The 144179-nt window shown below is 43.2% G+C and overlaps 1 protein-coding gene across 1 annotated transcript; it reads left to right on the top strand.

Annotated features, from left to right (window-relative positions):
• Nucleotides 1-31589: 31589 nt before the first annotated feature.
• Nucleotides 31590-138802, top strand: tnfrsf19 (tumor necrosis factor receptor superfamily, member 19). The gene is made up of 10 exons (XM_041198547.1): nt 31590-31855; nt 33523-33648; nt 38313-38423; nt 72426-72604; nt 77412-77497; nt 124073-124237; nt 125867-125992; nt 131028-131130; nt 134376-134796; nt 137657-138802. The coding sequence occupies exons 2-10, from the start codon at nt 33583-33585 to the stop codon at nt 137666-137668; spliced, it is 1269 nt and encodes a 422-aa protein (XP_041054481.1). The 5' UTR covers nt 31590-31855; nt 33523-33582; the 3' UTR covers nt 137669-138802.
• The last annotated feature ends 5377 nt before the right edge of the window (nt 138803-144179 follow it).

Genomic DNA, 144179 nt, shown 5'->3' with positions numbered 1-144179 from the left:
CCTGGAGGAAACCTTGCTGACCTTTCATCAGAGACCTCTATCATCTCTCTCTGTACCTTGCAGGGCTATACACCAAGGCCTCTGTCAACACATGCGCTCATTAGGCCTCCACTTTTACATATTTTCCATCTATTTGATTTCACATCTGGTTAACCATTGTAGAAAAATAATAACACTAGTCATTATGAATAGCATGTCAAGATCTTTAGCTCTCATTAAATATTAAAGGCTTCTGCAGTTATCAAATTATTATCACCCAGTGAAACCCTAAGTGCTAATCTATGGATTTACACGCTCACTTGCGGGTCACTTCTATGGGGTGCTCTCTCTGCACCTGGAGTTTATGCAGTTGAAAGGTAGAATGCTTCCTTTCTGGCTCCAGTGCATGAAATGACTGTAGTCTGCAGCCTCTGGGTACCTGAAACCTACTGGGGCCTGGTACATTCAGGGCTGCTTATATCTGTGCAGGGGTCATCTCAGACCAACATGCAGCAATGGTGTCACTGTCAAAGGGGACATGGATCTACTTTCAGCTATGAAAACGCCTTGAGAGAACCCTCTATCACCCATCCTCTATCCTTTCATGCACTTCTCTGGTTGCCTGGAGTGGTTCAGCTCCATCACACTCACCCATCACTCCATAGACCTCATAGATGAGGGAATGCTTTGCAGGTCTGTGTGCACTCCCTGCACTCACTCAGTGCAATGCTTCATGGTTCCCTCCATGAAGGTCGCCACTCTCTCAATGGAGAATGCCATGCATTCACATGCCACTGATATAGAGCTGCTAAAAGCATGGATGGACACCTCCATCATTTGTGCACAGAACTGCATTGCCTCTGGAAATTTCAACACATTTCTTCACACATTTGATACTGCATGCTGAAATATCTGCTGCTTTGCTGATATTACCTGTAGCTTGCCTCTGCAAGAAGCTGAGCATCAATGGGTCTCTCTTCACTCTTCCAAAGGGAAGTGGCAGCAGCTGTCATTGCCTTTGTTATGTCCTGCTGCCCATCCATGCAGTGCTTAGCAGACTGTGCCAGCTGTTCTACATGCTCACCAAAGCCCACCGATGTCAGTGTATCAATGCTGGTGGAGGATGTGATGGAATTAAGTGTCCACCATGTCTTAAGGTGTCATCCTGTGAGCTTTCCAGTGTAGCAGGAGCCCTTGTCTCTTCCTCTTCTGCTGCTGGTACTGCTAGGAAACACGGTTAAAGTGAAATAGTTACTCCTGCAACCAAGCCCTGGTGCCTCCTTGGTCAAGAGGTTCCAGTGGTGTTAAAGGCCCACACAGGTGTCACAGGGCACACATAGTCTAAGGAATGATGAAAATGCCCTCATCACTCTTCATAACTTACTTTTCCCTCACCGACAGGCTGCTCTGTTGTGACTATTCAATCTCCATGGCGCCTCTTCCATTGGTCTCACCACAGTGATTAAAGACACTCAAACTCTGGTTTGGTGACCAGTAAGACCAAGATCATTAAATCTGTCAAATCTGTACAAAAGCTGAAGACTGCTTCATTTCATGACAATCCCGCTCCTCTTTGTGATGCCGGAGGATGCCCTGTTCCAGTCATAAACCAATGAGGGTTGATTCACTTCTTGATTGTGCTGATTGATGAAAGATTTTATATTCAGGCTTACGGAAATGAGTGTGCCTGCAAACCTCAGTGTAACTTCACTTCAGTAAAGGTCTCCAAAACATTCTCGGTACATTTTGTCAATAGCATCCTTCTATACCATTGTGTCTAACTCATTCTGTAATTTATGAGCTGCCTTCTCTATTTCCAATGCCCTTCCCAAATTTGGTTTCACCTTAAGCTCATTTAATCACTTTGCTTTGAGCTTCTGAATTCAAATTATTCATGTGAATTATAAGTTTTAGTAGTCCGAGTGCTAAATGCTGGGGTGTCCCACTCAATACTTCTCCTTATGCCAAAATTGCTCCAGTAAGAAATATAAATTATTGCATACGTTTCAGCCAATTTTTTATCCATTCCCAAATTTTACTCTGAGCTTCTTTAGCAGCTTTTCAAGAGGAGTTTTATCAATATCATTTCAGAGGCCTAAAAACACAATATTCACCACAAGAAACTGAGGTTGTTAATTCCTCAAAGAAATACAGGTAGACTTTTCAGAGATGATCTTCACTGTCCAAATGCATGTTGACTGATTTTACTAGATTGTTACTACCTAGATAGTCCTCGGATTTACTCCTGCTAGTTATTCACGACTGGGATTCAGAGCTAAACGAATAAGTCTGCAGTTGCCTGTGTCTGTTTTGAGCCCATTCTGTTTCCAATGCACTGGTACCTCCCCAGTGAACTATGCTACTTTATCTTTGACACACAATGAAACCACCCAAAATCTAATTACCTGTGCAGGTAGAGACTAGTAGTCTTCTCTACCAATAGGTAGATATAATGTGTGTGGCCAGGTTATTAGGGCCACATATGTTAGATATTCTGATTTTCTACAGAGCTTGGAGCAGTACTACTTATGTGTGCAGGTATGTAAACAATTTATATGGCATGTTCATACCTGCACAGTAGTGATCCATGCTTTACTGAGTTTATGACATTTTCTAACATATTTCATTCATTACATTAATGAATGCCCAGAAATATAAGCACCTTGAGGCATTCATATACATTGAGTAAACTTAAACAATGTATTGTTTTGATTAATCACTTCTACAAAGCTACCAGAACTAAGCTCATACCAAATTTAATTCAGTAGTAATATAAATTCAGCATAAAATTTGGCAACACAGAGATAGTACCAGCCCAATTCCTGAAGGGAAACTCAAACCAAACAGAAACTGTTTAATAAACAACAAAAGAGCAGGCAAATCATGATAAAACAAACTAATAAAAATATTTTTTAGCACTGTGTATGCAAATGTATGCAAATTACTGCCAAGTCTCAATTTTATTCTTTACAATCAATAGTGGTATCATAGAACTAGTTTATGAAAGTCTAATTATCCATAACTCATCTGACAATCACTGTGATATAAATTAGAATTATTGTGTTATAATATCAGTGGAGTGAGTCAAAGTGCAAAACATAATTTTGAATGTTTTTTTTACTGTATAAGCGTCATTAAAAACTCATTCTCATTCAACAGGTAAGAAATTGACAATAGATAATAACTGTATGGAAGATTAGTAATCATCTCATCCTGGACTATAATTATTACCAACCACTTTCTATTGTCTGCTTTTCTCAAACATTGTAATTGATGCAGGCATTGGTGTAAAACCCATGTAGGATGTTAGAAGCTGAACCACTGGCATATTTCTACTGCCTCCTTTTTAACGCAGAGTTTCTCTCTACTTTTCAACAGCATTCTCAGACCAAGCAGGTAAGAAAGGAATAGTGCTTCACTTCATCATTTCTCTCCACATAATTATATTTGGACAAGTGCCATCTATGCCAAGAGCAGGGCAGAGCACCATCCAGGGGAAGTCGACACTACTTCACTGGTACAGACTTCCAAATCCTCTTTTTTAAATTCTTTCATGGGATGTGAGTGCCACTGGCAAGGCCAGCATTTGTTGCCCATCCCCAATTACCCTTGAGAAGGTGGTGGTGAGCCGCTTTCTCAAACATCTGCGGTCCATTTAGTGTAAGTACACCCGTAGTGCCATTAGGGAGGGGGTTCCAAGATTTTTATCCTGCAACCGTAAAGTAACGGCAATATAGTTCCAAGTTAGGATGGCATATGACTTGGAGGGGGACTTGCAGGTAGTATTGTTCCTATGCGTCTTTGTCCTTCTTGGTGGTAGAGGATGCAAGTTTGAAAGGTGCTGTTGAAGGAGGCTTGACGAGTTGCTGCAGTGCATTTGTATATGGTATACACTGCTGCCACTGTGTGTCAGTGCTGGAGGAAGTGAATGTTTAAGGTGGTGGATGGGATGCTGATGAAGTGGGCTGCTTTGCCCTGGATGGTGTCAACTGAATTGAGTGTTGTTGGAGCCACATTCATCCAGGCAAGTGGAGAGAATTCCATCATACTCCTGAGATGTGCCTTGTAGATGGTGGACAGGTTTCAGAAAATCACGGGGTGAGTTACTCACCTCAGCATTCCCAGCCTCTGACCTGCTCTTGTAGCCATGGTATTTATATGATTGGTCCAGTTCAGTTTCTAGCCAATGGTAACCCCCAGGATGTTGATAGTGGGGGATTCAGCGATAGTAATGCCATTGAATATCAAGAGAAAATGGTTAGATCCTCTCTTGTTGAAGATAGTCATTGCTTAGCACTTGTATGGCATAAATGTTACTTGCCATTTACGTTGTCCAGGTCTTCTGCACATGGACATGGACTGCCTCAGTATCTGAGGAGTTGTGAATGGTACTGAACACTGCAATCATCAGCGAACATCTCCAACTCTGACCTTATTTTATAGGAAAAGCCATTGATGAAGCAGCTGAAAACACTAACCTGAGGTTAGGCTAGGCACTAACCTGAGGAACTACAGCGATGTCCTGGCACTGACATGATTGGCCTCCAACAACCACAACCACCTTCCTTTGTGCTAGGTATGATTCCAAGCAGTGAGAAGTTAGAAAGCAGGAGTCACAGACTGTTTGGTGTGTGTGTTCACCAAACCTGTCAGGAGTGTCACTCATGCCAGCGTTGGAAGGTGGAACTGACAATGCCTTACTGACAAACCTATCATCCTCAAAAAGGCAGAACAATCCTGCAAGGAGTCTAATAACCTGAAGGTGGCTGGCAAGGTAACAGTCCAGCCAGGGTCTCCTATTCCATTTTACTCTAGGAAATAAAATAGTCTTCAATCTCTTCAAGTGACAAAAATAACTTACAAAAATAATCCATTGTACAGTATCTGCTTCAGTGGCCCTGTAATTTCCTATCCTGCATTATAGTTATACATCTATCCCACCACACAAGAAGCTCTTTACAAATTCCAACACCATCTCCTTCACTTTAGAAACCTTATATCCCCATATCCATTCTTCAACTCTCTCTTGCTACTTGACACAAACTCCTCAACTTCAAGTCTTAACCTCAATCACTCTTTTGATTTGGAAGAGAAGTTGGTCCTAAATTCAACAACAACAACTTGCATTTAGTTAACATAATAAAATGCCCCAAGGCGCTTCACAGGAGCATTATCAAACAGAATTTGGCTCTGAGTCACTTAAAGAGACATAAGGGCAAGTGGCTAAAAGTTTGGTCAAAAAGGTGGGTTTTAAGGAGTGTCTTAAAGGAAGGAGATGTAGAGAGGCAGCGAGGTGTAAGGAGGGAATTTCAGATCGTAGGACCTTGACAACTGAAGTTATAATTGCTAATGATGGAACAATTAAAATCAGGGTTATGCAAGTGATAAGAATTGGAGGAATAATGAGGGGTGAGGCCATAGAAGGAATTGGAGCAAGAGGATGAGAATTTTAAAATCAAGGTGTTTCCAGACTTGGAGCCAATATAGGTCATTGAGCATAGGGGTCTTGGTGCAAGTTAGGATATGGGCTACAGATTTTTGGATGAATTCAATTTAATAAAGAGTGGAAGATTTGAGGCCATCCAGGAGTGCATTGGAATAGTCAAACCTATTGTTAACAAAGGCATGCATGAGCATCTCAGCAACAGATGAGCTGGGACCAGGGCATAGATAGGCAATGTTATAGAAGTGGAAGTAGGTAGTTTTGGTGATGGAATGGGTTTGTGCTTTGATGCTCATCTCAGGATCACATAGGATACCGACGGTTCAAATAGTCTGGTTCAGTCCCAGGCAATGGCCAGAGTTAGGGATGGAGTTAATGGTTGAGGAACAGAGTTTTTGACAGGGACTAGACACAATGTCTTCGATTTTCTCAGTTTTTATTTGGAGGAAACTTCTGCTTCATCCAGGACTGGATGTCGGACCAGCATTGTGACAAATCAGAGACAGTGGAGGACTCGAGAGAGGTGATGGTAAGGTAGAGTTGGGTGTTGTCAGTGTACATGGGGAACCCAATGTTCTGTTTTTGGATGACGTGACAGAGAGGCAGCATGTAAATGGAAAATATTAGGGGCCAAGGATGGATCATTGGGGTACTACTGAGGTAACAATGCAAAATTTGAAAGTGTAGCCATTGCAGATGATTCCTATAGCTATGATTTGTTAGATAGTAATGGAATGAAACAAGGGGTGTGCCATCCAGTAGGATAATAAAGGAATGGCATTGAAAGACAATGGTGTGCGCCACCATATCAAAAGCTAAAGACAGATTGCTAAGGATGAGGAGGATTTTAATCCCCATCGTTAAGTCCCTTACATGCCGTGAGGATAAAGCCACGCAGCTTGTGGTTATGACTTGGCCACTTGATGTGGGAAATGGTGATTTCAAGGTCATTTTGTCAGTTAGTTACTGAAAACCTATGTTGTCAGCCTGGCGCCCAGGTAAAGCACCACACAGACACAACCTTCCACCCACCTTCTCTGTTTACTTAATTCTGAGAGGATAATGCTCATTCCTTCTTCCTTTTATCAAGCCAGAGTCATGGAATGCCACAGTGCAGAAGGAGGCTATTCAGCCCATCCTGCCTGTGCTAATTGAAGGTCTGCCACAGATACTAGATGTTCCGCTGGAGGGAGATAACAATGGTGAAGATAACAAAGAAAACTACAAAAGGAGGTGGAGGAGGAGGAGATTGGGAGTTTTTCTCCTCAATGCAAATGAAGATGATGTGGAAGAGCAGGAAGAGATCAAGTCACATGCCATTTCCAGCTTCTTCATCTTGCCCCGACTGGCTCTGTCCCAAATAACCACCTTTGGATCTTGCCTCATCTCTCACAGTCACCGACTCAGAGACTTTCACACGGAGGAGACTGCATAGTGAAAGTAAGGATTTCCACTGAGCAGGAAGATTCCAGAGGACTGAAACATGGATTAGGATCTGTCCCTTAGTGGAGGCTGATAGAGATGCATCATATGGCAGTTGCAGGATCCGGAAAAGAAGTATGTTTAAGAAACATTGGATTCTAAATCTAACATGGCTTCACCCATTTTATGGGTCTAAAATGAGTGCAACAATAACCAGTTTAGCAGTTCAAAGGTCAGCACCTGATCTACGCAAGCATTCAGACCACTGTTAAATTGGTTGAGTCTTTTTTTAGGCAGCCCTGGCAGATGCAAAAGATCAGATTGGCATTTAACTCCAAATGAACAGCCTAACCAATGGTCATTACAGGGACCTTTGGCTGCTCAAAAAAGGGCCATAAGTTTAGAAAGCCTTTAGAGTCAATAATTCTCTTCTAAGGCAACATCACAGAAGCTTTGTCCTACTTGCAAATGTTAAAACAGGAGTTAATACGTGCGTCCTTACTTATAAATTACTCCTTAATCAAAGGTGTTTGCAACATTGAACATCAGACATTACAAATTTATTAAGTATATGGTAATTAAACATACACTTAATGAACAACCAAGCAATGCAAAATTAATCAGAGAGCTCACTATAGGGGTTGTGGGCCTTAATCAGCCTCTAAGTATCTGTTCTAACTCCAACTTTGTGTACAATAGCAAAATACTACCACTGCCGAAAATTTGAAATAAATACAGAAAATGCTGGAAAACACTCAGCTGTTAAGGCAGCATCTATGGAGAGACAAACAGAATTAATATTGGTCAAGTTGTTAATTCTCTCAAAGCCCATGAGTTGAAATTGAGCCAAAGGCCCAGATTCTTGTGGAGTCAGAACCAACTCTGGTGGGTGGGACCCGAATGTGGAATTCCTGACCCCATTCCAGGTGTCCCCAGTTTTTGCTGACAAAGGATAATGGTGTGGGTAGCAAGTCCCCACACCCTGCACTCCCAGCCTCGTCGGCTCCATTGTGGAGGTCGGCATTTCCTAGCCCTCTGCAATTTTCGTGCAGTCGGGCCAGCTTCTCCATGAATTGTGGTTCAAGACACCACAGAGGAGTTGTGAACCATAGTCTGGATTCAGGAACCTTTTGAAAGGTAAGTTCAAAAGGTCTTACCCTTGCCCCTTCCATGCCCCCTCCATTCCAAACCAGTGCCAACTCATGCCCCCTACACACCCTCCTGGCCCCTTATACTCTTCATATCATGTTCTTTCCATTTCCATTCACCTAGTATGCACAATGTAAATAAACAATAAGCCATATAATAATAGCAAGTATTCAATTGCTGAGGGAAGAAAAACACCTATTTACAAATCTTTTCTTGAAAAGCAAAATTGCTGTCCCTACAACCCTATCAAATGTTAATCAGATGTTAAAGTATCAATAACAGAGGCTTGAAACACTTTACACCTGTTAATCCTGTTCAAACATTGAGACATTGACAAAAGCAATCACAGAAAGAAAACCTTATTATAACCACTTAAGGATGTCAATTAAGCATAGTCACCAATTCACTTCAATTGTCAAAACAGAGTTCCCTGTTAAGCTACTGTTTTTTATTGGTCTGGGTCACAGGGGCATGAGTTGGCATTGAGTTGGCGTGGAGACTATAAGGAGCCCTGGAGAGTGGGTAATGGGAGTGTGGAGGTCTGAGGGCTCGAGGGCCTAAAATCTTCTACACAACTGGGACAAAGTCCCAGAGAACCAAGATGGACTTTTTACCCAGCTTCCTTTGGCATTCATCCACTCCCATGGCCACCAATGCTTTGCTTCCTGGGTCAGCAGGCTTGATTCTATCCTACATTCATGCCCACAGGGCAAAAATTGAGTGCATTGGGGCACTTTTTAATTGAGGTGGATGCGGTAAGTTAAGACGTTTCCAGACTCGAGCTACCCGCCTTGATCGCTAAAATCTAGCCCCTTTAGTCTAACTTACCCTAAGTCTAATAGCAGAATCAAATCAGGAAAGGCATATCTGAGGCACCACTGGCTGGCAGGAGGTGTATGTGAATGAGGCCTTTGGGGACATGGCAGGTGAAACATAGAAAGCCTGAGAATGCGAAGAAACACAAGGGAAGGCACACGAGTGGCAGAAAATGACTTTCACCTGAATTTCCCATGCTAGAAATGATACTGTGCTATTCCAGCATTGCTTATGTATCAAAAATGTTGGAGAAGTTCACCGTCCTTTAATTTAAACACAATTCAACACAGGGGATTAACTGGGTTCCTCATAATGTAGCAGTAATAGGCATATTTACATTACATATGACTTTAATTTCTGAATAGATGCCAAGTATAAAACAGGACAGTGCTTCTTTTAGCTGTGGTAGTGTTTTTGAAGTTTCTAATCATCCATTAAATCAATCATTTGCTCCATCATTTTCTCACTTCTGCCTATGCCTCTCACCTTACTATTGCACTTTGATGTCTGATCTTGTCCAGCCACTTTCTTCAATTAGTAATTTTCTAGCTTTTGAAACCTATGTCCTGTGAAATATAAAAACATTATAGCTGTATAATGACTCATTAATTTCTGAAATATTACACCCATATCATGCTTTGCACAACTGGAGTAAGTTTGAATCAATAGAATCCAAATTAACTTCATTACACCCAGGAATTTTGATGCAGAGCCATAGAAATGACATTCACATTGTCCATGTTACACCAGTTCTAACGTGAACTTCAGTCAAGCCACTGCAAACTTGATCAAAATCAAAACTGGAACTAAATCCAATTCATTTCCACATAGCAATGTAGCTCCTACATAAATATAAACCAAATGGCTCAATTAACAAAAGCACAGAATAGTACTATTTAGTCAATCTAAACCACAGCAACACAACTGTTAACCCTTGTTCATGGACAAGGCAGTGAAGATTTGTCTAGCCTTGCTGTTTCCGAATGATATCCCACACCATCAATTTTAGTTGTAATGGTCCACATGGCAAATAGCTTAGTTATTCACTGTCCAGACTCACACATGCCCATGATTTGCCACACACACAAGATATCAATAGCCATCTGAGGAAGACATTAATTGGAGACGAAGTGCATGTCTGTAGGGTGAGAGGGAAAACTGACTGGATGGGCTGAATTTTAAAGCTCATATCTGCTCATAGTGGAGAAGGCCAGCAGTAGATCAAGCACCCACAAGTCAGAGGAACTGGTTTTTCAGTGATTCTTTAACTGAGCCATGCCCTTAGAATCATGCTCCCTTGTTTCCTGACCAATCAGAGTGGACATGCTCAGTTGGAGAGCCAGTGCAGACACGATGAGCCGAACGGCCTCCTTCTGCACCATAATAATTCTGTGATTCTGTGGAAAAGCCTGATGATGGCCTGAACTTGACTGTTGAAGCTTCACTAATTAATGAAACCCCCCAAAAGCCAATCAGTCCATTGTGCAACTGCCAAATGAGAGCCAACCACTGGAATGAAGAAGTCTCACTGAGGGAAGGCTGATCCTTTGATGGTCCTTTGATGCATCCCCGGACATCATGCTGAAGGCTGTAAGGGCTCGCAGAAAGATTCTGCTCCCTGCAGATGGGAGGAAGAAGCCTGCCTCGGAGACCAAGCATGAGTGCCTGGAAGCAGCAGAGTAGCTGAGCAGCATACCTCACTTATGTGTACAGCACTGTGAGAGATTCAACGATCTGATCAGGGCAGGAAAGGTAGTGGCATGGCAGACTCAAGTCCCAACCCCTCACTCTGACTTCCCCAACCATCCCCTGTTCATTACTCCTCAGACAAACACACTTTACTGATGCACCCATTCCTCTACGTCAAAGCACCTTCTCACAATACATTTGACCAGCCTCCACTGAAACTCGCCCTCATCTTTTTGCCATCTCACACCCATCTCTTACCATTACCATCTTACCTCCACAAATGAGTCCTTCTGCTCCCACAGCACATTCTATTTCTCACACTCATAACTCTCTTTTTTCTCTCCTTACAGGAAAAGAAAGCACAGAACATCAGGGAGAAGCAGGGATGATCCTCCAAGCATCATGATCCTGGTCTCTGGGAAGGAGGATGCACTGGAGATAGCAGAATCTCACATAAGTGACCATTAGTGATAGAAAGATAGGGGTCTACCAGCTTCTTAATGACAGATTTAGCTATCACAAGGCCACATGGCACACAGCACTCATTTATGTTGACATGAAGTCAGCAGGCAATGAAAAATGATGACCTGCTCAATGATGACTGAAAACACACTCACCTTGCTAGTCCGAATTCATCTCTTTGGTCTCCTACAGGTCTTGCAAGTGTTATTCAGGAGTTGGCTCCGGAGGGAGACAAAGATTTCTCAAAGGAGGTTGTGCACTCTGAGGAAGCATCGTCGCATGATTTATGTACACCTTCACTTGCTCAGATACACACATCTCTGTGGGACCTCCAAGCCAGGTAGTTAGGTTGTCACATGGTGAGGCATGTATTAATATCACAACCAGGCCGGATGCCTTCGATAGAAGAGCTGCAAACTAATGAACATTTATTAACGAGTTACAGAGACAGTCTTTAGCAGGATTCCATTAGAACCTTCTTCCCTCAAGTTCCAGTTACATGTGATCTGACATCATCCGATATCACTGATGGATGCGCTCTAGCTATTAGCATCATAGCAATTAGCCCTTTATGCGACAAGGCACACATAAGTGAGCAGGAGCAAATATTGGAGACAGGCACAGCAACATAGAGATCCATCAGAGGGTGCAGAACTCTCCAAACTGTTTAGCTGGAATCAGATTCTGAGTCTCAGGGCCATCAATGAAGAGGACTATTCCAATGCAGCAGCAGGAAATGTGTGAATTTCTGTCAACATTTTCAGAGATACAGCACATGACTGGAGAGAGACTGGAGGAATCCGTCTCTCACCATGAGTACCATGACTCAACCCTTTGTGCTGATATCTACCACCATGGAAAGGGTGGCCTCCTGCATGCAGCATCTGACATGAGAGGCAACCTCACTAGTGGCCTGAACACTCAGTCTGCCATCTTAATCAGCATTGAGGAAAGCCTCACCTTGGGCCATTCAGGACCTCACTGAAGTACAAGAAAGTGCTCTTCAGCTTTTGCTAGCAAGGACATGCAAGGTGGGCCATGAGAGTCAAGATGGAGAAAGAGACATGGAAGTGGGGACTCTGCTCAGAGCGCTTTCACTCCTCCCTACCCCTCCTCCACCCCATACCCTCCCTCTGACAGAGTTCTACATGTCTTACCCGATCTTGACAGCTGAATCTGTCCCTGCATAGGTAGGGCAGCCTGTAGCAGGACCCTCATGGGCTCCAAAACCAGAGGATCTGAGCAGTCAGGGCAAAGGATTGAGCAGTCTGCCTCTGGTTCTGCTGAAACACACAGAGATAGCACCATGTAGAAGTATTAGAAGGAAGAGAAATAATTTGTGCCTGCACAAGGGCAATCACTTGGCTATTTAACACTGTGTTAAATTGTCAATTTTATGTTCAAGGTTTATGCCATAAACTTTAATTCAAAGCTCCATTGCCCAGCCATCACTGTTGCCTACTGTCTGCCAAGTGGCCCTAAGCCTTGAGAAAAATGGTGTGACAAGAGTAGAAGCTGAATGATGGGCATCAGTGAGAGGGTTGGATTGTTTACTATGTGGCTAGTTTGTTAGTGACTGGGACTTGGGGAGCACAGTGGGTTTAGTATTGGTGTGCCAGATTGTTGCACTATCTCAGATTAGCTGAAGTGTGCCTGAATGAGTCTATCCCAGACAGCACTGGCAGCTAAGTGAATGGCTGCAGGTAACTCATTACACCAGGCTCCTCCTCCTCTTATTCTTCCTCTTCCTCCTCCAAACTTGCAGAGCAGTCATCACCTACCATCAGTCTTCTCTGCTACACTAAGTTGTGCAATGTACTACAGACCACTATCATTCTGAAAACCTTTGTTGTTGCATGCTGAAGGCTGGCCCCAGAGATACCCAGGCACCTGTATCACATCTTCAGAATCCTGATGGCACTGTGTTGGGGGCAATGGCTCCAGTGAGCTGGAGTTCTGTATCCGCCCCTCCAAACTGTAGAGCAGCAGGTGGTTGAGAAGAAGGCTGCTGCTACTCCTCCTGCTGTTGGTGTTGCTGATGCTGCTTCTCTTGTTCCTCATCAGAGGTCCAAGGTGCAAGGTCCAAGAGCTCTATATGCTGTCCCTTGCTGCTGAGACGGTTGTCAGCTGGGAAGTACAGCTCAAAGTTAAAAAGCTCTGAGATGGAAAAAATGACCTCCAAGGTTTTGGAAATCACCTCCAAAGCAGTGAAAGGAAAGTCTCAGATCAAGTCCTGAGAGCAAAAGCCTTTCACTTGGACAAGGAAGCAGCTGTCATAGTTCACTATTTGAAGGTTTTCCAGCCTTCTTATGGCTCAGTCTTATCATTCTCACTGATCTCTCACCTTCTGTAACCTAACAAGTTCCAGGAAGCCTGGGAAACACTAGCAGCTGAAGCTAGAATCTATGCTTACAGATACAGTCAATTGGCTTTTAGCATATGTTAGTAGCAGACCAATCTGTCCCATGGCAGTTTCTTGCACTCGCACGAAGACACTCCAATTAGGTGTAGAAGTCGATGGTTCCTGCTGGCTTTCTAACATGTAGGCATTTTTTGATGTGTTGACCTCTTGCACATATCAGCACCCACTTACCCTGATAGGTTAAAATTCCCCCAATGAGCTAATCAGGGCTACCCTGCCACGTTAAAATGGCCTGTTACAAAGCAGTGTTGATAATAACCTGGCAGTAAGTTGCTCGCACATTTACTAACCTGAAGAATGATGCTTGTCAAAGCAACACATTGGTTATCCACCTTAAGGAATATTGCTTGGCATAAGCTGATTCTGCTGGATAGTAATCAGGAGCAGAAAGGCTGGGAGATTTGACTGACTCTTGTCCAGACACAAAGATCAATTATTTAAAATCTTGGGTATGAAAAATACAACATATAAAATAAGCTACTAAAAGTACAAATGATCCACGGAAAATAAACTTTCACTATGAACTTACTGAATCTGTTCAATTTGGACAATGTCCCTAAATCCACATATTTTAATTTAGAATGGGGCACCACTCTAGTGAAGCTACAAAATAGGCTACCTGCAAACTAAATAAAGTCAGAGCTGAACAATCCTGCAAGCAATGCATTTAAAGCAAACTCATGACCCTATCACATCTAGTTGGGAATGGTGGTAGACAATCAGGCAACCAACAGGAAGGAGAGATTCTACAAACATCTCCACCCTCAAATGAATGCAAGATACAAGGCTGGAGTGTTGTTTGCAAGCACCCTCAACGTCACATTAAGAAACAACTGAGTACATTAGACACCACAAAGGCTATGAGCCCTCTTGGGCTGCAATACCAAAGACCCTGTGCACAAGAACTAGCCATTCTTTTAGCCAAACCATTCCAGTGCAACTATGAAACTGGCATCTACTGACTTTGTCTAAAATTGCTCAGGTACATCTCATCCACAAAAAGCAAGATGAATCTAACCTGGTCACTTATCAACCTATCAGCCTTCTCCCAATCATTAATAAAGTGACTGAAACAGTCACCCTCAAAGCCATTCAGCAACCCCTGCTCACCAATGCTCAATTTGAGTCCTGTCAGAACAATTTGGTTCATGACCTTCTCACAGCCTTAAATCAAATATGGACACAAAATCTGAATGCCAAAGGAGAGGTGAGAGTACTCTAAGCCTCAAAGCTGTATTCAACCAAGTGTAGTGGCAAGAAGCTCTATGAAAACAGAGATCAATGGGAAAACATTGCAGTAATCAAAGTGATAACTGTCACAGGGGATAATGGTCATGGTTGCCAGGAGCAAATCATTGCAACCCCAGGGCATTGATAATGGATCTACTCAGAGCAACATCTTTCATCCAATCATTTTCAGCCACTTCATCAATTATTGACCACATAATGGCCGTTTCCCTCAGGCCTCAATTTTCAGGCTGACAGGAGGAGATCGGGGCTGGGGGGAAGCCTGAAAAGTTACCCTGCTCAGGCCTCGGTTGGGAAGCAGGGGGTGAGGGGGGTGCGGGGATGCTTCCATCAACAGCCGATCCTGTTAACATTGGGCAGCCCACCCTCTCCCCCAATTCAAAAGGACTGGCTCCTGCAGGGGTTCCCTCCCCCCTGGCATCTCCACCAACACCCCCACCCCCTGGGGCTCAGCTCCCCACTCCGCCCTGAGGTCCCCAAAACTTACCTGGCCCTGGACTCCCAGGACTTGGACTCTAGCCCCTGCAGCTTTTGGTGCTGCTGAGACAAGAGAGCTGCAGGCCAATTTCATTGGCTGGCAGCTCTCTGAGGCAGGACTACCTCCCGATTTAGGGTTAGAAGTTTCGCCTCCAGCCAATTAACACTTGGTGGAGCATTAAATGTCTGTGGGGCAGACAGTATCGGCGGGGGTGTGACCCCTGCTGACTCCTCAGATGGCGGGATAGAAACCTCATCATTCAATATATCATGGCCATGGGTATCAGAGCAGAATAGAGGCTGGATATTCTGCAATGGCTGACTTACTTCCAGTCCTTTAATATCTCTTCACTATTTTCCAGGCTCAAGTCAGGAGTATGATGGAGCACTCACAGCTCGTTTTAGTATGCACAGCAGCAACAATACTCAAGAAACTCAGGACAAAACAGTCTGTTTGATCAGTAACCCACCACTGACCTCCGTATCCAACTCTATAGGCTTCCAGTGCACTGTGACTACAGGATCGTTGCTAATCTTACTTCATCAGCACTTTCTTGCCTATCACTTCAACATCTGAGAAGGGCATAATCGGCAAAATCATGGGAATGGCATCATCTCCAAGTTTCTCTCCAAGCCATACACTGTCATCACTTGGATATAGATCACAGTTCCTTCATTATCACTGGATTAATACCTGGTAAATCCCTACTTAATAACATCATAGGAGCACCATCTTTCTTCAGTTAAAGAAGAAAGCCTTCTAATCTTTCAGAGCAGCTAGGGACAAGCAATAAATGCAGTCTTGCCAGCATCACCACATCCTGAAAACAAATTTTGAAAATCACTTTTGATCTCAATCAACAGACTCAGCTGCTCCTTTTTTTCTTCCTGTTCTTTTCTTCATGTTCCTGATTCCCATCATATCTGATAATGTTGCTTCCTGGTGATGGTCACTTTCCCCATAGCTGCAAAGAAGAATGTTTTTCAAGGGTGATGCAATCAGCGTGTCTTAACTCTATGCTGCCTGCACTAATATTTCTCCACTAGAATTCAAATTTAACAACTTGGTATTGCTTTAACTTATTCCAAGGGCATTATACTGGTGACATGTTGCAGTTATAACACTCCCGTCACCAATGGGTACAGCTAAGGTTCCGTGATATAGTGATTTATCAGTTTTTGGCACGCTGTCCACGCAGGTACCCTGTGCAGAACTTGTATTTCCTCACAAAAGAAATGAAAGAAACAAATTACAGTGCTCTTCATCTACTGTAGATCCCAGCTTTGGGACTAGGACCTGCCTAAAGTGGTGAGAGTTGGGAGAATTTAATAAAATTCCAATTCCACGCCATTGTGCCTTCAAACCATATGTAGAGCTACACTCAATACTGTTAGAATGTTAGTTAAGTTTTCAAATTTGGCAAAAGAATTAACTGCCCTATAAGCCGTACATTGACATTTAGTACAAATTTTTTGCTGCCTGGGGGTGTGATGGCAGGTGGTTGGGGGCCATAAAATTAGATATAATGCCGTGAGTGCTGTTCCCAGCCTCTACCCGCCTGCCCACAACTCCACTGTAACTTTACATCGGGAGAGGGAGCGCACTTAAGGTCCTCTTCCCCGCCCACCACAACTTTTCTCATGTCAGGCGAAGGCCAAAGCCAAGTTTGAAGCCTGCCAGGTCTCATTGCTCAGGCTATTGGCAGGAAAAGAGGGGAGGGGGTGCACGTGGACCCAACAGAGGTCCCCAATATCTGGCCCCCTCCAGCTCCTCCCTCCCCACCTGTCTGTCCATCCTCAGCCCTTCACCCCAATATTCTAGCCTGGCACTGCCAGAACCCCCAGGCTAACGTCCCCATCTGGCTCCAGTGAAGATATCTGTTGGAGACTTGATGCAGTCCCAGCAGTAGCCACCACTCCTGGTTAACTGCCTGAGCAGAAGTGGGCTTTTTTTGCCGGAAGGTTTGGAAACTCTGGTACAATGTAAAATCCTGCCAAATTGTATCAGACTAGCAACTGCCATGCCCAGTAATATTGTGTTTTCTTTATTATAATAGTGTTATATCACTGGAAATTACTTGGTCGAGCAGCTGAGTGGGTTGTGCACAAATTCAGTAGGCTAATACAAATGTAAAATACTGCGGATGCTCCAAATCTGAAATTAAAACAGAAAATGGTAGATATTCTCAGTAGATCTGGTAGCGTCTGTGGAGAAAGAACTAGAGATAATAGGCTAGATTTTGCTAAGTAAGAGGAATTTCTGACACTGGGATCAAATGTGGGTCACGCAGCTTCACAAGCAGCTGGTGGGACTTCCACAATGATCTTCCCATCTGTATCCAATTAATGTCTGGCAGGCAGAGGAGCTGGCCAATGCCTGGTGGTGGGCGGGAGAAGGATCAAAGGAAGGCACTATATTTAAAGGCCAATCTTCTGCCTTCAGACAGGCTGCACAAAAGGAGGGCATTGGAAATGATGCAGAACAAGGGGGTTGTGGAGGGATGGCTGGAGTCAAAAGAAGGGTGGCTCTATGGTTCAGTGACCCCTCCTTTGAGGTGCTCCTGCAGGTGGTGAGGGAATGGAGAGATCTGCTGTGAATACTAATTTCCAGTGAATGGGAGGAAAAAGCCAGCAAGCCTCATAAAGAAGGCATGGCTGGAGGTGGGTGAGGAATACCTCACAATGGAGACCCATGGTCAGTCAGAGGTGATGGTTGCATTGACAAGGCTGAATGACAGCTTACAGCAAGTGTCCCAGTGGTATGATGCTGGACAGATGAAATGACACAGATGGGCAAATATAACCAGGCAGAGTGATAAATTCTACGTAAGTGATTGCAGGAGTAGTGAGCTCCAACGCTAGGGAGTGGAGAATAACATGAGGTGATATGCCATTGTTACAATCCCGATGGAGAACATTGAACCAAAATAACAAAATTTACTAAATGACCCTCAAATGAAGATTCAACAAGATTCTATTTGTTGTGGCTATTACTTTAACATGAATCAGAACTAATTCAAATTAAACATGAATTAACAGGCAAATGATATTTTAAATGTAACGGTAAACGTTGCTTTAAATAGTTGACACAGCAAACAAACTGAAAGTTAGTGTGCACCAGGCTTGTGTTCTCCGCACTCTCCTTGACAGTAGCGAAGCATGGACAATTTATGCAAGCCAAGAAATGTGGCTGAACAGCTTGCACCTTCACTGCTGCAGATGAATTTTGGGCATCTCCTGGGAAGACAGAGTGCCGAACATAGAAATACACCAGCATGCAGGGAGCCCCAGCATGTTTTCCCTCTTGACCCAGCAGCGACTCCAAGGGCTGGGTCATGTGAGCCAAATGGATGATAGCTACATCCCCAAAGACATGCTCTATGATGAGCTTGTTATTGGCACAAGACCCACAGGTCACCCACATCTGCGATACAAGGATGTCTGCAAGTGATACTTCGAGTTGACTGGGATCAGAGTCGATGCATGGGCAGTCCTCACTGCTGGCCCGAGTGCCTAGAGACGAGGGGTGGAATTTTCCACTCCGGAAGTGTGGTGGCAGCAGGAAAGGTGGCATGGTTCTCGCCGGCCAGTGTGGTGGTTTGCCACACCAGTTCATCCATTTCTTAGCTATTTATGCATGCAGGAATGTGCAGTACACATATCTCATGGTGGGTGGGCTGGGATTCATCCATCCTGCCGCTACTTCATTGACTTATATTTTCGGGTATCATGCTTAAACGGCACCTGCACATACATCTATGGCCCAGGATGTGTCAAGCCAAGCGCCATAATGGCCCCAAAAAGAGACAAGTGTTGTGCCCCAAAGTTCAATGACAAGGCACTGGTGACACTCCTCCAGGCAGTCGAGGACCGTTGGGAGATACTTCTCCCCCCATGACGGGAGCTGGAGATCCACCAACCTCACCACCAAGGCTTGGGAGGAGATTGCCAGTGCGGTCAGCGCCAATGGTCTCCAAGACAGGACCACTATCCAGTGCAGGAAGAGAATGAATGATCTCATTCCCTCCGCCAGGGTAAATCAAACTTCTCCTCAGTCTCTATTCACACTCTCATATGGCCATCAGGCATTCGCAAAGTTACAGTCCATAGGGATTTCACACACTGTCAGCACAAGGGACATTACCACTGATACTTTCACACACATAATTACATCTTCATTTCTTGTCACATCCAGCACAAGTCGCGTCCTCAGCCCTTACATAGGTCCACCCAACACATACAGAAGGTAGGCATCCTTATCACCTACTTTGCCATCCATCCTGCTCACAGTCTATCTATCTGTCTTTATGCAGGAAAAGATCACCCACAGCAGTAGGGTGAGATCCCAGACTGGAGGGAGGATTCCGCAACTCAGGCCACTCACCCCCTTTGAGGAGCAGGCAGCAGAGCTGGCTGGCAAAGACAGGGGCTGCTCTTGTGCCAAAGGTGAGATTGGCATCTCCCAACAAGCCAGTGAGGCCCCATCCACTAATATTTGCCCACTCGCTGAAAATGTTGACTGCCCTTTAATGTAGGTGACTATCCAGCCAATCACTAATCATCTCTTCTCTCTTTTACAGACACCTGCAAGAAAAGGAGGGGGCACATCGCCAGCCAGCCCATCAGCCTTAGCCCTCAGACCAGTTTGGATGAAGATTCTGAGGGCCCATTAGATGTAGAGCCGTCACAGTGTTCACCCGCACCCTCCACCAGCACAGAGACACTCACCTCTGGGTGGGACCCAGTTCTAGAACATGCTAGGGGTTATCATCTGGCAAGCACAGCACAGATTCTGGTCCACAGCAGGCGGAGGCAGTGGCAGCCGAGGTCACTGACACTCAGAGGACTGCTGGAGGCCAGGCTGATGATGAGCCTCTGGGATTGGGCCAGTGCTCAGAGAGAAGCTGGAGCTCTAAAGACAGGCAGGGGTACAGCAGGCAGCATTGTCAAAGGCTGTCACCAGGTTACAACGGAGGCTGGAGGAGCCTGTCCATGTTCAGTCTGATATCATTGCCCATTGAGGGCGGCGAAAGCCATAGAGACCAAAGAGAGCAGGTTGTGTCTGATATGTATGAGGGCCTGCACACAATCACTTCAACCATGAGAATGTTCCAGCAGTGGCTAGGCAAGAGGGGGTGAGGCACCTTGAACTCCTTCCAGGTGCCCTTTCTCCTCAAGGAGTCCGGAACGGCCTCTCGGGCATCCACAGAGAGGAGGAGCATTAGCTGGACACCCAGGACTCTCCTGGGCTGTCCAGCTGCTTTGAGTCCCCTCTGCCGTGACCCCAGAACTTCAGCTCCTCAGGCCGAGAAGAGTGCACCTGCCCCGTGCAGGAGACCTAAAGCAAGCCAAGGCCCTCCAGGCCTCTGCCCTCCAGAGGACGCCTGCCAAGGTCATTATGGACAATAGGGCATAGCAGTCAGCAGGCTGCCTCCACCTCTGCTGCTGATGTCGGGGAAGTACCAAGATGTAGCAATAGGGTAAGTAAAATTAAGAAATTTTGCGAGCACAAAGGTGTTCACTAACTGTGTATACTTTGCACATCTGTAAGTACTTTGTGTTTCTCTGAAATTCTCATCTAGTGAATGGCTCTTCCATCTGATGCACTGAGGTCATACAAGTGTAACCGGTGCCCGCCCCAAACCCCTCACATATCTCCAATCATGCGCTTCAGTCTATGTTGTCTCGTACCATCTCGGTACAGTGTGTCGCTTTCCTGTCCATAGCAGCGAAATGAGCAAAGCCTCTTGCTCTAACAGCATGGTGGTTTGGCAATGCATATCTTAGGCTTGCATCTGAAGAATATATCATTTGGCCTCATGAGCAATAATTTTGCAGTTTGGTTTATTCGTCTGATGCTGCTGCACTGAAGATTTGTCACTGTGGATCTTCTAAGTTATAATGGCGACCTGCATTGGAGTCAATCTAACTCGGTGCATTTTGCCATGGGCTTCCATGTAATGTCTGTCAGGCTTGGATGTGGGTTACATTTCAAGTGATATTCGGGGATCTTAGGCCTGTAGTGGCCTGTAGCGTGACATCATGACCATGTGAACAACTTGGCATCAGCCCTATAGTAATTTCCATTCTCCACCTTCATGATGCAGAGCTATGGTCCTAGCTAGCACTTGGTGACCCCTAAAATGTCTGCGAGACGGCCGCAAATATGTGCGATCAGGATCATGTGTCAAGGACCCAGTTGCCGGACTATTAAATAGAAGGATACCACTCTGGACCTGAAGGACTGGCTAGCATGGCTTGACATAATCCCTGAGCCAGATCTCCTATGAGTCATCAACATATGATCATGACAGTGCCATCAGTGTACCAGGTTTCCATGTGTATATCTGAAACTGCTGGAATGAAAATTTGGAGGCCTCAAATGGGATCAGAGTGAAGCTCCTGTACATCTGATGGATGCTCTTTATTATGAACTAAGTAACTAATTAATGCCTAAATACATTAAACGTCGGCATTTTCGGAGCCACAGATGCCGAGTTAATGCTGGATGGGAGCCTGGGAAGCTCCGAGCAAAAGCTGGGTCATGAGTAAGTGTCAATGATCAGAGGATGATGATGCTGAAGCTCTCTCTGTGCATACAAAGGTGACCTACTCACAGGCTCACATCCATGACTGAGAGTGACAGATCACAGAGTCCTAAAGAACGATCTCATGCTGGGGACTCAGTCTGATGATGAGGCCAGAAAATTATTCTTACATGAGGGATGGCCTGTGGAGAGATGCACCCTGCAGCCGTGGGAAGCTGAAGATCGCTGCAAATCCCACTTCTCTGACAGTCTGGCTAGCTTCATCCAGGGAGAGCCAGACAAAATTGTATGTCTTGCTACATGGTGACCTCTTGGATGCATATATGAGTGGAGGATTGTGATATTCTGCAGAGGTCCCCAGTAGAGCCCTGGAACGAGCTACTCGCAAAAACATTGAGTGCGGCGGTCACCTTTAAAGCCACTGGCAATGTATGGCCTCCCAATCCCTGCAGCAATCGCTCATCCTGAAGAATGTGGCTGATGTGAGCCACCGCATGCCTTGACAAGTGAAGCTGTCTATTGAACTGTCTCTCACTCATGCATGTATGACAAGCGTCTTTGGTACGCCCTTGGTCAAGTCAAACGCTTCCATGGAATTAATCTGTCAGACTCAGCTCTGGGTCTTGATTGGGCCCTGTTGGTCTATGTTCCTCAGGGCAAGGCTTTTCCATTTGCCCTCCTGACAGCGATGGGCCCTCCTCTCCTCCTCAGTTGCCTGATTGTCATGCAAAGGCAGCGTTGCTTGCTCCATCCATTCTGTGGCTACAGCTCTTTCTCTATATCATTTTATCGATTTCTGTTAATTTCTCTATCTCTAGTTTGTTCTTGCTCCCTATACATATATATATATATATATATCAATTTCTCTACTTCTTTCAATTCCTCCAGTTCTCCTTCTCTGTATATATCAAATTCTCTATTTCTAGCAATTGATCATATTCCATCTTCCATATTCATATTCCATTCTGCACTCCTCCATGTCTCTGTGGGACATTGAACAGAAACATTGATTAAATAGAACCCTGCAATGATCACTTTACAGCGCCAAGCTAGGGATCTATTCTGAAGCCCTCATTCCAGGCATTAGATCATCCCTTGCAGCTGTCACACAGCCTTGAGAATCACTGGAAGCACACCCCCTCCCTCTCCGCCCCAGCAAATGCCCCAGGCATAAGAATGCTTTCACAAAGGATGTAAGATCTGGATGAATACAGCCAGACGCTATGGGCCTTAGTCAGGTGTAATGAAACTATAATCATTTTCATAATACTATTGTGGGTTATTATAAAGTAGGTTTATAGGGGTGAGTATGGATGATTCTGTCTGTGTGTGAATTAACTGAATTGGAGTCAGCTGGACTGAAAGCTTGAAATTATCAAAAGGAGTTAAGTATAGAAGAGTACTTGAAATGCTAATGAGTAAATATGGATGACCGCTTTGCAGAGCACCTACAGTCTGTCCGTAAGCATTACCCAGACCTCCCTGACACTTGCCATTTCAACATTCCACCCTGCTCTCATGCCCACATGTCCATCCTTGGCCTGCTGCATTGTTCTAGTAAAGCTCAATGCAAACTGGAGGAACAGCACCTCATCTTCCAACTAGGCACCTTACAGCCTTCCAGACTGAATACTGAATTCAATAATTTTAGATCATGAACTCCGTCCTCCATCCCCACCCCCTTTCCGATTCACCCCCCCCCACCCCTTTTTTTCCAATAACTTATATAGATTTTTCTTTTCCCACCTACTTCCATTATTTTTAAATGTATTTCCATCCATTATTTTATCTCTACCTTTTAGCCTCTTTTGATTCCTTCCCCCCACCTCACCTCCACTAGGGCTATCTGTACCTTGCTTGTCCTGTTTTCTACCCTTAATTAGCACATTCCTTAAATAAGATCACCACCTTCAACACCTCTTTGTCCTTTTGTCTGTGACATCTTTTGGTTATCTCCACCTATCACTGGCTGTCTATCCAGCTCTACTTGTCCCACCCCCCCTTAAACCAGCTTATATTTCACCTCTCTTCTATTTTTACTTAGTTCTGTTGAAGGGTCATTCGGACTCAAAACGTTAACTGTGCTCCTCTCCGCAGATGCTGCCAGACCTGCTGAGTTTTTCCAGGTATTTTTGTTTTTGTTTTGGATTTCCAGCATCTGCAGTTTTTTGCTTTTATATAAACATGGATGAAGTCTTAGCATATAAGGTGTGAAGGAAATTTGCATTTTTAGACAAGTGAAGGAGTTGTTTGGATTTCAAAGGGATGGTAGGATGCTTATAACTGGCAAGATAAGCAAGGCCAAGCATTGTGTTTATTTTTTCCAAAAGGAAAAAGGTCATATTGGCAACATGAAAGATTTTTAAATTATGGGAAAATTAAATTTTCCAAAGACATATGGAACAATGGAATTTACAGATTAAAGAGAGAGAAACATATACAAAGAGGAATGAAGAGCTATGTTGGGTGGGCCATGTAAGATCTAACAGGACTATGTGAAATAGCTTTGAAGGAGCCTCGAGCCATGTTTGAAAAAGTCTGCTGTGTCACAGAATCACAGTGCAGAAGAGGCCCTTCAGCCCATCGAGTCTGCACCGACACGTGAGAAACACCTGACCTACCTACCTAATCCCATTTACCAGCACTTGGCCCATAGCCTTGAATGTTATGACGTGTCAAGTGCTCATCCAGGTACTTTTTAAAGGATGTGAGGCAACCCACCTCCACCACCCTCCCAGGCAGCACACTCCAGACCGTCACCACCCTCTGGGTAAAAATGTTTTTCCTCACATCCCCCCTAAACCTCCTGCCCCTCACCTTGAACTTATGTCCCCTTGTGACTGACCCTTCAACTAAGGGGAACAGCTGCTCCCTATCCACCCTGTCCATGCCTCTCATAATCTTGTACACCTCGATCAGGTTGCCCCTCAATCTTCTCTGCTCCAACGAAAACAACCTAAGTCTATCCAACCTCTCTTCATAACTTCAATGTTTCATCCCAGGCAACATCCTGGTGAATCTCCTCCGCACTCCCTCCAGCGCAATCACATCCTTCCTATAATGTGGTGACCAGAACTGCACACAGTACTCCAGCTGTGGCCTCACCAAGGTTCGATACAACTCCAACATGACCTCCTTACTTTTGTAATCTATACCTCGATTGATGAAGGTAAGTGTTCCATATGCCTTTTTCACCACTCCGCTAACATGCCCCTCCGCCTTCAGAGATCTATGGACACACATGCCAAGGTCCCTTTGTTCCTCAGAACTTCCTGGTGCCATGCCGTTCATTGAATACTTCTTTGTCAAATTACTCCTTTCAAAGTGTATCACCTCACACTTTTCAGGGTTAAATTCCATCTGCCATTTATCTGCCCATTTGACAATCCCGTCTATATCTTCCTGCAGTCCAAGACACTCAACCTCACTGTTAACCACCCAGCCAATCTTTGTGTCATCCACAAACTTACTAATCCTACCACCCACATAGTCATCTATGTCGTTTATATAAATGACAAATAATAGGGGAACGAGCACAGATCCCTGTGGTACGCCACTGGACACTGGCTTCCAGTAACTAAATTTGGAAAAAAGCCTTTGGAATTCCACTGTCAAGTGGGTGCTATGGTAACTGGCTGGCTTGCTTTTTAAATTTAAAGTCTATTTTGGACTGTTGCCTTAAAGGGGTGTGTAGTTGGGAAATAGGCTAATTGAGAATTTTAGGATTTGTTGTAGTATTAAGTAACTGTAATCTTATGTATTTGCTTGAAACCTTTTCTCTTGTTAATAAATATTTTAATTTAAATGTTAAAATCTCTTAATATTTTAATGGACTCATTACTTCTGAATTCAAAGCACACATCTTCTCATAATAAATACAAATTGCTAAATTGTTGTGTTGGAATGGCCAACTTTCCCTTGTGGATTTGGTCCGCTTGGCACACATCACCTATCATGTCAAAACACAGGAAACTGTCAAGCTATCTCCTTTGGAGTAGGCCAGAGCCCAGATTTGCACTAATGCAATGACTGTAATCGTTGTGGCACGTAAAGCCTGAACCTCTCAGCTGCAATGTGTAGAGGTCTTTGAAGCTTTTTGCATATGTACTTTAGTTGTTGCCCCTTTACAGTGGGATCCTTGTGACCTTCATGCATTCATTTGAGAGGGATAAATGGTCATTCAAAGCCAATCAAAATTTGGCCCCAAACTGCACTGGTTTCTTGCAGGAATGCGCACTACGAGTTAAGGGGCCCAAATCCTTCAGTTTTTTTATTATTTGTTCATGGGATGTGGGCATTGCTGGCTAGGCCAGCATTTATTTCCCATCCCTAATTGCCCTTGAAAAGGTAGTGATGAGCTGCCTCTGGAACTGCTGCAGTCCACGTGGTGTATGTACACCCACAGTGCTGTTAGGGATGGGGTTATATGATTTTGAACCAGCGACAGTGAAGGAATGACAATATATTTCCAAGTCAGGATGGTGAGTGGCTTGGAGGGGAACTTCCAGGCAGTGGTGTTCCCATCCATTTGCTGCCCTTGTCTTTCTAGATGGTAGTGTGCCCTTGTCCTTCCAGATGGTCGTAGTCATGGGTTTGAAAGGTGCTGTCTAAGGGGCCTTGGTGAATTTCTGCAGTACATCTTGTAGATGGTACACACTGTTGCTACTGTGTGCCGGTGGTGGAGGGAGTGAATGTTTGTGGATGGGGTGGCAATCAAGCAGTCCACTTTGTCCTAAACAGAGTCAAGCTTCTTGAATGTTATTGGAGCTGCACTTATCCAGGCAATGGGAGAGTATTCCATCACACTCCTGACTTGTGCCTTGTAGATTGTGGATAGGCTTTGGGGAATCAGGAGGTGAGTTACTTGCCACAGGAGTCCTAGCCTCTGGCCTCCTCTTGTAGCCACAGTTTATATGTGCCTCATCCAGTTCAGTTTCTGGTCAATAGTAACCCCTAGGATGTTGATTGTGGGGGATTCAGAGATGGTAATGCCATTGAATGTCGAGGGGTGATGATTAGATTGTCTTTTGTTGGAAATGGTCATTGCCTGGCATTGCCTGTGATGCAAATCTTACTTGCCACCTGTCAGGCCAAGTCCAGGTCTTGTTGTATTTGGACATTGACTGTATCAGTATCTGAAGAATCGCAAATGGTGCTGAACATGGTGCTGAACATTGTGCAGTCATCGGCGAACATTGCCACTTCTGACCTTATGATGGAAGGAAGGTCATTGATGAAGTAGCTGAAGATGGTTGGGCCTAGGACACTATCCTGAGGAACTCCTACAGTGATGTCCTGGGGCTGAAATGACTGACCTCCAACAACCACAACCATCTTCCTTTATGCTGGGTACGACTCCAACTAGCAGAGAGTTTTCCCCTGATTCTCATTGACTCCAGTTTTGATCGGTCTCCTTGATGGCACACTCGGTCAAATGCAGCTTTGATGTCAAAGAGGGGAATCAAATTGGCTGAAGACTGCTAACTATGATGCTCAGGTCCTCTGGAAGAGGCCGAGATGGATCATCCACTCAGCATTCCTAGCTGAAGATTATTGCAAATGCTTCAGCCTTATCTTTTGCATTGATGTGCTGGGCTCCCTCATCATTAAGGATGGGGATATTTGTGAAGGCTCCTCCTCCAGTGAGTTGTTTAATTGTCCAACACCATTCATGACTAGATGTGGCAGGACTGCAGAGCTTAGATCTGATCCGTTGGTTGTGGAATCACTTAGCTCTGTCTATCTCTTGCTGCTTATGCTGTTTGGCATGCAAGTAGTCCTGTGTTATAGCTTCACCAGGTTGACACCTCATTTTTAGGTATGCTTGGTGCAGCTCCTGGGATGCCCTTGATTGAACCAGGGTTGATCCCCTGACTTGGTAGTAATGGTAGAGTGGAGGATATGCCAGGCCATGAGGTTACAGATTGTGGGTGAGTTCAATTCTGCTGCTGCTGATGGCCCACAGCGCCTCATGGTTGCCCAGTCTTGAGCTGCTAGATCTGTTCAAAATCTATCCCATTTAGCACGGTGGTAGTGCCACACATGATGGAGGGTATCTTCAATGTGAAGATGGGACTTTGTCTCCACAAGGACTATGTGGTGGTCATTCCTACTGATACTGTCATGGCATTTGTTGGTATCTGAGTATTCTTGACATATCTCAGCTGAGCCTTGCCCTACACATTTTAAAGCATAAATTATTAGAGTGCCCCAAAGTGCAGTAGTTGACTCCTCCCACAAGTCCTCAGACCCCTCCCCTGGCAATTTTTTTCCTGGGTTCACAAGAACATAAGAAATAGGAGTAGAAGGAACCCATTCAGCCCTCAAGCCCGCTCCGCCATTCAATAAGGTCATGGCTAAGCTGATGGTGGCCTTAACTCAGCTTTTTTGCCTAACCCCCATAATCCTTGACTCCCCTGTAAATCAAAAATCTGTCTAACTGAGCCTTGAATATATTAAATGAACTAGCCTCCATTGCCACTGGGGAATAGAATTCCTTAGATTAATGACCCTCTGAGAGAAGAAATTCCTCCTCATCTCCATCTTAAATGGGAGACCTCTTATTTTGAAACTGTGCCCCCTAGTTTCACATTCCCTCATGAGGGGGGACACCGTCTCAGTATCTACCCTGTCAAGTCCCTTTTGAATCTTATATTTTTCAATAAGACCACATCTCATTCTTCTAAACTCCAATGAGTATAGGCCCAACCTGCTCAGGCTTTCCACAGAGACAATTGCCAGAATCAACACAGTGAACCTTCTCTGAGCTGCCTCCAATGCAAATATATCCCTCCTTTAATAAGGAGACCAAAACTGTACGCAGTACTCTACATGAGATCAGGAGAAATATCTTCACTCAAAGGGTCGTGATTCTTTGGAATTCTCTAACCAAAGGGGCTGTGGATGCTCTATCATTGAATATGTTTTAGGCTGAGATGGACAGATTTTTGGTCTCTCTCGAAATCAAGGAATATGGGGAGTCGAAGCAGAAGGTCAGCCATGATCATATTAAATGGCGGGGCAGGCTTGACGGGCCATGTCCACTCCTGCTTTTATTTCTTATGTTCTTATGGAAATAAAGGGAGGCTTCAGAGATTATTTTTATTTTTCAATCCTACTGTGTTTTATCCACTCTGACCATCTCCCATTTTCAGCTGAAGTATCTATTGCCAGAACCATGAATAATCACAGGCTACTTGTGCACACAGAACACTATGACAGGGCAGCATCGCAACAAAGGGTTTGGAAGAGGTGAAAAAATAGAAGGGACAGACTCCTGGGTTGCCAGTCAGTAATACATCTTGGAGTGGTCAATGTCACATGTGCGTCACCTCCCCAGGGAATTCAACAATGTAGTAGAACTCTATAGCTCCCTCCCTCTCTATCTGCATATGATGCCAAACTCTGCAGCTTTGTTGAAGAACACACCCATGACCTGTCGCATGGCTGCCTTGATTGATGTTACACAGGTTCCTCATTGCATCTTGAAAGGATCTTGTGCCAAAAAAATTCAGGGAAGTGGTTGCTATCATATTCTGGCAATGGAAAGAGGTTGAAGATCTTCGCAAAGAAGGCTGTAGAGGTGTACAAAGGCAGACTTGGACAATCGGGTCTTTAAACATAGCGCTCCTCCAACTTATGCTGCCTCTGGATATGCTATGGAGGATAATATCTAATGTGCCAGTTCTTCTGCCATGCTGCCTTATTCTCCTCACCTTAATACAAGTTTATGCCTCCTCTTGCATTAGAATGGTATAGAGATGTGTAAAGTGAATACAAATTTCCACAATGATTTTTAGTGGAATAACAGTGTTAGTGCTGCAGATAGTAGGGCAATTTATGTGAGATGTAAAGTATGATGCACTAACTGCAGTATAACTAAGATTTTAGCTAATTTGGTTGGCACTCAAAGCTCTGCCAAAGACAGAGTTCTGGGAACATATTACCTATCTGTTCTCTAAATTATGGATGATGGTTTGAGAAAACTATAAATGGAGTAAAAGGAACATAAATAATTTGTAAATAAGCGCTCTTAAAATATTGAGAAACAATATTTTCTGCATATCTCTTATCTGAACAAAGAGAAATCTGAAATGCAATTCATTCACTGAGAGGATCTATCATCATTGCCTGCATGTGTGTTATAGATGTTTGTATTATAAATGTGCCAACTCATTTATCATTCAGCCAGCAACAAGATTTTTGCAGTCCACCCTAAGCAATTGAACAAACATCACAGAAAACAACAGGTTCCACTTCAAATGCTTTTGTTTGTTTGTTGATGCATGAATTTGAAAGACTATATGGTTAGTTATTGGGAGCAAAGCAAATACATGTCTGAAATTGAGAAAAAGCATTGCTTTACATCTCAGAGTTTTTGTTACAATTATTCTTATACAAGACTGTGGCATCATATTTTGCTTCCTGCAATGTAACGCACATGGCAAATGTAGCGGGCATTATCCTTCTACAGGTATTTAGATTGATACTTGAAAAGAAAAAATTTGCAGGGCTATGTGAGAAGCAGCTTGTGGAGGAGGTCTAATTGGATAACATATTCAAAGAGCCAGCACATAATCTCCTGTGCTCTGTGATTCTGCAATATCTTAGTACTTATATGAACACAGGTCACAAGATTTGTTACAGTCAACATCAGGCCTTTTTTGAATAATTTATTTGCATCAAAACAAACAAGTGAAGAATATTAGCCAAGTTATAGCTGTTAAGTTAAAATTGTTTTAGATATCCACACAGTGGCAAAAATCCATGTGCAAATACTTGGCAAATGCCAAAAGTAAAATACTGTGGATGCTGGAAATCTGAAATAAAAGCAGAAAATGCTGTACTTATTTAGCTAGTCAGGCAAAATCTGTGGAGAGAGAAAAACAACATTAACATGATCAACCTGAAAAGTTAACTTTGTTTCTCTGTCTATGGCGGCTGTCTGACCTAGGAAATACCAGATCTAGTTGCTAGGGATGTCTGCAAGCCATTCATATCTTGTGTTAGTTAATTCATATCTTTGAAAGGGAGCAGAAAAATGCATGTCGAGAATTCAGAAAAGTGCAGAAAAGCCAGAAAAAAAGAAAAAAAATGCTTTCAAAATGATTCCAAACTCCTGTCAAAAGTACCCTTGACAGTTCACCTTGTGATTAGTTAAATTACACAGAACTGAAGGCTCCCAGGTTCATTCCTAGTCTGTTTTAAACTAGATGATCTAAGCCAGAGTGCACCATTCAGTATCCCTGTGTTCAAAAGGAGAATATCACCACCATTCCCACTTTAAATCAACATCTAACGTTGAAATCTGTATGTTTGGACATTGAATCAAACAAAATTCAGTTTTGGATCTCCTTGCAGTCAAATAGGCTGCCTAGTACTGTCAAGGTTCATACATGGACAATGGACTGGAGTGGAATTGGACCTATACTAGGAGTCAGCACTTACTTAACAGTGAAAGGGAGAGAAAAGCTGGCAGAGAAAAATGAGCAAAAACATATCAAAGTCAAATTCTCATATGAAAAATCCTGCCAATGTTAAATTGCATGAAAATTATCGATTTTTCCCATTTTGCAGCATATAAACTGATCTTTGTATACAGTTGTGAGATTGTATATAACTTTATACGTACTCCGGCTCATTATAGAGGATAATATTTCATGCAATCCACTTTCAACAAGAATCTTGCAGTCGTTTTTTGTTATAAGTGAGTTTACGCATTCAGCGAGATTTTCAAAGAAGTATGCGTTGACAGTAAACGAGGTACTGCATCTAACTATGGATGCGTGCCTTTGTCTAGTGCTAGTCAGGATTACGTTTTCAATTTAAGCAGGCATGTGTGCAAACCCAGTCTGAAGGAGGATTAAAGTTCTGTTCTATACTATGACCAACTTTCCCCAGGATGCCTCATTCCTAACCAATCCCTTTGCAATCTGAAGTTTAGATGATGTCATGGGATCTGAAGAGCGAGATGAAAGGGATAGACTGTAACCCCTGGCGCTGAGAAGTGCTTCACACACACATACACACACACACACACACAGAGCCTTGGAACTCCCAAACACTTAAGAGCCGCAGCGATTAGACTCAGATAAAACATCACAGGGCGCAGGAAGGCTGCTACGGCTCGCTTGCTTTTTTCGGATTGCTAGGGACAAGAAAAGGGATCGGCATCCGAGAGAAAAGGAACCGACTTTCGAGGTACACAGCGACATGAAATGGGGTCTGTGCCCCTAACTCTGCGCTCGGTGCTGTACCTGGTCAAATGCTCCTGCTCCGCCAGCAGCCTTTGATCGCTCAGTGATCTCCGATCAGATTATCAGAGGCGACTGCTGCTGGCCCGGGCTGCAACCTTTTGAAGTGGCTGCACTTCAATGGAAACGTTGCTGGGGCGTCGGGTGGCGGGGGAGTTTGCGGACACTGAGTCGGGGAAAGGAGGCCGTGGGGTGGGAGGCGACTTTAGATCTGAACAGAGCGAAACCAAAGGAGAAAAGTCAAATCAAGAATGAAGTTCGCGAGTTCAGGGCAGGTAGAAAGGTGATTGCGGTCTGGAGGAAATGGGCGGCAGATGGACTTGTCCGAAAGGCGAGTGCCAGTAGCTTGCTGTCCCATTTTCCAATTTTTAATGAAATTGGTGGCTCGGAATGATTTGAATTGTTGCCGATCACTAGGATTGGCACGATGGCTTTTAACATTTCGGTGCTTTACTTTTCACACGCGCGGATAATGTGTTTTGGGGATTTTATTTTGAGGGGTAAATGAGTTTGATCCCACCCTGGGTGGGAAGGGGTTCGGCTGCTCCTCGAAGGGATGGTGGTGTTTGATAATTCCGCTGGATTCGGCCAATATTCGACGTCTATGTTAAACGTTTACTTCACCAAATTATCCGCCTCTTCGGATAGAATTGTAGACTGTGCGCGGATTAAATATCTATTTGTGGAGATCCAAAAGCCGCCATCTGAGCTGCGCGCTCAGTCTTTGAGGAGAAAAGGGAAATTTTCACTGAAAATAAACAAGGGCAGAAATAACCATTAACGCCTTCACCACATCAACTAATTATAAAGAGGGAAAGAACTTCTCCGCTCAGCTTTTTTCAAATGCACTCACCCTGTCGCTACAGAAAACATTCTTTGGCCTGAAGGTGTGATTGAGACGAACTGTAGTCAGTAAAGCATCTGACCCCCTGACCTCTGCCAATCCAACCGTAATTCAGGCGGAGTTGCAAAGCATTGTGCGAATTTGGCCACCTTTTTGGGGGGGAACTGTCTCTCAAACACTATCACTGCTTCCATAAACAGCCAACAAATCCCGCAAGCTGGGCTGTTTGCATATAGATATTTCCACATACAACTCCATGCGTCCAGATTAATCCGGTCCTGCTATGAAGCGGAAAGTATGGCCTTTAAATTTGATAATAAGGCAAAATTCTGCATGTTCAGCACTTGATATTTCTTAACAGGATCGTGTGATCACCCTTAAAAAATTAGTTTTTTAAAAAAGGTACAAATAAAAAAACCGGGCAATTGGAAACACAGAATACGTTGGCAATACATAGTATTTGCTGACAAAGGACATGTTAATATTTGGATGTAATCCTTCGTCAAGGGCATTGGATATGTTTACAACTATACAACAAAAAAAAAACAATAGTCTTGCTGCAGTTTAATTTTAGAAGGGATCACGGTTCCAGACACTCACGATATTCTATTATTTCTTTAAAATGAACATATTTTGCGGCACTGTGGAACAGTATCACTCATACTTGACAAGGATTTCTTTAAGCACGCCAATGGAGTATCTTATGATGCTGATATATGATATTTAAAGAGAATTACTTGAGAATTACTAGAAAGTATTTTGCTTTCCAGCCCTGTTTGTTGATGAGAAAGCCGAGGTAGATCTCCGCGGAGATACTTTGTACCGCAGGAATGAGAGTCGGGATGTCCCACAAACAACAAGGCATATTGCAACACCTGCTGATCGCTTTTTGTCTGGTAAGGAGTTTGCATTTGATGTCTTTGTACCAGTCCTTGAAAAAATCTCTACTTTTCAGCAAATCACAATGCATCATTATAGAAACTAATGCAAATATCAGAAGACCCCAAAATAATGATTGTGGTATTTTGATTTCAAATGATAGCATTGTGTTTTGCACCCAAATACAGAATGCATTCACAAAAAGGAGTCCATTTGGTTCTCTTCCGCAGGTCGGAGTGCACACTGAGAAGTTGGGCCTAATCTTCCGAGGAGTGGCAGTCACCATCGGATTGTCACTCCGCTCCTATTTTTTTACTCTGCGCTGCACCTCTGCATTTCTGGCCCGGACTTCCGAACCAGGCCTCTTCTGCAGACCGCCCTGTTCCTAGAGTAAAATGGACGGTGGGGGTGGGGGGGGAAGCCTCGCCCCCTTTTTACGGCTCTGACTGCCGTATTTTGGTAAGTCATCATTCACCAACACAGTGAAAAGCTTTGGAACATCTAAATAGCTTTTCAGTGTGTTAGCGAATGGGTGTGTGTGAGTTAAGTGGGTAGGGTGCCAGCTGGGTGGTAGGTGGCAGGGTGGATAGGGTGGTAGGTTGCAGAGTGAGTAGGGGGGTAGATGGCAGGGTGATTAGAGTGCCAGCTGAGTAGGGTGTGGCAGGGTCATAGGGTGGTGGGATCAGGTTGAGAGGGGAATTGGATGATTGGGGAGTCAGAGGGCTAGGAGGGTCTTGGAGTGTCAGGGGTGGTCGGGGGAAGTCGGAGAGTCGGTGGCGGGAGAGTTAGGGATGGTGAGTTTTAGAGGATTTTTTTCCTGTCTAACATTTCCTCAGTAACTATTCTGGTAAGTGAGTCAGATCTCTCTGAATGCCCAACTCTTAGCTCAAGAGTTGGATGCTTTTTCAGAGGATCTGGATGCTGGGGAATTGTCCATTGGAAGTTGAAACTTCCTGGGCAATTCCTGCAGACCCCTAGCATTGGGACTTCTGAGGCGTCTCCGGCATATCTTCTGGAGTACCTCCAAGATACGACCATCCAGAGACTGGTAGATCTGGACTAATGTTGGCAGAAAACAGATATTAGTCTGTGACGCTGACATAACTAAAGCAGAAGCAGAATATGAGAAGTATTGCGCATTACTATCAGCTCTCTAATTCTCGGAAAGCATGTAACACAAAGGTTTCTTGTTAAGTTTTTGCGAAGGATTGGCACTATAGTCAATCAAAAAAATCTGCACTTCTTTTGCCAAATACCATTATGGCAGATAATCTTTCCAAAATATTCTTTCCAAATTGATGTTACTGTTCACCCTTCAAAGCGCTAATTATTTGTGCACATTTTCTAGAGTCCTTTTGTATTCAGAAGAGGCAGGGAAAGGGTTAGTTTATATATACATAGTTTATTCAGAAACAACTGACTACAGTCAACCTTTGTTATTGCAGACAGCTCTTCTTATCAGGAATTTGGCTTTTGAGGTTTGAACACTTATACTCAGTATAATGATAGCCTTTGCTTGACCTGAGAGTAAATTTATTCTAATGAACTGTTTGTAATTATGGTTCCACTGAATCTGAATAATTTTTGCCTTTGCCTTAATTCACCAGCCAAACACATCCTTTCAGTGAAACATTTCAGGTCCTGTGCTATTTTTTGTTCATGAATAAAGATCAAACCAAATATACAAAATCTATGTAAAACTGCTACTTCCTAGAAAATAGATTTTTTTTAACTTCTTTCTTTTAAAATTTCCATTCGAATTGATGGTGTACCACCAAATATCTTGAATTAATATTTTACAGCTGTGCTACATTGACCTACATTGGCTCCCTGTTGAGCAAAGCCTCAATTTTAATACTTTTATCTTTGTTTTCAAATCTCTCCATAGACTCGCCTCTTCCTATCTGTGTAACCTCTTCCAACCCTTTAAAGCTTCGAGATATCTGCACTCCTCTCATTCTGATCTCTTGATGATCTTGGTTCAATATTAATAGCCATGCCCTCAACCGTCCAAATCGCTGCCTTTTTTTTCCTCCTTTAAAGTTCTTTTTAAAACCTACCTCTTTGAGCTTTCGGTCATCTACGCTAATATCTCCTTATGTGGCTCTGTATCAGATTTTGTTTGAATATGCTCCTGTGAAGTGTCTTGGGATGTTTTACTATGTTAAAGGTGCTATATAAATGCAAGTTGTTATTGCCTTGTCTCTCATTGCACTAAGTTCTGCTCACCCATCCGTCCTATGATCTACATTGGCTACTAATCCCACAATATCTCTGGATTAAAACTCTCATCATCATCTTCAAATCCCTTTCCTGTCTCTGAAACTTCCTCCCGCCCTACAACTGTTTGAAAACCTGCAACCTATGTACAACACTCTTGTACAACACTCCACCCCCTTCAACCCACCATTGGCAGCTATACCATCAGCCATTTAGGCCCTGAACTCTGGAATTCTCTTACTTAAACCTCTCTGCCTTTCAGCCTCTCTCATCTCCTTTAAGACCCTCCTTAAAGTCTACCTCAGAGACAAAACTTTTGGTCACCCCTTTTAATAGCTCCTTCTTTGACTTGATGTCAGTTTTTCTCTGACACCATTTGTGTGAAGCACATTGGGACATTTTTATATTTTAATGCTGCTACATCAATGCATGTATGGCATTTCATCCCAGTAAAGGACCTCCCAAATATGTAAATCATGCAACTGCCTGATTTATACACAAGGTGACTTGGATGTAAAACCCACCAGTAAATCAGTTATTCCAATAAAATTTAATAACCTTTCAAAACAATAATTTGAGCAAAAATAATTCAACCAGCACATTTGTTTCAATTTATGTTTCAATATTAAGGTGAAATGAGCCAAGCAAAGTAATAAGACTGTAAGTATATACTTGTCCAGTTAAATTATCCTTCGGGACTCATGCTGGGCTACTCTCATCTGTCTGAGTACAAAACATTTTACTCGACTCCTTGCTGAAATCTCTCCAGTTCTTTTTTGATATTATTTGTTGAGTTGTAACTAACTGCACAAGGTGACAGGCTAGTTCAAAAGTCAGTAAAACATTTTAGGGCTACAGGTTATTTCTCAAATTACACTCAACTCATTTTTTCACCAAGCTGATTACATAAAATTCAGAATTTACAGAGCAGAAACAGGCTGTTTGGTCCAATAGGTCTCTGCTTCACATGAGCCTCCTCCCACCTTACTTCAATTCATAAGTTATTAAGTTACCTTTCTATCCCCTTTTCCTTCATGTATTTATTTAGCTTCCTCATAAATGCATCTAAAAATGATGTATACCAGTTGGAAGATTTGCATGTCTTGCTATTTTTATGTACTGTAGTTTGTGCAGATGTCTCCTTGGCAAGTCCAATTGAGGCCATGAAAATTTTGCAGCCCTTTAATTATACAAAATGAAGAGTTACTCAGTGAGTAGTGATTGCACAACATAAATCAGAGTGAATGCTTATGTAGTACAGGGAGCTTCTTAGGAAACTGTTGTAATGGCACGCAAGTAGATTCTTTACAATCCTTGTAGTTTTGGTGCAGATAATCTCTCTTTATATATCATAATGAAGCAATTGCACTAAAATTACATTGCAATTCACTTATGTTTGTTTCTGCAAAACCAATTTAATAAGGCCTTGTTTATCCTGTCTTTTTAAATGAACATTAAAGACTTTTCAAACTTGCTGTTCTTTAACCCCTTATATCTTTACTCAGATTTCAACAAACTGCCCTTCAGAAGCAGTTATGCTTTAACCACCTATTTTTACACCTGTTTTTACATTTCTAATTAAATAAAACCAGAGGCAACTGGTCAAGGAATTACCAGAATAATATTCAAGAGAAGAAATATGCAGTGAATAATAATAAATTTGGAACTTAAGTTGATCTCATGCTGAGGCCATTGCATGACCCAAATGCTAGGAGTTCCAGAAATAATGTGTCTTTTGTCAGAGAAGGTTTTGATGTTGGAGACCACACTGTTTATATGGTGTTACCTCCCAGATCAAAGTTATGCAGGTATGGTTCATTAGGAACCTGCTGAGATGTTCGATATCCCAACATTTACACCACTACTGGCGTCAGACCATGGAATTAAGCCCTGCAAGCAGTAGAGCAGATTGTAAAACAGTAAAATCACACTGCCAGCCTCCCATTGTCCTGAAGACAAATGACACAGATCAAACATTCTTGCCAGAGGCTTTGTTTTCAGTGGCAGTGCCACTATCGAGCTTGCAGTAGCAACTGATACACAATTCACTCAGGCATTAATACTACGTTAGTGTTCCTCCAGCATCAAAATCGAAATATTGCAGATGCTGGATATCTGAAAACTGAAAGTAGGAATACTCAGCAGCATCTGTGGAAGAGCAAAAGTCTGTTAGTTGATGTTTTAAGTTGAAAAGACCCTTCTTCAAGCTTTAGCTCCTCTGATTCCTCCTTGATTTAGGGCAGCCAGAAAAGGTATATATTTTGTATATATATTCCATTTGCCAATAGTGGTTTTTTTTTAAATTACTCTGTTGACTGCTTGTACACAAACAAAAAGGAATATTATTTTTTAATTACCCTGTTACTACTTACCAACTTTTAATTCTCTTTCCAACTTCAATGAAAAACAAAAGACTCTTATGGAACTGAGTTTGTTCAGTAAATCTGCCTGTTTTCATTAGATTCACGGAGCTGCAGGCGAGACAGGAGACTGCCGGGAGCAGGAGTACAGAGACCAAGCTGGAAACTGTGTGGCCTGCAAACAGTGTGGTCCAGGGCAGGAACTCTCAAAGGTATGAAGAGCTGAAGATTTTGTTTCTCCAGTTTCATCCTTTGCTTCCTATAGTCATAGAATACATCAATGAATCGGATTCAACATATTCTAAGCAAGTTCATTCTGAAATTTGAATCTCCATTGCATACACTTGCCAGCACAAGTTCTCAGTGAATGGAACTGCAGACTAGTACTGGCAGAGTACAAAACACATGCCGAGAGCCACAGCTAAAAGCTGTGAGTTAATGCTCCTTCCCCTGGGTACATTTGAAACAATTAATTTGAATCAGTTGCTGCCTTAGACTTGAAAATTGAGTGAGTTCATGTCATTTGGATTTGTTTATGGGTCCTGGCACACAAAGGGGCACTGGTTCAGAGATCACAAGGAAATACAAAAAGGTCAGGCCCAGAGCCCTGCTGTGCTCTGCATTGTCTTTTTGTGCATACGTAGTAAAATCAACTCTCTACACACTGGGGCTTAGACTGATTCACAATAATTGCTGGAAAAGCCCATTTACATAGGGGGGCACAGGCTCAAGACAGAATAAAGTAACATTTGCACTGAAATAACTTATGTTTTAATGTGTTTTGAGAACATTTTAGAATAAATTTAAAATTATTGCCAACAAAGAAATTCCCTGTTTTGAACCAAAATTCAGTTTGCTTTTACTCTGATGTGCTGCTTTGTGCTGTCAGGCAATCTGATGAAATGGTGGTAGGCAGTGTTTTCAAAATGTGTGCGCCAGAAGTTTTGTCGATGATGTGCATGCATAACCCAGACTATGGGTCTGGCATCCCAATGCTGGAATTTGAGGGTTAGCCTGATTTAGATCTTCTGGGGGCTCTGCCAATTCCTGCTGCAAATTCAAAATAAAAGTGAACAGAATTGACTCCAGATTCACTGTGAAAATGAAGCTTAAGGCCAGAACTGATTAAGAGGGTCCTTTTTTTCAAAGAATATTAGAAACATACACGATTCCTAAAAAAATTGGTTTGTTAACTCTTTGTGTTCAGAATGTGATAACCCCTTGCTATTACTTTCAAAAGATATTATCCTAAAGGCTGTGTATTTGAAATGAAAATTAAGATAATATATCAATAACATTTTGTTATCAGTTAATTGAATCTCTGCAGAAATCAAAAATCTTATGTCTAAAGATAAGTTTAAAATACACCTATAATTTTCAAGTGGTTAATAAACTTGCTATCAAATGATCAAAACTAGCTTGCAGCAGTTAAAATCTTGAACTAAAATGCATCTTGATGAAAATTGATTAATAATTAGCATGAAAATGGGAGGCGGAAGAGAAAGAAAAGTGATTTAGAAGTCCTATTGTTAGGAAAACTAGATTAAGTTGTTGTTTACTTTGTCAGACATTGATGACTGTTTTGGCTTCAAGTTATCTTTAGTTCTATCATCTTGTTCCTACCCACATTAGAACTGCTTTACATGGTCATGCTAAGAAGTCAGGGACAATGGTGACTTTTTGTTTGTGAGAATGCCATGTCATCCATTGAAATTCAAGTGTTTGTTCTTGTGCACATTGTGCCTTTGTGTTCAACTAACCCTTTGTTGTTCATGGACCATTACGAATTTTGATCATTGGCCCGAGAACTGAGGAACAAAATTACACACAAGGGTAGTCAAATTAGTAATTCCTATTTACAGTCTCATGGTCTTCCGCTGATATTCCTGCACTCTCGGCACGAACCCTTTCTCTGCTTTCCTTTTACACCCTTTAGTTTTAGAAAGATTATTTCTGTTACAATTATTACATTATGTGCTGAGTTAGTTAATCTCAGACAGGGAAGCAGCAGGAGCACTGCAATTGGGCTGAGTGCCCCTGGGCTAGGGAGTGGAAATATCAGCCACATTTTCAACTCTTGATCACTAGTTGGTCGCTGAGGGAAAAGCCATGCGTGTATGTTAAATGAAGACAGCTGTGATGCCTTCTGTAACTTTATGGCCCTTTTGGGAGCACTCTTCAAACTGGGTCAGAAGAATATGGTTTTAAGCCCCAGAGCAAGGATTGAACCAATAATCTAGACTGACACTTAATTGAAGCACAGAATAAGTGGCATCACTGAAGATGCCGACCTTTGGATGAGATGGAAACTGAAGATCTTTGCTTGTTCCAGTCCTGTCTGTGTGCTCTGGTGGTTCTGCTGGAGGTTGAAGATCACAAGGCACATCATGAAGACAGGCAGAGAATTCTCTTATGTCTTGGGCATAACCAACAGTATCAAAGAGCAAATTAAACTGAAATACATTTAATTTCCTGTTTGTGAATGCTGTTAGTGCAGGTTGGCTGTCATATTTGGTTACCTAGTAACAGTCACTGCATTCAAAAAGTAATTTATTTTATGAAGCACTGTGAAAAATTCAATTTGTTAAACATATAGCTTACAATTAGTTATTAAGATGATTGAATATGTTCTGTCTAAACACAACAACAATTCGGAGTTATATAACAACTGTAATACAGTCAAACGTCCCAAGGTGCTTCACAGGAGCTGACCACATATCAGTGTCGCCATTAAATCCTTCCACTTCTGTAACATCATCTGACTCTGCCCCTGTTTCACCCATCTGCTGCTAAGACCTTCATCCAAATCCTCTAGATTTGACTACTTGAATGCGCTCCTGCCCAGCCTCCCATCTTCCCTCCTCCATAAACTTAGGCTTATCCAAAATGCTGCTACCCATATCCTAACCATAGAACCATAGAAAAGTTATGGCACAGAAAGAAGCCATTCAGCCATCGTGTTTGCGCTGGCCAAAAAAGAGAAAAAAAAAAACTAGCTGCTCATTTCAATGCCGCTTTCCAGCACCTGGTCCATAGCCTAGCAGGTTACAGCACTTCAGATGCAGATCCAGGTACCTTTTAAATGAGCTGAGCGCTTCAGCCTCAATCACAAATTTAGGCAGTGAATTCCAGACGTCCACCACCCTCTGGGTAAAAAAGTTTTTTCTTATGTCCCCCCTAATCCTTCTACCAATCACCTTAAACCTGTGCCCTCTAACATGTGCCAAATTCCGTTCACCCATCACCTCTGTATTTATCTCGAGTCTTATCACACCCTGGACTAATTACTTTAAAAATGTAGTCATTGCTGTTAAACAGGCTAATGTGACAGGCGGGCAGTTTGCATGTTGCAAAATCCTACAAAATAAGATGTATGAATGACCTGATAATCTGTTTCTGGTGTGTTCATTAAGGATATGGTAAAATCCCTGTTCTTCTTCAAATAGTGCTGTGAGATGGGTAGGCCATTCAGGCCTGAGATGCGGAGAAATAAGACTCGAGATAAATACAGAGGTGATGGGTGAACGGAATTTGGCACATGTTAGAGGGCACAGGTTTAAGGTGATTGGTAGAAGGATTAGGGGGGACATAAGAAAAAACTTTTTTACCCAGAGGGTGGTGGACGTCTGGAATTCACTGCTTAAACTTGTGATTGAGGCTGACCTACATGGATTCCCGATTGAGCAATATCTCCATTTTAAAATTCTCATCCATGTTTTCAACCCTCCCTATCTGTAACACCCTCCGAGGTATCTGCCCTGCTCCATTTCTGGTCTCTTGCACATCCTGGATTTTAATTGCTGCTGTGTCTTCTCTTGCCAAGGCTTAAACACACTCTTGAAGAGCAATCCTCTTGGCTTAGCTATCAGAGCTAACTATAAAGCAGCATGGATCAGTATGGTCCAGAGAAGGGAGAGTACATTACTTTGGCGTTTTAAAAATATCTTGTTCTGTCAGCTTAACTCAGCTGGTAGCGTTTGTTACTGAGTCAGAAAGTTCAAGTCCTAGTGAAGTACATTATCTAGGCTGGCATTTTAATGCAGTACTGAGAGATTACTGATTATCTTTTAGCTGAGATGTTAAACCAAAGCCCCGGTTTGCCTGCTCAGGTGAATAGAAACATAGAAAATAGGAGCAGAAATAGGTCATTCAGTCCTTCAAGCCTGCTCTGCCATTCAGTATGATTATGGCTGATCCCCCATCTCAATGCCATATTTTCGCTCTCTCCCCATACCCTTGACGTCTTTAGTGTCTAGAAATCTATTGCCTTCCTAAATATATTCAGCAACTTGGCCTCCACAGCCTTCTGTGGTAGAGAATTCCACAGGTTCACCACCCTCAGAGCAAAGGAATTTCTCCTCATCTCAGGCCTGAATGGCCTACCCATCTCACAGCACTATTTGAAGAAGAGCAGGGATTTTACCATATCCTTAATGAACACACCAGAAACAGATTATCAGGTCATTCGTACATCTTATTTTGTAGGATTTTGCAACATGCAAACTGCCTGCCTGTCACATTAGCCTGTTAAACAGCAATGACAACATTTTTAAAGTAATTAGTCCAGGGTGTGATAAGACTCGAGATAAATACAAGTTCTTCCTTCATAATTATTCTCATAAATTTCCATTTATTACCCAGTGTCAACATTACCTCGCTGCAGGATAGGTTTCTATTTCGTAAAGATCAAAAAAACTAGTGCTGACTGTGTGCCAATAAGGCCATAAGATATAGGAGCAGGAGTAGGCCATTCAGCCCATCGAACCTGCTCTGCCATTCAATGAGATCGTGGCTGATCTGATAATCCTCAATTCCGCTTTCCTGCCTTTTCCCCACAACCCTTGATTCCCTTACTGATTAACAATCTGTCGATCTCAGCCTTGAATATACTTAACTACCCAGCCTCTACAGCCCTCTGCGGTAAAGAATTCCACAGATTCACTACACTCTGAGAGAAAAAATTCCTCCTCACCTCTATCTTAAATGGGCGACTCTTTACTCTGAGATTATGCCCTCTGGTCCTAGACTCTCCCGCAAGGGGAAACAAACTCTCAGCATCTACCCTGTCAAGCCCCCTAAGAATCTTATGGGCCTGACCCAATCTCCGGCAGGAGGGGAGCTGATCCCCGCCGGAGAAGCGGGCCCCGCCGCCATTTTAAGTGGGCGGGCCAATTAAAGTCTGCCCAGCGTGATGTCGCCGGGAAGCGCTCTGCGCTTCCTGTGTGGGCGGGGGGAGGGTTCCCCAAATGCGAGAAGGCGCACTTTCTTGCATGCGCACAGAAGAGCGCACATCTCCCTGAAGCTAAGTGCTGCCTCAGGAAGATCACTGAGAGCTTTATAAACTTTAAAAATAGAAAAATAAAAAAATCCTTTACATGTCCCCTCGTGTGACAATGTCACACAAGATGGGACATGTTAATAAATTTCACAAAAACTTTAATAAACTTTTTTAAACCCTACATGAAACCTCATCCCGCCGGTGGGTGAAGTTTCATGTTTCTCCAGAAGCCTGCCGGGGCTCCTGGCCTGCCCACCAACCTTAAGGTTGGATGGGCAGGTCCTTTAATTGTCTTAATTATCCTGTCAATGGCCTCAATTGGCCATTGACAGGTCGGCGGGCGGACAGCTGATTTCACTGTGCTCCTGCCTTCCTGAAGATTTAAATGGGGCGGGATGACGTCGGGGATTCCCCCCGAGGTCATCCCGTGTCATTTTCGCATTGGTGAGCGGGCCCCGCCCCCTGCTCACCGACAGAAAAATTCAGCCCAGATGTTTCAATAAGGTCACCTCTCATTCTTCTAAACCCGAATTGGTACAGGCCCAACACTCAACTTCTCCTCAAAAGAAAATCCCTCCATACCCGAGATCAACCTAGTAAATCTCTGGATTGCCTCCAATGCCAGTAATACTTTCCTTAGATAAGGGAACCAAAACTGTTCACAGTATTCTAGGTGTGGTCTAGCTAGTGCCTTGTATAGTTTTAGCAAGACTTCCCTATTTTTTATTGTCCATTCCCCTTAAAATAAAAGCCAGCATTCCATTTGCCTTCCCTATTACCTGCTGAACTTGTATGTTAGCTTCTTGGGATTCATGCATGAGGGCTGTTAAATCCCTCTGTGATGCAGCTTTCTGCAGTCTTTCTCCATTTAATAAATATCTGGCACCTCTATTCTTCCTGCCAAAATACATAACCTCACATTTTCTCACATTATATTCCATCAACCAATTTTTGCCCTCTCATTTAAACCTGTCTATATCCCTCTGTAGATTCTTTGTGTCATCCTCACTACTTGCCTTCCAACCTATTTTTGTGTCATCTGCAAACTTGGTGATAGTACATTCACTTCCCTTATCTAAGACATTAATATATATTATGAATAATTGTGGCCCTAGCACTGATCCGTGTGGCACTCCACTAGTTATAGGCTGCCATCCTGAAAATGCCTCCCTTATCCCAACTCTCTGGGCAGAATTTAGCCTTCGATGGGCGAGCGGGCCCCAGCTGCTCTGCGGGGGGTGGGCAGCCGAACTCCGCCACCGAAGCGGGCCCCGCTGCCATTTTGAGTGGGCAGGCCATTTAAGGCCCGCCCAGCGGGCTGCCCAATGGGAAGCACTATGTGCTTCCTGTGTGGGGGAAGGGATTCCCCAAATGTCAAAAGTGCGCTCTTTCGTGCATGCATGTGAAAGAGCACACTGTTCCCTGAGACTATGTGCTGTCTCAGGGAGAGCGCTGACAGTTTAAAAACATCAAAAATAGCACAATAAAGAAATTATTCACAAGTCCCCGTTATGTGACAATGTCACATGAGATGGGACATGTTAATAAATATTACATAAACTTTATTAAAGTTTTTTAAAACAGACATGTAACCTCATCCCGCCAGTGGATGAGGTTTCATGTTTTTTTCTCCTTCCCACCAGGGCTCTTGGCCTGCCCACCAGCCTTAAGGTTGGACGGGCAGGGCCTTTAGTTACCTTAATTATCCTGTTAATGGCCTCAATTGGTCATTGACAGGTCAGTGGGTGGGCAGCTGATTTCGCTGTCCACCCGCCTTCCTGAATATTTAAATGGGGCGGGGACGTCGGGGGTTCCTCCCAACATCATCCCGCGTCATTTTCCTGTCGGCAAGCGGGCCCCGCCCCCAAATTGCCAACGGGAAAATTCTGGCCTCTGTCTTCTGTTATGTGACAGCCTTTTGGAAAAGCCAAGTTGTTTCAAAATCCCAGAGGGAAACTTTAAACAACTGTCATAACCTATATTTGTAAGCGGTATGTTTGAGATGCAACACTAAATTCAGGAATCAGACCACCGGTTCTCGAGAGGTTTCATATTAAACTAAATGAAACATTTTATTAATTTACACAAGTTAAATACATATGCATGGCTACAAATTATTACTATCATATCTTTTAACAAATTCCTAAACTAATCTCCTTTAAGGCAGCAGCAATCCATAGATTTCTAAGCAAACACCAGGTAAAGCATTTTCACCTTACGAATTCAAAATTAAGTTCCTTTCACTTTTGTTCCCATGGAGACTTACAGCTACTTTGATCTTACATTGCCTCTGCTCTGCTCACATGAAAACTCTGAAGTTATACCTAGCACAGCTCATTGAATGTGAATTCTCATTGTATCACCAGCCTTGTTGAACTCCACCTCTTCTAACAATAAAACCTTCCTCGTAGTACCAATTTTATTAGTAATATAAACATATTGCATGATCTCTGATAGCTAGGTGCCAGATTTCACTTGCATTCTTGAACGCTGTATTCAAAAAATGCAAAAGCATTCTACCTTTCATACATCTCAAAACTGGTACATATCAAAGCACTCAGTCTAGCTGGTTTTACTGCAATTAAGACACACCCACACATTGAAGCTCTATTTTAAAAAAAATATTTTCCAATAATACATACATTAGTAGCTTCATGACATCCACCTCCCTATCAAAAAATGTACCTTCATAATTCTAAAAGATGGCTTCACTTTAGTAACCTATCTCACACTATCTCCCATACTTACTACACTTTACATTACCAGGTGCATGCATTAACATAATATATATACACAAGTCCCTGCCTGGTATCAACAGAAATCACCCTAGTTCAGTACCCAGGTTTTAAAAATGTCCCATTTTCCTTTAAGTTTCACTCTTTTGATAACGCATCTGCGAACAGATTTTCTTTTCCAGCAATATGTATAACCCATAGATTAAATGGTTGTAATAATAGACTCCATCTGAAAAGCCTTGCACTTTTGTCTCAAAATTTGTCCAAAAACCTCAAAGGATTATGGTCTGTATAAACAATTGTTTCTGGTGAATTGTTTGCAACATAAATTTCAAAATGTTGCAATGTTAACACCAAACTCAGTCTCTTTTTCGATTGTTGAATATCTTCTTTGCTGTACATTCAGCTTCCGTGAAAAATACCCTATCGGTGTTTCAATTCCAGTGTCATCTTCTTGTAACAGTACAGCCCAATGCCTATAACACTTGCATCAAGGGCCAACTTGAATTGCTTGGCATAATTGGGTACTGCCAACACTGGTGTCATAGGTGATAACAGTTTTCAAACTATCGAATGACTTCTGACACTCCAATGTCCATTGAAACTTCTTGTTCTTTTTTAATAGTTCAGTCAGTGGAGCAACCACTTGGCTAAAATTTGGGACAAATTTCCGGTAAAATTCACTCATGCCCAGAAATGTCAAAACTTCTCATTTTGTTGTTGGCACTGGGAAATCCACAATAGGCTTGACTTTCGCATCTATCGCAGCCACCTTACCATGTCCAATGGTATGACCTAGACACATAACTTGGCTTTTGCAAATTCACTTTTAGCCAATTTTATCATCAAATTTTTCTTGTAGTCGAGTAAATAATTCTTCCAGATGCTGTAAATGCTCCTCCCACATCTGAATGAAAACAATTAGATCATCAATATAAATGGCACAATTGCTTAGACCTGCAATTACTTTGTCAGGCTTTGAAATGTCGCAGATGCATTCTTCATATCAAATGGCATAACGTTAAACTGATATAGTCCAATTGGCATTACAAATATTGATATCTCCTTTGCTCTCTGTGATCTACCAATATCCTTTGAGCAAGTCAAACTTTGTGATAACTTTCAATTGTCCCATTTTCTCAATGCTATCTTCCAACGAATCCTCTTTTGTCACCGCATTCACTTTTCAATAATCCACACACAGTCTTTGTGTTCTGTCCAGTTTTGTAACTTCAATTACTGCAACTAGACTCAATGATATCAGTTTGAAGCATGAATTTCTTTTTGTACGTATGATAACTTTTCCGGATTTAATCTATAAGGTTGTTGCCTTATTGAAGATGATATTGCTATACGTACCTCATGCATAGCTAAATTTGTCCTTCCCAGCTTATTTCCACAAATAGGTTTCTGTGACTGTAATAGCTTTTCCAAATCATTTTGACACTTGCTTGGAAGGTAACTCAATTTGTCATTTAAATTTTCAAGCATCCTCTCATTATCCAATTTGATTAGAGGAAAATCAATTTCAAAGTCCTGCACTTCTTCCCCTTTCTCATCATCCACCATCACTAATACCTCTTTTTGTTCCTCTTCCCTGTCAAAGTACTTTATAAGCATATTTACATGATATACCCTCTGCTTCTTTCTTCTATCTGGAGTATTTATTAAATAATTTACTTCAGACAATTCCTTTTCAATCCTGTAAGGCCCACTAAATCTTGCATTTAATGAGCCACCTAGTACTGGTAACAAAACAAATACTTTCTCTCCAGAACCAAAACTGCGGGTTTCTTATGTCCCTTCACTTTCATCACTTGCTGTGATATTTTTTAATGTTCCCTAGCCAACTCACGTGCTTTGTTCAGTCTTTCCCTGAAACTTGATATGTAATCCAGGAGAGTTGTTTCTGATTTTTGACTCACCAATTTCTCATGAATCAATTTCAGTGGTTCCCTTACCTCATGACCATAAAATAGTTCAAAAGGGCTAAAGTTAATGTATTAGGAGCATCTCTAATAGCAAATAACAAAAATGGAATCCCTGTATCCCAATTCTCTCTTTTTCTCTTTCCTCCTTCTCTATCTTCACAAACTCTTAATTCCCTCGCTAATCCTACTCACCGCATTATTCACCAGTCAGCTGCTTGCCACACTCTTTAATGGTCTCTTGCCTCTCCCTCTGTGCTCTTTAATGGTCCCTCACTCTTTTTGCACTCTCTCACTGTTAAAGGCCCCACTGCTTCTCTCAGTCTCTCGCTGTTAAAGGCCCTGCTGCTTCTCTTGTACACTCTCACTGTTAAAGGCTCCACTGCTCTTCTCGCACTTTCTCACCATTAAAGGCCCTGCTGCTTCTCTTGCATTCTTTCACTGTTAAAGGCTCCAATGCTCCACTCACATGATCTCACTGTTAATGACCCCACTCCTCTTCTCTCACTCTCTCACTGCTAAAGGCCCCACTGCTCCTCTCGCACGATCTCACTGTTAATGGCCCCACTGCTCCTCTTGCACTCTCTCACTGTTAATGGCCCCACTGCTTCTCACGCTCTCTCATTGTTAAAGGCCCCACTGCTCCTCTTGCACTCTTTCACTGTTAATGGCCCCACTGCTCTTCTCGCACTCTCTCACTGTTAATGGCCCCACTGCTTCTCACGCTCTCTCATTGTTAAAGGCCCCACTGTTCCTCTTACACTCTCTCACTGTTAATGGCCCCACTGCTTCTCGCGCTCTCTCATTGTTAAAGGCCCCACTGCTCCTCTTGCACTCTCTCATTGTTAAAGGCCCCGCTGCTTACAAGCCTCAAGTAAACAAACATTTGTTCCTAACTCCTTTAAAATGCATTGCATAGATTGGATGTCCTGACATATGTCAAAACCAGTAAAATATTATTATGTAATTCTCAGCTTTTTTGAAGCACCATTCAGTGGTTTTTCAACTTGAATTGTTTGGTTTTCAGAGGATAGAACTTCCGGTCTGCAAAATTCACATACAAATGCTTAACACACGTGTATGATATTCCTGTGTAAGCTATTTTAGCACACATATTCACCTATCTATATTTTAAAAGCAATAGGATGTAGGAGGATCATACTAAACACATATATTTGAACTTCACCGATCAGAAATTTTATCCTCAAATGTTTAGTTGGATGATCAGCCATGATCATAATGAATGGTGGAGCAGGTTCGAAGGGCCAAATGGCCTACTCCTGCTCCTAGTTTCTATCTTTCTATGTTTCTATGTTTAGTGAATGGCCTGCATACTTGGTAACAAAATCCCAGGAGCCAAATATTTTTAGTGGCCAACAATAAGAGCTGTTTTTGGTAAAAAGGTTAATAGCACATTTTTGTAGAATTTAATATTTTAGTTAAAATAGCAGCTAAGCCTCATTTTCTGTGGGAAATTCATGACACCCATTCACATTAGAATTAATGACAGAAAGTGAGACAATAACATCAGACCTGTAATAATACTGCTTCACATTTTTAAGTATAACGAGCTGTTTAGATGGTGTACCTAATGAAAAGCTTGGCGTTCTTTTTGTGTGTTGCGCAATAATTATATACAATGACACCAATAATTATATACAATGACACCACAAGATTAGTGAAAATGCCAGTTTAGCTACACAAATCCATATATAATACAAATTTCAATACTTCTCACTGATATGCTTCTCAGGTCCATTCCGGCTCATGCATTTGCTGTAGAGCTGCAAGTTTTACAGGCATTGAAGCATAATTTAGACATAACTGGGGCAGATTCCAGCTGCTTACACAGATTGCTCTATCCATTTACCTATAAACTGCATGCAAGCAGCTAGTGTGTGAACAAATGTCACGTTGCAAATTGAATACATTATACAAGCTACCAATTCAATAAATATGTGAAGAGATTACAAAAGCATTAACTTGTACAAATCTTATTGAGTTGTCTCATAGATTGGGAACTTATTTTTGTTTAGGCGAAAGATAGAAAACAATTTAAAACAGACCCAAGGGACCGAACTTTCATGAGACATGTTCAGTGGCGAGAGTGGACAATATGACGAGAAGGCCAAAAATTGGTTTTCCGATGTCGCGAGACCAGATTGGGATCGTCCACTCAGCCTGTGGATGGCAGGCCATGTTTCCCACCTTTGGACATCGGGGGCTTCATTGTAATACATAAGCATATCATTATAAGGCTAGTCTGCCGGACTCATCCCCGCCCCCCGGCTGGATAATCCACCCACATCGTGTGTGGTGCATGCATAGAGAAGGCTCATGCTGCAACTCACAACTTGGTAGAGCAAACCATCGGGATGCTGAAAATGAGGTTTCAGTACCTGGACCGGTCTTGTGGAGTCCTGCAATATAGTCCACAGAGGAAGTCACGCCTCATCATCGCCAGCTACACCCTTTACAACCTGGCGCTGCAACGGGGAGAGGAACTGCCTGAGGAGGAGATGCAGGATCCAATGAGCAAGACGTCGATGGTAATGAGGGTGAGGAGATCCTCGAAGGTGATGGCGATTAGGCTCTCGCACTGGTCAGACAAGGCCGCTCGCACGGAAGGCTCTCATAACTACTGGATTTGTGGAGGGTCATGATGACATGCAGTGAGGAGACACCGTAAGATCCTCACATTGCATCTATGGTCATTTGACGCAAATCTGACTTATGGCAGTGCACATATCCTCTGTGATAATACTCCTGTCATGGAGATGCAGTGGAGGCCCTAATAGTTGCTCATTTGCTGGAAGGTGATGACGAGCAATGAGGACATTCCATAGATCTTCACGTAGCCTCTGAGAATGTCTGACTCTTCTCTGTCCGAGGGCACCTCGCTTGTGTTCTGTGATCAGGGTCATATCATAGAGATGCAGCCATGAAACTTTAAAAGCATCTGATCCTTTGTCCGCCTTCAGCACCTGAGCCCTTCAGGAGCACAACATCATCGGTGACAAATGCTGAAGAGATGGGGCCAGCCCCACCTTAAAGATGCTGAGAGCACACAGAGAGGATGACGGAACTCTGTGACTCCTGCCCACCACATTCTGGCAGCAATGACCAGCACCGCCGAGGTGCAGGCATCAGTAACATGTCCAGGGAATGTCAGGCCGGATCATCACTTTGGTCTGAAGGCTGCACAAAGCACAGGGCGGACCATCATTTTGGACTGAAGGCTGCACGGGGAAGAGACACTGGACTGAGACATCTGCCTTTATCTTGTGCAGAAAGGTTTCACATCTGAGTGACATGAACGCTGCTCAACAGAACAAGGAGTCATAGGCAGGGAGACATTATTGGTACTTTATTGACAATAGTGAACGTTATGTACAAGTGATTAACACCTATGCCCAAGCTGTGCAACTATATCTTCTTAACATTCCTAACCCTGCCGCTACATGTTGGTACTCCCCAGACATCCACAGTGGAGGTGGAGGCAGCCTGCTGATTGCTAGGCCCTATCTCTGATGAACTTGACAGGCATCAAGACCTGCAGGATACCAGCCTGCTTTTGGGGATCTGCTGTGTGGCAGTGACACTCACCTCGAGCCGTGGAGCTGGAGCTTTGGCGGTCACAGGAAGAGGGGATTCGGATGGGCTGGACACTCCCGGAATCACCTGAGTGGATGACCCCAGGATGTGCAGCAGCTGATCCTCCTCCCTATGGGTATCTGAATGCCCCTGGCTGACTCCTTGAGGAGAAGGGGAAGTTGGAGTGAGGTCAAGCTGACCCACATCCCTCTTGCGTACACACTGTTGGAGGACAACTATGGCGTCAGCAATGGAGTTTAGACTGTGCAGCAGTGCAGGAGTGACGTCCTGGACCAATATCTCCATGGTGGCTGCCATCCTGCCAGTGTTGAGCTTGGTGCATTAGCATGCCGGTGCTATCATCTCATCCTGAATCGGCACCAGGAGTAATCCTGAGAATGCAACATTTGAGGTCCTGATTGCTAGTCTCCTTCCCCATTCCCTAAAATACGCCCACACGGCTTCATCCCTCTTTTTACCTATGTTGTTGGTACCATTATGGATCATGATCTCTGGCTTTTTCACCCTGCCCCTTCAGGGTGCTGTGCGGTTGCTCACTAACATCTTTGATGCTGGTACCAGGGAGGCAATGTGCCACCCAGGAACCACATCTACAGTTGTTCATATGCCTGTCTGCTCCCCCAACTATAGAATCCATCATCACTATTGCTTTCCCAGTCTTCCTGCTGTTCCCCTGTATAGCTAAACCACCTGAAGTGCTATGCTATGCACTTGGCTCTGGCTGCAGTCCCCAAAGGAGCCATCATCCTTATCTGTATTCAGAACTGAATACCTGTTGGAGACCACTCAGGAGACTCCTCAGCTACCTGCTGGATTGTGTGGCCTTCAACCAGTCCCTTTCTGCTTGCACACCCTTAGGTTGTGGGGTGGCCAAACCAGAAATATGCCATCCACCAACATCTCACGGATGCAGTGCAGTGACTCCAGCTACCACTCAAGTTCCAAGCCCTAGTACTCAAACCTCTCCAGCTGATGATACTTCCTGCGTATGTGGTTATCCAGGACACACAAAGCATCTTCAAGTTTCCACATGGAGCAAGACCTGCATTTAATGGGACTAAGGTGGACTGTATGTATTGGACTACCAGCTAAATTGATCAGAAGTAAAACTTCAGGCTTTAGAAAAGACTTAAGACTTAAAACCCAATTAAATTATTCTAGTTCCTTACCATGGATCTTAGATCCTTACCTCTATATTTACCCACAATACTGACCTGAGTTCCCTTGGGTTCTGCTACTTCTTCCTCTCTACACTGATTCTGACCTTCTTTTGATGTCATTCTTTCCATTTCTGCCTGTGCTCCTTCCATCTACAAGCCTGTTCTGCTGCTGCCTCTTTTATCCCACTCCACTCTCACTCAGTTCTGACTCCTCTTAGTCTGCAAAATTATATAAATAGATGCAAAAAACTGAATTAAATCTTTTTTTTTAAAATGCATGCACAATAAAAAGATCAAAATGCACAGTTTATTGCAGATCCATCCATGGCTTACTGGGGGCATTAACAATAGTTTTAGATAAAAGAAGAGGCTTCTAATGTCGAAAAGAATAGTAGTAAACCTGAGGATTGAGAGTGTTTAGAAACCAGCAAAGGGCATAGAGAAAATTAGCCAGAAATATAACGACAGATTGCAAGTGTCAGTGAAAAGGAGGGATAGCTCAAGTAAACATGGTCCCTTAGTGGCAGAGGCAGAAGAAATTATCATGGCGAATAAGGAAATGGCAGAGATTTTGAGCAAGTGTTTTGTGTCTGTCTTCACAGTGGAAGACACAAATTACATACCAGAAATAGAGGATAACCAATGGGCCAAATAAGAGTGAGGAACTTACAGTAATTACTGTCAGCAGAGAAAAAGTATTGGAGAAACCTAAGGGACTGAAAGCTGACAAATCCCTAAGGCCTGATGATCAGCGTCCTAGGGTTCTAAAAGAGATAACTCCAAAGACACTCTGGTTATGATGTTCTAAGATTCCTTAGATTCTAGAATGGTCCCAGCAGATGGTAAGTTAGCAAGTGCAACACTGTTATTCTAGAAAGGAGGGAGAGAGAAAACAGGAACCACAGGCCAGTTAGTCCGACACTTATTATTAAGTAAGTCTTAACAATGCACCCAAAAATCATTGTATCATCAGGCAGAGTCAAAAGGAAATCTATGTTTAACAAATTCACTAGAGGTTTTTGAGAATGTAACTAGGAGGGTAGATAAAGGGGTGCCAGTAGATGTAGTATACTTGGATTTCCAAGAGTCACTTGATAAGGTGCCATATAAAAGGTCAGTACTCAAGGTAAGGGCTCTTAGATTTTGGCACAATAGGTTAGCATGGATAAAGCATTGTATACGGACAAAAAGCAGACAGTAGGGATAAATGCGGCATTTTCAAGTTGGCAGGCTGTAACTAATGGAGTGACATAAGGATTAGTGATTTTGCCTCAGCTATTTATAATCTATATGAAGGACAAAGAAACCAAGAGTAATGTATCCACATTTGCTGATGATTACAAAGCTAAGTAGGAATGTAAGTTGTGAGGAGGCTGCAGAGTTATAAACGGTTAAGTGAGTTGACAGTAAAGTGGCAGGTGGAGTACAATGTGAGGTTATTCATTTTAGTCATAAGAAGAGAAAAACAGAATTTTTTTTAAAGGTATTACTCCCAGAAATGTTGATGTTCAAAGGGAGTTGGGTGTACTCGTACAAGGAACATAGAACATTAACATACAGGTATGGCAAGCGATTAGGAAGGCAAATGGCACAATGGTCTTTAATGTAAGGTGTTTGGAGAACAGGAATAAGGAAGTCTTGCTACAATTGTATAGGGCTTTGGTGAGACCACGCCTGGAATTCTGTGTGCAGTTTTGGTTTGCATATCAAAAGGAAGAATATACTTGCCTTGGAAGCAGTAAAATGGAGGGCCACTAGACTGTTTCCTGGGTTGAGATGGCTGTCCTGTGAGGAGATGTTTAGTAAATTGGGTCTATATTCTCTGGAGTTTAGAAGTATGAGAGATGATCTCATTAAAACATACAAGGCTCTGAAGGGGCTTGACAGGGTAGACACTGAGAGGCTGTTTCCCATGGCTGGGGAATTTAGAACACGGGGCACAGGCTGAGCTGAGGAGACATTTCTTCACTCAGAGGGTTGTGAATGTTTAGAATTGTCTACCCCAGAGGGTTGTGAATGTTTAGAATTGTCTACCCCAGAGGGTTGTGGATGTTTGGAATTCTCTATGCCAGAGAGTTGTGGGTGCTCCATTGTTGAGTGCATTCAAGGCTGGGATAGAGAAATTTTTGGCCCCTCAGGGAATCAAGGGGTATGGGAGCAGGCAAGAAAGTGAAGTTGAGGCAGTAGAACAGCTATGATAAATTGAATGGTAAAGCAGTCTTGAGGGGCTGTATGTTCTTATCTTCTTATAACTCACTGATGAATCTGATTGATTTCAATACAGTTTATATTGTTACAGCCTTGAATTGATAAGGAAATTGTCATGGGTTGCCTACTTTTAATTTTTTCAATCATAATTAAATAGAAATGCAGAAATGATATATTTTTATAGCACAGGCAACAAAAGAAGAAATATTGGGTTGAATTTTACGCTTTCCCAGGTATGGCTTGGCAGGTGGAGTGGTGGGGGACACACATAAAACTGGGTGCAGTGCCAAGGGCGTTGTTGCTGGTCCCTAGCCGCTCACCCCCACCATAAGTTTACATGGCCTGCCAATGAGCCAGTTGAGGCCCTTAATTCAACAATTAATGGCCCCAGAAAAGCTGTTTCGTGCCCCGTCCACAACTTCTTCCATGGTGGACGGAGACTGGTGCCAAGTGTGAGGCCCAGCAGCTTTCACTGCTAGGGCTGGTGGCAAGGGCATCCTTTATGGCTTCCCTTCAAAGTCTAGCCCCTTTCCCCCGCTGCCACTTTTCCTTCTCCCCCAACCCCCTGCATGGCTACCCTCGGTCGGCCCCCACCTCCTTTTCCAGGGCATGCCAGCCTGGCCTTGGTGATATCCCACCCATTACTTAGCTTGGTGTCCAGCTCCCCCAACAATCTCCATTGGGGCCTGCAGTCCTAGTGGTGGCCACTGCTCCCATTGACCTGTGGGACAGGACCAGAGGGCTGCCAGCCGTTTGATTGGCTGGCAGCTCTCAGAGGTGGGTTTTCCCGATGGCCATTAAATTGCTGCAGGGCAAGCTGGCAGAGCAGGAGCAGGTTCATTCCCCCGACACTCAGGCCAGGGGCGTGGGGACCCCAGCTCTGTGTAAAATTCCACCCATTTTCCCTGACCTCAGCTGCGTGCTGAGGCAATGTTTGGCATCCTTTCTGTTCAAAGCTGGCCATTGTTAGTTCCAGGTTTGGTAACAAGCTATTTTCATTTTCATCTACAATGCCCGTGTGCTGTGCTGAGCAGTTCTTTCTTTATTGGCATTTACCAGAGTTTTAACAGCCTTTAACAAACATTATCTTGTGGTAATTTTACAAACATTTTATGATGGAAGCAAGGCTTAGACTAGTGGTAACAACAAACAAAAACCAGAGTTCTGCTTTCTGTCCATCTTGCTCACCTTCTGGCTCATTTTTGTGTGAAATGAACTCAGAAGAAGCTCTTCTGAATGTTTTCTTTGCATGTTTACTGTTCCTTTTTATACTGTTGTTAAATCCTACTAGCAGGTGCTGCCTGGTGTTGCTCACAGGTTCTTTCGGGCTGAGTTTTTTTATTCATTTACAGGATGTGGGCATCGCTGGCTAGGCCAGGATTTATTGCCTGTCCATAATTGCCCTTGAGAAGGTGGTGGTGGGCTTCAGATTGGCAAGACTGAGGTTGGACTGGCTCTACTCACATTGCTTGTGCAGCACTCTATTCATTCTGGACAGTGAATCTTTGAATGTCAGGGGAATTTGGTTGCAGCAAATGTAATAGATTTTCAACTTCACCCAGCTAGGTAGTAATCTAGCAGAGTGGATTCAGCACTCTGTAGAATGCACTTGATTCTTATCCCATTGAGGTAAACGGATGAAAATCAAGTGAGTTCTATAAAGTATGAGCCATCCATTCCACCAGTTTAACGTTCAAATATTGAATTTGAAAATCTATCACCCCCCACTCAGTGTCCATCTCGGAGCTAGCTGGTATACACAGCTGTGCCAAGAATTTTAGAGAGCCTCTGGTACAACTACTCTGTACCACTCGCTCCTGCATTGTCTTGTGGTGACTTCTGACTTTTGCTTTTTCTCTCTATTTCTTTCTCTATCCCTGTTATTTTCCTTTTCTGTTTTTTTCATGTGTTCCTCTCTGTGTGCACCTCTGTTACCATCCATCTTTCTCTCTGCTTTCCTTGCTTTGTTACTCCTAGAACCAAACCACAGTGTGCCAGAGGAGAACAGGCATCAACTGCAGCTGCCACCAGCACACAAGGAGTGACAGACTCTAAGAGCATGTTTTTATTTTTTTGTGTGCTGGGTATCCTGGTGAGTTTTTCAGCATCGTGCCTTACCACTCTGGACCAGTGAGAGAAGGTATCTGCAGAATTCAATTTTCATGATTGTGGGGAACATTGGAGGAAATAAAAGGTATATGAGTAGGTTTGTGGGTTACTAGATTTGTTTTCTGTGTTAATTATATAGTGAGGTTTAGGAATATGTGGTGGAGTGGTTGAAGGACTGTTACAGCAGCTAATAGAATTGGATTTGATTAAGTTTGATTCATTAACTTAGCTATCTGAATTGACTATAGTGTTGGTTATGGAATCTGATTTGTTGAACAGTGGCTATGAGATCTTTCCAGAGCCACTTACAGTAGAGGATAGCTCCAAGGAGAGCAACTTAAGGCCAGCACTCTCCTGTACTTAACTTGCAAATCATTACACTGACTCACCTGAATTGATGACACAAGGGAAGTGAATTATGCATAAAACTTGGCGTATACATGGTGATGTCATGACATCATCCATGTGGGGCATACTTAGTACCACCGACCACTACTTTAGAAGGCATAAATAGGCACTAAGCCCAAGGGAAAATATGTTCCCTAGATGCTGACCTAACAAAATTCAGCAGATTTACCTTCACCTGACCCTCTGGCTGCAAGTGATCGGGGCTAAAGGAGCTAGCAACAACAATGTAATGGAATACTCTCTCCACTTACCTGGATGAGTGCAGGTCCAACAACACACAAGAAGTTTGACACCATTCAGGACAAAGCAGCCAGTTTGATTGGCACTGCATCCACCACAATAAACATTCACTCCCTCCCACACCGAAACACAATGGCAGCAGTGTGTACCGTCTACAAGATGCACTGCAGCAACTCACCAAGGCTCTTTCAGCAGCACCTAAACCCATGACCTCTAGCACCTAGAAGGACAAAGGCAACAGATGAATGGGAACACCATGCTACGAAGAAAAACTGGATAGACTAGGGTTGTTTTCCTTAGAGCAGAGAAGGCTGAGGGGGGATGTGATAGAGGTATACCAAATTATGAGGGGCATAGAAAGGGTAGATAGGAAGAAACTTTTCCCCTTAGTGGAGTTGTCAATAACCAGGGAGCATAGATTTAAGGTAAAGGGCAGGAGGTTTAGAGGGGATTTAAGGAAACATTTTTTCACCCAGAGGGTGGTTGGAACCTAGAACACACTGCCTGAGGGGTTGGTAGAGGCAGGAACCCTCACAACATTTAAGAAATATGTAGTTGAGCACTTGAAACGCCATAGCATACAGGGTTACGGGCCAAGTACTGGAAAATAGAATTAGAATAGGTAGGTGCTTGATGGCCAGCACGGAAACGATGGACCGAAGGTCCTGTTTCTGTGCTGTATAACTCTATGACCATCACCTGCAAGATCCCCTCCAAGTCACTCACCAACCTGACTTGGAAATAAATGGCAATCCAAAAACATAGACATGTTTGATAATCAAAAAGGGGTTAAATTGAGGCCTGGAGTCTTATTATATTTTTTCACCTTCTGATTTATTTAACATGCATCTTATAAAAGAACTTAAAAGGATGGCTTTACATCGAAGAATAATTATAAAAATAAACAAAAGACATTACAAATCTTTATTGCATTGGAATTGATTCAAATGAAGCACAGAAGTGCTGGAAGTTTCTGTTATGGCAGTTATTGTCAGATGTATTCTCTTTTACAATCTAAAGTACAGAATAAATTATTTAAATATAAAAGGTGCATTCACAAAGTGCCAATGGCTTGCTGTATCTATGCTGATATTTTGATGAATTTGTATTTACCCGTTACTATGGTAACTCAAAGAAAAAAGTTGTTCAGCATAAAATGAAGAGAATGTATTATAAAAAGTGTGATTTACAAAAAGATGTAAAGCCCAATTACACAGCAGAATAATTTTGTAATCTCATTTGATCATTTAATTGAATAATAATACAATAAAAGTTCATTCATTTGAGCTATTACTGATATTCTTCAGAATATTCAGTTCAGAAAAAAGCTAAAATATTGCAGATGCTGGAAATCCAAAGTAAAAACATAAAATACTGGAAACACTCAGCAGATTAAGGAGCATCTGTGGAGAGGGGAAAGCAGGTTTAGCATTTCAGATCTACATTTATTCATGTAGGATGGTGTAGCAGCTCATCCAGGAATGGAGGATGAATAGCAGCATTCTGTGTTGTTTAGAACAGGGATTTCCAATTGGTACATGACTGGTGAGCTGGCCTGCACAATTTCCACATGCCAGCACTCTCACCTCTGAGTCAGAAAGTCATGGGTTCAAGTCCTACTCCAAAGACTTGAGCACAAAAATCTAGGCTGGCATTCCAGTGCAGTATAGGGAGAGGGCGGGAAATTGGAGTTGAGGCCGAAATGAGATCAGCCATGATCGTAATGAGTGGCTCAAGGGGCTGAATTGCCTACTCCTGCTCCTAGTTCTTATGTTATGTTCTTATGTACTGAGGGAGTGCTGCACTGTTGGAGGTGCCATCTTTCAGATGAGATGTTAAATTGAGGCCCTGTATATCCACCCAGATACACATAAAAAGATCCTATGAGATAAATAATATGGGGTGTGGGGAGCAGCGGACGGCTCAGCTCCTGGAAATAAAGTTGGCGTGGAACTGACCTGGTTAATGCCGGCCCGCCCTGCAGCCTTAATGCACTGCAAGTAGGCTTAACAAGGACCCTGGGGGTTTTAGGAAAATGTGAGGAATTCAATCTTAAGGGGGCTGCCTCCTGATTCGCAAAGGGTAGCCCTCGAAGATCAAACACCGGCACCCCCCCCCCCACCACCAACTCCCCAACCTTTGAGGGAGGTAGGTAAAAAAATCAGCCTGCCCACTCAGCTCCCCATGCCCTATGTTTCATAGTTTTGCCATTGTGAGATTTGAACTCTTGATCTTGGGGTTACAAACCCAGTACCATAACCACTTGGCTATTCAGGCCAAGCATTGGACTTAGTTCAAACCTGGGATGATTCCACCCCTGGAGTGGGAATTGAACCTACAGCCTTCTGATTCAGAAGAAGGAGTACTATCTAATGAGCCACAGTGGGAATGACCCCATGCCTCATCTGTTTCAGATGAAGTTACATTGTTTCATAGTTTGCCATTGTGAGATTTGAACTCTTGATACTCTTTTGAGTAAACCTGTTTCCATCTGTTTCAGATGAAGTTACATTGTTTCATAGTTTGCCATTGTGAGATTTGAACTCTTGATCTTGGGGTTACAAACCCAGTACCATAACCACTTGGCTATTCAGGCCAAGCTAAAAATCAGCCTGCCCACTCAGCTCCCCATGCCCTATGTTTCATAGTTTTGCCATTGTGAGATTTGAACTCTTGATCTTGGGGTTACAAACCCAGTACCATAACCACTTGGCTATTCAGGCCAAGCATTGGACTTAGTTCAAACCTGGGATGATTCCACCCCTGGAGTGGGAATTGAACCTACAGCCTTCTGATTCAGAAGAAGGAGTACTATCTAATGAGCCACAGTGGGAATGACCCCATGCCTCATCTGTTTCAGATGAAGTTACATTGTTTCATAGTTTGCCATTGTGAGATTTGAACTCTTGATCTTGGGGTTACAAACCCAGTACCATAACCACTTGGCTATTTAGGCCAAGCGCCCTATGTTTCATAGTGGGGCAGTGTATTATCAGAGCCAATTAGCTTGGTAACAAGCCTAATTGATTCTTGATTATCTATTTAAATATGGTGGGTTGGCTGCCGATTTTGCTGGCCACCTCTGTATTATGGGGGCGAGCTTAGGGCTGACTAGTAAGGTGGTGGGCAGGCTCTTGCCCTATTTTATGTGCCCTCCTGTCAGAAACACGCCCGCTGGAGACATGTAAAATCCAGCCCCACGGCACTGTTCAAAGAAGAGGAAGGGACATCTCCGTAGTACCCTAGACAATATTTATCCATCAACAAACATCTCTGCCACATTTTCTTATATGACTAAAGAAAAGTATTTAATTAGGTCCAAAGTCCTGAAAACATGAAAGGTGCTATATAAAAGCTTTTGTATGTTAAAAAATCAACAAATCCAACATTTAACATTCATTGGTGGACTACAGTGTTTCTAAACATATAGTTACGTTGTTTGCACTGGAGATACTAAACTCATTCTATCAACTGTCACCTGTACATTGATGATTACTTTCCCTAAGTGAGTCCATTCAATTACATGGACAAATTCCAAAAACACTGGATCATTAATTCCTACCCGCAGGACAATGCAGCAAACAATTAACTTTACTAAATTAATACTGCACTAGTTTTGCACAGAAAGCCAGAAGATTATCTGTACTGTAGCCAAAAGGGATATGATGTAGAATGTGCAGTTTCCACTATAAACCTAAGTGAATATATAATCTGGTCTACAAAAAGCAATTTACTAGCATTCAACAAAGTATATAACATGTACAGAGATGTTTGGAGAAGTGGATTTCTGCTTATTTAACAGATCGTATTTATATAGTGGAATAAATCATCTCCACAAAATAGTGTGGGATCTGTGGATTGCTTTTTGAAGAATGGTGTTACCTCTACGCAACCCACATCTTTGCTCTTATCTAAATGTTACCCTGCATTCTTTTCAACAGACTGTCAGGAAGTAGACTTTTCACAAAGCCATTTCTATTTTTTATTCATGCTTGGCAGACACTTCAAAGTCATCTGAACTTGTTAATGTTACAGCAGTTTATGTCTAAATAATTTGGCTCTGACTGTGCCCCATTTTCCATGTAGTCTGATACAAACTAATCATGTTTGAGATCTTATTTGCAGCCCGACTCTGACAGGCCCTTTCATCATTTTCTTTGGCAGGGGATGTTCTAATTAAAGTTTGTTTTGATTCTGTTTCATATATTTTGGGAAGATAGTTTTTAAAACAGACCCAGCTCAACAAGGGAGTGTACTGCAGAAGATAAGGATTAGGCACAGTCTCCTTGTTAAAGGAAATAACATGACAAAATTATTTTTTAAAATTATCAATAAATGCTAAAGGCATCACCAATTATGTAACTAAGCTTTGTAGGCAGAAATAGGTGCAGCTAGCTTGTCCACAGCTGATCTCATTTGGACAGCAGTGGGCACTTCTGATTAACGTTGGTTCCCTCAGTCAGCAGAAGGAAAAGTCAGCCTAGGTTATCATTCTTATACAGTGACAGCTAGTGGAAATTGTACGCTAATATTGATGAGAACAGGATTGAGCATATCTGTATTGCCCTGCCAACCCTCATTACATGATTTTGCCCATTTTAAGGTGAGATATTTGAGCGCTGCCATGCCAGTGGAGCCATATGTCAACAAGAATCACATGGGGGAGTGCTCAATGCTGTGCAATCATCAGCAAATATCTCCAATTCTGACCTTATAATGGTGGGAAGCAACTGAAGGTGGCTGGTCCTACGACACTACCCTGAGGAGATCCTGCAGCGATCTCCTGGGACTGAGATTATTAGCCTTCAACAACCAGGATCTTCCTTTATACCAGGGGCAGAATTTTCCCCCTGTTGGGGGGAAAGTTCAGGAGCAGGCGCGTACGGGCATGCCTCCGATTGGCACCCCCATTGGGAGCGTGTCACCATTTTATGTGGGCGGGCCAATTAAGGCCCGCCCAGCGTGACGTCTACCAGGAAACGCTGTGCGCTCCCTCTGCAGGCGGGGGGATTCCCTACACCAAGAATGTGCTCTCTCGTGCATGTGCACGAAAGAGCGCACTGATCTCCCTGAGTGAGGCTAAGTACTGCCTCAGGGAGATCGGCGCCAAATTCAAAAATGTTAAAAATAGAAAATTAAAATTTCCCTGACATGTCCCCTCATGTGACACTGTCATATGAGTTGGGACTTGTCCATCACTTTCAGTTAAACTTTTATTAAATTTTTAAAAACCTACATGAAACCTTATCCCGCCCGTGGATGAGGTTTCATGCTTTTCCTGAAGCCCGCCAGGTCTCCCGGCCTGCCCGCCAACCTTAAGGTTAAACGGGCAGGTCCATTAACTACTGCATTTACTTTTTAAATGGCTTCAATTGGCCGTTGACAGGTCGGCGGATGCACAGCTGATTCGGCTGCGCCTCCGCCAACCTGAAAATTGAAATGACGCGGGGTGACGTCGAGAGTTCCGCCCGATGTCATCCCACTTCATTTTACGTGTCAGCATGCGGGTCCCGCCCCCCCACACACCAACCGGGAAATCCTGCCCCAGGTATGACTCCAACCAGTGGAGAGTTCTCCCCTTGATTCCCATTGACTCCAATTTGGCTAGGGCTCCTTGATGGCACCCTTGTTCAAATGCTGCCTTGATGTCCAAGGCAGTCACTCACACCTCACCTGTGGAATTAAGCTCTTTTGTCCATTGTTGAACCAAGGCTGTAATGAAGTCTGGAGCCAAATGGCCCTGGTGGAACTGAGCGTTGATGAGGAGGTTATTGCTGAGTAAGTACTGCTTAATTGACCGGATTTGATTTGTCCTGCTTTTTGTGGACAGGGCATAACTGAGCTATTTTCCACATTGTTCGGTAGATGCTAGAGTTGCAACTGTACTGGAACAATTTGACTAGGATCACAAGTCTTCAGTAATACAGCTGGGATGTTGTCAGGACCCAAGGCCTTTGCTGTATCCAGTGCCTTCAACCATTTCTTGATATCACATGGAATGAATCAAATTGACTGAGGATGGCATCTGTGATGCTGGGGACTTCAGGAGGAAGCTGAGATGGATCATCCATTCAGCACCTCTGGCTGAAGATGGTTGCAAGTGCTTCAGCCTTGCCTTATGCACTGATATGCTGAGCTCCCCTGTCATTGAAGATATGGATGTTTGTTGTACTTCTGCTTAGCTGTTTAATTGTCCATCATCATTCATGACTGGATGTGGCAGGACTGCAGAGCTTTGATCTGATCTGTTGGTTGTGGGATCAATCAGCTCTGTCAATCACAGCCGCTTCCTCTGTTTGGCATGCATGGAGTCCTGTATTGTAGCTCTGCCAATTTGCCATCTTGTTTTGATGTATACCTGGTGCTGCTCATGGCATGCCCTTCTACACTCCTCATTGAACCACGGATGATCCCTTTGCTTGATGGTAGTTGTAGAGTGAGGAATATGCCAGGCTATCAGATTACAGGTTCTGGTTGAATACAATTCTGCTGCTGCTGATGGCCCACAGTGCGTCATGGATGCCCAGTTTTGAGCTGCTAGATCTGTTCTGAATCTACCCCATTTAGTATGGTGGTAGTGCCACAAAACACGATGGACAGTATCCGCAGTGTGAAGACAGGACTTTGTCTCCATAAGGACTGTCCAGTGGTCAATCCTACCGATCCTGTCATGGACAGATGCATCTATGACAGGTAGATTCATGAGGATGATGTCAAGTAGGTTTTTTCCCACTTGTTGCTCCTCTCACCACCGGCTGCAGACCCAGTCTAGCAGATATGTTCTTCAAGACTCAGTCAGCTCGGTCAGTAGTGGTGCTTCCTAGCCCATGGTTGGCTTGATGACGTGATACACGTTGAGGATTTTCCAGGTCAGTCTCTCCCGATTGTAAACACCAGTGCCGCCACCTCTAATGGATCAGGACATACCCAGAGATGGCTATGGAGGAATCTGGTACATTGGCTGCAAAGTATGATTCTGTGAGTATGGCTGTGTCAGGTTGTTGCTTGACTAGTCTGTGGGACAGCTTCCCGCATTTTAGCTGAAGGTCCCAGATGCTAGTACAGAGGACTTTTCAGGGTTGTTTCTGGTGTCGAGGCTCATCTAACTTTATTTGTTTTAGTTTTTGCTGTCACAATTTGTTACAACTCAGTGGCTTGCTAGGCCATTTCAGAGGGGAGTTAAAGGTTACTCACAGTGCTATGTGTCTGAAGTCACAAGTAAGCCAGACCAGGCAGGACAACAGATTTCCCTTCCCTAAAGGGGATTAATGGTGGAACCAAATGGATTTTTTTACAACAATCCCTCATTACATAGACTAGCTTTTTAATTCCAGATTTATTAGTTACACTCAAATTCCAGCAGCTGCCATAGTGGGATTTGAACTCATGTCCCTGGAGCATTATTCCAGGCCTTTGGATCACTAGTCTAGGAACATTACCTCTATGCACCGTATGGGTATGGCATTCAATGAATGCAGCATTGTGTCCCAGCACATGATACTGGCAAATACACTCTCCAATCACTAGATCAGTACTCAGCTAAGTCTTCTTTACCTTTGTAAAAATGTATCTGTGGATATTTGTGGCACCAAATAATAGGACATCAAAACAATTTTTAGGCTGAATATATGAAGATACATGTTTAGAAATCCAGCGTGGACTTATGTTCATGTTCATGATTCTGTAACCTGTCTTCTTTAACCTGGCAGAGCTGATTTAAATTAAAACCGCCTTTCTTGTGTATAAGAATCATTTTAATGAAGAAACAATCTTAATTCTCCAAATAGCATTTTGATTGATAATCTCTTCATGGGAGCCCTTCTTCAGTTTTCAAGTCTTTATCTAGTTCTTTACAATATTTGACTAATTGTCTTTCATGGGCAGATACTAAACAAAGTGTTCAGTGTTGTGATCAGTGACATTACCACATCGCCAAATAATGGGGACAATGGATCAGCGCTCACGTCGCGCCCCCAGTCAGTACCCAGGTGCCCCTGGGGAAGCTAATGATCCTACCAGCAGACTGAATTCCAAGAGAAAATTAAAGGACTCCAAAAAAGCCTCCTTGCAGAATTCCAGTCACCCCATAACCAACAGGCTCAACATTGAGCAGCCCTCTGGTTTTATGGCAATCTTTCCACCTAATGTTGAGGGCCTATCGGCCACCAAGCATAACCTCATTGGATGCCTTGCACCCAACACTCCATCGCCATCATTTGCCTATAAGAGACCCATATTGGAACTGAAGAAGCAGGTCGCTGTTATATCAAAAGCTTTGACCTATTGTGTTACTCACCTCACGCTAAATATGACCGCGCCACCTATGTCCGATCCGGCATTGCTGATGCAGCCGCCCTGTCAGCAACAACGTTCTGTGACAAAACAGGTGGGCTGTTTCCATATCACAAACGTATACATCACCAATTACTTACTTTGAAAATAACACTTAAAAGCCAAAATTAAAAGTGAAAATTGCATCAAATGTGGTTGGAGGCCTATCTGAAATCTCTGCTCTCCTTTAGAACAATAAACTCTGTGCTGATCCCAGTTATTGGTAATGTCCAAGATACAATGTAATATAGTAAGAGAGAGAAAAACTGAGCTCTTTAGAACTGGATCTGCTGCTGACTCTAAAGCAAGGGTCGCAACCTTAATAACAAGAAGAGCCTTTTTTAAATTTAGTCAAAAACACAGTGAGCTGTAATTTTGTTACTCAACAGCCAATAATAATGAAAATCTGGACAGACACATTAACATTTCAAAGATGTTTACAAAAAAGTCTCACAAGCACAATGTTAATAAAAGTTCTTTTAAAATGAAACAAGCCGTGAAATTACCATAAAAATGGGATTGATTGATCAAGGCCAGGAGCCATATGTAGCTCCAGAGCTGCAGGTTGCAGACCCTTGCCTTAGAGAGAGATTCCAAAACAAATTACTTAAATAAATTGGTAACTTGCCAAATTAACATTTTTATGATCCCAGATAATGGTTTAAAAATTGTTCAAGAGCAAAAGTTGAGATTCAGAACAAATGCAAATTTATTTTAAAATGTTGTTCCAAGTGTATTTTAGTATTTGTGCTCCCACACCCACCCTTGGCTCCAATTTGCCCCTTCCCCTCTTGTAAGCTTTGATATTTGCTGGGGTCTAGTTCCATTACAATAGCTACCCTTCCTTATCTTACCCGAGATCATTTTCATCCTGCACATATGCACACATTGCTAAACTTAAGAGCATAAGAAACAGGAGCAGGAGTAGGCCTTTTGGCCCTTCATGCCTGCCCCACCATTCAAGAAGATCATGGCGGATATTCTACCTGAACTCCACCACCCCTCAATATCAATATAACCCCATATCACTTAATTCCTTTGGTACCCAAATAGCTATCAACCTCTGTCTGAAATGTACTCAACGACTGGACGTCTACAGCTCTCTGGGGTCGAGAATTCCAACGAATCACATCCCTTTGATGTGAAGAAATTTCTCCTCATCTCAACCCTAAATGATTAGGCCTTGAGCTCTAGATACCCAGCCAGGGGAAACATTTTTACAGCATGCATCCTGTCAAGCCCCTTAAGTAAGAGTTTTATATGTTTCGATTAAATCTATTCTTCTTCCAAACTCAAGGCAATATAGGATTTTCTACTCAATCTCTCCTCATAGGACAATCCCCTTATCCCAGGAATCAGTCTAACAAACATTTAAACATTTGTTGCACTCCCTCTCTTCCTTTGGTAAAGAGACTAAAACTGCATACAGAACATGCATATAACTGCATACAACAGTGGGTTTAAAGGTGGAGAACATATAAATCCAGTGTGCTCCTACCTGCCTGACATTGCCCCATCCGCAATTATATGCAAGATGGGGGACTGTCAAGTGGCCCATATTATCCACTCGCCTCCTCCTGGGCCAATTGAGGTCGATAAATGGCTATTTAATGACTACTTAAGGGCCATATCCGCTGCTGCAGGAAGGAGGTCCATGTCGTGTGGGAAGCACGGACTGGTGCCGGTAATGTTGGGCATTTGCAAGCCCCCCCAATGGAGGCCACCCCATCCACACCTCAAGGGTATACCTGCACTTTATCCTTCACCCCCACCTCCCCGGACTCCTGGCACCCTGCTCACCCCCTCACTGGACGTGCCAACATGGCCCTGGCAAGACCCCTGGATTTACTGCTGAGTTCAGGCTCCTCTTCATCAGGACTGGCTGTAGTCCCTGTCATGACCACTGTACAGTGAGGGTGGACTTCCTTCCCAGAAAGGGGCAGAAGTCCCACCTCCAGGCACATAATGCTGCTCACAGCATTAAATGGCTGAGGGGCTGCTGTCAGGAGCGGAGGGAGAGCTACTCTCCCTGACCTTTAGGCCAAGGACTGGCCCATTAAATCTAGCCCCTGGAGTGGCTTAACCAATACTCTGTATAAGTGTAGTAAAACATCTTTACTCTTATACTCCAATCCCTTTGTTACAAAACTAACATATTACATGCCTTCCTAATTCCTTGTTGGACCCACATGCTAACTTCCTGTGATTTATATACGAGGACACCAGGGTCCCCCTGAATGCAAACATCCCAGTTTCTCACCATTCAGAAAATATTTTATTTTTCTTATTTTTCTACCAAAGTGGATAATTTCACACTTGGTCACGTTATATTCCACATTCTTACCCACTCACTTAACCCTCCTATATCCCTCTGCAGCTTTTTTGTGTCCTCCTCACCACTTACTTTCCCACCTAATCTTGTATCATCAGCAAACTTGATATACATTGCACTCATTCCCCTCATCTAAATCATTAATACAGATTGCAAATATCTGAGGCCCAGGTGTTGATCTTTGGGATGCTTCACTGGCTACAGCCTGCCAACCTGAAAATGTCCTGACATTCCTACTGTCTGTCTTCCATTAACCAACCCTCAATACTTGCTAATATATTGCCTCAATCACGAGACCTAATTTTGTGCTCTTGCGTGGCACCTTATCAAATACTTTTTGAAAATAGGTAGTAATCAGAACCAGGAACCCTAGAGATTTGTCCCTCTTAGTCCAGCAATGCTGAAGATAATTCTACTACTCCAACTATTGCCCTGGCTGTTATCACCAAACTCAGCACAGACTGGTTATTGAGCCTGCAACTCTGCATGGCTTAGTGCTGCATTTGACACTGGCTTACCCACTAGTCATTTAAAAAGCTGCTCCAGTCTATTTCTTGAAAGTAGTTTTCAATCAGTATTTACAGACATTGAGGTCTTCAATATGAGTTTTTTTCAGGAGTAACCTTCACCAGACAAGGTGCATTAGGTTCCGTGGTTGATTTTGGATCCCTGCAGATTTAGAATCTAGCCTTTGTATATGAAAGATGTTTCCTTTCATTGTGATATTTGAATCGTGTGCAAGATACCTCAGTATGTTTTTAGGGGTCATGCCATGAATAGCCTTATGTTCCATGTTTGTGGAAGACTGGGAGCTGGTAATATCTCCTTAAACATTGGTTGTCTGAGTCCCTTTGTACAGGACTATGAGATAATGCACTGAAGAAACAATCTGCTTTATTGAATCAATAATGAGGAGGAGCTTTAAAAGGCAATAACTCACTATTATGATTCAATAAAACCTGATGAACTCTGACTTCAGAGAGTTTTCCATTATCAAATAGTGAACTAATTAAACATTATAAAGGAACCAAAAGACGAATAATGTATCATTAGAAACTAGAAAGAATTTAAAAGCTGCTAGCTTTAAATAGAGTGAAACTGTTTATTTAATGTAGCAGTTGTCAAAATTGCTTTATTGGGCTCCTGATGGTAAAGTTTTCATTTAAATTATTTTATTCTCTGAACATTTGGAAAATTATTTCAATCCTAAGGCAAACACTTCACTGGCATTCAATTCTAATGTACAATGATTCTGAACTACATCTTAATGATACCTAGGCTGCCTCTGATATTTTGAGCATAAGGCTGAGGTTTATAGTAGTTGTACTGATTCAGCAACTTAAAACTGGCATTGTGTCTTCAAGCCCACTGCTGCCTGTAAACAAACCAGGAGATCCTGCTACAGGCAGACTGCATCATACTAATAAGCTCAAGTGAGAACTGGAAAATGGATCCCAAACGTTGACAGATGATCAGGAAACCAGGCTTCTTTTCTCAGTCTTTGGTTGGGAGATAGTCACCCCCATTTAACTGTTCTATCAGAGTTCCATTCAGGGAAATCAAAGGCCATGGGATGTGAATTTGCTCTGCAGCTGCAGTGGGTCACAGGCCTGGCAGACCTGCCACAGATACACCTAGCATTCATCACTTGCATTACAAAAGAGAAAAATGAAACTACATGAAAATGCAGTTTTGTTGAACAGATAGAGAATTTTTGAGTGTGCGAGGACTGAGGGCATGACATTTATTTTCAGAAGCTTCAGAGCAGAGGCAAAACAAAGTGGTTGCAATGAGAAAATTCTCTTGGGGCTTGGGAGGGAGGTAAATGATGGGATCCTAATAAAGGAAACAATGAGAATTCTACATTTTTGAAAAGAGAGACATGTTGCCGAAGATTTCTGTCTTGCACTTATCAGGACAAATGCAAGAATGCCAAATTTCACAACAGTTTATGCTACCAGAGAACAGGATGCTGATTGATTGGCAAGTTGACTCTGATGGGCCAAGGTGTTGCCAAGGAGAAGGCAACAGAGAACTATTGGCTCCCCAGCTCCTGGGTAATTCAACAAAGGTGCTTGGCTTGAACATATGAGCTGAACAACAGAAGGAATATGTTCAAGCATTACATTTTTTTTGAATTACCCAAGAACTTGGGGAGCCAATAGTTCCCCATTGCTTTCTCCATGACAATGCCTTAGCCAATCAGAGTCAACTTGCCAACCCATCAGCAGCTTTTTTTCTCCTGTAGTATAACTTGTTGTGATTGCTTGAAATTCAACATTCTTGCATTTGTCTTGATGAGTGCAAGATGAAAAGTTTCAGCCACATTTTTCTTTTTTAAGCAATATTCCAAGTTTTCAGCTAAGAAGAATTATAGAGGGTCATATATTCCAAGTAGAAGCGCTACAGGAGTAGGGGTTGATATAAAACCAGTCAATGGGTGCCATGAGTGGAATATTCAGTAAATCTTGTCATGGAGATGGGCAGCTGCCGTAAAGGAGGAGAAATTTCCAGAGTGACAGATTTTGGTTAGCTTTAGGATGTTGATAGACTCATCCTGTATGAGATTGTGGAGAGTGAATGGGTACTACTATGCCCACAAAAGTGATCAGAGAGGTTACAGGGGAGCAGATATTAAGGAAGTTATAGAATGTTGACACCAGTGGAGCAGGTGGCCAGGAGTTGTGCCGTCAGGGAGAATTGAAGTGTTGCTTTAAACAGCATGGGGCATGGCAGAGGATGCCAGAGGCCTATATAGGAGAGAGACCAGCCTTGAGAGAGTGGCTGGAAAGATCAGCAGAGAAGCAGCAGTTGGACAACCAAAAGGGTGAAGTGGGATGTGTTAATAATAGGACCAAGTAGGAAAGGGGACAAGAAGAGGGATGTGTCACACAGTTGGACCAAAAGATGAGAGAGAGAAAATGGAGCTTGAATCCAGAGCACCAATGAAAGGGGTGGTGGAACTTGTAGCCTAGCAGGGCTTCCTTGGTGAAGGAGAAGTGACCTTGAGTTACATGTATAAACCAAATGACCTATATGAGTCAATGATACAGGGTGTTCAGTTTGGCAAAACTGGGGATAAAAGTATATTCAGGCTTGATTAGTTGGCTGGCATTCAACATCTGAGATTTGGATAACAATGGGGAGTCTGAGGCTGAGGCAGTTAGGACTTTGGTCTGGCTGGCTGGAAAGGTCTGGGGCTTAGCTGTCCGAACAGAGAGCCTGGGTGATGCAAATTGTTTTTTTGTCAACTATGAAATATATGGATGACTAATATTGGGTAGATGGAGTCAGGGAATTCTTACATTAAACTCAGGGTTCCTGTGCTTCAGTGCTGTTATTTCATTGGTCTGGGGACTGGAAATGACATTTCTGAGAAGACAAATTAAATCAAGTACCATAATTTGCAAATAGACTTTCAGCCTCAAACTTGAAGGTGCAGCAATAATCTATTCCACAGAAGCAAATGAATCTCACTGCACTGTTCAGATTTTAGAACAACACAATGAATGAATGCAGAAGCATTTCATTTGCCCTCTACTCCTGGGCATTCACATGACTGACTTAATTAAAAAATAACTCCACCATAGCTATTAATAATGTAGCTGTAGGAGACCTCAAGCCTTATTGTCATTCAAATTATCTCTGTATTGTGAAATAACTGAATGATTAAGTGTTGATTAAAGCAGTAAGGGAGATTATGAGCAGTGAAAGGGACATTTGAATCCACTGAAACGTTGCCATTGTCTCCTGACTGAGGCCTGTCTGCAGTAATCATTACACATGCCTCTTGTTTTTATCGTAGTAATTTCTCCTTATTCACACTTCTTTTTTTCTCTAACAGTGGGTATTTCTTGTTAATCCTTACAGGAATGTGGGTTTGGATATGGGGATGATGGACAGTGCGTGACCTGCAGGCCAAGCAGGTTCAAGGAAGACTGGGGATTTCAAAAGTGTAAGCCATGCTTGGACTGTGCTCTCGTAAACCGCATCCAAAAGGCCAACTGCACAGCCACCAGTAATGCTGTGTGTGGAGACTGCTTGTCGGGGTAGGTTAAAGGAGCATCAGATTTGATCTGCGTATTTACGAAGTATCTGGGATGACCCAATTTCATTCTCCCTCAACTCAAAGTGTGGGCAAATTCCCACTTATCAGTTCTCACAGGGATGCTTGTTTACAAAATGAAATCCGCTCATTATCAATGCACTTTTGTAAAATAATCCACCTGAACATTTCCAAAAGCTTCCCCATTGATCTCAGTGTCGTTTATTCCACTTTCTGTCGCAACAGTGTTTTTTTGATGGTGTGAAATTTAAAGAAAGTGTGTATACAAATTAAATATCATCTGGTTCAGGAGAGTTTAACAAGTTAGCCAGTGTAGAATCTGCTGTCTCTCTCTTTTCCAAAGTTATATTCTTCCTAAATCATGGAACAATTTAGATTTTGTCTTTAACATAGAAATTGATCCTAAAGCTTTTCACAGGCTGATTTGTTATAAAAAAAATCTGCAAACAAAGTAAGAGGGATATCTCCCCATGGACTTCACAATGTTCTGGGAGCAGCCATTGGGAGGTGGACAGGTCACCCAGAGGGTGATGTTCTCCCTCTCTCTCATGGAAAATCCTTGCATGCACTCAGTGCTTCCCCACAGTAACACAGTTGAGATCAGGAGCTGAGTGGTGTGTGTTTTTATTTTTGGGGGTGAGGATTTGAGGGAAAGATTTACTGTGATAGCACATAGAATGGTTACAGCACAGGAGGCCATTCAACACATCGTGTCCACACCCAGTTCGCTGCAAGAGCAACTCAGCTAGTCCCACTCTCCACCCTTTCCCGGTAGCCCTGCAAAGTTCTTGTTCCTTAGTGGCATATGTTAGAATTTCATCAAACTTCACTGCCTGGACTTGTGTCGATCTCAACATGTCAGGCCTCAAAATTTCTTGTCAGTGAGAGGGGTGATTGTGAAATCTCTTTAAACTTGGTGGTACTGTACCTTCACCAAAGATTCTCATCATAAACACTGAAAACGTAGCTTTGCAAATGAACTGTTCCACTAAGAAAGGGATCCCCTGCTTGTTCTGTATTGCACTGTGCTATACTTAAGTAAAACTAGAATTTACATATAACAAGGACCAATAAAGGGAGAGCTTAGATGAGGATCCTCTTCACCCCTGCTGGAATATTTTCTCTCTTTCGCTCCCTCAACTCTGACCTCTCATCTCCTACATTCCCATTCCCTTATTCCTTCTTGACAATTGTCCCTCCCCCAACCATTTCCTTATTTACACATAACAGGGATCGATAAAGCGAGAGCTTGGATGAGGATCCTCTTCACCCCTGCTGGAATATTTTCTCTCTCTCGCTCCCTCAAATCTGAACCCTCATCTCCTACATTCCCATTCCCTTATTGCTTCTTGACAATTGTCCCTCCCCCAACCCTTTCCTTCTTTCCTCCTTCCCCTTTCTATCTGTTCCCTAGCCCCAACAACTCTTTAGCCTTGGTCCAATTATTGCCCTCCCACCCCCTCCCCTCTCACTAAACTCTGATGGCACTTGACCTGAACACTGCATCTGTTCTTCATTTCCTGTGTGCAATCGCACAGGAGACTAATTAGTGTTTTACAATAATGATTTTGATTGCATACTTTTGAAGCTTCTAAGGCCTGACTAGATATTACTTTAACATCTCATGATGATAATTATAATAATATTATCATTGTAAGTAACATTGATATTGTTCTGTGGCCGTTGCTTTGCAAAGGTATTTCTAAGCGTTCTCATATTTTTCCTCCTCCTCCTGTGTTTGCCCCTTTGCATCAGGTACCTTTTGTACGATTATGTTCACAGGTCTCTGCTTGTTCTAACTAGTATATGACCAGCAGCTAGGTGAGGGGTCAGGGGATAGGAGGATAGTGCTACAATAAACTATCCAGTGGGACCATCCCCCCCGGATTCCCTTATTGCACGTAAAAAAAAATTAGCCTTCTATCATCACCTCCTTTTAACATCTTAAAATTGGAAAGTTATGAGAAACCATTAATGTAAACTTAAAATTTACAACACAGCTGCACAGAGCAATAAAATACACCATGGTCCGCACCACCCTTATGTTCATTAGAGTCCACCATAATCTGTACCACTCTCAATTTATTACAATATTGTAACATGTTAACAGAAATATTGCTGTATTAATCATGAAATAAATTTGGGCATAGATTGGTCAAAGGTTTTCAAAATCACATCTGCAGCTATTTCGTTATTTGTTTTTGTGTGTGATGCCTTGATCCTTTGGCTAACACTGACAACGGTGACAATTAGAGAAGATTTTTATAAACCATTAGCATGTCTCACAGTTTTATTGCCTGCCATTCTGTTTATTGCTCACTCTGAGATGAACAGCCTGATGCAGCGCTTTAACCATCCCTTTGTTCACCCTCTATGCTTTTAAAGGAGGTAATGGAAGGTCAGTTTGTAAAACAAGTGTCTATCATTTTATTTAAATGCTTGAATTTAATACTTTGTCAATTTACTTTCGTGAGGAATTAACTCAGGAAATGAGAACTGTAAACAAGGGTGGATACTAAGAATGTTCCACAGTTGTTCAAATAGCACAGTAATGTCCCTGGCCCTGTTATATGTATGAGTGACTTTTTAATTGTCTCAGCACAAAACATGTAAACTGCCCCAGTTTAGTAAAACAAACACCTTTTCCATAGCTATCATTTTGGTATTTATGATTAGAATTTTTTTTGAAAATCCCAACTTAAGGGCCTGGCACCACATCACCAAGATTGAAAAGAGTTGGTGAAAACAAGTAGTGGTTAACTGATGCCTAGTTTGGATTTTAAAAGGTTATTGGAGGAACCCTTAAAAAACAAAAGATAAGTTGTTGCAACATGAGAAGAACAATCTGCAATTTTGTTGTGATTTATGAAATTTGGTCACTTCAGACAAATATGAAATGAGTCAATTCGAAGTTTTTCCTGCTTTATTTCCTGCCTGTAAAACCATTGATTAACCTAAAATGATGCAAGAAAGCCTTTTGTTATGTGCCTGTTTTATAAGTAATAATCACAGTGCTCCCAACTGCTAAACTATTTTATTTATGTTTTTCTATGTGATTCAGCCAGTTTTACGCTGGTTTTTCCAGCTGATCTTTAGTGCACCTTTAAAATAATTTCTTTCTGTTTAAAATCTGACCCCTCTTTTCAACAATTGCTGACTGCATATTAAGGCTTAGGTGGTTAGATGGCACAAAACTTTGATTGTTAAAACCTAATAGATTATAGGAGGAAAGGAAAGTTAAGAGGAATAAGGAGTTGCACAGTTTGGAGGTCTTTGAAAAAGTGAATTCCAGTAGAAGATGCTGGAACACATCTCGATTTCAACACAGCGGCTTGCAGGGAAGGAGAGGAGGTGCTATTGAAGCTTAGGGGTAGAGTTCAGAGGAGCACTGGTCATAGTAATTTCATAAAAAATAGAGACAGAAAAAGTTACAACCAAGTTAAGGAAGTTGGAGGCCAGAGGTGAAGAAGGATCACTGATGCAGATAGGCTATATTTTTCTTCCTTTTGTCAGGGTGAGAGATTGGGTGGTGTTGGGGGACAATGTTCAGATTAGATACCCATCTAATTAGCATCCTCAGGTCATATATAGTGTGGTTAGATCCTGGATAAAGCTCCCTTTATTCCAACAATATGCCTCAACTTCAATCTCAGAAAAGTACTTTCCAATTCCTCAAGAACCCTGTGGTCATTCAGTGAGACAGACAATTCTGTGCCAAATCTGTCAGGTCAGAGGCATTTTAATGGAATGGGCCCATGCTTACTAGAGAGTACAAAAGTTGTGGCATGGATTTGAATCCCAATCCTTGATTAAACCCTTTATAAAACTGAGAGTTATAGAACAGAATAAAAAATTCTATTGGGCAAAAATGTTTATTAATTTAAATATTTTCCAGTCACCATTTTTATTTTGTTTTCAAAAAGTCCAGCTTTGTATCTTACTGTAATTGATTTTGTCATGCAGAACTGTAGTTTAAAAAAGTTAAAACCATTTCCTTTGGCTTTCTGTGAGATTGACCCTGTAGCAGTGCTTCAATTTACACTAATATTACTGTGCACAGTATTTGGTGTTGTGTTTCCACCTCCAACATTATGTCCTACAGTAGATTGAAGTACTTAAAATTAGTTCTTAAAGAGTATTTCCTCTAGCTGCAACCTACATTAACATGTCATTTCTGCCCTACATGTGCTTTTGGTCCACCTCTAGCCACATGTACACAGCAACCTGGGAACACACGGCTCCCTTCACTTAATTGCTGAATCCTTCACGATTCACTTGCACAACCCTCCCTCTTAGTTCCTTTTTCCTTCAATTTCTTCCCCTTCTGGAAGCTTTTAACTCCCTAGCTTGGGTAGGATTCCATAGGCAGCAGTCACCTCTCTATTATGCCACTCAACTTCTACTATTCGTCTGGGAGGCTTATGGTAAGTCTTGATGAGCTATCCACAGTCATGACCAAAGGTACAGAACCATGTTAAGAGTGTAATATTTTTCCTTTATTTCATTTTGAATGTTAAATTGTTCAACGGAAGAAGTATTTCACATTATGAAATACTGTGCTTCTTTCCGTTGGGCATCTGTCCCCTTACCAGAACTGAGACCTTCAGTGTTTACAGCTGTTACTGCTATGAAGAGTGAGCCAGCTGCAGTCTCTCTGAGTAGTGGGACTACAGTGGTTTTCGGGAGCTTGGATTTGTGCTTCAAAATGTGAGAAAGGCAAATATTGAGTGCATTATTGGATCCCATAAAATTGTGTTCGGTAAAACTGACATGATCTTTTCTTCTCCCAGATTTTATAGAAAGACCAAATTGGGTGGTTTTCAGGAAATGGAGTGCATTCCATGTGGGGACCCTCCTCCTCCTTATGAGCCTCACTGTAAGTAAACAAGCTTGATTTAAATATCTTTCAGACCTAGGACTGATGTTGCAATTCATTCAGAGCTGGAGCTGGACCAGAAGTATTTGAAAGTATATCAGAATCAGAATCATGAAGAAATATGATGTCTCCAGGCGATCATTATCACATTCAATCACTTCTTTCATGGCCTTTCCTACACTGTAACATATGCTTCAAAAGAATCATAAGATCATAAGAAATGGGAGCAGAAGAAGGCCATTCAGCCCATTGTGTCTGTTTTACCACTCAATAAGGTCATGGCTAATCTGAATGTGCACCTAACTCCATTTTCCTACCTGCCCCCCTTTTCCTACCTGCCCCCTTCATTGGCTGGGAAGCATTTTGAGAAGTTTGATAGTCGTGAAAAGTGCTATATACATGCAAGTTTTTCTTTCTTTCATTAACATTTTCCAGCCTTTTTCTTATTATAAGATAAATGTAACAGGCATAGGCATATGGAAGGCAAACAAGGATAGAAGTCAATTTAAGCACACAATGGCAAATATTTAAAGATTTCAGAGTACAGATAGAGTGAATATTACTGAATGTTTTTAAGAATGTTTCTACCAATTATTCCTTGCATCCAACTCAATGTAGAAAATAGTGACCAGCAAATGTCCGAAAGAATGACAAGCTGCATTATTTACATGTAGTCTGATGTAAGAAATGAAATATGCAATTTTGATCTGGCCAAAAGTGAGTCCTAGATGATGCATATCTAAAAGCCTTATATTATGGTATGAGTGCTGAATCTCCACCTAATGTATTTGCATTGAACAATTGTCCAACAGACATTGAAAGGATTAACAAATATACATCCAATACATCCTTGATGAATGTGTTTCAAGTGTGGTTTTGAATTAATCATTCAATTTAGTCTTTAATAGTGTTGAATGACATAGACTGACAAGAACTGGGATTAGAAGAATTTGCTGATGTGCTTTCCTCCATTAAACGACTATGCTGGGCAGGGAGGCCGTGGGCTTACTTATGAGGTCCAGAACACTTCCTCTTCCTTGGCTGCAGAAAGCAAACTGAAAAGCTTAGCTGTTTGGGCGTTTTTTTTTCAGACTAGTATGGCCGTAGGCCTTAGCTGTTTGGGCCTCCTTATCTTCTGGCAGGTGCCAATTCACTTCAATCTTGTGGGAAAGCCTCCACAACCTCCCCCATTAAGCCTAAGTTAAAATCAGGAGTCAGAGAGATCAATGAGGTCATTGGACATTGATCAGCATATTAAAAGGCTGCTTTGCGTAGGCAACTTACCTGTCTAAAAACTTAAGCAAAAATTCACAGTCGGTGGGATCCAGGAGGTCTTTTGGGAGGTAAATGTACCAGGGCATTTCAACTGCCACATGTTCAGTTTTCTTTGGCTGGTAGGGTTAACTTCAACCCTGCATCTTTTAAGATATTTGTGTTTGATTTTGATTTCTCCTGAAATCCTAATCACTTGAAATTCAATTTTTATTAATTAACCTTACACTTGATTCAACACAATGATGTGGAAGATTGAGAATGTTATTAGAACAATGTGTGGGTAAATAGCATTATATTTGAATAGCTAAGTTTTTTACAGGACTCAGCATAGAGAGAAATTACAGAAAGTTGAAACAGAATGACTTGGGGCAATTTAACGCATTTTTAAAAAAAAGGATACCTTGGTTTTAGATTATTTAGTGAAGGGTTGGGTGTGCATGTGGTATTTATCAGGTCTGAGATACCAGTTGATGAATGGAATCACCCAGCAAATGGAGAGAATCACCCATCTGGTGTCAAAGTATGATTTCCTGAAAGCAATTCATTGTGGAAGGGCAAGTGGAGTCATTGATCACACTGAGGTTAGACTAGAACAGGTGTGCCAAGTCATGCATGCTTATGTAACATTAGCCCCTTTAATATCTGGGAGAAGCAGACAGTGATTAATGAATGTTACCACAAGCTACAGTGACCTCACTTTAAATTAATCAACAGCCATTGTACCTCAAGCACCATTCTTGCTAAAAAAAAATCTTACTGAAATGACAGCAAGTAGTGGATTTGCTATTCACTAATTCAAAATGTCACTGGAATCCTCACATCATTGTCTCCCGTGGTGTCTTTTAAAGCAAAGGTTGACAACTTGGTATCAACTCTGACAAATTATATTCCTACATTGATGATTGTTTTCATGTATTTACATAAGCCAAGGACCTGAGAGACAAAGCTCCCTTGAGTTTACTCCAGTGTAAATGTGTGTGGGTGGGTTGGAGATGCTCCAGACCAAAAGGACAGCAAAGTAGAGTCAAGAGTCTTCCTCCATAATGGTGACAGTTTTATGTTTGGATAACAAATTGTCTGCTAGCATTCCTTCACTGTTTTCCAGCATTGCTTGTTGAAATTCTTCCTCCGAAATGTTAAGTGGTTGAACCCATATCAACAGTAAGACCTCTTTGTGAGCATGTTGCAGTTTTTTTCTCTGAAAAATGTTTTTAACTGAATAATTAAGTAAAGTCTGGACCCAATATGCCAAGCTGTAAATGTGTTTCATTAAGTTGTTTGTAAATAGGTTTGATGACAGAACTGTCAGTTTTGTTCTGTGAGAGTAAATAGAATTTAGCAAGAAGGGAAGTGGAGGGGAATCCCACTGAATATTAATACATCCTTATCCCATTATGGCAATCCTCAGAAGACGGCTATTTGCTTGTGGTCAGGCCAGTGTGCTCCAGACTGAGCAAGCATACATTCAGGTGTAAAAATAAATAGAAATGGGCTGATGAATGACTCCATCCACTGACAATATCACAATGAGATACTTCAGCACACTGAGGTACTTTGCAACCTGAGTAATTCTTAGAAAAATATTTGATGCAAGAACTTTAACTGAATTCTTATTCCCTTGAAAAATGACATTTAATTTAGCTTTCCTTTTCTACTTAATTTTAAGTACATTAAAAACATTCAGCCTCTTTCATCCTGACCAGTTAAGATTGCATTATCCCTGCTTATTGCTGTGCACATGTGAGATCAGTTGATTTTTTTTAATGTTTCCTCCTAATGTTCTCTTCTTTTCTCCCCTATTTTACATGTAATCAATGGTATTTCTCAGGTATGAATCTAGGCAGTGAGAATTGATAGACTATGAATTTACTGAGGGTATCACAGCCAAGTCTGGTTTTACCCAAGATCCTTGTGCTTGTGCAAGGATTTTTCCACATAAAAGACCTGGCGATGCTTTCTTATTGATCATGCTGCCTGCTGTGATAATTCACACAGATTAGAAAGATCCCAGTTTTACCTTGGTTTGCCTTGTTACATTTGTTCTTGTGATGTGGGTGATGCTGGCAAGGCCACAAGAATTACCCATTCGTAGTTATTCTGAGAACATGGCAGGTGGCCTTCTATTTGTATCATTGCTTCCTTGTGGTAATGGTACTGCCACCCGGCATCAACGTTATTTTCATTATTCTTACATGGGATGTGGGCATCGCTGGCTAGGCCAGTTTTATTGCCCATCCCAAATTGCCCTTGTGATGGTGTTGGTGAGCCACCTTTTTGAACCGCTGCACTCCATGTGGTGCAGGTACACCCACAGTGCTGTTAGGAAGGGAGTTCCAGGATTTTGGCCCAGTGACAGTGAAGGAACTTAAATGTCATAAGTCAGGAAAGTAGGTCAGTTGGAGGAGAACTTGGAGGAGATGGCATTCCAAATGTTGCTGCCTTGGTCTTCTCCATGGGGCCGTCATGAACCTGGAAGTTGCTTTGATGTAACCTTAGTAAATTGCTATAGTGCATTCTGCAGGTAGTACTTACCACAGACAAAATGCACAGGTGGCCTAGGGGCTGAATATTGAGGCTTGTGGCAGGGGAGCTGTGGGTTGCCCCACCACAATGGTGGTCTTGTCAGCTGTAGCCATTTTCTACCTTGAATGTTCTAAAACTGCTGATAGGGCATCTCAGGATGGAGGCACTCTCTCTCTCCCCTACCTGCAATGGCAGGCTGCAGTTCCTTCCTTGTTGGAGAGCCTCCAGCTTCAAGATCCTGCCCAGCATCCTTAATTGGATGGTGAGCTCAGCCTCTGGCCCATACTTGACCAATCCAGGCAAAATTAACATTGGGTTGCTGCTCCTGACACAGCGCAGGGTCAGGACCTGCATTTGATGCCAACTTTGGCCTTCCAACCCAAAACAGAAAATCCTGCCCCATGCTATGGTGCTACTTTTAATTTCCCAGTGATCATAACCTTCTTATTTAGTTCAAATCTATCCCCCTAAACTACTTGCACACACAATGTATATCTAAATCTGAGTTTAAAATGTAGAAGAGAATGTGGAGATTTTGATCTTGATAGCTTTGGAATTTGCTTTCCAATTGAAAACAAAAGAAATATTGTTTGTTTAAGTGTTTGCCACTGTTCCGTGAACAGGCACCAATCTTACTATTTTTCAAGTCTATACAGAGAATTGATTTTGATCAGACGGAAAGGTACAATTTTTGCTCTCCATGCAATTCCATATTAAAGTAAACTGGTTCACCTGAGATCTTGGCAAGTATGAGAATGGTTACATGAGAATGTGTTGAGTATGCAATGAAAGAGTTCACAATGAAGTGAAAAGCTACAGGCAGAGCAACCACCTTTTCTCTCCATTAAAACAAAATACCATGGATGCTGGAAATCTGAAATAAAGACAGAAAATGCTGGGAAAACTCAGCAGGTCTGACAGCATCCATGGAGAGAGAAACAGAGTTAATGTTTCGAGCTCTGAAGAAGAGTCATTTGGACTTGAAATGTTAACTCTATTTCTCTCTGCACAGATGCTGTCGGGCCTACTGAGGTTTTCCAGCATTTTCTGTTTTTATTGCCTTTGCTCTCCATATTGATGAAACTCTGTGATATCATTCACCATTCTCATTCATGAGGTGCCTGGCATCAATATCCCAATTTCCTGTAGAGGTGACTCAAATTTTCCACATTCTGCAAGACTTAGCACCATGGGGACTTGGAGGGCAACCATTGCCAGTATCAGTGAAAGTAACTGTGATAGTGAAAGTAACACTCAAATTCTTCAGCCAGTGGTTTATTCCAGGGTTCCACTAGGAACCTCTGCGGAATCTCCCAGGCGTCCACCCACAAATGCATCCAAGAAGTTACAGATGTCATTTTAGCAAATGCCCAGAATTTTGTCAACGTTGACAGAGATCAGGCAAGCCAGGACGCAAGAGCACCTGGTTTTGCTGAGATTTCCAGTTTCCCACAGGTGCATGGTGCCACTGGCTGCACTCATGGCTATAAAAGCTCCCTGGCAACAGGCAGTCCAGTGCGCCAACTGCAAAGGCTACCACACACTCATGTGCAGCTGGTGTGTGACCATAACAAACGTATTGTGCAGGTTTGCACCAGATACCCAAGAAGCATTCACGACTCATAGATCCTGAGTAGGTCCCAGATCCCTGACGTCTTGCAGGGACCACACAAGCTGTAGGGTTGGCTCCTTGAGGACAAGGGTCACCCTCAAAGGATGTGGCTGATGACACCTATGTGGCTGCCTCAGACAGCTGCTGAGGGAATGTATAACAGGCTCATATCACGACCCAGACATTGGTGGAACACACCATAGGGATAATGAAAATGTGGTTCCGATGCCTGGACAGATCTGGCGTAGCACTCCAGTACACTCCATAGAGGGTGTCACGCAACATCGTGGCTTGGTGTGCGCTGCACAACCTGGCTCTGCAAAGTGGGGAGGAGTTGGCAGATGATGAGATGGAGGAGCTGCACGTCTCCTCCAATGAGGAGGACCTCGAAGGGGATGATGGTGATGAGGACCTGGAAGCCAAGGATGCAGGTGACGAGGCATTGCACTGGCCAGATGAGGCAGGCATGCCCATGAGTCCCTCATTGCCAGCAGATTTCAGGAGGAGGATGATGAGATGCACTGAGAATCCTCCTGGACAACTGTCCTCTATCATGGGCCATTATGACCACCGGCATTGCAACTCCTCTAATTTCACCAATGTACTTCCAGATTGCACAGAAAGCTCACATAGCCCTGATGCTGTGAAGGATGAGAATGCCTTGAGGTCAAATGTCAGTCCTGAGATGAGGTGCTACTTGGAGGAGGGCGTCCCAGCATCAGACATCAGAAAGTGCTGCCTCTTCATGCATCCATCCAGCAATCCTGGACAATCCTGAGCGGTCTAGTGGCTGTATGCCTACAATCTGACAAGGCTCCTCAGCAGATCTATTGGAACAAAGGCCCCCAGGCACAAAGTGTTACATCGATGGTGAGACAGAAACATAGTACTTGGGACAAGGCAGCCAATGAGATTCCGCTGCTGTGACAGCACTTACAGATGACTCAGCCGGATGTGGGACACTCCCCAAAATGATACTGAACATCGGGCAGTTTACATAAGGGTCTCTGGGTTGCTTTGATCCTAATGCTGCAATGGAGGTGGAGCACCTGAGCATGATGAGGCCAGACACTTGGCTACATGATACTGAGATGCTTCCTCTTACATACAACCAGTGTGCCCTCACAGCCAGCCCTGGCCCTTGCGAAATCCAAGTTGATAAGACAACATGAAGCCCTCAAGGGCACGTGTCCTTGCTTATGAGGAGCACTGTTCTGGTTCATCACAAAATCACTCCTATCCCATTGCTCCCCTCCACATTGTCAGAAGCAACGTTGTGCTATTCCAAAGCATTCTTAAAGGCTGTTTCGGCCTCCATAAATCACCATTTGGAAGTAGCATCAGTAGCCTCTTGGAGTGTCAAGGTGATGAGACGCACAGCGCTGTCTCCCAACTTAGTGATGAGAGCCTTCTCCCCGCAAAAGCCACAACTGAAGCTTAAGTTTGGGTATCTCAGTGCCAGTGACACAAATGTGTCATTGCCGTGAGGTGGCACTTTTTGCAGGGATAGGCAGAATGATACTGGGAACATCGGACACCTGTTTGGTTGAGGGCAGCTCATATAAGCTCTGATTATAGGTTCATTTCATCAAAAGCCTTCCAAGAGACACAGACAGATGGAGTTGGATGGTACATGAGCCTTCTCCATGCGTGATCAAAACTCTCCTTAAATACCTTCACCTTTCAAGAATGCAGATGAGATAGGGGCACATCCCTGTTCCAATCTTGAAGAGCCAAGAAATACACATGCTGGCACCCTGCAATGCATGGGAATGAGGTTCATTCAACAACCACACTTTACATGAAGGTGCTGTATAATTGATATGGCGAGTGATGCTGAAACGGGACCCTCACTGTTGTCAGATGTCCAGAAGAGAGGCCCAGGATAGAGACAATTACCATAACTACCAAGGTATCAATGTGATTGACAGTAACACAGCTCATCACAAGAAGGAGGCATAGACAAGAAGAGACCTGAAATGATTGAGAGTGCATTTACATTCGTGAACATTATATACGAGTGGTTCACACCCATGCCAAAGTTGTACAACTACATCTTTTTCACTGTCCTGACCCTGCCACCCCAGCATCCTCAGCAGAGGTGGAGGTAGGTTGCTGACTGCTACACCCTGTTGTCTTTGATGACCTGGTGGGCACCCTCTGGAGGGCCAAGACCTGGAGGACCCTGGCCTGCTTTGGGTGTCCTTCTGTGGGGTAGGTGCAACTTCCTCGGCCTGTAGAGCTGGAGCTGATGGGGTCACAGGAAAAGGGTATTTGGATCAGCCGGACACTGCTGGAGTCACCTGGGTGGATGGCCCCGGGGTGCTCAAGCTGCTGCTGGTCCTCCTCCCTGTGGGTGCCCAGTGGCTTCTGGCTGACTCCTTGAGGAGAAGGAGCAGCTGGAGTGAGATCGAGCTGCCCCGCAAGCCCTCTCACATAGGCACTAATGAACATCACCAATGGTTACAGCGATGGATTGCAACTCCTGCAGCTGTGCAGGACCAATGTCCTGGACCAAGGTCTCCATGGCAGCCGCCATTCTACCAGTGTTGACCTCGGTGCTTTGGCATGCTGGTGCAATCACCCCAGTCTGAAGGCGGACGGGCTGCTCCATCATATGTTGCAATCTGAGGAGTACAGCTGACATCCCTTCCTGATGTTCCCATGCTTGTCTTTGCAGCAACTGATATAGGACAAAGTCCGTAGGCTTGTCATCTGACTCGGACTCAGCAAATTCCTAACCTCCAGCAGTACTTCAAGTGCCTCCAACCTCAGACGTCCCTGTGGACCAGATAGTGCACTGTGCTCACCAGATTGTGACTCTGAGGCTACTCTAGAACCAGGTCCCACCGAGGTGTGTGCCTCTGCACTGGTGGAGGGTGTGGGTGATGCTGTGACAGATCTGAGATGCTCTCCTCAGTGCCAACATCCAAGGTGTTGTTGGGCTGGAGTTGAGGGCCTGACTCGTGGATTGTCTTGGGAGCTTTCCAGAGATGCCTGTGAGGGAAAGGAGAATTAATTAGTGCGTGGCCAGTGACTCTGAAACAGGAGAAATCACAGTGTGGCTGTCTGATAGATGTTGTAGTGCAGGATCCTGGGTGCGCCTCTGACCGCACAGGCATGGTCCAGCCAGCTCTACGACTCTGTTCGCAAAATCCCTGAGAGCCTTAACCTCGGGAGTTCCATCCATGGTCTGGGGCCTCCTTATTGTGAGCTGGCTTGTACTATATGAAGACAGATGGACAGAGTGTGAGCAAGGCACCAGCGAGGGCAGGTGATAAGGATGCCTGGCATGTGTGGGTGGTGAATGGAGCACTGGACAAGATTAGGATGCAAGCTGCAGAAGATATGCAGCCAGATGGAGATGCGAGGGTATGTGAGAGTGTGTGGTGATGTCCCTTGAGGTGGCAGCATGTGAGATCCTTGTGAATGTGTGGTGGGCTTGTGAGAGTGTGAGTTGAGAGTGATGATATAGTTGACTTCCTTTGGCGGAACGGAGGAGATCATTCATCCTCTTCCTGCACTGGATGGCTAACCTCTTCTGCAGGGCGTTTACGCTGGCCTCCGCTGCGACCAACTCCCAAGCCGGATTAGTCACCTTAGTGGAAGTACTGCGGCCAGAGCGGGGGTAGAGGGCATCATGGGGGGCCTCAACTGCATCCAACAGGCACTCCAGTGGGGCATCACTGAATTTGGGCACAGCATGTTTTCTGCCTTTGGAAGCCATTTCTTCTGTGGAGCTGTCCTAAGCTGCAGAGGGTATGAATGCTGTGCAGGAGCGTCATTTAAATATGGCGCCCGGAGTTAAGGAGCACTGAGGTCATGGCGGGGTGGGCAGATTGGATGCCACCCACCACTGATAAGGCGTGATCCGTGTGCATGAATATTTAATAGTGTATGAAGCACACAATACAGCGCAAAAACCCGCCATTGTGGCCAGCGGGTCGAACACCATTTCCCAATTGGGCAGGCAAGATCATGGCCCAGACCTGCTTGTTCAAGCCTCATTACTTAGAGGGATCCTGGTAGGGGTCAAAATGAAGCCACTCTGCTACAATTGTCAAGATAGAGACAGTGACTGTACTGACAAGAGTCACAATGTCGAGGCTGTAAAGACCTGAAGAGAAATATTCTTCCCAGTGAATTGCAGGAAGAACCCAGTCTCTCAGACTAGGCAGGTGAGGCTGGAAGCAGCTAAGGAGGTGAGCAGCAAGTCTGTGACCCCTCACTCATGGATTCAGTGCCACAAGAGAATCAAAGGCATAAAGAGGGCAGAAAAAGTGAGTGGCATGCCATATTCAAGTCCCAAACCACTCACTTTGATTTCCTGAGCCTTCTGTTGCTCATCGCTCCTCAGACCAATACACCTTGCAGGTGCACACATTTCTCTCTCTCGAGGCACCTCCACACATCCCAACCTAAACAGCCACCATTGACAGTCACCTTCATCTTATTGTCATTTCATACCCATCCCTCACAGTCACCCTTCACAAATGTTGTCCTTCCATCTTCTCAAAACATTCCATTTTAACATCTCAGCTCTTTTTCTCTGAAAGAGAATGCAGAACTCCAGGGAGAGGCAGAGAACTGGGAGTGGCCCTCCAGTGATAGCCACCATGACACTGAGCAGAAGGAAGTGATGGAGATCAGCAGAGCAAATGACTGCATGGCCATTGGTGATGGAGGGATGGGTGTCTCCCAGATACTTGGTGACAGAATGAGATAGCGCTCAACCACACGGCACACAACATGCCCTCTTGTTGACTTGCTGTCACCAGTAACTGAAATAAGATCATCTGCACAGTGATGACTTTGAGCCTTTTCCCCTTGTCAATTTGAATTCACAGAAACATAGAAAATAGGAGCAGGAGTAGGCCATTCACCCTTCAAGCCTGCTCCACCATTCAATATGATCATGGCTGATCATCCAACTCAATAGCCTGTTCCCGCTTTCTCCCAATATCCTTTGATCCCTTTTGCCCCAACAGCTATATCTAACGCCTTCTTGAAAACATACAATGTTTTGGCCTCAGCTACTTTCTCTGGTAACAAATTCCACAGGCTCACCACTCTCTGGGTGAAGAAATTTCTCCAAATCTCAGTCCTAAATGGTCTACCCCGTATCTCAGACTGTGGCCCCTGGTTCTGGACTCCCCCACCATTGGGAACATCCTTCCTGCATCTACCCTGTCTAGCCCTGTTAGAATTTTATAGGTTTCTATGAGATCCCCCCCTCATTCTTCTGAACTCCAGCGAATATAATCCTAACCGACTCAATCTCTCCTCATATGTCAATCCTGCCATCCCAGGAATCAGTCTGGGAAACATTCGCTGCACTCCCTCTATAGCAAGAACATCCTACCTCAGATAAGGAGACCAAATCTGCACACAATATTCCAAATGTGGTCTCACCAAGGCCCTGTATAATTGCAGCAAGACATCCCTGCTCCTGTACTCGAATCCTCTCCCAATGAAAGCCAACATACCATTTGCCTTCTTTACTGCCTGCTGCACCTGCATGCTTACCTTCAGCGACTGGTGTACGAGAACAACCAGGTCTTGTTGCACATTCCCCTCTCTCAATTTATAGCCATTCAGATAATAATCTGCCTTCCTGCTTTTGCTACCAAAGTGGATAACCTCACATTTATCCACATTATATTGCATCTGCCATGCATTTGCCCACTCACTCAGCTTGTCCAAATTATCCTGAAGCATTTCTGCATCATCCTCACAGCTCACCCTCCCACCCAGCTTTGAGTCATCTGCAAATTTGGAAATATTACATTTAGCTCCCTCATCTAAATCATTAATATATATTATGAATAGCTGGGGACCCAGCACCGAACCCTGCGGTACCCCACTAGTCACTGCCTGCCATTCAGAAAAAGACGCGTTTATTCCTACTCTTTGTTTCCTGTCTGCCGACCGGTTTTCTATCCATCTCAATTCAATACCCCTAATCTCACGTGCTTTAATTTTACACGCTAATCTCTTATGTGGGACTTTGTCAAAAGCCTTCTGAAAGTCCAAATAAACTACATCCACTGGCTCCCCCTCATCAACTCCACTAGTTACATTCTCGAAAAATTCCAGTAGATTTGTCAAGCATGATTTCCCTTTCTTAAATCCATGCTGACTCTGTCCGATTCTGCCACCATTTTCCAAGTGCTCACCTATTAAATCTTTTATAATGGACTCTAGAATTTTCTCCACTACCGACGTCAGGCTGACTAGTCTATAATTCCCTGTTTTCTCTCTACCTTCCATTTTTAAATAGTGGGGTTACATTAGCTACCCTCCAATCTGTAGGAACTGTTCCAGAGTCTATAGAATCTCTGAAAATGTCCACCAATGCGTCCACTATTTCTAGGGCCACTTCCTTAAGTACTTTGGGGTGTAGATTATTTGGCCCTGGGGATTTATCAGCCTTCAATCCCATCAACTTCTCCAACACCATTTCCCTACTAATACTGATTTCTTTCAGTTCCTCCCTGTGTTCCCCAACATTTCTGGTATGTTATTTGTGTCCTCCTTTGTGAAGACAGAACCAAAGTATATATTTAGTTGGTTAGCCATTTCTTTGTTCTCCATCATAAATTCCCCTGTTTCTGACTGTAAGGACATACATTTGTCTTCACCAAATTTTTCTCTTCACATACTTATAGAAACTTTTACAGTCAGTTTTTACGTTCCCCGCAAGCTTACTCTATTACCCTGTTTTCCCCTTCTTAATCAATCCCTTGGTCCTCTTTTGCTGAATTCTAAAGTGCTCCCAATCTTCAAGTCCATTGTTTTTTTCTGGCCAATTTGTATGTCTCTTCCTTGGAACTAATACTATCTCTAATTTTCCTTGTAAGCCATGGTTTGGTCACCTTTCTTATTTTATCTTTGCGCCAGACAGGAATAAACAATTGTTGCAGTTCACCCATGCGCTCTTTGAACATTTGCCATTGCCTATCCACCGGCATCCCTTTAAGTAACGTTTCCTAATCCATCATAGCCAACTCGTGCCTCATACCATCGTAGTTTCCTTTATTAAGATTCAGGACCCTAGTCTCAGATTCAACTACATCACTCTCCATCTTGATGAAGAATTCTATCATATTATGGTCGCTCATCCCCAAGGGGCCTCGCACAACTAGATTGCCAATTATTTCTTTCTCATTACACAATACCAGTCTAGGGTGGCCTGTTCTCTAGTTGGTTCTTCAATGTATTGGTCCAGAAAAGCATCCCATATACACTCCAGGAATTCTTCCTCTACGGTATTGTTACTAATTTGATTTGCCCAATCTATATGCAGATTAAAGTCACCCATAATTATAGATGTTCCTTTATTGCACGCATCTCTAATTTCCTGTTTAATGCCATTCCCAACATCACCACTACAACCCCCTAAATACAACCCCCGCTCACGATTTTTGCCCCTTAGCTCAGCTGTACCCATACAGATTTCGCATCATCGGAGCTAATATCTTTCCTCACTGTTAGGTTAATTTCCTCTTTAACCAGCAATGCAGCTCCACCACTTTTTCCTTTTTGTCTGTCCTTCCTAAATACTGAATATCCCTGGATGTTCAATTCCCATCCCTGGTCACCCTGCAGCCATGTCTCCGTAATCCCGACTATATCATACCTGTTTACATCTATTTGCGCAGTTAATTCATCCACTTTATTGCAAATGCTCCTCGCGTTAAGGCACAAAGCCTTAAAGCTTGTCTTTTTAACATTACTTGTCCTGTTCCCACTATTTTTCACTGAAGCCCTGTTTGAATCTTGCCCTTGATTTCTCTGCTTATGACTTATCTTATTCCCTTTTCTGTCTTTTGTTCTTGTCCTTGATTCCTCCTCCGCTGACTCTTTGCATAGGTTCCCATCCCCCTGCCATTTTAGTTTAAACCCTCCCCAACCACTCTAGCAAATATTCCTCCTAGGACATCAGTCCTGGTCCTGCCCAGGTGTAACCCATCCCGTTTGTACTGGTCTCACCTCTCCCAGAACTGGTCCCAATGTCCCAGGAATCTGAAACCTTCCCTCTCACACCATCTCTTCAGCCATGTATTCATCCAATTTATCTTGCTATTTCTACTCTGACTAGCACATGGCACTGGTAATAATTCTGAGATCACTACCTTTGAGGTCCTACTTTTCAACTTACTTCCTAACTCCCTATATTCTGCTTTTAGGACCTCATCCCTTTTTTTACCTACATCGTTTGTACCAATGTGTATCATGACCACTGGCTGTTCACCCTCCCCCTTCAGAATGTCCTGTAGCTGCTCTGAGACATCCTTGACCCAAGCACCAGGGAGGTAACATACCATCCTGGAGTCTCATTTGCGGCCACAGAAACGCCTAACTATTCCCTTACAATTGAATCCCCTATAACTATTGCATTCCCACACTTTTTACTCCTTCCCTGTGCAGCAGAGCCAACTGTGGTGCAATGATTTTGGCTTTTGCTGCTTTCCCCTGAGAGGCCATTCCCCTCAACAGTATCCAAAGCGGTATATCTGTTTTGCAGGGGAATAGTCACAGGAGATTCCTGCATTGCCTGCCTAGTCCTCTTGCTCTGCCTGGTGGTCACCCACTCCGTTCCTGCCTGTGGACTCTTAGCCTGCATTGTGACCACCTCTCTATATGTGCTATCCACAATACTCTCCGTCTCGCGGATGCTCCACAGTGTCCCCAGTCACCACTGCAGCTCTGAAACCCGGGCTTCCAGGAGCTGCAGCCAGAGATACTTTCTGCATACATGCTGGCCCCGGGCACTGGAAATATTCCCGGCTTCCCACATAGAGCAGGAGGAGCAAATCACGGCTTTGAGCTCTCCTGCAATGACTTACCCCTTTAAATTAAATTAAAAATTCATGCCTTTCATCTGCCACAGGCTCTTCATGTGTTACTCAGGAACAAGAGGAAGAGCAAGTTGAGGTGTCCTCAGAGGAGTTCACTCACTCTGAGGAAGCATTATCACATGTATCATATGCACCATCCACCAGATCAGATACACACACCTTGGTGGTGCTTCCAAGACAGGAAATTGAGTTTTCACTTGGCGAACCACACATCACAAGTGAGCAGGAGCAGCTGTTGGAGACAGGGACAGCGGTGGGGCAATCCTGTCAGAGGGCACCTGACTCCCCAAGCTCTGCTCAGCTGGACACTGTTGCTGAACTGGAATGTCATCCACAAAGAAAAAATGTGTGAGGTTCTGTCAGCATTTCCAGAGGCACTGCATATCCTTCACGAGAGATTGGAGGAGTCCATTTCTAGCATGAGTACCACATCCAGGCTTGGGCTGACAAGTGGTACTTAACATTCACACCACACAAATGCAAGGCAATGACCATCTCCAACAAGAGAGAATCCAACCATCACTCCTTGACATTGAATAGCATTACCATCACTGAATCCCTCACTATCAACATCCTGAGGGTTACCATTGACCAGAAACTGAACTGGACTAGCCATATAAATACTGTGGCTGCAAGAGCAGGTCAGAGGCTAGGAATCCTGTGGCAAGTAACTCACTTCCTGACTCCCCTAAGCTTGTCCACCACCTACAAGGCACAAGTTAGGAGTGTGTTGGAATACTCTCCAGTTGCCTGGATGAGTGCAGCTTCAGCAACACTCAAGAAGTTTGACACCGTCCAAGACAAAGCAGCCCATTTGATTGGCACCCCTTCCATAAATATTCACTTCCTCCACCATTTACACACAGTAGCAACAGTGTGCACCATCTGCAAGATACACTGCAGGAACTCACCAAAACTCCTTAGACAACACTTTCCAAAGCCACAACCACTACCATCTAGAAGGACAAGAGCAGCAGACACATGGGAACGCCACCACCTAGAAGTTCCCCTCCAAGCCACTAGTCATCCTGACTTGGAAATATATCGCCGTTCCTTCACTGTCACTGGGGCAAAATCCTGGAACTCCCTACCTAACACACTGTGGGTGTACCTAGACCACATGAACTGCGGCGATTCAAGAAGGCAGCTTACCACCACCTTTTTAAGGGCAACTCTTACCTCACCTTGGGAGTTCAGCTCTTTTGCCCATGTTTGAACCAAGGCTGTAATGAGTTTAGGAGCTGAGTGGCCCTGGCGTAACCCAAACTGAGCATCAATGAGCAGGTTATTGCTAAGGAAGTGCCGCTTGATAGCACTGTTGATGACCCCTTCCATCACTTTAATGATGACCGGGAGTAGACTAACGGGGCGGTAATTGGCCAGGTTGGATTTGTCCTGTGTTTTGTGTATAGGACATAATGGGTAATTTTCCACAGAACTGGGTAGATGCCAGTGTTTAGCTGTACTGGAACACCTTGGCAAAGAGCACGGCAATTTCTGGAGCACAAGTCTTCAGTACTATTGCCGGAATATTGTCAGGGCCCATAGCCTTTGCAGTATCCAGTGCCTTCAGCCGTTTCTTGATATCACATGGAATGAATCAAATTAGCTGAAGACTGGCATCTGTGATGTAGGGGACCTACAAAGGAGACTGAGATGGATCATCCACTCGGCACTTCTGGCTGAAGATCATAGCAAATGCTTCAGCCTCATCTTTTGTCACTAATGTGCTGGGCTTCCCCATCATTGAGGATGGGGATATTTGTCGTGCCTCCAGTGAGTTATTTAATTGCCCACCACCATTCACGGCTGGATGTGGCAGGACTGCAGAACCTTAAATCTGATCCATTGGTTGTGCAATCGCTTAGTTCTGCCTGTTACGTGCTGCTTGCGCTGTTTGGCACGCAATTAGTCCAGTGTTGTGGCTTCGCCAGGTTGACACCTCACTTTTACGTATGCCTGGTGCTGCTCTCCTGCCTGGCATGCTCTCCTGCACTCTTCATTGAACCAGTGTTGATCTCCTGGCTTGGTGGTAATGGTAGAAGACGGGATATGCTAGGCCATTAAAAATGTTTTGAACCTTTTTCACCCTTCTCATAAAACTACCCTCACCCATCACTACACCCCCACCAGTCCTTGCAAACTACTGCCCCATTTCCAAAGTACTTGAATGTGTTGTCTCCTCCAAAACCTGCCCATTTTTCCTGGAACTCAATATTTAAATCCCACCAATCAAGTTCTTGCCCCTGCTACATTACAAAATGGGGCTTACCAAAGTCAAAAATTACATCCTATGTGATAGTGAAAAAGATAAACTATCCCTCCTCATCCTTCTCAGTTTGTCTATAGCCTTTTTCGTGGTTGACTACACCATCCCCTTCCATGTTCACTGTCATCCAGTTGGGTGGGACTGCACTCACTTATTTCCATTCTTATCTTGTCGAGTTGTAGTCAGGAGTATTGCTTGCAGTGGCTTCTCTTCCCACTCCCATACAGTTACTTTTAGAATTCCCCCAAGGATCTATCCTTGGTCCCGTCTTATTTCCAAACTACATATTGTCCCTCAGCAATATCATCTGACAGTGCCAGTTTCTACAGGAACACTGACGACACCCTGCTCTACCTCATCACCAGCTTTTCTGACCCCTCCATTGTCTCTAAATTGTCAAACATTTTTCTGGCTTCTAGTTCTGGATGATCGGAAATTTCCTCCCACTAAATATTGAGGAGACCAAAGCCATTGTGTTCAGTGCCCACCACATACCCCATTCCCTGGCCACCGACTCCATCCCTATCCCCGACAATTGTCTGACTCTGAACCAGACTGTTTGCAACCTTGTTTTCATATTTGAGCCTGAAATGAGCTTCCAATCACGTATCCACGCCATCACTAACTCCACCCAATTCCACCTCCATCATATTGCAAACTCTGCACCTGCATCAGCTCGTCTGCTGCTCAAACTCTCATCCATGCCTTTATTACTTCTAGACTTCATTATTCCAATGCTTTTCTGGCCCACCTCCTACATTCCACCCTCTGAAAACCTGAGGTCATCCAAAACTCTGCGGCCTGTATCCTGACTTCCACCAAGTTCTGTTCACCCATCACCACTGTGCTCTCTGAACAAATTGGCTCTGGTTTAAGCAACACCTCAATTCTAAAATTCACATCCTTGCATGTGGCCTCCCTCCTCCCTGTCTGTAATCTCCAGCCCCACAACTCTCCAAGATGCCTGTGCTTCCCCCCAATTCTGGCCCCTGAGCATCCCTGGTTTTAATTGCTCCACCTTTGGAGATCTTGCCTTTGGCTGCCTGGGCCCTAAACACTGGAATTCACTCCTTACCTTTCCCTCTTTAAGACACTCCCTAAAACCTACCTCTTTGAACATATCTCCTTATATTTAATGATGCTCCTCTGATGTGCCTTGGAACAATTTCAACATTAGACATTATATAAAATCAAGTTGTTTTATTTATATATTTGTGGAACCTTAAGAACGCCTTTTGCAAACTGGGAGTCAAATGTTGAATGATTATCTTGTTTGTTCTCTCCCGGGGCATAGCTCAAAGGTTTTCATTGTAAATGTAGACTACACTTTGGAATCAATGTTATGACTAGAAGGTGAATATGGTATTTGTATATGTACTATTGTTGGCTGGAATTATTGTTATCATGATGTTACCCGTGCAAATTCCAATTCTTGACAGCTTAAATGGCCCAAGAGCAAATGTTAACACTTGTTAATTTGATAATATATCCTGAGGACAGTGTTATTAAAAGGTTCCTGTGAGTCAGAAACACAAAATTGTGTTTGTTATAAAGTTAAAGACGCTGTAAAACTCACCACGAGCATTATAGGAACATGCAGAACTAACATAGGTCAACATTTGGTACAGCTGGTCAGGTTCAGTAGTCAATGTGTGAAATTCAGGAACATTTTTGCAATTTTTCCTTTAATTGTACATTGTTGGAATGTATTAGTGAAGTGAAGAGTTACTTGTGTACCATATTAAAACTAATATTTTTGTGTTTGGGAAAGATTACTGTATTGGTCTTAAATAGGCACATTGCCTGTCACTGCTCTGTAGTTGAATGTAAACTATTGCAGAAGCTAAAGAAATCACATGCTGGAAATCTGAAGTAAAGGGGGAATTGCTCAGCTGCTCAGTCAACATTTGAGGAAGAGAAAAAGATAAGTTTCGTCAGACTGGACTGGCTTTGAATTCAAGCCCCAAAGGTGACCAAGTCTCAAAACCTGTGTCAACTCTAGTTAGTCTCTTAAAACTTCAATACTTTTAGATCTTCTGATAATGAGCATTTTACCCCAAGTAAGAAAACATCTTAACTATATTAACACACATTTGAGTATCAGATTACCTGGCCATTACTGTTACATGTGGTTAATTTTTTTTTTGGCTTTTTACTCTAGGGCCAGAATTTTACATCCCACAGGCGGGTGCGCACCTGACCAAACGGGCATAAAATCGCGCGAGATGACATCAGGCGAGCGTCCTAATGTCATCACACACTCACCGGATAGTTCGCTCAGCGGATGCGTGCAAAAGTCAGAAAGCGCCTGCCGATGATTAAGCGGGCAATTAAGCTCATTAATAGCCCAATTTTAAGCGATTTTTCGAGGCCCGACCAACCTTACGGTTGGCAGACGGGCCAGTTGGCCAGGCGGCCTTTACATTTTTGATGAAATGTCTCAAGAGTGGGATGAAATCTCCTTTTGGGTTTAAAATAAAAAAAAATACCTGGGGAATGTTTTTTTATGAGGTATGCTTTCAGATGTTTGATTGTGCATGCACTTTTTTGCAGCATTTTTGTGCTTTGTTTTATTATTTGGAGGTCTGCCGCTCCCTGAGGCAACTGTCTGCCTTCAGGGAGCTCAGTGGAAGCGCTCACCAGTACCCACGGTGATGTTTGCATTGGAGTGCTGTGTTTGGCTGCAGTAGAGAGCTTCAGTTGGAGATTGGTGACTGAGGGAGTTTAAGGGTTAAATTAAAAGTTAAATTCTATTTAAAGTCTAGCCTTTCTTTAATTTAGCAATTAACTAAAAGTTGCTGTTAGGGTTGGAAGAGGATGGGTTTTAGACCAGAAAGGAGAGGCCAGCGAGAGCGGTATGAAAGGGTGTGAAAAACAGAAGTCGTGACCAGAGAGGAGAGGCATACCCTCAGGACCTTCAAGGGGTGGAGTTCGAAGTGATGTCACAATTCAAAAAGTGACATGATGCAGGGGAGGCAGCTAAATGGAAGTGCAGGAAGTGTGTCCAGTGCAACTATTGGCTAGCCGCATTTCGGAGCTGAGCTGCGGGTGAATTCACTGTGGAGCATCCACGATGCTGAGATTATCGTGGACAGCATGTTCAGTGAGGTGGTCACACTGCAGGTAGAGACTGAACAGGCAGAAAGGGGAAGGGTGACCACCAGGTAGAGTAGAAGAAGGCAGGTAGTGAAGGAGCCCCTGTGGCCGTCCCCTTCTCCAACAGATATACCGTTTTGGATACCGTTGGGTGAGACGACTTCTCAGGGGAAAGCAGCAGGAGCCAAGTCCATGGCACCATAGGTGGCTCTGCTGCACAAGAGGGGAGGAAGAAGAGTGGCAGGGCTATAGTGATAGGGGATTCAATAGGAAGAGGAACAAACAGGCATTTCTGCGGCCGCAAAAGAGACTCCAGGATGGTATATTGCCTCCCTGGTGCCAGGGTCTAGGATGTCTCAGAGAGGCAGGACATTCTGAAGGGGGAGGGCTAACAGCCAGTGGTCGTGGTACATATTGGTGAAAAAAGGATGAGGTCCTACAAGCTGAATATAGGGAGTTAGGTCATAAATTAAAAAGTAGGACCTCAAAGGTAGTAATCTCAGGATTACTACCAGTGCCACGTGCTAGCGAGAGTAGAAATAACAGGATATATCAGATAAATACGTGGCTGAAGAAATGGTTTAGAGGGAAGGGATTCAGATTCCTGGGATATTGGGACAGGTTCTGGGGAAGATGGAACCAGTGAAAACAGGAGAGGTTACACCTGGGCAGGACCAGGACCAATATCCTCGGGGGGGGTGTTTGCTCGTGCTCTCGGGGAGGATTTAAACTAGCATGTGCAGCAGAGCCATCTGCTATGGACTGGCTCCTGCTGCTTTCCCCTGAGAAGTCACCTTCCCCAACAGTATCCAAAATGGTATATCTGTTAGAGAGGGGGACGGCCACAGGGGATTCCTGCACTGCCTGCCTTCCTCTACTCTGGCTGGTGGCCACCCACCCCCTTTCTGCCGGGGGGATGGGAACCTGAGCAGGGAGACAGAGGAGGGGGAAACAAGGATCGAAACGAAAGACAGAAAAGTAAGAAGCAAAAGTGGAAGGCAGAAAAACCAGGGCGAAAAACAAATGGGGTCATAGTGCAAAATATAGCTAAGATAACTAACAAGCATGAAATGTCTATAGGCCCCCAAAACAGTAATGGAGATGTAAAAGAAGGCATTAAACAGGAAATTAGAGACGCATGCAATAAGGGTACAGCTGTAATCATGGGTGAGTTTACATATAGTTTGGACAAACCAAACTAGCAATAATACTGTGGAGGAGGATTTCCTAGAGTTTGTACGTGATGGTTTTTTAGACCAGTACATTGAGGGACCAACTAGAAAGCAGGCTATCCTAGACTGGGTATTGTGCAATAAGAAAAGATTAATTAACAGCCTTGTTGTGCGGGTTCCTTGGAGAAGAGCGACCATAAAATTATAGAATTGTTCATTAAGATTGAGAGTGAAGAAGCTGAATCCGAAACTAGGGCCCTGAATCTAAATAAAGGGAACTACGAGGGTATGAGGTATGAGTTTGCAATGATGGATTGCGGATAGGCAATGTCTAATATTTAAGCAACGTACGCATGAATTGCAATAACTATTCATTCCTGTCTGCCGCAAAAATAAAACAGGAAAGGTGGCTGAACCATGGGTTACAAAAGAAATTAGGGATAGTATTAGATCCAAAGAGGAGACATATAAAATTGCCAGAAAAAGCAGCAAGCCTGAGGATTGGGAGCAGTTTAGAATTCAGCAAAAGTGAACAAAAAGATTGATGAAGAGGGGAAAATGGAATATGAGAATAAACTTGTAGGGAACATAAAAACTGACTGTAAAAGCTTGTATAAATATGTGAAGAGAAATAGATTAGCAGAGGCAAATGTAGGTCCCTTACAGTCAGGAAGGGGGGAACAAAGAAATGGCAGAAGAATTGAACGCATTTTGGTTCTGTCTTCACAAAATAGGACACAAATAATTTCCCAGAAATGTTGGGTCTAGTGAGATGGAGGAATTAAAGAAAATCAGTATTAGTAAAAAAATGGTGCTAGAGAAATTACTGGGGTTAAAGGCTGAAAAATCCCCAGGGCCTGATAATCTACATCCCAGAGCATTAAAGGAAGTGGCCCTGGAAATATTGGATGCGTTGGTTGTCATCTTCCAAAATTCCATAGACTCTGGAGCAGTTCCTACAGATTGGAGGGTGGCAAATGTAACCCCACTATTTAAAAAAGGAGGGAGAGAAAAAACAGAGAATAACAGACCAGTTAGCCTAACATCAATAGTGGGGAAAATGCTAGAATCTATTATAAAAGGCGTAGTAACAGAACACTTGGAAAGCATTAAAATGATTAAACAAAATCAGCATGGGTTTATGAAAGGGAAATCATGCTTGACTAATCTGGAATTTTTTGAGGATGTATCTAGCAGAATAGATAAGGGAGAACCAATGGATGTGTGTTTTGATTTCAAGAAGGCTTTTGATGAGGTTCCACATAAGATGCTAGTGGACAAAATTAAAGCACATGGGATCAGGGGTAATATTCTGGCATGGATTGAGAATTGTCTGACAGACCGGAAAGAGAGTGGGAATATATGGGTCTTTTTCTAGATGGTGGGTGTTGACTAGTGGTGTACCACAGGGATCAGTGCTTGGGCCCCAGCTATTCACGATATATATAAATGACCTGGATGAGGAAACCAAATGCAATATTTCCAAGTTTGCTGATGACACAAGACTGGGCAGGGTTATGAGGAGGGTGCAAGGAGGCTTCAGGGCAATTTAGACAAGTTGTGTGTGTGGACAGATGGCGGATGCATTATAACATGAATAAATGTGAAGTTATACGCTTCTGTGTGAAAAACAGAAAGGCAGAGTATTATTAACATGGTGATATATTGGGAAGTGTGGATGTACAAAGGGATCTGGGTGTCCTTGTACACCGGTCAATGAAAGCAATTAGGAAGGCAAATAGTATGTTGGCCTTCATTGCAAGAGGATTTGAGTTCAGAACTAGGGTTGTCTTACTGCAGTTATACAAGGCCTTGGTGAAATGACATCTGGAGTATTGCGAGCGGTTTTTATCTCCCTACCTAAGAAAGAATGTACTTGCCATAGAGGGAGTGCAGCGAAGGTTCACTAAGCTGATACTGGAGATGGCAGGACTGTCGTATGAGGAGAGATTGGTTTGACCGGGCCTGTATTCACCAGAGTTAGAAGAATGAGAGGGAATCTGATTGAAACGTATAAAATTCTAACAGGGCTAGACAGACTGGATACAGGGAGGATGTTTCCCCTGGCTGGGGAGCCTAGAACCAGGGGCCACAGTCTCAGTGTATGGGGCAGGCCATTTAGGATTGAGATGAAGAAAAATTTCTTCACTTAAAGGGTGGTCAATCTGTGGAATTCTATACCACAGAAGGCTGTGGAGGTCGGGTCACTGAGTATATTCAAGAAAGCAATTGGTATTTTTTTGGATATTAGAGGCATCAAGGAGTATGGAGAGAAAGTGGAGATATGGCGTTGAGATACAGAATCAGCCATGATCATATTGAATGGCAGAGTAGGCTCAAAGGGCCAAATGGCCTATTCCTGCTCCTTGTCTCTATGTCGGTGCCCGCCCTCTTCTCACCCCCACCGGCAGTGCTGAGCCTTTCTCCGGACACGTTTCACACTGATTGGCCATTAATCAAATTTATGTAGATATTTGGACAAGCAGAAACACATTTTGCAACACTGCTCACCTCTGAAAGTTGTTGGAGGCAGGGGTTGGGATTTTGGTCTGGTCGACCAGTACTGGTGGCGAACACCCGTCAATTCTGTGCGAGAAGGCCAAAGGAATTAGTGCCCTTCAGGTATTTAAGTGGCCACCTTTGGGTCTTCCCCGTGATTGAGGTCCCCGGCAAGGGAAGTCCTGACACCGAGAGCTGTCCGTCAGCGGGAGAGGTGGATATTGTTGGCAATGCACTCACCTGAGGCCCAGGATCGTAGAGGGACTACAGGCCACATGTGAGTGAAAGTGGGAAGGAAATGGCACATGGGGGGCCCTGGGAGAAGGGGGTTGATGGCAAAGGCTTTCAACAGCCACCCCCTGGCCTGTCGCTGGATCCCTCCATCAGACAGAGTACCTGATAGTGAGGGACCCCCTGGGAGGCCATTGGCAAACTTGACAGGTTTTGCTGGGCGGCCTTCCGAGGGTGCGAAAGACCCATTTAATCCTGAGCCACCACTAAATTGCAGTGGGCTCAGGGATAATGGTTGTCAAGTAGCTCGTTAATAATGGGCCCACCAGTCGCGTGTGCAAAATTCAGGCCTAGGCTTTTTTTTGTTTTCCTGGGCTAGATTCATGTCGTGATGGAAACCATGGCGGTCAGTCCCTCTTAATCTTGGGAGAGTCCTGGCATCAGTCTCCCGGCAGCTGAAAAACCTTCCCCAATTAAGTTGGAGGGTGGAAGGGACTGCTGGTGATGGGGGGTCAATTAGGTTTATTAATGAGCTACTTGACACCCATTATCCCTGAGCCCACTGCAATTTAGTAGTGGCTCAGAATTAAATGGGTCTTTCGCACCCTCGGAAGGCTGCCCAGCAAAACCTGTCAGGTTTGCCAATGGCCTCCCAGGGGTCCCTCACTATCAGGTACTCTGTCTGATGGAGGGATCCAGCGACAGGCCAGGGGGTGGCTGTTGAAAGCCACCCCATGCCTTTGCCATCAACCCCCTTCTCCCAGGGCCCCCCCATGTGCCATCTCCTTTCCACTTTCACTCACATGTGGCCTGTAGTCCCTCTACAATCCTGGGCCTCAGGTGAGTGCATTGCCAACAATATCCACCTCTCCCGCTGACCGACAGCTCTCGGTGTCAGGACTTCCCTTGCCGGGGACCTCAATCACGGGAAAGACCCAAAGGTGGCCATTTAAATGCCTGAAGGGCACTAATTCCTTTGGCCTTCTCGCACAGAATTGATGGGTGTTCGTCACCAGTACTCGATGACTGGTCGACCAGATCAAAATCCCAACCCCTGCCTCCAACAACTTTCACAGGTGAGCAGTGTTGCAATATGTGTTTTTGCTTGTCCAAATATCTACATAAATTTGTACGGTGTCCAGGGACCAGAGACCCTCTTAAATATATTTCTGCTGCTGGCTTGATCACATCTTGTCTGATTCTCTGTTATTAGAAGGCAGCAGAATAACATGACATTTTATTTCAACTTCAGTTGACCAATAAATATAACAAACAATTAAAGAACAAGTAAACATTAGCAGTAATAAAACTTACAACTTTGCAGTAAGCTTGGCAAACACCTCAGTAAAGCTTATAGCTTTGATGCAAATTCAATGATATAATCAATATTTTTACACCACAGTCCTTTTCTTTTACTCACCATTTATAGAAACTGGTTAGCTTGAACATCTTTGGAGGCTTTGATAAATATCTGAGAACAACAACCAAGATCATGCAGATTTAAATTATCTATTACATTCTGCAAATCTGCCAATCAAACAGATAGTTGATCAAATCCCTCTAGATGCTCGTGTATTCAATGGTTAGATCGATCTGTGTTTAATTATGTTAGTTGGTTCATTGATCTATGTAACTGGACTTGATTGCTTAAGCTTGTGGGTGGAACTAGAAAAATAATTAATTGGAGAAGTTTCCAGAGAGAAGACCTAGGCTCTGGCTGAGACCGTGTTTTTGAAAATCCTGTGAGTTCTGAGATATTTTGAAGTATTGTAAATAAATCTGACGTCAAGTTGGAATTAGTGTCATCTTTGCATTGCTCTGAAATAAGTTATTTGGTAATCAATAAATCAATAAGACACGTAAGATATACAACAAACTGGCGAATATATAACGTCTTGTACGGCTTGGACTTTTGCATGTGTGCCAAATAGAGATAAACTGACTAAAATCTGTCCCAGTTGTATCAAGTAAAGGTGTAACATGATTTCAGTGAGTGAAGCTGGATTTTAAATCTATTCTGTACATGATAGAGTTAAAGAAACCAACAAAATGCTAAATCTTAGCCAAAACTGCTGTTATTTTTGTAACAGATGTCCTTCTGCAGGAAAATTTAAAACTCTATTTTTATATTAATTTTTAATTAATAGCATTTGTATTTATTTATTAAATGTTATTATTTAAAAGAGCAAGGACTCATTACATTCAGAAGCAACACTTGTCATCTTGAAACTATTTTTAGTTTTCAGATGATACAATTTTTTAAAAATTATTCTTTCATGGGAAATGGGCATCACTGGCAAGGCCAGCATTTGTTGCCCAACCTTAATTGCCCTTGAACTGAGGTGGCTTGCTAGGCCATATTAGAGGACAATTAAAAGTCAACCACTTTGCTGTGGTCTGGAGTGACATGTAGGCCAGACCACATAAGGGCAACAGATTTCTCCCCTAAAAGACATTTGTGAACCAAATGGCTTTTTATGAAAATGGATGATAGCTCCATGATCACCATTTCTGAGACTAACTTTCAATTCCGTGTTTTATTAATTGAATTTAAATTCCACAAACTGCCACTGTGGGATTTGGACCCCTGTCCCCAGAACATTTGCCTGGGGCTCTGACTTACTAGCCTAGTGACATTAACACTACACCACCGTCTGTCTGTCTTGCTGTCTGTCTTCTGTCTCTCGTGCTCTGTCTCACTTTCTCTCTGGCTCTCTCTCTCCTTCTGTGATCTGTTCCTCAAGCATTCAGCCTGATGCTGTTTCCTTGATAGCAAGCACCTCAGTTGTAAACTCAACAATGGAGCATGGGTTGGAAATAGGACTCCCACACAGCTCTTCCTTTGAATGTGGCTACTGTTGGGAGGAAGGGTCTTGTGGCACAGTGGTTGGTACCTATCTCTGGTCCAGAAGCTCTGGATTCAAGTCCCCACTCCACAACTTGATTGCCACAGAAAGTGTATTCATAATGTGGCCAAACAGATTGATTATCAACTTGCAAATCCTTCCAAAATGCCTGATAGCAGGCGGTAAGAGTGAGAGAGATTCTTGGTCAGCCATACTGCAGATGACAATGGCAAATCACTGCAATACTTTGCAAAGCATAATCATGGACCAATCCAATGGGTGTCCATGGTCGCCAACGCCCTCATAGGGAGTGGTGCTGAAGGAAGAGGAGGATTGCTGGGAGAGTGGGATAGGTGAACTTTATACCTGTAAGATCTGAAAATAGCACTGGTGTTGGCGTAAGTTTTCTGTAAAAAAAAAAGATGAAACTGGTTCTTCAGGGTGTATTTAAAAGTAGTGAGGTCACAGTTGAAGACATTTAGTTCTAGCTCTTATCTTTAACTGATTTCCTTTACAATCATTGAACCAATCTTTCTCTCTGTCACTTCCATATGGTTTGCACTTGATTTGCTCTGAAATGCTATTCACTGGAATCTGCTTAAAATGTTGTTAAATTTTACAACCTTATACTGGAACATTGGCCTCAAAATCCCACCTACCAATGGTGCCTAGCACTGACCCCCCAGTAAGATGTAATGTTAGCTCATTAGCATACCGGCTGACATTTCAGTGCAATTCCCATGTAACACAGTAGTAATGTGCTTTGTGGTGGTAGACGCTTGAAAATTCGGAGCGAGGTTTTAAAAGTCAGTGAAACACTGTCAGTAGCGGTAGTAGGTAAGTAATAAAGGGTGAAATTTTCCAGCTCTGCCCCCCCACCGCAGTGGGTTTAATTGCAGGTGGTGGGGAACAATGCAGTGGGAGTTCAAAAAGCAACATTCCTCCAGCATGAAACCAATTTGCTAATAGGATGCAGGTGAAGGCCCAACCAGAATCGCCACCCCCCTACCTGATCATCCATGTCGCCACCTAGAGATCGCACCGATCCAGAAAACGTCTGGACCAATGTGGTGTGTCAATGTCGGCACTTACCTGAAGAAGGCCTAGGGCAACGTGCAGAGATGAGGAGAAGATGGAGGCCTCCAGCGACAGCCACGTGCAGCAGTGGGTGGGTGGAGCATCAGCCACCTGGATCTTTTCTGCACAGGTTGTTCTCGGCACAGCAACTTTTCCCAGAGTCCAGATTTTCCAACAGCAACTTCTCCCAGGGTTCAGATCTTCCAGCAGCAACTTTTCCCAGGATTCAGATATTCCAACAGCTACTTCTCCCGGGGTTCAGATCTTCCAGCAGCAACTTCTCCCAGGATTCAGATCTTCCAACCACGGCTGCTGCAACTTCCAACTTCTCCCGGGGTTTGGATCTCCCAACAGCTGCTTCTCTCGGAGTTCATTGAAGTGTGGGCAGGCGTTTGTGCACGTGAAGGGGCATGTGGGTATGCAGATGTGAAAGGGGTTCAGAGAGAGTGGTCATTGGAGTCAATGGAGGATTCCTGGGGGCAAACTGAGGGTACCGTTGATAGGACGGGATGGTGACAGTTGGAGGGAGTAGTAGGAGCCATTAGGGTGGGAGGGCGAGAGTGCGTCAATGTCGAGTGAAGGTTGCTGAAGGTTTTTGGAAGGGATGCGGAAGTTAACATGGATTTGGAGGGTCAGTAGGATGAGAGGGAGCCTGTCAATTGTGTTGGGGTGGGATTTTTGGGAAGATAGGGGACTTCTACATTTACCTGTACAGGACAGAAGGTGGTGGGGAAGGATTGAAGGGTGTCCGTGGGGAGGTCAAAAGTGATTTCTGGGGCGGGGGGTCAATGGTTATTGTGTGAGTGACAGCAGAGGGGGAAAGGTGTTAAACTCTACTTCAAACATTGCTAGCACCATGGCTGCTGCAACTATGCAGAACCTCGGTGGGGAGCTCTCGAGATGCTGCATGGGGTTTGGGTTATTTGGGGTGGGTGGGGATGCAGGTCAGTTCTACTCGAAAACTGAAGGGATACCCCAGTATATAGTACTTACAATGCTAGAGCATTGTGTGTGAAGGGCAAAGGCTCAGCGTGCACAGGAGACTTCTTGCACATGGCTCACAAGGTCCCTGGCAAAGATGTTTGTCTCCTTGCACATGCCTGATTCCAGGGGACATGGATGTCCCTTGGAAAATGATAGGGGAGCAGGAGGAGGGCGGGTGGTTGGGGGGTCAAGCACAGACTTAAGGACTATCGCAAATAAACCACATCAGGCATGATTAACGTGAACAATTTACAAAAGTGCAATATGTGCAACAATGCTAGTGCACCCATGCAACCACTCGTGAATTCAGTACTTCTTAATTTTCCTCTCCCTAACACTCAGTGCTGTCCTGACATCCGCAGCAGGGTTGGAGGCAGCTTGCTGACCCTTTGGCCCTGTTGCCCGGATGACCTCGGCGGCCGTCCGATAGAGACTCAAGGCCTGGAGGGTCCCAGCTTACTTTCACTGTCTGCCGTGGGGCAGCTGCTCCCTCTGCAGTCACATGAGGCTGAAGGGGTCAGAGGCAAAGGGGATTCTGAAGGGCCGGACACTGTCAGAGAGTCCTGAGTGGAGGTCCCGGGGGGTTCAACTGCCATTGCTCCCCCTTTGGGTGCCTGAAGGCCCCTGCCTGACTCCTTGAGGTAAAGAAGGGAGTTCAAGGTGTCCCATCCACCTCTAGCATAGCCACTGCAGAAGCTCATCCATGGCTACATCGATGGAGTGCAGGTCTACACGCACCTCCAGCAGAATCTGCTGGACCAGGTTCTCCATGGAGTCAGCCACCCTGCCCCATGGAGACCTCCATGCATGCACAGGTTGGCACCACTTCATCAGCCAGCAGGTGAATGGACTCCTCCATGTTGCGTGCCATTCTGTCGAGGGCCTGATGTTCCCCCGCCTCTTGCTGCCTCTCCAGCATCTCTTGGAAAGCCAATTCCAGAGGCCCTTCAACAGGCGCAAACCTCACAGATGCCTCTTCCCCAGCACTTCTTCACGTGCTGGTGAGCTTGGCTGACCCTGCCTAATCCTGCCGTGGACACATGTCCATGCAGTGACTACCAGAACGTGAGACCCTTCCTAAATTGGAACTAATACCCATCGGGGTGTGTGTCCCTGCGCTGGCGGAGGGTGAAGATGTCTGCTGTGATGCCTCTACAGGTGCACTTTCTTCACCAGCGTTGCCCTCGCTCCTCTCCAGATTTGTGTGCATGCTGGACAGGGCTTCCTCACATTTAGGCCTTGACCTCTTCCTGGTGGCACCTGTAAGTGAGAGAGGAGAGCACGAGTGACTGCATGAGCACCTCCGACATGGAGGCACCCTTGCCCCTGAGGTTTCTATGATTTGCATGGAACCTTACTGGATGGAGGCAGCAACCCAATCTCTCCATCTCCGATGGATCTGTCCCACTCCATCCCTGCCAACTGGGTGCCCACTCCTCAGTCAGTCAGTTCTTTAAATTGTGGCTGATCCCCTCCCGTCTTCTCCCTTTCTCTCCGATTATGGCTTAACTTCTCATGAGCAAAGAGAGAAGATGGCGTTGAGAGCAATAGGGTTTCATGTATCTTTCCCATGCTTCCAGCCTTATAACTAACCCACTGAATTGTGTGCCATGTGACTGATGCACTGCAGGTTGCCCAGAGGGTTCTGGGCCAGCACCGTTCAGTGCAGTGAGGTCATGCAGATATAAGAATAAGGCTCATAGAGGCATGTCATTACCGGTGCTTGCTGGTGCCCTCAACACTGGAGCCCCTTTCCTCCCAACCACCACACACACTCCCAGACAGCATGTGAACTCTCTGTGTGGAAGAGTGAGGAACCCAAAGTGGCCTCTCCACCTGCAGACTAAATGGCCTGCAGTGAGGCTATCGTGACCTTATCATGGTGCCACTGAGGCCCATGTCCCCCTGTACCATTCATTGAGGTGAATATGCAGCTGAGAGTTCACCTCTCCTGGCAGAGAGGATGAGATCATTCATCCTTTATCATCATTGCAGTCCTCTGCTGGAGGACCTGGGCACTGACTGCCCTGGAGACTTGCTCCCATGCAGGGTTCTTATCACTGCTCGACCTCCTCCTCCCATCCAGTAGATGGAAGACGTCCCTCCTGGCCTCCACTTGGTTGGACAGGACGCCCAAGAAAGTGTCGCTGAACTTGGGCGCCAGAGCTCCCTGTCCTCTTCAGGCCATCTCCTCAATCAGCATGGTCGGTAAGTTGCTGTCCGGACACCTTTTAAATATGGTGCCCGCATATGACAGAGGGGCATGCGCCATCCAACCACGAAAAGCTTTGGGAAACTCCCGCCTGCATATTAATGACACCAGGGTCATGCAATAACTCACAAATTCCCGGCGGCCTGCATGATGGGAAACATTCCCCATTCCTGTCCCCGCCCCTGCCACAGGACTTAGTCCCGCAAAGGAAAATTCCACCCAAAGTGTTTGACACAGTGAATACACACGTGTGCAATGCATAACTCAGGCAGCCGCCTATGGTCCTGTGGAAGAATGGGGGAATTCTTATTTGCCAGTGCGTGCCGAGAGAAGGTGTTGATAGCACACAGGAAACCTGGAAGTCTGGTTTTCCTCACATTCTGTGGAGTTTTAACTCTCATTGGTGTGTATGATAAAGGAAGATCCCAAAGGCTGCGGAATCAGGATCACAGCTGTTACTGGGCAGAAAGCAAACAAAATGGCACTCACCCAATATTGCTGGCTTGCAGCATCAAAGAATCATTGGAGAAGGTGTTAATTTTCAGGCCATTTTATTTATTATGTGACTCTTAAACTGCTCATTCCTTCCTCCTCTTTGGGACTGATCAGGGGCCTTAAATTATAAAGGTAAATGATACATTGAAGTATGGTAGCATTGTGATTATGTTACTGGACAAGTACCAGAGGCCCAGAGTAACATGCCAAAGATATGAGTTCAAATTCCACCAAAATAGATGGGGAATTTAAATTCATTTAATTAAATAAATCTGGAAAAGGAAAATACTATTGGGTAATGTGACCATGCAACTGCTGGATTGTCATTAAAACCCATTTTGTTTACTTAATGTCCTTTTTCTTGTCATGCTGCTACGCCCTCCCTCCCTACTGTTCCACGCATGCTCTGGAAATCTGAGTGGCAGGGAGTTGGGCGTAGTGTTGTAGAACGATTTGCAGGCTGCATAAAGCCTGACAGGGACTGTGATGTGAACGCTCCTTCTACACCCCCACACTAAATGTCCTTTACAGAAGGAAATCTGCCATCCTCAACCGGTGACTAGTGCCACATCAATATAGTTGACTCTTTGAAATAGCCTAGCAAGCCAGTCAGAGGATCAAGACATGCTGGACTTGTCAGCAACGCCCATAGCCCGTGAATGAATAATTTGAAAAAGCATCTGCCAGTAAAGCAAATTCCTTTATTATTATAAAGGTAACATAAACCCATTTATTTTTAAAACTATGCTTCTACTTGATCTGATTTCATGCAGGGTTGTTATGTAAGTAGTTATTTTAAAAATATTCATTACAAACATTTACAGGTCTTAATGGTTTTTCTCCTAATTCAAAGTGTGGACTTTCCAACAATCAATATTTTCTGTAAAGCTAAAATTGCTTAATTAAAGGTACAGAAAGTTATTCATCCTTAGGAAGAAAGTCAAGTACAAATGACATTTATGATCAAATCCTTTGAATTACAACAGATTATAGTATGCAAATTTCATGGTGTAAATCCTGTGCAAACAGATATATAATGGGAGAGACCAGATTCTTCTCCATTAAATGGAGTCACTAATGATTCATCCCCATTAAAAGTAGTAATTACAGTAAAGAATCAGTGATCCTTTAGTTAAGTAACTGTTTCAGCTTATACCAGAAATATGAGAACAGAACCTGTAATATAGAATACATTTTTAATCAATGTTTGCAGCACAATAATTGTAGCACTAGTTAACAATATTACCTAAACCTTTCAAAATATAGATTACCAATCATACTGTACAGGACACTCCAGTAACCATATTATAATGAGTTATATAGCCATTGTCAGTAAAGGATGCTACTCAAGCAGTAAGTGAAGCTTATGGAAAATAAAGAAGGTTAGGAAACCACACGGACGAGCAGAGTGGCTTCAGATTATGATACGGTGAGCTCCAAACATCATCAACTAAGTTGAGGGAGGCATCAAAATGAAAAAATGGAGGAAAAGTGTCCTGCGCCTCTTTAAGATGCTTTTATGCTTAACAGGTTTTAGTTCCTTGTTCAGGAAGAGTAACCCTTTACCCCGTTATCATTTGCTGGTTGATGCCAATGTCCCGGGATGTACTATGCTCCACTAAGTAATAAGCACAGGCACACATAAATAGCTGGAGCAAGTGCCATTAACCTAACAGCAAATTCATAGGCCCACAATTTGCGGGGTCTTCACTAGTATTAGTTATCCTGAAGGTCTTCTACTTCTGCTCTGTGAGTTGTGTCACTCATCTGGGGTAAAGTGCTTCCAGTGGACGTTTAACAGAGCAGTGCTAACAGAGATTCAAGAACAGGAGACCACTTAATTGGTGAGTGGGAAAACTTAAAGATGGAAGAAAGAGAAAATGAGAAATTGGAGGAAGAGTTTAAAGTAAATGGCCAGGGCATTAATTTGGTATCATATAATTTAAACCACTTCTGCACAATCTATTAAAGATGTTTAATTTTTTTTAAAAATCAGGTTCATGAACCACAAAATGCTTTTTTATTATTGAACTTTGTGATGTGAGTTAAATTTTTCGTTGAAAGTCAAAATATATATGCTTCATTACATTGAATGAATGGAACTATAATTTTGGGATGATCTTCATCCCTGAAACACTTACTATAAACACTATAAACATTTCTATAAGCAAATGTCTTTTCTTTTATCTGTGTACATAATGAGAGGCTTCCACTCCACAGCCAAATATTTCTCCCAATTCTCATGTATTTCAAATAAGTCGCCTGCATTTCTGTTCTGTCTCAGTTGCATTTTTTACCCCTCTACTGCACATTAGCTCCTGCACACTGTCATGTCCTTTGAGGTTAGAAACTGAGCTCATCTGTCACAAAATACATAATTATACTTTCTATTTGATTTAACTCAGTAAAGAACACAAATTAAAAGATTCAATCTTATTAAGATAAAATCACTGATTAAAGGCTTTAGTAGGAAAAAATATGTTTTGACTGCTTAACTTATCAAAAACTTATTATAAACCGTGGCCTGGGGATGAACTTAATTTCTCCATTTGGGTGTAGGTCTCTTATTTGGGGCACCACATATCTTGCTATTAGCATTCAGTGATACAGTATTTAATCATCGTTGTTGAAAGGCGGAGATCTATATTTGAAAATCCTAGTAATTCGAATAGTGAACAAACATACACTATCTTTTGTGGTGAAAAACATAACATTCCTCTGTTTAATAGACCAGAAGAAGATAATTTAGTTAAAGTCAGTCAGAAAGTACAATCTGCCATCCCATATTCTTTCTACATGTTGTAGTTATCTACACAACACTATAGTTCTAAGAGTTACTGCTTGTGCTGCTTGAAAGCACAACCAGTTAAAATTTTAAGATCTAATCAACAGTTTCATCAACAACAATCTTTTTATGTTCTCCACATTTCTTTCAAGCAGACTTCTTTGTTGCAATCCCCAGGATTTTCATCTGCGAGACTATGCCTCCAAGGCCAAATGAAATTATTACAAAGGTGGTATGCAGCCAGACCTGTGAATACTGAGATTACGTTTATGTAGGATTTAGTGTTCTTAAGCTTGGACATTTTTTGACAGTAATATATTGCCTTGCAGCGCCTCAATTATGTAAACTTTTGAGGGCTGAAATAGCATTTGTTCAGCCCTGCTGCTGCCCGGTCCCCTGCAAAAGATTAAAGACATTAAGAGTTATGTTATATTCTTTTTTAAGAGTTTTATAAATTTGCAGCAACATCATCTTTTGCCCAACGTCATTGTGGGTCAAAGCACCACAGGACGATGCATAAAACCAGGCAGGTTTGCTCATCTAAACTGGGGACAGTGCCAAAACTATTGTTTCAGCATGTACATTGTGGTGACATCCTCCCACCAACTAGTGTATCGCCCACTTAAAAATCTAAAGTCAACGGAGATGAACCAGGACAACTTAATTAATCATCTTATTATTTTTACTGTTTGTTTTGAACAATTTCAAAGGAGTTTGCAAGAATTCTCATGAGTCAACTCTGGCCTCAGTTACTACCCATCCTTGTTCAAGATTCTACCTGTCACCATTCAGAATGTACATAGACAGAACTCATTTTGGGTGTAACTGCAAGTAAAACATGCACTTCAGAAAATAGTGTTTAAACTCGCATGTTCATTTTCCAACCTGAAAACAATTAAAAGTTGTCCAGTTTACATTAGTCAGAAGCTTGTTTTCACAGGAACAGGTCATTCAGCCCTTCAAGCCTGTTCTTCCATTCAATTAGGCCATGTATTTTAATTCCATCTACCTACCTTGGTTCTATAAATCTTAATAACATTGCCTGACAAAACTATTTATCAACTTAAATTTTGAAATTTTCCATTGACTCAGCAGTTTTGGTGGGGAGACAGTTCCAGGTTTCAAATGCTAATTGTATGAAGTGCTTCCTGACATCACCCTTTACTGGCCTAGCTCTAACTTTAAGGTAATGCATCTTGTTCTGAACTCTCCCACCATCACACCAATGACTGCTGAAGTTCCAACAGGGTTACGTGGGGATGCATTAAGCGACTGCGAATGCCCCGGAGCCTATTGAAAGAGATCTTTATGCTGTATTTGCATTCCAGCATGGTCAGCATCAAGCCTCAATTTTAACAGCAATGTTGTAAGGCAAACGAGTAGGGTTGCCAACCCTCCTGGAATGACTGGGAGTTTCCTGGAATTGATATCAAACTCCAGGTGGCTATTGAAAGCAATTGGGAGACTTAAAACATTATTTTAAACAAATAAATTAATACATACAATAATTCATGCACAGAAGCTTATGGTTCATTGTAGAACGGTGATCTGATGGCTTACGTGGCAGGTGATGACATAAGACATAAATCGATACTGACGTGGGTCGCACACGCATACTATGCTCATAAATGTCACTGCCTGTTTTTACTTCTCAGTTTGCCTCTCAGTCAGAGGGAACTCCTAGCCGCCTAGCACCCAGTAAATGTTCTGGTACAACTTGTGAATCCCCCATTCCAGAATCCCTCGGCGGGCACAGTGAATGAGCTGCAGCAGGCGTGGCTCCAGAAGTGACACCAAGTATCGGAATGAAGACTGTCATGTCTCTGGCTGCTGGTTTGCTCAGTAGAAGGCTCAGAAGACTGCTATGCAGCTGCCAGTGAGTGCAGTGTGACCAGGCAGGGGAATTGGCATTACTGCAGGAAGAGGCAGTGATCGTGGGGATGGAGCACACGACGATGGCGCACTCCCTGCCTGACATGGGAATGGCGATGCTGGGAGGGAACCAGCATCACCTCTGCCCTGTCCCAGCAGTTACGACTGACAGCTTGCTGAAGAGAGGAGAGAAAGCCTGATCCATGGTATTAGGTGTCAGTGATGCCAGCTCATCCCTTTCTGGGCAATGGCCAAGAGTGACTTCCACTCCACTTCCATGAATAGAAGCCGCTGCCCACTGATGCTGAGCTGCAGCTAATGATCCCAGTGAGAAGACAGGCAAGAGTCCATGTCCGGAACCCTGCAGTTCCAGCTCAGAAAGTGGCACTGAATCACCAGGCAATTAAACTAAATAAGGCAAATCCCATGCCAGTGATGATCTGCTAAATTTTTTTTGCAAAATTCTTACTTTAAAATAGTCCCATTTTCACTGAGAAATCCTTCAGTGAATCTCAAGCAAACTGCATGGGGCAGTTCAGTTACTTGTCTCTCTGCCCAGTGGCTCCATTCTTTAGGAAAGCAGATCTCCATTTAGAAAGGGGCCTGTTTTCCAAAAACAAGTCTTTCAGTGATGTCACTTCCACCAACATCTCCCAGAATATGGCCAGCTAGAGCTGGCAACCCCACAAACGAGCGTCACCGATGGAAGGTACCACCTCAACAGAGAAGTGTATCAATTACAAAATGTGAACATTTTCTGACTCTGAGCATATTTTTTTCATTGCTAGCCTGCGGGGACTTTTCTCCAACAGCAGGAAAAGTTTCAGCCAGGAAACAAAAATACAAAAGCATTTCCATTTCATTCTGTGTTGCTGCTCTGGAACCCTCTCCACAGAGGAAGCAGGGAGGCCTCCAAAGCTCCAGAACCCAATGCACACAACAACCACTTCTATTTGTCACAATTTTGTACAATACAAATGGGAAAATAGAAGTTTATTTTGTGAGGACATCTGTTTCCATACATGTAACCAGTCTTTCAAGAATTCTCTCTATTTCTGTAATTGAAAGACACTTAGAGATATATAGATGCCACACTTGTAGTTTTCAATTTCAATTAAGTTCTCAAGTGTTTTTACATTCCCAAGTATAATATTTTGAAGCCAATACAAGGTGCTTATGTGAGGAGTGCATCAAGGTTTTTTGGCATTGAAGTGCTTAGGCTGGGAGTTGTCACATTGCATAACATGTAACAGTTCAGTTAACTCTTTCTCTACCCTGTCTGGATCCAGGGTGTTCAAAGTGGTTAAATAAGTTGTGCAGTGAAATACCAGCTCAAACTTCAGGTACCCACAGGGACAAAAGATAATCAAAAAGGCAAAAATATATTAGACAGAGAGAGGGCAAAAGGTCAGGAGGGAAAGGCTGCAGCATGCAACCGGGGAGGAGGAGGAGGAGAAGACGCAGGACAACCAGGTACTACCTTGTGGGAAGGGTGTACAGACCTCGGACATCCTACCTCAATATGACGGAGAACCAGTGCCAAGAGTGACTGAGGCTAGGGTGTGAGGTGGTTACAGATATATGTCGTAGGGTCCAGGAATAACTGGAGCCACAATCCATCAACCCCTGTGCCCTGTCAGTGGCTATGAAGGTAATTGTCTCTCTCAACTTCTGTGCATCAGGATCTTTCCAGTGCTCATCAGGAGACATGTCTGGTATATCCCAATCAGCAACATACAGCTGCATTAAGACAGTAAATAATGCCCTGCTTGCTAGTGTGGGGATCACATTAATTTCTCTATAGATTTGGCATCTCAGATGCAGAGAGCCGAAGTCTTTGCCTAAATAGCAGAGTTCCCTCAGGTATAGGGTGTTTCTAATAGCCCCCATGTTGCTATAAAGGCCCCAACTCTTTACTAAGGATTTCTCAACCCCCTCAGGTATTTCAGCTACCAACGCAGATCTGTGGTTGGTCTCTAAGTGACGAGTTCCTTAAGAACTTGGCTAATGACCCTCTTTAGGAGCCCACAAATGGAAGTAGAACGCAAACACAACAGCAGCCATGTCATCACCAAGAGTACCATTGAGCAGGCCATTGGCATTTTAAGCCAATACGCTTCAGATGCCTCAATTGCTTAGGTGGAGCTCAGCTAGGGTATCAAGAATAGTAATGGTATGCTGCATGCTGCGCAACATTGCACAGTAGAGGGTCAAAAAATTGATGACGCGGGGCCATGGGCAGAGCTCCAACGTGTGAGGAGGAGGAAGATGAGGAGGAGGAGGAGGAAGCCCCTGCCCACCTGGAAGATTCCAAAACGGATGAGGATGAGGAGGCTGCCAATGGCAGAGCAGCTGAGAGGCATCACCATGCAGCCATCTGTGCATTATCGCCACACGGGTCCTTGTGCAAAATAGATTCTCATAAGTCTTCCAATCTCACAATTGCCATCAGCCAGTTCCTGGTGACATACTTCCACCGAAAGAACTTTGTACACTGACTCCACAATTACCTAAGGGACTGCCCATTCCCCACAAGGGAGAGAATGAGTTGGACATGTCATTCATATGGCTAAAACCCTCAACATCGTTACCATGAGCCTGATCATATTGCATACACACAGGGTGATAAATCATTCACAACCTGGTCCCCATATGAATGCCAATGACTGTAAATTAGGGGTCCATGCCAGCAACTTGTCCATAATCAAACCATGCCCACAATGCTGAGAGTAACATGAAGTAAAACTTAAAACTCTATACATGCTGTTAGGATTGTGTGTGGTAGCATACATGTAGATAAGGCATCTCATGCATCATGAGCCCACAACTGCCCTATTTCTGTCACCGCATGCAACATTCCGAGCTTCCATATATCTTTGCTTACTGCATAAAGCGCATCCTGTGACACCTGGAAACGCAGCCAAAGTAGTGAGGCACAGCAGATGACCAATATTACTTGGATGATACATGGCCTCTCGAGCTGTGATGCCATACCTAGACCAATGTGTAACACTGCAGTGCGATGAATGCCTTGCACCCAGCACTCATACTTAAGATGCACCTGCTGCCCAGCATCTCCTCAGGAGTCTGATCATTCTGTCTCCTTTAAGTCAAGTTTGGCTGGATAATGAAAGATAACAAGGAGCATCTCAGTGCTTGAGCCTTTGAACATTGGATTCTTATGTGATGCAGCAGAGAAGGCATCACAAATCAGCCAACAACCTTGATCTGCTGATGGAATGTTGAGATGGACCTCAGCATGCCCCCCCCTCTCATTATTACTGGTACGAACTGCCTTCATAATGCTACCATTCTTTTTGAGCTCTCTAGTGTACAAACACCAAATCATGTACAAGTGTAAGTAAATATATTCAAGAAGTGCTCAAATGTGATATATACAATGTAAAAAAATGTAACCACAGTGAACCCATTAGTGCTGTAGGTGTGACGGCACTCTTCACCCTCGCACACTCCAAGAAGTGCCTCCCTGCAACCCCCGTGTTGCCTCGGAAGAGGTCGAGGCAGTCTGCTTACTTCTTCGTCTAAAGAGCAATGCGGAACATGGTGGCCTACCTCATTCTGCAAGCAGCTGTAGAGTATCGGCTTTGCTCTGTTATTGGTATCTGAAGATAGCTCCATCGTATGTCGAGCTTTGTGAAGACTCTGGAGTCATGAAATGATGCCAATTGTTCTTGTATCATACGAAGTGGATACTTGAATGATTGTTTTGTCAACTGCCTTAAAGTTGACACGTAGCCTGGGTTCACCATTTTTGCGTCATGCCATGACTAGATTTGACATCCATGGTGATGAATCGATTCACTCAATGATGCTGTCTGCTTCTAGTCATTTCAGCTCCTGTGAATTTCAGCATGAATTGCAAACAGCAACCATCTCAAATTTTATGAAACTGGCAGAATTGCTGTGTCAAAGTGAGCAACATGACAATACCCCTTGATTTCCCTAAATCTGGTAAATTTGGAAAGATACCAGCCTTTACATCTGTGTCATTGATCACGTGGATGTGTGTTCAAGTGGGATCTTCAAGTTTGAAGCCAAGCTTATCAAATAGGTTTAGCCCCATAAGGGTTTAGCCTTTAGCTATGTAGAACGTGAACCTCTCCAGAGACGTTTTTGTAGCTAACTAGAATTGTGATCAGTTCCAAAACCAGAATAATAGAATCATCATAAGCTTGAAGAGTGTCTGTTGCAGGAATGAAAGAAAGTTGTAAAAAATAACTATGGTAAAGTTTGTCACTCAAGATAGATATCTTCATGCAAACATCGATGAGGAGAGACACTGAAATGAAGTCTTGACTGAGTATTCCTCAAAATAACCTGGTTCTTTACCATCTATATACACATGCCGTAACTCACTCTCAGGAAGAGACTTTCCCACGTGTTAAATCAATGAAGATTTCTTCATTGATGACTTGCACAGCTTTGCCAAGTGATTTCCCTTTAAGTATGAGTTACCCTTTTTCATTTGCGCTGGGCATGATGTTGTGGATCAATGAGCAACTCTACAACTTGGTCACAGTTTTGAGGGTATCTGACCACAATCAGCTCTCTGGCATCTTTGAAATGCAGAGGGACCTGGGTGTCCTAGTGCATGAATTGCTAAAGGTTAGTATGCAAGTAATTAGGAAAGCTAATAAAGTGTTATCTATTAGTGTGAGGGGAATTGAATACAAAAGTAGGGAGGTCATGCTTCAGTTATACAGGCCATTTTTAGATATATCAAGGATAAGAGAGAGGCAAAAGTGGACATTGGGCCGCTGGAAAATGACGCTGGAGAAGTAGTAGTGGGGAACAAAGAAATGGCGGAGGAACTGAATAGGTACTTTGCGTCAGTCTTCACAGTGGTAGACACAAGTGACATCCCCAAAGTTCAAGAGAGTCTTGGGGGAGAGGTGAGTATGGTGGCCATTACCAAGGAGAAGGTGCTAGGAAAACTGAAAGGTCTGAAGGTGCATAAATCACCTGGACCAGATGGATTACATCCCAGAGTTCTGAAGGAGATAGCTGAAGAGATAGTGGAGGCGTTAGTGGTGATCTTTCAGGAATCACTGGAGTCAAGGAGAGTCCCAGAGGACTGGTAAATCGCTAATGTAACCCCCTGTTTAAGAAGGGAGTAAGGCAAAAGACGGGAAATTACAAGCCGATTAGTCTGACCTCGGTCGTTGGTAAGATTTTAGAGTCCATTACTAAGGATGAGATTTCAGAATACTTGGAAGTGCATGGTAAAATCGAGCAATGTCAGCATTGTTTCAACAAGGGGAGGTCATGCCTGACAAATCTGTTAGAATTCTTTGAGGAGGTAACGAGTAGGTTAGACAAAGGAGAGCCAATGGATGTTATATACTTGGACTTCCAGAATGTCTTTGACAAGGTGCCGCACAGGAGGCTGCTCAGTAAGATAAGAGCCCATGGTGTTAGAGGCAAAGTACTAGCATGGATAGAAGATTGGCTGTCTGGCAGGAGGCAGAGAGTGGGGATAAGGGGGTCCTTCTCAGGATGGCGGCCGATGACTAGTGGAGTTCCGCAGGGGTCAGTGTTGGGACCACAACTTTTCACTTTATATATTAATGATCTAGATGAAGGAACTGAGGGCATCCTGGCTAAGTTTACAGATGATACAAAGGTAGGTGGAGGGCCAGGTAGTATTGAGGAGGTGGGGAGGCTGCAGAAGGATTTGGACAGGTTAGGAGAATGGGCAAGGAAGTGGCAGATGGAATACAACGTGGGGAAGTGTGAGGTCATGCACTTTGGTAGGAAGAATAGAGGCATAGACTATTTTCTAAATGGGGAGAGAATTCAGAAATCTGGAGTGCAAAGGGACTTGGGAGTCCTAGTCCAGGATTCTCTTAAGGTTAACTTGTAGGTTGAGTCGATAGTTAGGAAGGCAAATGCAATGTTGGCATTTATTTCGAGAGGATTAGAATATAAAAGCAGGGATATGCTGCTGAGGTTTTATAAGTTCTGGTCAGAATATTGAGAGCAATTTTGGGCCCCGTATCTCAGGAAGAATGTACTGGCCCTGGAGAGGTTCCAGAGGAGGTTCACGGGAATGATCCCAGGAATGAAAGGCTTAACATATGAGGAACGTTTGAGGACTCTGGGTCTATACTCGATGGAGTTTAGAAGGATGAGGGGGGATATGATTGAAAATTACAGAATACTGAAAGGCCTGGATAGAGTGGACATGGGAAAGATGTTTCCATTAGTAGGAGAGACTAGGACCCGAGGGCACAGCCTCAGAGTAAAGGGAAGACCTTTTAGAACAGAGATGAGGAGAAACTTCTTTAGCCAGAGAGTGATGAATCTATGGAATTCATTGCCACAGACGGCTGTGGAGGCCAGGTCATTGAGTGCATTTAAGACCGAGATAGATAGGTTCTTGATTGGTAAGGGGTTCAAAGGTTACGGGGAGAAGGCAGGAGAATGGGGTTGAGAAACTTATCAGCCATGATTGAATGGTGGAGCAGACTCGATGGGCCGAATGGCCAATTTTCTGCTCCTATGTCTTATGGTTTTATGGCATTGGTGAGACCACACCTGGAATACTGTGTACAGTATTAGTCTCCTTATTTAAGGAAAGATGTAAATGCGTTGGAATTTACTAAATTAATACCTGAATGGGCAGGTTGCCTTATGAGGAAAAGTTGGAGAGGCTAGGCTTGTTCCGTTGGAGTTTAGAAGAGTAAGAGGCAACTTGGATGCGGGAAGGATGTTTCCTCTTGCGGTAGAATCTAGAACTGTTTAAAAACAATTTAAGACAGAGATGAGGTGAAAGTTTTTCTCTCAGAGTGTTGTGATTCTTTGGAACTCTCTTCCTCAATGGTGGAAGCAAGAGTCTTTGAATATTTAAGGCAGAGGTAGATAGATCCTTGATAAGCAAAGGGATGAAAGGTTATCAGGGTAGGCGGGAATGTGGAGTTGAAATTACAATCAGTTCAGCTATGATCTTATCAAATGGTGGAGCAGGCTCGAGAGGCCGAGTGGCCTACTTCTGCTCCTAATTCATATGTCCGTAGTCTGGAATTCTCTTCCCCAAAGAGCAATGAAGGCTGAGTCTTTTAATATTTTTAAAGCTGAGTTGGATAGATTCTTGACTGACAAGGGAGTCAAAAGGTTTAGGGGTTAGACAGGAAAGTTGAGGCCACAATCAGGTTCAGCCATGATCTTATCAAATGGCGGAGCAGGCATGAGGGGCAGAATGGCCTACTCTTGCTCCTAATTCATATGCTCGTAGGTCATTCAAGAGAGAAGCTAGGAAACATTACTTCATGCAGAGGGAGTTAGCTGTGGAGTTATCCCACAAAAAGCAATTGATGCTTGTTCAATTAATAATTTTACATCTAGATTAATAAGATTTTTTGCTAGCAAAGACTATAAAAGGATATGGACCCAAGTCAGGTGGATAGAGCTAAGATGCAGATCAGCCCTGATCTCCTTGAATGGCTGAACAGGTTGAGGGTTTGAATAGTCTCATGTTGTCCTATTTTTCCATTTATGAGTTAGCAATAGAAAAGCAACATCAGTTAACAGGCTCCACTGATTTTACTTAGCAACAAAGCTAAACTAAATGCAGATTAAAATGATCTTTTCTATTAAATGTCCATTCCAGCTATTACAAATAGAAAGAGAAGAGTAGCTAGATCATATCACAAACTGCATTTGTATGGCTAATAATAGATCCTTGGGTTGAGGTCACACTGCAATATTAGTAACAATCCACCAAAGTCAATATTTGTTATTATGAGCAGGTTTCTCCTAAACTATGTTGCTGTGACTTGTACTGGTAATCATAGTGTAGTATTAACAACTCATCTGTGCTCTTCATTCTTCGGTAACTATTGTTCCTATTTTATTGATTAATTAATGATTAGTTGATTCTCATGACTTGGGTGGAGGTGGCTTGCATGGCCAAGCCTATTAGCTCCATTTATCTGAGCCACAATTTTTAAAAATGTTCCTTTCACCATTGCACGTTTGTGCGCAAAACCAATTTTTCCTTTGGCTCAGCTTCAGTCCTTTATGCTCTGCAGTGCTGGAGGAATCAAAAAAACTGCTCCTTAATTGATGTAATTTAGACCAATCAGGGATCGGCCTTTACCAGTCCTCTAGTCCCTATAATGTAAAGTTCTGAGGGTGGAACATTCTAGTTTTTAGACCTCAAGGGTGTTAAGGAAAATTAGCTTTGGGCAAAGCGGGCATGGGCTTAAATTTTTTGTGTATGATCAATCTGTTGTGAACGAGAAGCATATTTTACTTGTATATCTGAATTTTACTTAGCTTTTTTGTATGTGCGAGTCAGAATTTTGTACACAGTGGTGGTTGTATTTCAATGTACAGGAGCTCACATTTCAGCATAATCATACTGTCTTTGACACCCATTGGTGTTCATACGTGTTTTTGGCATGTATCTGAAACCTAGCTCTATATGGGTTTACATCCCAGCCCTCAGAAAAACAATTGAGTTTGGCACTGTTTCTCTTGCCTGCAGTCTGTTTATCAAATTAACAAGAAACTGTACTCCCTAACAGAAGAAAATAAAAACAGAAAATGCTGAAAATACTCAGCAGAATGGATTCCAGACATAACATGAAGCTCTCAGCTACAGCCACCCAAAATCGCAGCTGAAGTGTTATGCTATGTTTTCCCAAATTCAACATGATACCAGTGGTAAATTAGATAATGGGCTGGATTTTACAGGGTGCTGCGGTTTCCAGCTCTGCCCCCTCCCCCCAGCTAAATAGTCATTGGTGGGGGAGCCCACCCACGATCCCGACAGCTGTCCCGCAGCAAATTAACCCTGGGAATTTTAAGGTGAGACTTCCGCCCCTTTCTCAGGAGGAAATCCTGCCTGAGAGAGTTGCTGGCCAATCAATCAGATGGCCGGCAGCTCTGTAGTTCCAGCAGTGGGAATGGTGGCCACAGCTGTGACTACAGGCACCACAGCAAGAAGCCCAGGTAAATCTGGTTGGGGGTCTCAGTGAGGGAGGTGAGGGTGTTGGGGATTGGGTTCAAGAGGCTTGGGGGGTGGGTAGATGATTTTTGGGGAAGGCTGCCACTGAGGTTCCCCCCTCTAGCCTGCATAGCTAAAGCTGCCAGATTTCCTACATGCCCAGGGCCTTGCCCTGCTGCAGGTAAAATACCAGCAGCAGTGGGAGGAGGCCCCTAGGTGGCCATTATTTAGCTACTTAAGGGCCTCAATAGGCCCAAGACCAGGTGGGCTGTCCAATCCCTCCCCCGTCAAATTTCAAACAGGTTGGGGGCGGGGAGATAGTTGGCAGGAAGACCACCCACAGTTTTTTCCATGACCCCCCCTGCTCAAACCTGCTGGAAGGGAGCATAAAATCCAGCACAATATTTCTACCATGAAGGTGCCTCAACCCACTTAAATTGATGTGTTACGCCTATGTCTCCAGATGGCAATTCAGCCACTGTTACCATAGGCAAAAACAGTCAACTTTTCTGGTGACAAACTGAGTGGTTCAACTCACCTGTACAGGACAACAATGCAGTATTTACTTTGCTGACTTACAAGTACCTTACCCAGAGACCAATGAAAATGCATGGAGGTTAAAAGTTAAATTTACATGTGTCGTTGTTTTAGGTGCTGTTCCAGTATTGTAAAATTTTACCATATGAAGTCTGCTCTCACACAGTTGCTTTCCAAAAACAGAAAAATTATGGAAATGCATAGCAGGTCTGGCAGTAACTGTCGAGAGAGAAATAGGGTAATTGTTCCCAACCTGATGGAGGTAGGTTCAGGAGTGTGCAGGATGGGAAAATCCCGGACAATGAGGTTGGGCGGATCCCAATGCAATCCAGCCCTTTTCCCAGCTTTCCCTGCAGCGGCTTGTAAGTCCAGCGAAGAACCCCTGTTGGTATGACAGGAAGCCAACTGAGATATTTTAAAAGGCAATTAAGGGCCTGTTTTTTTAGCATGCCATGGTTTCCCATTGGTCACACACTACCAGTGCCTTGCCAAAGTGGAGAAGGTGAGTGCATAGCAGGAACCCATCATAGAGTGACACTGTCCTAAGGTGAGAGGCATGTCGGGTAAAACCAGCAGCGTGTGGTCAGCTAGGTTAACAGGGGCAGTTCCTTCAGCCTAACCTCACTGAATTTGTTAGGGTCAGCAACCTTGCACAACTTATATCAATTGGATACCACTGAGAGCAATATCATCTTATTGTCTGTATCACATTACTAACAAATCATTGTTTGAAACTTTAGTTACATTTAAAACAAAAAGATAATTTTGTGGCTCCAAAAATTGTTTCTCATGGTTTGGAGACTTCAGGCAAAGAGGCAAAGCAGGGTTCTGTCTTCAAAAGGTGGATTGGCGTATATCTTTGCAGGTAGTGGCAGATCAAGTAGGATGCATAGGTGACTCCATCCTCAAGGTATTGGGTCAGAGTGGGTGGGATTCCACTTTCCTACATTTATGGCAGTGAAGCTGGGGCAGAGGCATTTCCAGGCATGTACGTATAGACCATGAAATCCATTCAACTAAAATAATGAGGTACAAACTGAAAATTGTTTGAAATTTGGAATTGTACAACATTATCCAAACATATGAATGAGAAAAAGATTTAAAGCATTATTGGCCCAGAATATTAGAAGTGTGTCAACGTGGACAAATGCAGAACAGAAATTAGTATAGTTCTGAATTCTGACTGAACTGTGGGGTTCAAGGTGTTGGGATCTTGCCATAATCCCTAACATGCTTTTTCATTTATTCATGTTTTTAGGTAGCACTAGAGTAAACCTGGTGAAGATCCCATCGACTGCCTCCAGCCCACGTGACACTGCATTAGCGGCTGTGATATGCAGTGCTTTGGCTATGGTTTTGCTGGCTCTCCTTATCCTATGCATCATCTACTGCAAGAAGCAATTTATGGAGAAAAAACCCAGTTGTAAGTTTATTTTATAACAATATTTCTGATTTCCCAAAGTGTTTTAATAAATGCATTTCCTAGTGTGGGGTAAAGCTGCAAGAAAGTCACAGGTTTAATTTTTGGTCGGTGGTGAGCTGTCTCTGCTAAGGTGGGGAAAGTGCTAAAATTTGTAAAAACGTTCTTGTGCCAGGACAGGAAAAGTGTGACCTCTTTTGTTAGACTCCAGTGGGATCTGTATATGAATGGATTGAACTGAGTAACTTATTATTAAAATCAAATAGAGCTTGAGCACTTCCTGTTTTGGCTCTCCCAGTGAGAATGGACAGTTGTGTGAGGGGCCAGTGGGTTCTTCATGCAGTTGTAACTGCATTCTGGTAGTACCATCACCTGCAGGAAAGAAAGGGGAAAAGATTGGGAATGGCTCACCAGCGTCTAAATAGCCTTTATATTTTCTCAAGAAATATGAAACCTTTTGTTCTATGCGCAAAGAAAGTATAGTTGGAAATATAGGAGAATCTATAAGCATAAGGGTGATAGCAAGTACTCGCCAAAGACTCAGTGTGATACAGCTGGCCTGCTGTGTTCGAATGGGTTAAGGGGGAAATTTCCTTTCCTTCTCAGTATCTCACATAGCCAAACGGGTTAACAATGCTGCTCTCAATAGGCAGAAAAATGGAACAGCTTTCTGTTGCACAAGCAACATCTGCAATTGGATTTGAAGCTGCCCATAAACTGGCACTAACATCAAGTACAAGGATGCAGGCCACCCCCAGACAGCAGTTTTATTGTATCTGGACAAACATGTTGCGTATTTTAAAGATTAATTGATCTGGGAGGCAGATGACCTGTCTAACACACTGATTGGGTCCAGGCCTGGCTGAGAAGACTCTTAAACTTAGAAAAGAGTGAAGAAGGAATGTTTTCAATTATATTATATTAAAACTGTCTCCACGGCTGAACAAAAATCTCAGTGAAGTGACCAACCCCATCAGATCAACCATGTGCAGCAGTCAGATGCAATATGACATTGATGTGCAAAAAGGATTGCAATGATCCACTAACTCCTTTTATTTAGAATAAGGGTTCAATTTTAAATTACTAAAAGATGCAAGTTGTTTGTGGAATTGGGTGTGTTTATTTAACTATTTTTAACCATCTTCATAGAATTACGCATATGGTTTCCTTTGGAGTAACTTTGGGTTGGATGAGCACAACTGTCTAGCATGTTCTTTGTAATGTCGTTTACAAAAAGTCCTGATTCTTCAGTGATACTAATGTTTATTATAGCATCATAATGTGTGTGTGTGTCATACAGTATCTGTTAGTGTTTGGGTTTTGTGGAAAAATTGGTGACAGCTGGCTTACTGCATTGTTTTTTTTTACATGAAAGGCGAAAACAGCCTTCCTGTTTGTGGATTTGTAGTCAGGATAACTTTTTCTCAAAACACTGCTTCTGTGCTCTGACCTTAAAAAAGCTGAGCATTTGAAAAAAAAATGTAGTGGTCACAGTCAACAAATCAAAGTATAAAATATACATTGGCCCTAAAAGCAGCATATGGGCCACTGAAACAGTTTGTGGGAATTATTAAAATCTGTCATAAACAACTGTCATCTTTTATTGTTCCTCTCTTTTCTCCTCCTTCAAAGGGTCAATGAGACTACAGGATGCTCAGTTAAATGGGGCGGAACTGTCATCCCTTGACAGGCAGAGGATTAATCTGAGTCCACACACAACTTGCACACACTGTCAACAAGGTCCAGCACAGGCTTGTGGTAGGTGTAAAGTAAGAATCCTCAGAGGACTGCTTTATTATAGGAGACTTGTCGACACTCCCATTGTAGTTGGATGATGTGGTTTCTCCTAAGAACATCCCTTAAGTGTTTAAGACAGTAGACGATCACTTTTTATGTGCAACATGAGATGAACGTGTAGGTAGTGGCATTGCAAAAATCAGAATTTTCATTGTGTTTGTGTGCATTGTTAACAGGAACATAAAACATCTCCAGTTGATGAAAGAAATACAGCAGTTGCTTATTTTGTCATGATATATAAAACCTAGCAAATTTAAATAATTCCATTGATTTGATGCCCTCGAGAAGATCCCTGCTGTTCATCCAAAATTAAATGCATGCCATTTTTAGCAATAAACTGATAAACAATTTATCTTATTTGTCACTTGAACCAAGTTGGCTCAATTATATGTCCTTGTCCCTATGATCAAGTTACTGCAGAGACTCTGCCAATGTTTCATCTTGGAATTGAAGGTGGAAACTAACTCTGCCTGCCCACTTAATGGTTGCTGTTCACAGAGTAGGATTTGCAGCAGTTATAATGATTTCTCTGCAGCCTTCACTTCATATTTTATTGTTCTGCCTAGACAAGTATTGACAGCAGTGAGTAATCTTCTGGGTATCTTTGAATAATTCTCTAATAGGAAGTTCCTGACCTCAGCTACGGTGTTGGGAAGATGCCAACCAAGAGACTTGAAACTGCTTTCTCAGGGCAGGCGGGAAAGTTGGGAACTGAATCATCCAGACAGGCTCTTGTGCCTCCAAGGAAATAATTACAAAGCAGCTTTCACAGGGCCCTGGGAGTAGGCCATCTGCCTAGCCCTTTTGATCATAGTACAAAAGAACTGAAGGAGAGAGAGAAAATAACAAAAAGGGATTCAATAGGATCACAATACTTGAATCAGTCTGGATCAGTTGTTTAAAAATGATCAGATCTTAATATTTACTGTATATTAACTATTAATTGAATTAACAAGCTGATATTTTAACCAGGTATGTATTTTTCATCTGAAACTGCCTTGGAACTTCCCACACTGCCAACAGAAATACTGGTGTCGGTATTATTGATACATCTATCAGCACTGTACTATTAATTGTCCTTAAAGCAACTGTGTGTTGTTACTGAGATCAAACAAAGATCTTTTATAATAAATGGAATTGTTGGAATATGAACCATAGGATTTTCCAGGTTTTTGTATTTATTTTATAAAAATATAGCTCACTACAGTGCCAACCCAAATGTGACAACATAGCTTTTGGAAATTCTAGGGTCTAAAATTACAATCCCTTATGCCAGCTGCGTAGGATAAATGGACACAGAGGGACCAGAATAATGGCTCAGATCTTCCCCCCTCCAGATCAACGGAGACAGGACATACAACCCAAGATGTATGTTGGAATCCCACAGAAGTTCTGACGTGCTTATCTCCATGGAAATTGTCTGGGAACGGTTGAACATCCTGCTCCCAGGGATCTTCACAAATGTCTCCAACACTTGAGTTAAGAACTGGGGACTTGGGAGAGATCCGATGTACTTACGTAAACAGTTACCCAGGAAACGTTAGATGGAAAAACCTAGGCTGGGATTTTCCAGCCCTGCCATGGTGGGACCAACCACAGGGGATGGAGTGGGCCAGCCAAAAGTACATTGATTTTCAGCGGGTCCTGAAGATTCCAGTGGCAGGTGGGGCTGGAAAATCCCAGCTCTCATCTTTAATTCCTCGGTAGCTCTAGAACTGATCCCCTATCGTTCACACTGATGTCCCCAACATCCCACTTCACCCCCCCACCCCACCAACTACAGCCCTGACCTCCGACCTCCGACTACACCCTCGACCTCCAACTACCCCTCCGACCCTCCATCCATCTTCCAGACCACTCTTCCTGATCACGAAACTACCCTGGGTCCTCCAACCACACCTCCTGACCCCCCAACTACTCCACTGATCCGCCGACTATCTCCCCGATCACCTGACTACACCCCTGACCCAGTGACCCCTCCCAACCACCTAACTACCCCTCCCAACCTGACCTGGCTACTCCCAACCCTCCTACCAATTCACCGTCTGCCACCTCACCCATGTGCCACTCTACTCACCTATCACCTCACCTGTCTGCCACCCTACCCACCTATCTGTTTATCTCGCCCACCTACCCACCTTACATATTCACTCATTCATCCACTCACTCATTTACCCATTCAGTAACTGAACCTTTAAACTTACCATAAGACAGCTAGTGCCGCCCAAGAGGCACGTCCTGTCTTCCCCCGAATCTCCTGTGATCTGATGGAGTTCTCCAAGGAACACTGCACTCTGCATTTCTAAGAAAGCTGGACTCAAGATTGGCAAAAAATGCAGAGCAGCATCAAGGCAGAAGGAAAGTTCAAGCGGAGCAACAATCCGACAATGATTGCCACTCCTTGGAAGGCCTGGGCCATTGATATCTTGATCCCTGCACTGGTCCTGCAACAGAACCGGGGCCTGAATTTTTCAGGCAGCGGGCAGGCTCAGCGGGAGTGGGTGGGGGCTGTCGCATAGCTGATCACCGCCCACAATCGGCTCTGCACCGCCATTTTACGTGGGCGGGCCAATTAAGGCCCACCCAGCGTAATACGATTGCCGTAGCGCTCAGCGCTACCTGTGTGGGTGGGGGGAGGAGGGAGAGTCAGGACAGCGCTCTGTCACGCGCATGCACACAAAAGAGCGCTTCAATCTCCCTGAGGCAGCTCCGTGTCTCAAGGAGATTGAATTGATGTTAAAATAATAACTAAATAAAGAATTAAAAAAGTTATTTAAACATGCCCCCTCCATGAGATGGGACATGTTTTTATATTTTGGGGAAATATATTTATTTATTTAATAAAAGCTTTAGGAAATCTCATCCCGCTAGTGGATGAAGTTTTCCAAAAAACACAAAGGCCTCTTAGCCTTTTCACCTGCCCGCCAACCTTAAGGTTGGACAGGCAACATTACTACTGATATGAAATTCTTTCTTAATGGCCTTAATAGGCTATTTACATATTGGGGGGCGCGCAGCTGACTCTGGCCCAATGTCTTCACACATCATTTTATGCTTCAGCGTGTTGGGCCCACACCTGCACGCCAACAGAAAAATCCTGCCCCAGGTTTTGGACAAGCAGGTAAACAAAAGTACTTGTGCTTCTCCATGGTGCACTACCCATGTTTAGGGTAATCTCATCATCCTGGGGGTTACCTTTGACCAGAAACTGAACTGTACCAGCCATTTAAATCTTGTTTTAAAACCAGTTCAGAGGCTGGAAATTCTGTGGGGAGTAACTCATTTCATGTCTCCCCAAAGCCTGTCCGCCATCTACAAGGTACAAGTCAGGAGCATGATGGAATACTCTCCACTTGCCTCAATGAGTGCAGCTCTAACAACTGTCAAGAAGCTTTATACCATCCAGGACAAAGCAGCCCGCTTGATTGGCATCCCATCCACAAACATTCACTCCCTCCACCACTGCCATAGTGTGTACCACATACTGGATGCAGTGCAGCAACTCACCAACCATCTGTTGACAGCACTTTCCAAATCCACAACCCCTCTACTAGGTAGAAAGACAAGGGCAGTAGACACATGGGAACACCATCTTCTGCAAACTTCCATCCAAGCCACACACAATCCTGACTTGGAACTGGATCACCACTCCTTTACTACTATTGGGTCAAAATTTGGACGTCCCTGCCTAAAGCACTGTGGGTGTACCTACACCAGATGGATTCCAGTGGATCAAGAAGGCGGCTCACCAACACCATCTCAAGGGCAATTAGGGATGAGCAACAAATGCTGATCTTGGCAGCAACACATATTCCATGAAGGATTTTTTAAAAATCTGGCGACATGACAGACATTTTGATGAGAAAGGACAAGCACGCTTACCTAAGCCAGCCAAGTTCAAATGACAAATAAGATAATTGTTTGATCAGATTAAAATGAAAATTAATATATATTTAATTTTGGACAAACACAGGGATCTTGTCAAGGACACTGAATCAGTGGTATTAGTTAAATTCGCTGGAGGATTTTCTAAATCGTGGAGAAAGCAACAAATGCTGGATTTCTTCTGTCAAGCTAGGAATGTTTTATGCTCCTGCTCATGATGCACACAAGCACAATTACTCTGCTTTGCCCTGTTAATACAATATCATATTGTATTGCTTAAAAATATGCTGGAGCATGGGACAAAACCAGCACAGCAACCAGCAAAAACTCTAAAAGGTGTTGTCATTGCTTTTCTTGCTGAAGAGCAGCCTTTTTTTTAACATTAGTTTGGGAACTTGACTTCTTCCCTCAAAAAAATCCAACTATCTTAAATGGCCCGGACAACTTGATCCACATGTGCATCCCTGTAGGTATTTTTCTGGCTCATCTCAAGGTGCAGGACAAGGGGGAAATGGACAAGCAGCAGCAGATGAAGAAGCAACAGATGAGCCAAAGGAAGAGACACAAGAGGGGGTTTCCAAGCAGTTCCCAAAATGAGGTTGGTCAGTGAAGACATGACTTCATTCATGCACCAATAGCAAGTAATTATTATGAGGGGGCATGTAATTGGCCAGCTCCAGAGTTGAGCTGGCCAGTAAACTACAGCCTGGTGGGGGGTGGCAATCTGGGGCAGAATTTTTGGGGGGGCTAAGGGCAGGCATTCTTGCTGCTCCAGGAACCCCTCCCACAATGGTTTTCAGTGGCTAACCATTTGATTTTCAGAACATTGACAATCACCCCATGGTCTGCTCACAACAAAACAAAGATTAATCCAAATGCACTTCACTTAAAAGTGCATTACCCCCTGCAAAAAATGGGTGGTGTCAGGGAGTATTTACTTAACACCCTTTACAGTCAAAACATTTAGTAAAGATTAGAGAGTGATATTGTAAAATATAATTTATAACTTCTCTAATTAAGGATGCTTATAGATAAACATCTACATCCAACTAAAAGCGGCCTATTCACTATGTGTTTAATAACTGTAGTGATGGTATTTTCTTTCTCTTAGGGCCTGTTCACCTGGTTCCATCTTGTTGTTTTGATGATACCTGCAGTCTGGAGTACAGTAGTGAGAGCTCCTACCCTCCTTCTGGATCAGTGAATATTAAAAGGTAACAGCAAAAAGTACCAGAAGAGATGCATCCAAGGATGCTGAGGGAAATGCAAATGGAAATTGTGGAGGCACTGGCCATAATTTTCCAGTCCTCCGTAGATGCAGGAGTGATGCTAGAGGACTGGAGAATTGCAAACATTTCACCTTTGTTCAAAAAAGGGTGTAAAGATAAGCCCATCAACTATAGTCAGTTTAACTTCAGTGGTGGGGAAACTTCTAGAAACAATAATTCGGGATAAAATTAATAGTCACTTGGACAAATGCGGGCTAATTAAAGAAAGCCCCCATAGATTTGTTAAGGAGAAATTGTGTTTAACTAACTTCCTGGAGTTTTTTGAAGAGGTAGCAGAGAAGGTTGATGAGGGTAATGCTGTTGATGTGGTGTACCTATACTTTCAAAAATCAGCACTCTCAATCATCAGCAAAGTGATGGAAGGAACCGTCGACAGTCTATCAAGCAGAATTTACTCAGCAACAACCTGTTCACTGATGCTCAGTTTGGGTTTCTCCAGGGCCGCTCAGCTCCTGACCTCATTACAGCATTGGTCCTCAACTCAGGTGAACTCAAGAGATGAGGTGAGAGTGACTGTCCTTGACATCAAGGCAGCATTTCATCAAGTGTGGCATCAAGGAGCCTTCGCAAAACTGGAGTCAGTGGGAATCGGAGAAAACTCTCCACTGGTAAGGGTCATACCAAGCACAAAGGAAGATGGTTGTGGTTGTTGGAGGTCAATCATCTCAGCTCCAGGACTTCACTGCAGGAGTTCCTCAGGGCAGTGTCCTAGGCCCAACCATCTTCAGCTGCTTCATCAATGACCTTCCCTCCATCATAAGGTCAGAAATGGGTATGTTTGCTGACGGTTACACATTGTTCAGCACCATTCAAGATTGATAGTGAAGCAGTCCGTGCCCATATGCAGCAAGACCTGGACAACATTCTGGCTTGGGCTGATAATTGACAAGTAACATTTGCCCACACAAGTGCCAGGCAATGACCATCTCCAACAGGAGAGAATCCAACCATCTCCCCTTGACGTTCAATTGCATTACCATTGCCGAATCCCCCACCATCAATATCCTGGGCTGTTACCATTGACCAGAAACTGAACTGGACCAGTCATATAAATACTGCGGCTACAAGAGCGGGCCAGAGGCTGCAAATTCTGCAGAGAGTAACTCACCTCTGATTCTCTAAAGCCTGTCCACCACCAACAAGACACAAGTCAGGAATGTAATGGAACACCCTCCACTTGCCTGGATGAGTACAGCTCTAACAACACTGAAGAAGCTTGACACCATCCAGGACAAGGCAGCCTTTTTGTTGGCACCTTCAACATCCACTTCCTTCACCAACATTGCACAGTGGCAACCGTATGTTCCATCTGCAAGACGTACTGCAGCAACTCACCAAGGCTCCTTCAACAGCACCTTCCAAATCTGCAATCTCTACCACCTAGAAGGACAAGGACAGCAGATGCATGGGAACACTGCAAATTCCCCTCAAAGCAACACACCATCCTGATTTGGAACTATATTACAAGTCCTTCACTGTCGCTGGCCAAAATCCTGGAACTCCCTCCCTAACAGCACTGTGGGTGTACCTACACCACATGCACTGCAGAATTTCAAGGAGGCAGCTCACCACCACCTTCTCAAGGGCAGCTAGGGGTGAGCAAGAATCTCCCCACTATCAACACCTTGGGGAGTTATCATTGACCAGAAACTGAAACTGGACTAGCTATATAAATACTGTGGCTACAAGAGCAGGTCGGAGACTGGGAATTCTGTGGCAAGTAACTCACCTCCTGACATCCCAAAGCCTTGGACAAGGCACAAGTCAGGAGTGTGATGGAATACTCTCCACTTGCCTGGATAAGTGCAGTTTCCAGCCACATTGAAGAAGCTTCACACGATCCGGGCCAAAACAGCCCGTTTAATAGGCGCCCCATCCATCACCTTAAATGTTCACCCCCTCCATCACTGACACACGGTGGCAGCAGTGTGTACCATCTATCTGATGCACTGCAGCAACTCACCAAGGCTCCTTCGACAGCACCTTCCAAATCTGTGACCTTTACTATCTAGAAGGAAAAGGGCAGCAGATGCATGGGAACTCCACCACTTGCAAGTTCCCCTCTAAGTCACACACCATCCTGACTTGGAACTAACCCAGCGACACCCACGTCCCGTGAACCAATAAATAAATAAAAGCTTCATGCGCACCTCCAAACCCACCACTGCTCCAGGGTGAAAATTTAGACCAATATTACACATTTAACGTTGAAAACGCTTATCACATAGTCACAGGAGTGCCTATAGGAGTAGCAGGTATTTATGAGATCTTAATGAAACACTAATCCTCATGTACTGAAGTTAATATGTTGTAGGTATTGTCGTCATTGAGATGAGAATGTTAATGCTGCAGAACAGGGTACTTTAAGGTTTGCTAAAGACTGCTTGATCCCATCTTTTAAAAAGCATGCCATAGAAACTCCTTACGTGATATTCAATTTAACACATCAGCCATTTTAATAATCCTCAATCTATACTGTTCCAACTTAATCTTCAGTGCTCATGCAAAATGGGGGGTAATGAATCAGCAGCTCTTTCGTACCCTGTCCAATTTTCCTATTTATTAACCTAAAAGCATCAGCTGGGGTGTATTGTGGGCTGCTGGTTCCCTATCTCCCAGTTTGCACTACAACTGAAGGCCAAATTCGCCTACTTACAGTATCATCCTTGAAACTGGGCTGCTTTTGAACTTCTGTCCCATAGGTGAAAGGACAGTACACTAACCCACCATAGCATCCTGTAATCTGATAATCCATTCAGTAAACAGGTAGGATTTTCATAGGAAGTTTTAGACACTGTAACTTCAATTCTATAGTGCCTGAGAGGTAAACATCCTCTAACAAGATACCCTGAATTCAGTATTAATATCTTGTGACATTTGATGCAACACTAAAATCATTGACAGCATGGTGTTTTTTTAATAAATGATGTATGGTTCATGAAATTGCCAATTTGTAGCCAGTTACACAATTATCAAGGATACCTACTGTGTAATACCTTCTTCTCACAATTATTTGTGACATTATAGCATAAATATTGGAGTACTTTCATATGGCACCACTAAGTCATTGATTGCAACCGCATTGTATAACGCATGTTTAACAACAGAGTATACCAGTTATCATTTATCAACCTGTATGTTAACTCAACTATGCTTTCTGTCACACACAGGAACATGGAATGTGGTGGAGAAATGCTGCCTTCTCTCCTTGATGTCTTTACACCCTCTTTTGGTGGGGATGCCTCAGAAGCCTGGCCTCTAATGGGAGACTCCGCCTGCAGTGATGCTGGCTCTTTTTGTGAATCTCTTAACCCATCAAACTCTGAGGATTCTCCAGAGGACATTACTGCTCATAGCCCACAGTCAGAAACCCCAATAATCCCATCTTCAGATACATACCCAAGACAGGAGGATCAATGTGAGTGTCCTTGTCGGCAATCCCTTTCAGTGGAGCTAATTGGAACTGCAGTAGTGCTCGAAAAGCAAGAAGGTGCATTAGACCTAGGAGATCTCCCATCATTAAACAATGGAGACCAAGAGCAGCACCAAATGGAGAGCAATGCTAAGCAAATTTCAAATGAAGAAGTTGGGGTAAGGCATAATAATCATACACTCCTTTATCTGTACTATTTCACTGAAATCTTAAACCTCATCCTGTTTACATAATACTGATAAACATCAAGGGCTGGATTTTCATCGAGGATGCAGGAAGGTTGAGCTCAACCCAATAGACCCACCTCCTTTAAAAAAAGCCCCCACTCACCGTATTTTCGTGTTGGGGAGGCGGGGGCAGGATGCTGTTAGGCCCACCTCCTCCAGAGGCAGTTCAGAGGTGGTCACAGGGGCATGGGAGTGCAGAGGCTGGTTGATTAGAAGGCCTGCCTATCAGTCAGACACAGCCATTCATTGTATCAATAATAGAAGCTTTACCTCACTTCACAACTCCTTATTTTGTCCAAATAAACACACACATTGAAAAAACACATCAAAGAAACAATAAATTATAACTTCATAAAGATGTCAATCAGCCAAACTAACAGTCCCCTTTAAGCTGTATAAACAGACCCCAGTTGAGCTGATTCCATCAGTGAGTCTTGGGGCTCAGCCAAGTATTCATAATCACACCATGTGGGAACTATATCAACAAAAACGAATGGCCAAACAGGGGAGTGATGTAAAGAGGAAATTCAACCAACTTTTCCCTTTTGTTGAATACTTTGAGTATTAAAGTAAATGCACTTTAACACTCAAAACACTGTTGTGTGACAATATGCCTTCAATAATTTGAGCAGACTCTTGCTGATGTGAAATGGTAGTGATTTATGCTCATATAGGCCAATTCATATTTGATAAAACATAGAATTTTGCAATGATTGTTTAATCCAAGGATTCATGAAATACTTGAATTATAAAGAGAGAGAGGTTCTATATGAATGGTTAACAGCCTGCCAATATTGTTAGGTATGACACTTCTGGTAAATGGGAGTAACACAGATTTAAAAGCAACTTAACATATGGAGAGGTGTTTTTATTTGTCATCATGTTATTAACTATGTGAGCAATTGTCTGATCTAGTGACACTTGACAGATCTGAGTTAGGTAGCTGTTTTTTACATGGAGGAACCCCACATTATTTGATTTAGAGAAAGAAATGGCTCAATAATTTAAGCTTATCTTCAGGTCTTTTGGGCTACCATAGCTGCAACTAAAGAACTTAGAGGTGCCATTCCTGGAACTTCCAAGAGGCATTTGATAAAGGGCCGCACAACAGACTTGGGAGCAAAGTTAGAGCTTATGGAATAAAAGGGATAATAGCAACATGGATACAAAATTGGCAGATTGACAGGAAACAGAGAGGAGTGGTTTTTTTTGGACTGGAGGAATGTTTATAGTGGAGTTCTTCTGGGGTCAGTGTTAGGACCCTTGTTCTTCTTGATATATATTAATGACCTAGACTTTGGTATATGGGACACAATTTCAAAATTTGCATATGATACAGCATTTTGGAAGCATTGTGAACTGTGAGGAGGATAGTGTAGAACTTCAAAAGAACATAGAGAGGTTGGTGGAATGGGTGGTCAAGTGGCAGGTGAATTTTAACGAAGAGAAGAGTGAAGTAATTCATTTTGGTAGGAAGAATATGGAGAGACAATATAAAATAAGGGTCACAATTCTAAAGAGGTTGCAGGAGCAGTGGGACCTGGGTGTATACGTGCATAAATCATTGAAGGTGGCTGGACAAGTTGAGAGAGCAGTTAATAAAGCATACTGTCCCCTAGTTTTATTAATAGGGGCATAGAGTACAAAAACAAGAATGTTATATTAAACTTGCATAAAACACTGGTTCAGCCTCAGCTGGAGTATTGTGTCCAGTTCTGGAAGTCACACTTTAGGAAGGTTGTGAAGGCATTAGAGAGAGTGCAGGAAAGATTCACAAGAATGGTTCGATTCACAAGAATGGTTCGAGGAATGAGGAACTTCAGTTACAAAGATAGATTGGAGAAGCTGGGGCTGTTCTCCATCAGAGAAAATAAGTTTAAGAGGATATTTGACAGGGGTATTTAAAATTATTAAAGGGTGTGGACAAAATAAATCAGGAGAAACTGCTCGCATTGGAAGAAAAATCGAGAACCAGAGGTACCAATGCCAGTGCCAGTGCCCGCATATTTAAATCTGACATTATTGGACAAGATACCTCCTCAACATACCAGCAATTAAAAAGGAGCTAATTAGTTTAAGGTAATTAATTGGCAAAAGAAGCAATGGCGACATGTGGAAAAGCTTTAACACACAGTGAGTGGTTAGGATCTGGAATACACTGCCTGAGAATGTGGCAGAGACAGATTCAATTAAGGCATTCAAGAAGGAATTGGATTATTATCTGAAAAGGAATGTGCAGGGTTATGGGGATAAGGTTGTGGGATGGGGGCTGGTAGCATTAGATGAACTGCTCCTTCAGAGAGCCAGCACAGACATGATGGGCCAAATGGCCTCTTTCTGTGCTGTAACCATTCTATGATTCTATGAATTGAGTAGTGCATCTCCCATTACCAACAGTTCAAATTTAAAACAACTAATTAGATATATTCATTCCAAAGTTCTTTCACAATCCTGAAGTTAGGCCACCACACCCTACCTGGAAGGTTGATGTTTGTAACCACAGAGATGTCAAACACTTATAGCGGTTTACCATCACTATAGTGGTAGCATTGTTGTGGATGCTTTAAAAGTGATAAATGTGTTCCTTTTTAATTGCTGGTATGCTAAGGAGGTAATAATGTCCAATAATGTCAGATTTAAACATGCTGGTACTGGTGTTGGAATAAATAAAGACCTTTTTACTGGTTTGATTGTTGTGCTCAAAGAGTTAGTTATTAATTTTCTCCAACATGTCAGCAAAATCCTATTTTTGGTTTGATCCTTAGTATTGACTTTAATTTTCTGTTTCCAGAATTGTGTCTAGAACATATCTTGACGGTGCCAGAGGAATGTCTCTGTTTTTATCCTTCTCTGTTGACTCTCTCAAGCTAAAGATACATCCTGCTGAGGCCTGACATCTCAGGATCTTACAGTTTTCCTAGCTGAACTATGGCAAGTTGTGTGCTACATCAATCGGTCTGTGTTCATCGCAGGCAGGAAACACATTCAAGTGAATATATGCTTCATTTTAAGCAGCAGTCTATTTCTACCACTTGTGATTTACTATTTGCTTTTTTTGTATGAAACATTTGGCACCTTGTTTAAAGTTATTGGGAGGAATGTTTACGGCTGCAAAGGCAGCAATGAAGAACTCTGTCAAAACGTCATTGTGATCAAACTGCTAAAGGATTTCCAAAGATAAATGATGAGAGAGATCCATGGTTCAGTCAGCAACCTGTGTGATAAAGCTCTCACTGTTGTTAGCTCTTATAAGTGAAATTGAAGCATTAATAACTATAGCCATAGACACAGCCTGCAGAAGATTGTGAGAAATGGTATTCCACAAAAATGATTTTAATTCATTAGGTATCCAACTATAAATCTTTGTTATTAAAGCTTTAGGAAACACAGTTGTACACTCTAATGTGTTTTTTTTAGAAAATTGCCACTGTACATTGCAGAGAATGATTTTTTTTAAGTATTAATAATTATAAATGAAGAAGGTAGCCATTTATATTGTGTTCCGCCTCTGCCATTGTACTACCACAGTATGTCAACAAAAAACTGTTACGATGAATGATGCATTTATCATTCTCCTTGCTGAGGGAAGCTAGATTGATCTGGCTGATAGTGTACTAAACATTGGAACAATGTGGAGGTAGAACTGAATGACTTCAGTTTATACATGTTAGTGCATGCTATGAGTGGCCAGAAGATATGTTTGCTCATCATACAATGTTCAACTTCTCTTCAAAGGGTTGGATAACTTTCAGTTAAATCACTTCATTTGAGGGATTGTGACATTGTTTATTAATAATAAAGGTTGAACTTTGGTGCTCATATACAATTTATTTTTAAAAATTGGTTAACAGTACAGCTGAGTAGAGTAGATTTCAAGATCTCCTTCTTTAACTAATGGCTATACACTCAATAAACTATAGGAAATCACATAATACAATTCTGTCTTTCTTGTGCATCTTTAAAGTACCAATATTCCCTAAATTCTGTCGAAGGGTCATGAGGACTCGAAACGTCAACTCTTTTCTTCTCCGCCGATGCTGCCAGACCTGCTGAGTTTTTCCAGGTAATTCTGTTTTTGTTTAATATTCCCTAAATAATGGGTTTGTACTGCACTTTTATCCCAGTATAAGCAGTTTGGATTTATATTTATTCCAAATGATCACTCACTGTCTTGATGCCCAAATTTAGTGGAACATTCTATCAGCAGTGGTGCCAAATGGAGTATGTTGAAAAATGTGGGCTTGGATATCTGGGAGCATGTAGAGTCTCAATGCAATCAGATGGTTTGAACATGCAACCTTAAAATTAGAATTCCATTAGAGATAAACAGTGATGAAAGAAAGAACAAACATTTTTATATTACCTTTCACAGTCTGAGGAGATCACAAAGTGCTACATCGCTGATGAATATTTTAAAACCAGTTGCTGTTGTTGAGTAGCCAAATGCAACAGCTAGTTTGCATACTCCCAGATTTCCACCAACAGGAAGGAATTAAATGGCTAATTTATCTGTTTCAACCAAGGTATAACTACTAAGTCAGAGAATTCTCTTGCTCTTTTATGGGGACCTTTAGATCAAATTGAGAGGCAGATGGAGCCTTAAGACAATACTTCAAACACTGCGGCAGTCCCTTGGAATTGTACTGAAAAGTCAGCTTACATCATGTGCTCAAGCCCTGGAATGGGGTTTAAATCCATAAGTTTTTGAATCATGAGGCAAGAGGGCTATCACTGAACCAAATGACTCTTAGGCCTGAATTTTAAGTTGATCATGTGGGCACGCGTCTGACCCGGCATTGTGTAAAATCGCACGAGGAGATATCAGGTGCATGTCTAAACGTCACCACGCTCACACATTGCATTACGGTCGGTGGGCGCGTGTGGGAATCAGAAGCGTGTCTGGCAGCAATTTAGCAGGCAGTTAAGCCCATTAAGGAGTCACTTTCAGCGATTTTACATGGCCTGTCCACTTCTATGGTTGTCAAACAGGCCAATCGGCCAGGCGGCCTTCACATTTTCACTATAAACTACATCCACAGCAGGATAAAATAAAATAAAAGAAGGCGTTTGAGGAATGATGTGCTATGTGGTCTGCCGTCAGGTGCTTGAATTTGCAGTATTGACACAATTTGCAGCAGTTTACCAAGCTCATTTTATTTTAACATTACTGCAGCTCCACAGCAGCTGTCAGACCTCAGGGAGCGCCAGCCCATACCCACCCTTCTCTCGGCGCTCACCCTCTTCCCGCAGCCCCCACCCACCCCCCGGGCAGTGCTGAGCCTTTATCTGTGCGCGTTGCATGCTAGTTGCATTAATTACCAGTTAATTGGCCAGCCAGTGTGAAACTGCATTTGGGGGCCCATGCAGCCAGAAGCGCATATCGTGTCCATTTCCAGGATTGCTGATGGGGGGTAAAGGTGTTTTCCAAATTAAATATTATGATTTATTTCCAGTTTATCCTTAATCTTCCCACCCCTGGCACCAAATGTAGAATTCATTTTCAGTCCCTCAGCATGGTCTGATATTATTACATTCTGTCACACTCCTTTTCAAAAGAGCAATGATACTTAATGGTCTTACCACCTCTGTGCTCAAGTGTGTATATGTGGATGTCAAAAGAAGAGAGGAGCAGACATGACTCCCATGGTCAAATAGGCTATGGCCACTCACTATCCAGGTTTAGTCATGATGAATGGCCACACACATAAAACCAAAGGTCAGTGGCTTCAGTAGATGAGGAGACAAATTTAAAGTTGGGGCAATGGCAGAGACTTTCGAATAGATACCCTAAGTGCCGTTTTGTCAGGTGGGAATACCTTGCAGATGGGAGTGAAGGACAACTTATATCTTAACTCCTCATGAAGTCCATAGATTGCTGCAGTGCTGTAGCTGAATGTTCCCAGCTGCTCGCTATGGCCTGCAACTCAGCAGATTTTGTAAATATGTACACACTGCTGCTTCAAAGCTTTCCTTTAGATAATTATTGGCAAAGGATCAGTGAACTGCTTTTTCTTCTACAGCTAGGAAATTTGTCAGTGTCAGAAAAATATACAGCTCATCTGAATCACATTTTGCCAGTATGAATGAGAGGGTGAAGGGAGGAGAAAGCATCATCCACCAGTTCTAAAGCTTACGAAATAATACAACAAAATTTAGCTGCAAAGTACAAAATGGTGGAACTCAGCCAAATGTAATTTGGATTCCACTGTGCTGTAATGTGGAATGAACCATCTCACCAGAAAATGTTTTATGTTTAACTGAACACTCCTGCATGCCAGGTAGTCACTCAATAATTTGTGTAAATGGTTGCATGGTTCCAATATGCATTGTCAAATTATTGAAGAAAAACTCCAAAGAAACAATCCAAAAAGAATACTGGTACTATCTATAGTCCTATGAGATCCAGCATGTGAGATCTGAAAGTCTGCCAATGCTCAGCATTTAAAACTATTTTGCATTCCCTGTAAAATGCTCAAGAGTGATTAGTCTGTATTTCAGTGACTACGGGTTGGATTTTCATCCTCAAGGCAGGTAGCAGTAGTCAGAAAACTTCCTGGCTTGGCCTGCCCACTTCAGGAGAAAATGCCCATAAGGATGGGGTTTTCATTGTGGGGGATGTAGGTGTAGCTGTAGTCAGGCAGCCAACCCGGGAAAAATTTCAAAGGTAGGTCCAAAGGTGGGCTGTTTAAAAGTTTCGCTTCGTTGTTGTGGGACAGTTACAATAAAACAGAAAGGCCCTCCAGCCCTTACTCCTCTCACCCCCACACACACTCCATGCCACCTTGCCTCCTATGGCCCCTGCATGCCAACCAGCCAAGATGTCCTCCACTAGCCCCCGCTATCCCCAAATTACTCCATCCCAAGACATGCCCCCAAATAACACCTATGGCACTTCCATGCCCATTCACCAACTAAACACTGTATAGAACTAATGAACCCTATGGTGACAGAAGGTTGTGTTTAAAAAAAAGCTTTAAAGAAACAGCCATTCATTGATAACTTTCCACCTTCTTAAAAAAAACTCTTTACCACAGCCCAACAAAAGTGTCAATCATCCAGACCCCCTTTAAAGTATCAATAGCAGAAACAGCAAGCACCTGAAGCCTCTTTATTTTCTGTAAATAAACATTGTGAAATTGATAACAGAAATCAGAGAGCCAGAGCTGCCAATTAATGCTTTCCCTGGGGCTTAGGTGTTTCAACAGGCTAATTGATTTCTGAGCCCTCAGCCAAGAAAACATAATGAGGCTTGACATGAGGAGGACCTTTTGAACTTAACTTTCAAAAGGTTCCCTCATGCAGTTTATGGTTCATGACACCTCTGATGTGCCATGAACCACAGCACTTTGAAAAGCTGGCCTAAGTCTATGAAAATTGCACGGAACTAGAGCATGCCTATTCCCGCAATGGAGCTGGATAGGTCAGAAGTGCGTGATACGGGTTCATGAGCTGAGCCAGCTCACACCCTTAAAAGGCACTCCCAAAAATCAGAAACCCTAGGAATGGGGTTGGGAATACCGGAATTGGGACCGTCCTCCATTTTTAAAGGGCTCACAAGTCATCCGGGCTTGGTGAAAATCCAGTCCTGCAGCACTGAATTAAAGCAAACAAAATCCTATTAACTACTTCACTGTTGAAAGAACACTCATATATATCACCTGCATGGGTATGCTATATAACCTGATTTAAACGTTATTGAAGAATATCCCCAAAGCCTTTCTAATCAATTAAAATATATCTTCAACTCAAAAATAACATTCAGTACAAAAGAAGGGGTAAGTAGCAGTCAATCAGATTTCTTTTTTGTGTTATTCATTCCCACCCCTATATTCACTCCTGTCGGCATAGTAAGGTATTCTGCCTACATGAGCCAGAACTCGTGAGATTATGATGGGAATCACCAGAGTCCATTCCTGTCATCATCATTTCCCATGCGTGCTTTTCAACAGTGGGAACTCCAGTAGATTTTCACTCCCTGGCACAGGGAGTTCCACTGCCACACCGGGGATAATAACTGCCAATCCACTATGAACCAGGGATCAAACTGGTGCATTCCTAGTGCTGCATTGAGTAATAGCACACAGCTATTAGTTAACAACTGAATCATTGGGAAGCAATCAAATATTTGGGTCATTTTCTGACTCACAGGCCAACCAAGCACAAAGGGGTCAGTATATGAACAGCCCCCATGCGGAGGCAATGTAGTCTAAACCAGGAGACAACAACCAAACTCACCCCCCAAACAAGGATGGTGTGCTCCAGAATTAGAAATATTCAATACTAATTAAGTCATCTTATTGTCATAGTCACCAACTCCACAGGTTAAACCCTGCATTGGCTAAGGATGAATGGTGAGAAGCTAAGAACTATGGATGTCTGTGTATTGAAATCGCTTATAGCTACTGGATAGATACAAAAAATTAATTAAAAAGGTGATTGGAATATTGGCCTTTATCTCAAGCAGGCTGGAAAACAAAGGGTGGAAATTACTTTACAACTGTAAAAAGTTCTTGCTAGATCCAGTATATATTGCCCTTGGAGTGGATGTAGTGCTGATTTAACAGAATAATACCTGGACTAAATTATGAGGATAGGTTGCATAGATGAGACTTGTATTCTCTTGTGTGTAGAAGATTAAAGGTGTTTGATTCAGGTGCTTGAGACGATTAAAGGAATTGAACGAATAAAAGAGAAATTGTTTCCTTACAATTAGAGCTAGGTTCTTCAGGGATGATGTCATAATGCATTTCTACACACAAGTGTTAGTGGAAATCTGGAACTTTCTCCCCAGAAATCTGTTGAGGCTAGACCAATTAAAAATTGCAAAACTCAGATTGATAAATTTTTGTTCACCATGGATATTACGGATTATGGAATCAAGATGGGTAAATGGGGTTAAGATAAATATCAGCCAAGGCCCTAGCTGAATGGTAGAACAAACTCAAGAGATTGAAAGGCCAAGTCCTGTTCTTATATTCCTTTGAAGTCCTGCTTATTTTGCCTTCTCTCAATCCTGATTGGCTACTTTAGGATTACCCTTCCATCAATAGAGAAATAGAGCAATGGTCCACAGGCCAGAGAGGTAAGGTCCGAAGCATAGTTTGGACACCTTTATGCAGTTAAGTATTTAATGAAATAATGGACTAGAACTCCCATTGAGTGGCAGTCAGTCAGATTGCCACTTTGCTCCTTTTTACTTACAGCTTGGAGCTGCACATTTCTTGCCCAACCTTCCACCACAGGCCTGCTAAGAAAGCAATACAATGTACTGGCTCCTGGGATTCCAATGCAAGTCAGCAGCATCAGGGAAAGTG

This window comes from Carcharodon carcharias, chromosome 11 (genome assembly GCF_017639515.1).
Source record: "Carcharodon carcharias isolate sCarCar2 chromosome 11, sCarCar2.pri, whole genome shotgun sequence".
Classification (NCBI taxonomy): Eukaryota; Metazoa; Chordata; class Chondrichthyes; order Lamniformes; family Lamnidae; genus Carcharodon; species Carcharodon carcharias.
Note: the sequence above shows the minus strand (reverse complement) of the source record. Positions and strands in the feature narration are given on the sequence as shown.

Coding starts and splice junctions, on each gene's coding strand:
- tnfrsf19 (XM_041198547.1), top strand. CDS start 33,583: ATGAGAGTCGGGATGTCCCACAAACAACAAGGCATATTGCAACACCTG. Junction 72,605..77,411: donor TGTGGAGACTGCTTGTCGGG/GTAGGTTAAAGG, acceptor TTCTTCTCCCAG/ATTTTATAGAAAGACCAAAT. Junction 131,131..134,375: donor GGATCAGTGAATATTAAAAG/GTAACAGCAAAA, acceptor TGTCACACACAG/GAACATGGAATGTGGTGGAG.